General features: G+C 47.1%; 10 protein-coding genes across 21 annotated transcripts; 3 read left to right on the forward strand and 7 right to left on the reverse strand.

The window, feature by feature from the left end:
• Positions 1–1,718: 1,718 nt before the first annotated feature.
• NGB (neuroglobin) lies at positions 1,719–7,322 on the reverse strand. Its single transcript, XM_061367519.1, has 4 exons — positions 7,112–7,322; positions 5,650–5,761; positions 4,037–4,156; positions 1,719–2,947 (listed from the first exon to the last, which is right to left on the reverse strand). Exons 1-4 carry the CDS (start codon positions 7,216–7,218, stop codon positions 2,801–2,803), a joined length of 486 nt encoding a protein of 161 aa, XP_061223503.1. The 5' UTR covers positions 7,219–7,322; the 3' UTR covers positions 1,719–2,800.
• Positions 7,323–17,837: 10,515 nt separating this feature from the next.
• On the reverse strand, positions 17,838–47,718 carry POMT2 (protein O-mannosyltransferase 2). Of its 5 annotated transcripts, none has more exons than XM_061367460.1 (21): positions 47,602–47,622; positions 43,713–43,797; positions 42,795–42,899; positions 41,554–41,662; positions 40,525–40,633; positions 38,744–38,903; positions 36,287–36,393; positions 35,219–35,301; positions 34,124–34,233; positions 32,042–32,108; positions 31,107–31,179; positions 29,426–29,504; positions 28,450–28,601; positions 26,670–26,761; positions 25,514–25,590; positions 24,273–24,344; positions 24,004–24,063; positions 23,692–23,797; positions 21,920–22,060; positions 20,744–20,858; positions 17,838–20,179 (listed from the first exon to the last, which is right to left on the reverse strand). In XM_061367460.1, exons 2-21 carry the CDS (start codon positions 43,770–43,772, stop codon positions 20,074–20,076), a joined length of 1,983 nt encoding a protein of 660 aa, XP_061223444.1. In that variant the 5' UTR covers positions 43,773–43,797; positions 47,602–47,622; the 3' UTR covers positions 17,838–20,073. The 5 variants fall into 5 exon arrangements, with proteins under 5 accessions (XP_061223444.1, XP_061223442.1, XP_061223441.1 ...); XM_061367458.1 differs by lacking the exon at positions 47,602–47,622 and adding an exon at positions 44,398–44,687 and having other exon boundaries at positions 31,107–31,176; XM_061367457.1 differs by lacking the exon at positions 47,602–47,622 and adding an exon at positions 44,398–44,687.
• GSTZ1 (glutathione S-transferase zeta 1) lies at positions 44,609–53,584 on the forward strand. 3 transcript variants are annotated; one of them, XM_061367465.1, is made up of 9 exons: positions 44,609–44,801; positions 47,770–47,821; positions 48,555–48,622; positions 49,188–49,268; positions 49,743–49,868; positions 50,411–50,486; positions 51,200–51,252; positions 52,507–52,556; positions 53,187–53,584. In XM_061367465.1, the coding sequence occupies exons 1-9, from the start codon at positions 44,781–44,783 to the stop codon at positions 53,311–53,313; spliced, it is 654 nt and encodes a 217-aa protein (XP_061223449.1). In that variant the 5' UTR covers positions 44,609–44,780; the 3' UTR covers positions 53,314–53,584. The 3 variants fall into 3 exon arrangements, with proteins under 3 accessions (XP_061223449.1, XP_061223448.1, XP_061223447.1); XM_061367463.1 differs by lacking the exon at positions 44,609–44,801 and adding an exon at positions 47,100–47,240; XM_061367464.1 differs by lacking the exon at positions 49,743–49,868 and having other exon boundaries at positions 44,706–44,801.
• Positions 53,585–54,545: 961 nt separating this feature from the next.
• LOC133219778 (multiple epidermal growth factor-like domains protein 8) lies at positions 54,546–62,325 on the reverse strand. Its single transcript, XM_061367296.1, has 13 exons — positions 62,138–62,325; positions 61,676–61,852; positions 61,293–61,398; positions 60,689–60,811; positions 59,998–60,154; positions 59,118–59,141; positions 58,199–58,321; positions 57,481–57,668; positions 56,542–56,741; positions 56,133–56,224; positions 55,760–55,814; positions 54,992–55,089; positions 54,546–54,848 (listed from the first exon to the last, which is right to left on the reverse strand). The coding sequence occupies exons 1-13, from the start codon at positions 62,323–62,325 to the stop codon at positions 54,637–54,639; spliced, it is 1,743 nt and encodes a 580-aa protein (XP_061223280.1). The 3' UTR covers positions 54,546–54,636.
• Positions 62,326–68,623: 6,298 nt separating this feature from the next.
• Positions 68,624–77,162, reverse strand: TMED8 (transmembrane p24 trafficking protein family member 8). Of its 2 annotated transcripts, XM_061367467.1 has the most exons (6): positions 76,908–77,138; positions 75,597–75,675; positions 72,850–72,979; positions 71,813–71,954; positions 71,263–71,562; positions 68,624–70,157 (listed from the first exon to the last, which is right to left on the reverse strand). In XM_061367467.1, the coding sequence occupies exons 1-6, from the start codon at positions 76,996–76,998 to the stop codon at positions 69,940–69,942; spliced, it is 960 nt and encodes a 319-aa protein (XP_061223451.1). In that variant the 5' UTR covers positions 76,999–77,138; the 3' UTR covers positions 68,624–69,939. The 2 variants fall into 2 exon arrangements, with proteins under 2 accessions (XP_061223451.1, XP_061223452.1); XM_061367468.1 differs by lacking the exon at positions 75,597–75,675 and having other exon boundaries at positions 76,908–77,162.
• A 9-nt stretch (positions 77,163–77,171) lies between these two features.
• SAMD15 (sterile alpha motif domain containing 15) lies at positions 77,172–81,866 on the forward strand. 3 transcript variants are annotated; one of them, XM_061367470.1, is made up of 4 exons: positions 77,172–77,460; positions 77,612–77,710; positions 80,111–80,402; positions 81,055–81,866. In XM_061367470.1, the coding sequence occupies exons 1-3, from the start codon at positions 77,350–77,352 to the stop codon at positions 80,375–80,377; spliced, it is 477 nt and encodes a 158-aa protein (XP_061223454.1). In that variant the 5' UTR covers positions 77,172–77,349; the 3' UTR covers positions 80,378–80,402; positions 81,055–81,866. The 3 variants fall into 3 exon arrangements, with proteins under 3 accessions (XP_061223454.1, XP_061223455.1, XP_061223453.1); XM_061367471.1 differs by lacking the exon at positions 80,111–80,402 and having other exon boundaries at positions 77,173–77,460; positions 81,055–81,863; XM_061367469.1 differs by lacking the exon at positions 81,055–81,866 and having other exon boundaries at positions 77,173–77,460; positions 80,111–80,637.
• NOXRED1 (NADP dependent oxidoreductase domain containing 1) lies at positions 81,286–82,744 on the reverse strand (the record flags this gene model as incomplete). Its single annotated transcript, XM_061367297.1, is given in 2 exon segments — positions 81,286–81,889; positions 82,494–82,744. Coding segments are annotated over 2 exon segments (546 nt in total), but the record flags the coding sequence as incomplete, so codon positions are not given.
• A 4,583-nt stretch (positions 82,745–87,327) lies between these two features.
• Positions 87,328–100,290, reverse strand: VIPAS39 (VPS33B interacting protein, apical-basolateral polarity regulator, spe-39 homolog). The gene is made up of 20 exons (XM_061367466.1): positions 100,116–100,290; positions 99,915–100,007; positions 99,349–99,448; positions 97,908–98,051; positions 96,865–96,903; positions 96,454–96,518; positions 93,853–93,909; positions 92,866–92,958; positions 92,184–92,217; positions 91,673–91,775; positions 91,557–91,584; positions 91,299–91,372; positions 90,700–90,775; positions 90,292–90,426; positions 89,702–89,743; positions 89,220–89,309; positions 88,757–88,843; positions 88,179–88,268; positions 87,727–87,831; positions 87,328–87,454 (listed from the first exon to the last, which is right to left on the reverse strand). Exons 2-20 carry the CDS (start codon positions 100,005–100,007, stop codon positions 87,434–87,436), a joined length of 1,476 nt encoding a protein of 491 aa, XP_061223450.1. The 5' UTR covers positions 100,116–100,290; the 3' UTR covers positions 87,328–87,433.
• A 197-nt stretch (positions 100,291–100,487) lies between these two features.
• Positions 100,488–106,481, forward strand: AHSA1 (activator of HSP90 ATPase activity 1). The gene is made up of 9 exons (XM_061367518.1): positions 100,488–100,677; positions 100,995–101,185; positions 101,356–101,438; positions 101,829–101,946; positions 103,617–103,705; positions 104,059–104,193; positions 104,964–105,065; positions 105,585–105,636; positions 106,066–106,481. Exons 1-9 carry the CDS (start codon positions 100,598–100,600, stop codon positions 106,236–106,238), a joined length of 1,023 nt encoding a protein of 340 aa, XP_061223502.1. The 5' UTR covers positions 100,488–100,597; the 3' UTR covers positions 106,239–106,481.
• A 6,954-nt stretch (positions 106,482–113,435) lies between these two features.
• Positions 113,436–135,290, reverse strand: ISM2 (isthmin 2). Of its 3 annotated transcripts, none has more exons than XM_061367473.1 (6): positions 134,567–135,290; positions 119,764–120,024; positions 118,919–119,288; positions 117,968–118,108; positions 117,375–117,446; positions 113,436–116,915 (listed from the first exon to the last, which is right to left on the reverse strand). In XM_061367473.1, the coding sequence occupies exons 1-6, from the start codon at positions 134,702–134,704 to the stop codon at positions 116,398–116,400; spliced, it is 1,500 nt and encodes a 499-aa protein (XP_061223457.1). In that variant the 5' UTR covers positions 134,705–135,290; the 3' UTR covers positions 113,436–116,397. The 3 variants fall into 3 exon arrangements, with proteins under 3 accessions (XP_061223457.1, XP_061223456.1, XP_061223458.1); XM_061367472.1 differs by having other exon boundaries at positions 117,375–117,452; XM_061367474.1 differs by lacking the exon at positions 134,567–135,290 and adding an exon at positions 121,115–121,406 and having other exon boundaries at positions 117,375–117,452.
• Positions 135,291–137,474: the final 2,184 nt, after the last annotated feature.

Genomic DNA, 137,474 nt, shown 5'->3' on the forward strand with positions numbered 1-137,474 from the left:
GGCATCTCCCACTGCATCACCGGTAGCAGGCAGTGCCAGGGGCACTCCCACTGGGCAGAGCCATGGCAAACCTCACTGCTGGCACAGGGGGTTGAAGCTGGGGGTTCGGCACTGCCTATCTCTGCCATGCTGGGGTTCGGCTCTCAACACTCGCCCTGAGGGTGGCAGTTGTGCTCCAGGCCAGGAAGAGCTGGAACACTGATTTTAGCAATGAACCACAGGGAGGATTTCTGTTCTCTCAGATCTCTGCTGTTCTCCTTGCCCTTCCCAGCCAGCTGCCCATTTCCCTGCAGAAAGCCCCATCCTAAATGTTGCCCAGGGCAGAGCAGCAGTTTTCCCAGGAAGCTTACTGTCCTCTCCTGTGTTGGGGTTGGGGTTTCCAGGAGATGCTGTTTCAGACCTGAGCTGGCTTCTCTGCTCTAGGGACCATCCTTCTTCACTACCAAGTGCCCGACCCTCCTAGAGCTGGAAAGCCACCATGTCAAAGCTAGAACTTGCCCTCGGAAGGGGGAGACAGGACATCCTGTATCCCCACCATGGTCCCTCAGGCAGTCCCGCTGGCAGGGTGGGTGCTGCATGAAGCCAGTCAAGGCTTCCCTGCGAGGCTGTGCCCTGTTGCTGTGGTTACCTGCAGCAGTGGGTGACCAGCGGCAGGCGAGCCTATGCTGTCTCAAAGAATAACCAGCAGCTGAACAGCAGAAAAAGGATTTTTAAGCTGTTTGCTTAAAACTCTAATTCCATTAGAGGTCATGAAGTTTGAAGGGTAATGAGCAATCAGCAGCAGGATGCTTTTGCTAGCCCCTCCACTGCTCACCCATTCAATTAGAGTGCACAAAAGCCCCCAACAGACATTTGGTGCTGGGTGCCTTCTCATGTCAATCGAGCTGGGCTACACAAGCACTCCCAGTGACAAATATCTCCAAGGCTAGAGTCAACAAGAAAGCAGTAAACCCCTCTCGGTCATCCTTGGGTTTTTTGCTTGCTTGGGTCTTTTAAGTTAAAATAAACATAAGGCAGCAAAAAGGGCCAAGATTCACTGTTGTTCTTTATTAAACAGTACAGCTGGGTATCGGAGGCACACAGACTAGTTCAGTTCTCTTGGGAGTTACACGAGATGTGGTACGGAACAGAAGTCAAGGAGCTGGGAAAGCTAGAGGGAGCAGGGATGGTTTGGGGCAGTAACATCACAGCCCACCCATCACACAGCTGCCTACCTATCACACAGAGCCAGAAGGTTCTCCCCCGTCACACTGAAGGCTGTTGCCCCAGTACAGGATTACACAGAGGATATCCCTATTCCCAAACCCTCCTGCCCCATACTATTCTGTCACACCTAGTGCCTCCCCCCAGCCGCTGCTCTTCTGGAGGGTGTTGAACATAGGAGGAACACATCTCTAGAACAGAACCACCTCAGCCCTCAGTGCCATGCTCCTCCTGCCCTGAAGTAGCAGCAAAAATGGCACTGCCTGAACAGTAACCGAACACTTGATCCATGTCCTTGCCCTGGGGCAAGCAATGGCTGGAAACATGGTTCTGCCTGTCCCTCAGCTACTTCCCCACGAAGATGAACAATTCTTTAAAGTGCTCAAGTCCAGCTCTGCCCCCCCACACCCCAAGACCTCAGGTGCTGCTTTTCAGCTATTTTCTGTAATTTCTTCTGGCAGATGCTGTCTTTTCATTTCCATCCTGCTGCACACACCTAATTGGGTGCCTCCCTGTGCTCTGAATCAGTTGTGTCTGAAGTATGGCTGGTAGGGTTTACTAAAGGGCAAGGAGCTCCACAGATGGGCATTGTGTGCAGCTGGGAAGTGCTCCAGGTCCTGACAGTATCAATAGAGAAATTCCAGCTATGCTTCCTCTGGCTAAGAGTCAGGAATGATTTCTGGAAGCTGTTGCCGTGACATGATTACAACCTTCTTTTTATTTTAAGACATCTTTTCCTTGTATTTACTTTACTCTCCTTAACACAAAGCAGTGAACAGCCACTGCTGCTGCTGCATTTCAGCTGGCTCGGGGGTTAAACCAACCAGCCAAACCAACACAGAGCCTTTCAGCTGGCAGCCCAGGCCTGCTTAAAGCAGCCTCACCTTGGGATTAACATGTCTCTGCTGCCCAAAGCATCCCTAGGAAATACACTGAGTTGTGGCCAACCTGACACAAGGAAAAGCCACGGATCTCATCGAGGGGATAGGAAAAACAACAGATGATTAACTATCTGGTAGGGATGTGTTGCTGAAAGGAGAGGGAGAAAAAGTCCCCGCATGGTTTGGAGAGGATAGCCATATGGCATGGCCAGCTCCCACCTCTGCTGCCTCTGCCCCAGCAGGGAGCCAAATCCATCATTGCCATAGTTGAATGGGGTACAGCTGCACAGGAGGAGTGAACAGTCTTGAGCAAATAGGATCTTGGGCAAATAAGCCTGAGAGGCCTACGCTAGCTGTCATCTAACTAGGGTGGGCAGCAAGCAGAGGGAAGATAAGCTAGCTAAAAACCAGAGTAGGTACATGGGTGCTCCAGCCAGCCTGAAGGGACTTGGGACAGGGCAGCATACCTGTACTGTGGCGCTCCTAGGCTTCCCTGCAGAGACATACCCTGCCAGCCCTTAGCAAAGGCAGAGATGTGATTGTGTCAAAGCAAGGTGGAATCACTGGGAGAGCCCCAAACCATGCATGACTGGAGAAGATGACGCTGGGCTGGTGCACAGAGAAAGACAGAGGTGGAGAGAGGCAAAGAGCATGGTGCGAGTACTCCCCCTGCCCAGGACTGCTGCGTGGTCAGGGGTGGGGGTGCCTGTCAGGATCTAGTCACCTTCTGGGAGGGTGTCCCAGCCACGCCGCATGGCTTTCACCACAGCACCGTAGAGTTTGCTCCAGGCCTCCTGCACATCTGGGCTGAAGGCAGTGCCAAGGCATTTCTCCAGCATGTACAGCAAGGACTCACCAACAGTCTGCAAAACAAACAGGAAGTGTGAAGCTCAGCACCAGGGGACAATGAGCAGCCCCTTCTCTCACTTCACCGTCTTCTTGGACTTCTCCCACTGCAGGGCAGCTGCTCCTCCTACAACAGCGGGGCCAGGCCACACCACCCGCCTTCTACTACCCTGTGCTGGCCCTCACCCTGCACCCTGGGTGAGCAGGGGGTGCAGGCAGGGATCAAGGGCTGACCACGCTTGTAACACCAGGGGAGAAGCACACATCCACTGTCCCCAGATGCAGGTAGCCAGACCAATGCTCCGGCACAGCAGGGATCAGCAGAGCTGAGCAATGCACTGATGCCAGAGGAGTTGGTCAGACCCCAGGCTGGATGCTCAAGGTCTGCCTCACCACCTCTTAGGCTGCTCCACAGGGAGTTGTGAGCAACTCCATCCAAGAGCACTGGCACTGAGCACAGGACTGGTGGGAGTCACCACCTCAAGCAAAGGGGGCCCTGCTCCCCCTGAAGAGGGCCAAAGCTAGCAGTAACAGGAGAGAGCCATGGACTGGTTAGAAACCTTTCCTTCAACCTGCCCTTTTCTGCTGGGTTACCCAGCACTTCTGTCCATGCTTGATGGCAGGAGAGGAGTAAGCAAGGGTATAACATGGAGGATGATCCTGTCTTACTCCCATAGAGAAAACAGGGGCTGAGATGCAGGAACCCCACTCCAACACAGATACAGAGGGGGTTGGACGCTCCTTTTCCCAGGTGCAGTGAGGTTTGCCTAGAGCATGTGATGTAGAGATGCAGGACCCAGGGCAAAAGCTGATCCTGCAGTTCCCCAGATCATGGTCCTCTTCAAGCAGGGTGAATGCCTTGCTCCCGTTTGTCCATTATCCCTGGGCTTACTGGGGAGGGCAGAAAATGAGCGTAGCTAAAGGGCTTCCCTGATAGAGCCAACATCACTCTGCAGGTATCAGCAGCTTGGGGACTTCCCTGAGCCACCAGCTTTTTCTCCAGCCAGCTGAATACATGCAGTGGGTGCAGAGGGGTGGGGACAGCTGAGAGCTGCAGGCCGGGCTGCACACACACAGCCATAGTGGGATAAGAGAGGATGCCTCACCGAGAAAGACTCGACCTTCACACCGACTGCCTGGTGCTTCTTGCCGAGGTTGCAGAGGTACTCTTCCAGGCAGGACAAGTTCTCCAGGTGGCTCACAGCAGCGTCGATCACCAGCATCACCTGCAGGTGCACAAAAGCGAAACATCAACAGCATTAAGGCTTTAACAGCAAGTTTCTGCTGCCCTCCTAGAAGAACAGAGTCTGACCCCTCTACTTCCCCCTTCTCAGCATGACCACCTCCCAGGCCAGAAGATGCCCCCCGAGCTTTCCTTTGCTCTATTGCAATCCATGTGTAACACCAGTGAGACATGCTGGCGGCAGCACACACCACATCCTGCCAAAGGACACTGCCAGAGGTGTCATAGCAAGCAGCACTGCTGGCCTCCCTGTTCCAGAGGGGGTAAACAGCCCTACAGCAGAGCAGTTATAGGCTAAAACCTAATGCAGATGCAGTCATTACAGCTCTTAGGACCTCAAGACAGCTGCAGGGGAGCCCTAGAAGTTGCCAGGACTAGAATTTCCAACTGGATATTGCCAAGATAGTGCAGTTGTCAATAATGTAACTCTAATTCTAAGATCAGCCCAGGTATTTTGAGGAGATGGGATTGATAGTTCAGCCAAAAGACCTGGTCTGGTAAAGCATGTACCACAGTCATTTCCCAGAAGCATAAAGAGTCAAATGGAAACAGGAAGGAGAAGGGTTAATGAGGGATGAAGGGAACAGAATTAGAAAGAGATTAAAGCCAGGCATGGTTGGCTTGGCAAAGCCAAGAGGTGATAGAATTGTGCTCTATAATTTCAACTGTGAAATTATCTCCAACAAGAGCAAAGACCTATTTCAGCTCAAAACAGTAAAAACAGACTTAACTTTGCCAGTACACGGAGACTGGAAAATGACAAAAAGCTTGCAGCTATCAGAGGTGCATAGTCCTGAAACAGCCTCTTACAAGGAACAGATAGGCAAGTGAAGCACCAAACTGGTTTAGAGGTGGAGTTTTAAAGACAGCTTATAAACTCTTCTTGAGAGTGAAGGCTGTGGCTGCTCTCCAGGGCTCAGCAGAGGGTCTCTGCTGCACTGGGTGTAATTCTGCCCATGCATGAGCTCCTCCACGTGCCATCAGCATTGCTGCTCTCCCAGCAGCTATCCAAGAGATGCTGTAGGCCTTCTGGCTCTGCAGCCACACCGACAGCCTCTTCACACCAGTGGGTCCATGGGAGCTAGGCCCAATGCCCAGCTCTGCGCCACCTCCTGCCCAGCATGTGGTCAAGCAGAGGCTTCAGTCCTCGTCTGGACAGACGTGAGCTCACTGGGGCACTTCCGTGGTAGAAGAAGGGGGCTTCCAACTTTCACAAGAGGCAGTCCACTCTCAGATGAGGTCATGGAAATCAGCATGGTGCTTCTTACTCACCACAACCCACATCCTCATCCTGTCCCCACTGTGATAGGCCACTTTGGCCTGGCAATTATACCTTCTGCTAGCATGAGTAAGCCCCTGCAGTTACCACCTCAGGAGGAGACTTTCCATGTGTACCCCAGTCAGACACACCACAGTCCCAAACCATTGCCTAAGGGATTCCTCCTCCAAGGAGCCATGCCAGAGCCCCTCTCTCACCTTCCTGATGTGATCCAGGAACTCAGGGGCAGAGAGGCACTCCTGAGGGCTGGCAAACTGCTTGCAGTTGTACTGGAAAAGGGGCAACAGGTCAGGGTCCAAGTCAAACAACCTGCAACAGCAAGAGAAACCCCTATTGCCTCACTTCTTCAGCTTTAGAGTTGTGCTCACACCAGGAACAACCCCACCAGAAGCCCCCTCTGCCTCCCTTCCCACCTACTGCTCACTCCCCACCTGAAAAGGACATAGACGTTCTGAAGTCTTAGTTTGGAGCGATCCAGGTTACTTAGAGCCAAAAAAGTCTCGTTTTCCCTAGCCCACCGTCCCAGTTCTCAGATTATGTGTTTATGGCACTTGAGGAACAGTCCCAGCTCACTGGAGCTCCTCCCAGCCTGGCCCTTACCCCCAAAGTTTTGTTTGTTGTCCCAACAACTCCCATTCCTATTTCATGACCCCCTTGAGCCCCAAAGGTCCCAAATCTGGGAGGACCTGCAAGCTCCATCAGCCAGATTTCCTACTTGAGCAAGGGGGTGCATGTACAAACTCAGCTATCACCCCACTCTCCCACATCATCACCAGCTCCCAGTTTTTCCCCCTCATCTTCCCTGCCAGTGTATACCAGGCAGATATGGGTCTCGGAGCAGATGTAACAGGCTGATGCAGATGTAACAGGCTGATGCTTTCCATGGAGTCCAAAGGCAATTCAGGCAAGACAGTATCTCTTCTCCCCATCCTGCACATTAAACTACTGCGCCCCTACTCCCCCCCCCCCACTGAAACTCCCAAGAAGTAGTCTCTGCTCACAGCCCTGCTCTGTCAGGTTTGGCTCTCGCCTGCTATGTCCCCCTCCAGAAGCTGGTCCTCAGCTCTCTTTTTAAATGGCTTTTCATAGATTTATCCTTTTAATCTTCCCATAATCGAGACACTAATCTGCTTAGGGGAGGCAAGGAGTTGGGTTTCAGCCGCTCCCGGGCACACCATTCCCTCTGCCCCGAGACTAACTCCCTCCCAGCCGGCAGGCCAGTGCCTGGGGCAGTGTCTGGGCAGTGGGGGGTCCCTTCCACACGCTCCCCGGGGCTGGGGGCACAGGCAGCTGTCCAGGCAGCAGAAGTAACAGTGACAAGGCGGGCTGTCAGTGGGCAGAAACGCACAAAACCTGCCCCCTGCCCCTCTCCCTCCTTTTCCCCGGGACAAAGTTGTCTCCGCTTAGGGTGGGAACAGGACGGTGTCCCCCCGCCGCTGCCCCACAGCAGCCGCGGCTTCGCGGTGAGGGGTTGGATCCCCGCGCTGCTCCCCACGGACCAAGGAGGGGGCAGCAGGCGGGTAAGGCAGCCCGGCAGCCATCGCCGAGAAGCTTTCCTCTCCGAGAAGCGGAGCCCGTTCACCCCCCCTTGCCCCCGGATGGGTCCGGGGAACGGCCAGTGCCGGGGCGCCGGTGGCCGCATCCCCTCCCGGCGCTCACCTGGTGAAGAGAACGAGGCCGTGCTGCTCGGGGCTGCCGCTCACACGCTGCCAGCTCTCCCGGATCAGCGCTCGCTGCCTGCCAGACAGCGGCATCCCGCTCTCCATGGCAGGGGCGGGGGGACCTGCCCCTCGCTGCCCGAGGCGAGGCGCTGGCACCGGCACCGCTGGCACCGGCAACCGCCCGCCCCTCGCAGCCCCGGGGGGGCCCCGCCGTGCTCACCTGGGGGTCCCGCATCCGCGCTCCGCCCGCCGCCCCTGCCCTGCCCTGCCCTGCCCTGCCCCGGGCGGGCTGCCGACACCGCAGCTTCCCGGTGCCCCTCTCCTCCACCCGCGGCAACCTCATCGGCAAGGAAGAGCTCACTTTACATTTCCCACTCAGGGGAAGGAAGGAAGGAAGGGGAATGAAGGGAAGGAAAAAGGAAAATTACAATCCCCAACCAGCCCCGGGCTCGCAGCTGAGGAGCAGAAAGTTCAGCTCGTTCGTGGTTGATATTTTCTGATCAGCCTGCTTTTACACGAAGAGCAGTGCTAGCAAGGGGACCACTGGGACACGGCTGCTTTCATTCGTCGTTCAGAACAGCTCCAAGTGTAACTTTGTGGTGGAGGTCCTCGGTGATGCTTCAGCATTACAGCAGCCGTGCTCTTGGCCACTTCCACCTCAGCACGCACCACAGCCACCTGCTATCTCCACAGATGCAGTCTAGACGCTGGAAGATACATGTTTAAGGCAAATTAAACCAGCCGAAGCAAGCAAAGATGTTAACAATAAATCAGAAGACATGTCAAACATCTTCAGGACACCCAGCTTCTCTCTATTGTTCAGAGAAAAGGCAACACTGCTTTTGTTGGGCCCTGGAATTTGGGCAGCATGGGCAGCAAAAGTGAGAAGGGGCAAGCAAGGTCTTAAGCAGCGCAACAGAAGCCAGGAAAGCCAGAGCAGCCATGCACATTGAGGTTTTCAGAAGGATGTGAGCAACACAGAAGCACAGATATTACTGAAACCATCACAGTCTGCTCTGAAGTAACAATTGCACTGATCTTATTACAAGTTCTGGTTCTAGAAATCACACTTCTTTCTTGTAATCAGGAGAGAAGCCAGCAGCCTCTGCCCCAACCCAGCGTACAATGGAGGCTCTTCTCCCTGGAGGACTGAAAATAACCTCTGAGAGGGGGCAAGTTCAAACGCACAATGCTACATCCTCAGCCCCCAGCCCCAGCTTGTCTCCCAGAGGCCCTTCTGAAGAGCCGCGCTGACTGCAGCGACAGCCAGAAGCCACAGGAGACATCTCTGCAAGTGCCAGAATTAATTACCTGTTTTCTTGGGTTTGGAGACCTCCCGTTCCCAGTACAGACCAGACAAGACGCTGTATAGGAGAAGCTCTGTGTACACTGCAAGCTGGAAAACCGTGTCCCAAAGCTGGGCTCTTGAAAAGTCCAAATTCACAAAGGAATTGAACTGTCAGATGGGACTACGGAGTCCCACAAATACAGATCTCGGGCTACTGAGCCAGAAAACAAATTATGTTCCAGGGATACTGTGTTTTGAATGTCACTGTGAGAAAAGACTTAATTAATGGCAAAGGTCCTAGGTCCTGGAGAGGTGCAAATGGCTTATGTTAAATCATGGCTCCTGTTAAAATACAGCATTTTAGCTTTCATGACAACTAAGAAGAAAAGCCTGAAAAGCGTGATCTCTACACACCTGTCTTCTTAGAGAACAGAGGATAAATAGAAAGCATTTCATAATAAAGAACAGGCACAAGCTGCAGGGTCATTTCATGGCTGGAGGGTCAGAACAGGCAACCCGCCAGCCCGCAGTGCTTCCTGCTGTGGCCACCATCTTCTGGACCACAAGAAGCTCAAACTAAACGCAGCATTTTAGCTGTGTGTTTGCAAAGGAGACATTCACACTGGGAACTGATGATAAATCAGTGTGCTGGTAACTGCTGAAGCTGCAAGGAGCCTGAAGGAGCAGTGGGAAATTGAAGGTTAATCTGATCGGAGTGGCAAACACAGCAGAGAGAATGAACTGTCATCCTACATGCATCTGCACAAGCTGCTCTGACATTGTCATCAGCCACACAGATGCGAAGCTTCACCAGAGCTCATCTGGACAATTCAGCCTGGCCCTGCCCACAAAGAGGGGGGGCAGACAGGCGGGCAGCACTGTGCTGTCAGGGTGCTGGGAAGGAGAGTGGAGAGTCTCCCCTAGACCACAGGATACCAAGGAGCAGAGTTGAAGCACAGATGTGCAATCAGAGCAGCAACCAAGGCTGAGTGTTTGCCTAGCAACATTCTGAATGCATAGAGAGCTAGCTGATAGAGGAGCAAAAGAAGCGCTACAAAAGCAAGTTGTAAATAAGAGTGATCAGCTCCTAAAGCTTAGCTGGGATGCATGACACCTTTCCTTGGGTCCGTGCAGGTACCTTACCAGCTATCATATCCCAGGGAAACAAGAAGATACAGGTTCAGCTAATGGCAAGGGTATCTCAGACAGTAACAGTGAAGCCATGACGGCATGGAAAAATGGTGGCTCTTGTCCAAAGTCTTCCCCCTTGCACTTTCCCTCTGTGCTGCAGATGGTGGCTGCATGCTGAGCACTTGCAGACAAGGCACAAGTGTCAGAACAGAACAGACATAATGGCAGCAATGAGGGTGACGCATGTGATGTGTCACCTTCTTCTGTGGAACATATGGGTGCCCCAGGTGATGAAAGGGGCAGTGGACAGGCCATACCCTTGCCTACCTGATGGTACCCAAACCCCATGTTGGTATGACACTTAGCAGTCTAAAAGCCAAAGAGACTTAATTCCTTCCCCACCCCCTAGCAACAGCTCCTTCTGGGCAGGGTATGGGTACATTCAGAAGCAGTTTCCCCACCCCTCTGAACAGTGGAACCACTCCATTGCTGCCTTCTAGCACTGGTACATGCCCTCTCCCTTAACCAGTATTTTTTTCCCTGTGACAGCGTAGATCTTCCAGCACAGGAGGAGAGAGCTGTAAGGAGGGACTTGAGGTGGGAGACAGGGAGAACTCAGGGGTAAGAAACATCTGAGCCACCATTCCTTTCACATGACTTAAAAGACCAAGTGCTCAGGAGACACAATGCTCTTCCCTGCCTGCAAAGCAGCTTCTCCCTTGCAGCTACCTGGCTGTCAGATGAGTTTCTCCTGCTGCCACAGCACTGAGGTGCTGACAGCACAAGTGAAGTTCAGAGAGGATTTAAAGTACAAGGAAAAACAAACAAGCCAACCTCCCCTGTTGAAGTGTTCCGTGCGCCTTCAAGTGTGAGGAAGCCCCAGGATGCAGCAAGAGATTAAGCACGGCAAATGTCTCCATGGCATGAGGGTTTCCCGGGATGGTTCCCAGCTCCCTTGGCTCTATCTCTGTGGCCTGGCAGCTCAGCTCTTTTATGAGATGTTTTGGATTTCTACAAGACTGTTCCTGGAGCTCTCATGAGTGAAGAAACACAAGGGCAGCAGCAGAGGCTGCTCCAAAATCATCTGTAGGCCACATGGAGAAAGGGGAGGCAGATTTCTGGAGAAACTCACTGACCTGCAAAGAAGAAAATAAAGCTCTGCTGTGCTTTGGAAGAACACAGATTTATGATGTTTTTAATTTGAAGTGGGTGTCACTGTAATCTACAGCCCCTTCAAGTTATATTACCAACACTCATAACTCCCCTCGCCAAGTGTCAGCTTTACTTGTTCAATGCCTTAGTTTACCCACGGGAAAAGAAACTTGCCCAATCTCATAAAACAGTGTGACAGAACTGAGAATAAGCTCCAAAAGCCAGCCCCCAACCCTGTGCTCAGGGTTCAGAGTGCATGGGGAATGACTCTTCCTCCCCAAGGACACCCCACCAGCCTGGCCCAGACTGTGTTTTGCACATGCTGCTGTGGCACTGTCAGGATTTATCCCAGCTGCTGCACCAATAAACCCAAATCCCCTTTGGAATCCTAATTTCCAATTCTACATCTGTGAGTCTTCATGAATAATGCCACTCTGATCTAGCTGCTACAGGCTCCCTGATTACCTCGGGTACAGACTCCTGGGCTTGGCTAATCCCCTTTCTTTCCTCCTGCCACCATCTCAAAACCACAGACTATGATGGCTCTTTTCCCCAGACACCCATCCCCATCCTCAGGTGGGAGCAGAAGTTGTTCCCAGCTGTCTTCTCAAGCTACCACCTCAGGCCATGGTGTATGCAGCACAGCTCAGTAGCAAAGCAAATAGCAAAACACAGTTGCATAACAAGAAGCAAAAGAAATGCATGAGGGAATAATATGCTCATAAAATGATGAAGGCAACTACTGCAGAGCTCACTGGCAGCCACCATGCCTGTGGTGAGAGCAGGACAGCATTACTGAACTTGAGAATTTGGGCTAAGGGGAGGAGGATAGGCAGAGGTAGGAGAAACAGTGAAGACACAGCTTTTGACTTTAATTTGCTATTTGACATTTCCTAGGTTCCTCTTGAATCTCCCAGGGCCAGCTGGGGCAAGCTCATACAGGAGGTGCAAACACTCCAAGGCTGACAGGTCATAAAGTGGGGAGAGAAGCCAAACGGGACCACTCAGAGAGCTGCTAGCCTGAGTATTGTTAACTTAGGAGGCTGTTGGACCAGGTCTGGCATTTGCAGATGCTCAGACCTTAACCTCGGTTGTTATTCACCTTGTGATCTCTAGCACAGTGGTGATCCACCAGTTCCTATTCCCACCAGGCTGATCTTTCAAGAAGAAACCTCTGCCTTTTGTAAGTCACTCTACCAAAGGGAGTTTAAAATGTCTATCTACCATGTCAGGTTTGACACACAAGCTGAATTTGATTGTAAGACACCACTATAGCTGTGTGCATACTCCAAGCTGGTGGATACAAGCAGCTGTGGTCCCAAAGCTCTTCAGCCTCATTAGATGAACACAGTGCTCTAGCTAATAAGCCTGGCAACTTGGCAAGCAGTGTGTTACCAGAATTATCTGGGTTTTGTCCTACCTAGGCATGGTGCACATGGGCTTGGATCTTCCTCCAATTGTCCTAATACTTCTGGACTGGATCATTCTTCAGCTGCTGGAACACTTAGATGCTTTACTCTCTCTGAAGCCTCCTCTGTAGTTTCCAGTGTGGATTTATCTTGTTTCAGAAGTCCTGCTGGTGTTCATCTCTGAAGTGATCATTGATTGTCTTCTCTTTGATCTCACCTCTGTCTGGAATTTCCCTCCTTCTTGCTATTGAATACTGACACTATTGACCAGGGCATCACCTACAATATTTTGACCTACAGCGACTGTCTTTGAGAATAAGATCTTTGACATGATTCATTAAAACAAAGATTTTGCATTTAATTGCACCCATCCCTTCATAGCAGGACAATGCTAGCATCACAACCTTTCAGCTTTGCACACAGCCGTCTGCTCTTAAATCAGACCCCATGTGTTATTGTTTCTGTATGTGGGATCCTTTCCTGCTTGAGGTCTTGTCCTCCTCACCTATCTGACCCATTGCAGCTTTGGAGCTCTGTCACAAATAATTCTCCAGATCAGTGAGAAATTTTGGTCTTGCAAGCCCCAGAGTCAAAAATGCCAAAGCTTTGAAATTATGTACTTATGCCACATTATAAAGCACTTCCCAATCCATTAGTAACTACAAATGATATTAAACAGCAACTGTTAGCAAGGAAGACTTCAAATCAGCAAGCACAAGACACCCATGAGCCCTACAAGAGCTGCTTGAGGGTACCTCCAACATACTTACTGTTTGGAGTTTTTTTAATAATGCTTGAAACAAAGAAATTTCAGCAGACTTGGAGAGTATAAAATGTGGCAATACTCAAAAGGGCCAACTAGGATGACTTAGTAAGGAAGAAACTCACCAGCCTGAAAAAAAAACAGCACAGAGAAAACAATGAAGAACGCAGCAGGGAGTGTATTATAAAAGCATTTGAAGAAGGGTGTACAACTTTTCAGAGTTCAGCTTTTCAGGGATCCATCAGTTCATGCTTTTCCATCTCTGCCAAGTAGTGCTCTAATTCTTGATCTATCTCCTACTACCTGTGTCCTAACACTTTTTCATTAACTTTGATATCCCTCATTATGTCTCCATTTTGTAAAGCAGCCTTTTTGCTTTCCCCCTCTGCATGACTCTTTCACAGCAGCCTTTAGTAATTTGAGTTCTCACTTTCTGGATGCTTTTCTCTTGTATTTTTAGTTAATCACTAACTTGCTGGCCAGCTTCTCATGTTCACCTTCTTTGGCTTTTCCTGGTCCTGCTTTGCACTGGGACAGTTGGTACTTGTGCTCTTGTTGATCCTTATTTAAATATCACTCCTCAGACTTGCTTCCAATGGTACTTTGCCTGGAAGTTATGAAATTGTTTAAATTCACTTTCCTCAGCTGCACTGCCATTGTTTACTTGGTTGTTCTCAGTCCATAAATCTTGAATAAAAATGTGCCATCTCACGCATACTCACATTTTCATCTGAAACACTTCTCCCCACTTCTCAGCTAGGTCTCCACCTTGTAACCAAACAGTTATTGTTTCTGAAGCATTCCAAGGGATCAACACACTGCCAGGGTTGGACTCAGCTGACTCAATACTGATGTCTTCATATGGGCAAGTAACCTAAATTCCCTTCTGGTCAGTGGAGAAATCCAGGTAGTTCAGAAAACACATGGTAAAGAGAAAGGTCAGATGAATGAAGCCTGAAAGCTACCTTTTGTCAGCTGAGAGGATGTCAGCTGCAAGACAGCAGGATGACTAGATTTGGATGAAATCTGGAGATAAAACAATTACTGCAAGAATGGTAAATAGGGAACAGCAATTTACAGCAATCAACACTTAATAGACTATGCCTATTCAGATAAAACACAAACTTTCTATTTCCAGAGCATGTATCACATGGGCCACAGCTACAGTTAGAGATGGTGTATTAGAAAACAACTCCAAAGTGTATGGCAACCACAATCCTTGGATCTAAACCAGGAAGCAGCAGTTGGAGCAATGAAGATTTATTTCAGCATATGGAACTGGGGAGACTAATGTTGGAGGACATTATACAATTTGGGAAACCATATGGGTAAACTGAACAGAATGAGAAAAGAGGCACAGAAGACTGGGGGCTAGAGAAAGCAACTTGCATAGAAAGTTTCTATTTGGTTAGTAGAAAGAAAATTCAGTAGCAGCTTGAAGACTGAGCACAAAATCTATATTAAAATACCAGGTCACAAGAAAAGCTTCATTCTTGTTGAGGAACATGTAGCAGGATGATGGCTGGAATTCAGAAGCCTAGCAACCTGGCAGGTTCCAAACAAATGCAAATGGAATCAGTCACCAGTGTCCATCCACATGAGATCACTTACCTGCAGAAAGAAGCCATTCTTCTAGAGGGCACTGAAAAGCTGTACTTCAGATACTATCACCATTTTCTGAACAATACTTCATTTTATTTATGGCTGTCTCCTACGCTCTAGCACAGCTCCTGCATCAGCACTCCTTCCTTCCAGAAAGTCAGCCCTGAGCAGACAAGATTCAAAGACTAACTTGCACTTTCTGAAGCAATACAAGATGTTAATAGGCTTTTCAGTAACTATCTATTAGCCTGTTGTATCATCTAGTGCAGGCCATAGTCCAATTTCTAGCTGCCCTGGCTTTACTTTAGCAGCCTTTGGAATATGTTTAAACAGACTGGCTGGCTCTCCTCCACCGCTGATCTGGACATCAATGTGTAGCCCCAAATAAGAAGGGCTGTGTTTTTGTTTTCCCCATCTAGTTTCAGCCCAAGGATGGCAATCCCTTGTTACACTGTACTCAAAGATATTTGATACCCTGTTACTACAGCTGGCATACAGCAGGTTCTGATTTACAGTATTTGGCTTTATTAAATACTCTTACATTCAGTTCAGAGCAAGGGCCTCATCTATACAACACTGTGTGTCAGTCTGATGTTATGGACACTACACACTCAACATAAGAATGACTTACAGAAGAATGCTGGGTTCCTGAATAGAGTGCTTGATCTGTCAAATGAAGTGTTCATAGGTAACCTATCAGAAGCTTGATGAATACACCCATTAAACCCAGCACATTATACCTAATTACTATTTAACTCATCTTTAACATTGAAAAACAAACCTTCTTCAGCACAGTGCTTTATTCTCACCCAAATGTACCAGTCTCACTTCCTGCTGCGCTTATCAGTGTATCACTTCAACTGCAGTAAAACCTGACCTCCTAGAACTGAAGTCCAGCAATATTTGTCTGCTAAAAGCCGATGGAGATCACCGCTGTCCTTGATCAAACTCTCTAATGGGTCTGTTTAAAGTTCACGTTGTTACTTCAAACCTACAAGTGAGGGAGAGAGAAAAGGGGGAAAAAACCACCCCAAGATACAGACACAAACAGAATGTTTGAAAGAAGAGGTATTTATTACAAAATTAAATTCCAAATTGTACCTCATTTTCTGTATCTTCTGTACAAAATACACTTATAGCTCAAGGGAACATCTTCCCATCCACGCTGTTATGATGCAGTAACTGCACCTTAGTTAGAATACATTCAGTTCACAGCATTAGTAAGGTTCAGAATGTAGGACAGAATTACAAAAGACCCCTCTCACTGCTACTCCAAACTCTTGCTCAGACAGGGGCGAGTTCTCTAAGGATGCCTCCAAACACTGCCTCTTGTAAAACACAATGAACCCACTTGGCAAAGTTTTAGGACCAATTACAAATTCAGCAGGAGTGTTTTATGTGCTAGTATGTCCCCTACCTCAGATATTATTTGTGATAATCATAGCCCTTGACATTCAAGTAAAGCAACTCACAACCAACCATGAAACCAAGGTCTTCGTAACTTTAAAGAAGACAATTTTCAGTCCTGACTGCTTGTAGCTCATAGACCTCCGAAGACAGCACATGTGCTATGGACATGGTGTTCTTATCCTCAGCCTTCATTTTCCAGCAGGAAAGAGCCTGGTGATGTTATAATAGTCCACACTTTTTTGCCTTCATGACACACACTTGCCAATATGTGGGGTAACTCTCTGTAAAGGGCAAAAACCTGAACTTATGTATATTGCCCAGCTGGCAGAGGCACAGGGCACCACTAAGAAGATTTTCACATTGCCAGCAGTATCCTGAGAGGAAGAAACAGTGTTATCAGGTACTTGGGTGCAGAGTGCCAACCCAGAGGGTAAATCGTGCAGGCATGGCCTCTGGAAGGTAAGCCACTAAGCACAGCAATAGAGAAATTCAGGTAAATGCCTGTGTTGCCACACTGACAGCTGGTTTGCTCTCGAGTCCTTTGAAAACAATTCTCAGAGGTGTACAGGAGTGGTCTATCAAATTACACATTTGTTTGCCTTTCCGTAACAAGATTCTAGTTTTACTCTCAGTACATGTGACAGCTGTTCATCCACTCAGGACACTAGGAGGTGTCCTGTCCTACCCCTCCTGGAAATAGGCCAGTCCCTGCTGCTGGAATAGGTGTGTGTGCACTTGTGTCCTGAAGTGACTGTTAACAGGAGCCTTTTAAGATGGACAAATTGTCTAGGATGAAGCCAGATGAGCCCAAAGGCCTTCTATCTATCCTCCAAAGACCAAAAAGGTGAAAATAGAGTTTACACATAAAAAAGGATATGGACCAGGGAGTGTGGCAGCCTGCAGCTTTTTATGATTCGTATCCAGAGATACAATTTGATGAAACACTTTGACAGTGATAAAAGGAGCCCTGTTGAGCAAAGTTCAAAGAGAGCAGCTGCTCCATAGAACAGCATCTTCTGGCCTCGGAAAGCACCGGTAGCTATTTTCCACATGGGTTGGGAAAAAGGACTAATAAGCAGTTCTCAAAATTAATCTTAAGTCATTCCACAAGCACAAATGGAAAAACTGAACCGAAGCAGCCCAAATTCCGCTCAGAAAGCAGAGTGCCCTGCACTCATTGCCTCACATCTGCGCCACTCATATGGTTTAATTCAGAGTCAGTAACGGAAGCTCAATTACTGTACTTTGTTGACCTCACAAAATACTGGTCACCACGATGTTCCAGCTATGGCCTGACAGGGTTTGAGAATCAAAGACTGAGGGTCAAATTCTAACTAAAGTAATTTTTCAGTATTTTTCTCCTAACAGAAAACAGAGCAACATCAATTCACACTTTTTGAAAACGCAACCCTTGGAATCGGGAGGGCGCAGAGGACATGTCTGCCCTCTAGTCTTCAAATGTAGGCCTTTGAGTACTTTTAACTCCAGAACAAATTAATTAAAAACAAAACAAAAAAACCCAGCAACAACCACAATAAAAACACACACAAAAAAACCGAAAAACAAAAAAAGAAACCACAAAAAACCAAACCACCAGAAATAAAAGATTGAGCTAGAGGCTGCTCCCTCTTGTGGAATAGCTAGATTTTTCTTCACTGTATGCCTTCGTCTCCTTACCAGCACACAAGGCCTAAGAAACAAATGAGTCTCAACACCCACCAAGTGCTCTTAGAGGAGTTTTGAAATGGCAGTCCTAAAGAAAAATAAACCCAAAAGCTGGGCTTGTGTACAGGAAGGTGGGACGGGGGCATGATATTTGCCACCTTCAGCTGCCAATCCCCACACAAAACATTATTAGTAATAAAGGACACAGGGACCCTGGCCAAAGGAACACACTCGCTCATCTTCCTCAGGCAGCTCCTATAAAGCTGACCCCTTCATAATAACCCAAGTAACTAAGGTTACCGAGTCAATTTTTGCTTTCCCACAAATTTAATTTGATGAATAGTAGAAACTGTCATTCCAAAACACAAGTTTCTTAGGGATTTTTTGCTGTTAATGATAAGGGCAAGCATGTGATTGTATGTGCTAGAAAAAAACCTGCACCTTAAGTCATGGCTTTTATCAGCAATTCTGGCAAATCCTCCCCACGGCAATGGGACTACCTTAGGAAAAGCTTATATTCAGGATAGCAACGTATTAAGCCAATAATCTCACCAAGAGTAGAAGATGCCAAATCACATTGCTACAATGGCAGCACTGCACTGTCTGCCAGCCACACTGCCAACAGGTAACAATTCACAGCTGCTGTCAGATCAAGCAGGATGTGTAGAAGTTTGCAGCCTTCTCCCTCATCCTTCTTGCATATACATCACCTCTGTGAACCCCTGGCTCATGCAGTGGGAGCACTTCCTGCAATAGCAAGTGGAAAAGAATCTTCAAACCCAGTAGCTAATTAGTGCAATGACTTTCCACCATGTATTACCAGCAGATGATTAACATAAAACCTTTAGAATCAGAAGCATTGGTCTATACCGAGTTACTGTCTATAGGAGTAAACTTCTGGAGATAGATGTGACATACCAAGCCAGAACCTTACAATAACAAGCAGCTGCCTCACTGAAAAATGCTATGGATCTCTATTAAAAAGGAATGAAAGCAAGTACGACTAGCAGCTCAGTCTTCCACACAGAACAACTATGCTAATGCTGCCCTTCTGTGTTGCAAGAAATACATGAGAATTCAAGATTTGGTGAGAGACGTGAATGCACAATTCATGCTTAAAGACAGACACGCTCACCTGCTGCTCTCCCTGTACCTGTAATTTTGATGCAAGGCTGAGAAGCAGAGCAAGAAATGAAAGCTTTCAGTTCATTGAAACATACACAAAAGAGTTCTGCAAATATTACTTGAGACAGGAACACAGCTGGAGTCTTAAGTGTCATTCATGTTGGATAATACAAGGTAGCAACCTTGAACTAACAAGAAATTAAAACAGGAGGTGGAATAAAAGGAACATTTACAAAAATGGACCTAACACAGGAGAAAGGCACCTGATAAACAGAATTCTGCTTTCTTGGAAGGGGTGGATTCAATATCCCATTGCTTTTGACTCTTAACAGACAAAGAATTTTTGCCTGGCCTTGCATTTCCTTCAATAGAGTAATTTAATGTTCATCTATCTATGAGAGGTAACATGCTCAATATTGGAATACAGCGAGCAGATACTGTGGCACTGACAGACAGGTATGCAGATGCCACATTTATTAAGGTGAAACCTTTCCCCTAAAAACACAGGTACTGGCACTGGAATAGCTGGGATCAAAAGATGAATGACAGCTGTCTGTAAAATTTCAAGCTGCTATTTCAGACTCTACAAAACCCGCAGGAGTCTGATCTTCACAGCATGCTGGGGCAGAAAATAAATCACCTGCTATTCCCACTGTAATTCCCTTGGCAGTTTCAGACAGAATTTCAAGGAAGCTACAAAGTGCTGAGCTGGAACAGTCTGGCTCTGAGCACAGGCCTGTTAGGTGGTTATTACGAAATGATTAAAGGTGACCAAAAAAGCAAGGCCATATAGAGGGATAAACTATCTCCACCTCCTCTGTCTGCAGAGGGTTTGTGAGACAGGCAAGGCACAGCGGCTCAGGTGATTTCAAGCAGACCCCTTTCAGTCAAATTCTAAAAATTCAGGGTCAGAACAAAATCCACCAACAGCAGGGGAGGGAAGAATGCTGCTCCCCATGTACTTACAGGAAGCTTTCAAAAATCTCACCATAAAAAAAAAGTTCTTAATCATAAAAGTCCTAATGTCCCAGATGCTGTCTCACTGTAACAGTCAGATTACACAAAGACACACACACGCAATCATGCAACTACACGCAGCCTTCAGCCTGTACGGCTCTGATTGCTGGAATGCCACTGCTGTTTGACTGATAGATATTACTCAAAATATTTGAGATTTAAGCAACCAGTTGTCCAGGAATATAACCTACGGTTTCAGGACATGAGTCATTTCAGGAGGACCTTCTCACAGTCATCCTCTGCATCTTCCAATGCAGGCAGTGCAAACAAATGCCAAAGCAACAGAGTTCTCCAGAGAGAGAACTTTACTGTCACATGTCTTTAAAGCATCAGAATCAGCCTGGCATGCAGCAGATCTCATGCTTCTCATCCACTGTTCCCAGGTTCCCTTTGTGGCTCTAGAACTCCCAGGAGTCCATCCACCGGAGCCCTGCCATGGGGCTGCTAGGGTCAGAGGCCATCGGTCCTACAATCCCATAGGACAGAGGATGGAAGAGGTAGAAACTGTGGAAAGAAACCAAACGTCCATCAGGGACCACAGAGTTTTCTGTCTCAAGAACATTGCAGCAATTAGTTCAGACGTCCTAGAGGACCTTTGGTTTTGGGCTGCTCTAAGCTCTACTGGGGACCTCCTAACCTCTGCTGAACACAGTATACACATAGTACAGTTATCACAGGTGGTATTTTCTCTTAGAAAGCAACAGCTTTGGAGAAAATCCTGCTGAGAAAACATACAGCTATGAAGAATATGCCTGTGTTTGAGGGACCTGGCACCATCCAGTATTGGGACTAGAATAAAAAAAAATATTGAACTATGGGTTTGGAGGAGAATAGCATTCACATTGAGTGCTGGCATAAGAGAGATTCCCTGTGATGGAAAGATGTTGCATAATACACTACTGGGACACAGATACTGAATTCTATCAAATTTGAGGGTTTAGGATTGGCCTTGATAACGTCTGACAAGTTCAGCAGAGAAGAAACAGACAAAGGCTAAGGATAGGCAGTAAGGCTTCCACATTAAGACAGTGACCGTCACACATTCAGAAGTTCAGTTTCAGCACTCACCTGTAAATGACGAGCAGAACCAGTGCCAGGAACCCTGCTCCATATACTTTTCTAGCTGTAGTGCTGGGTGACCAGAACCCAGCAAAGAACTTCAGTAGTGTGTCCCAGGTGATTCCTAGGAGAAGGAAGGGAGAAGTCAGAAGCAATACAGAGGCCAAAGAACAAACCTGCTACATTCAGTCATAAGACTGGGCTGACAAAGCTCTGTTAACACTAGAAGACCTTGTCAATTTTTAAATTAATTCACCTTGGTAACCTTTAGAACTATAGGGTTTGTTTTGTATCAGGAGAAGGTTCCTTTATCCTACCTTTCCATCTGAATAAATGCAAGAGAGATCTGTGCCCCAGGTGCTAACTAAATTGATACAAAACAAGATGACTAAGGGAGTGGAACTTCTCCCTTATGAGGAGAGGCTGAGGGAGCTGGATCTCTTTAGCTTAGATAAGAGGAGACTGAGGGGTGACCTCATCAATGTTTACAAATATGTAAAGAGTGAGTGCCAGGATGATGGAGCTAGGTTTTTTTCAGTGATGTCCAGTGATAGGACAAGGAGCAATGGGTGTAAACTGGAGCATAGGAGGTTCCATGTGAACATCAGGAGAAACTTCTTTACTGTAAGAGTGACAGAGCACTGGAACAGGTTGCCCAGGGGGTTGTGGAGTCTCCTATGTTGGAGATATTCAAAGCCCGCCTGGACGAGTTCCAGTGTGATGTACTCTAGGTTACCCTGCTCTTGCAGGGGCTTGGACCAGATGATCTCTTGAGGTCCCTTCCAACCCTTGGGATTCTGTGATTCTGTGATACAGGAAAACCTACGAAGACTGAATTATAAACAGATATGATAGAAAAGTGAGGGCAGCAAACAAAGGGAAATAACTTGTATAAAAACATATACAAGAACAGGGAAACAGGAGAGAATAGGAATCACATCTCCAAATTTAAATGCTCTAAGCACTAGATATGACTGCCTCTTCAGGGTAGTAACAAAAAAACAAGACAATTTGGCACTGCGAGCTGCTTTGTGAAAAACATTTTGAATTAGTCAGTGTTTTCAAGAGCTCTGAACAAGCAAGCAGAAAACCTATATATAAAAAAGAATGCTCAGTATGAAAATTCCATTTAACAGGATTTCACTTGTTTTTCTGCCTTGTCTTCTCCCACACTCTAGTATTTACCTGTCAACATGCTGGAAAAAAGCATAGCAGGGAAGTAGTGGTGAAAATACAGAACTCGTCCCATCATAAAAAAAGGGAGGTAATGAAGGAGCCAGCCCAGCATGATCTGCCCTCCACCACGTAGCACAACTCTGGACAGTTCTGGAACACAAATAAACAGAATTCAGCAGAGAAAATCTCAGCGACAGTTCCTATTTGCAAACCTTACCACATTAAGTAAACTCTATGTTAAGACCAAACCTGCAGTTTTTCAGGACATACGTCAGACTAATCAGGTCATGCCAGTTTCTAGTGTTTTTTATTCTTTCTGCAATGAAATACAAGCCATCCAGATGATCACTTTGTCAGCCTTTCCTGGAAAGAAATGTTGCCTCACTTTCAGAGCCTGGGGAAGGGACTGATAGCTCTGGTGCCTGTGTGCAGCTTAGCCAATACCTTACTGTGTAATTGATAGTTTCATGGTTTAGAATTCCTGCAAAAAAGTGAAAGCAGCCACTGATCTGAACTGGAATGGTCAAAGTAAGACTTACTAGGGTTCGCAAAAAGCTCTATGATGTTGGCATTGGACGCAGTAAAGAATCATTATAATAATAAATTCATCTCTTGCGTTTGCCATCTGCTTTGCATAAATATCAGGAAATGTTTCTCATTTCAAAACACCACACATAGCAGGGTAGTACAGAGCACATCCAGAGCTTGAAAGCAGGGCATTGATTCAACTGGTCTGTCTCCCTTACAGCCAATACAGGCAGGTCCTTCCAGGATTTTTTTTAAGATCTGTCCTGTTCACTATTAACCTATTTGAGATACTAAGCCCTTTTCCTTGTGGATATGGCTTAGTAACCCAAGCTCTGGCTCCTCATCCTTGGCACACACGTTATCCACACACTTTTAAGGTGCCTGCAAAAGGTATTTATGAAAAGGAAGCCTATTATCAGTAACATATGTGGGGTAAATATCTCTACTACAAAAAAAAACACCCTGGAAGCCTGCAAAGCAGAACAGGCTAAAACCCATGGGACCAGTAGATCTCTGCATCAGGAAAGTTTCCCTGACCTTTTCCTACTGATACGCCCAGATCTTAGTCTTTCTAACAGATACACACATCTGGTCACTTCTGAGCTGCAGTAATCAATGTAACTGACAGCAGTTGTGGCCAGCATCTTGGCTCTTCAGTAGTCCATAAGCAACTCCCATGTTAGGATGATCACCTGCAAAGAGGAGCTGGTATGTGAGCTACTTACTAATCCAAGCCCTTGTCTCCTGCAAGCAAACAAGGTAAGAAAAGCCTATTGGGACTTTTATTTCTGGATCACTTTATGATGCCAGTTTATACCCATCCCTGCTCTGAAATCTCCAGCAAAGGAGTGGTAAGACTTTTGAGGAGCCACTGATCACATAACTCCCCTATGCAAATCACTTGAGGATTTCTGATAAAGTCTTACAGGTTTAGGAAATCTGTAAACTTGTCAGGAACAGTCTTCCGTGCAAAAAGTGAGATTCGTTCAGAGTGATTATTTCTTGTATAAAACCCTTTGTTCAAAGTCACATCATTCAGTGCTGCCCTTTCAAAGCACTATATAGTTTAGTGTTTTGTACATACGGCTGCCTGGAGTGTATTTCATTCAAACCCCAAGGTTTTAATACAGTATAAATAAATAGAAAAAAAAAAAAAAGATTTTTAATATCAAGATGAGCTTTTCCATATCAGGAAATAAGGATGTTATAATAAAGATTCTATAGTGTAGGAAGGGTAAGAAAACTGACCTCACCTTTGAGTTCAGATGTCAGCTGGACACCTCTCTTCAGGGCCACTGCAGTGGAAACTGTTATCAGAAGATACAGCCCAATAGTGATGAGGTTTAGCCACCAGATCACCTACACAGAGAAAAAAGAAAGATTTGAGACTTTAGGCTGGACATGTGCATGTGAGAGGAAATTAAAAGCTACACGGAAGCGTAGGAGTACAACAAGAGAGACAGCCCAAAAGGAGGAGGAGGAAGCGAATCACTGTCACTGGCAGAAGCAAGACTAAGATAAACGTTGATGAAGAAATCAGCTTGGAACCTCCCACTCCAACTTACCGGGTTTCCCAGCAAATAAACCCGATAATCAGTCTCATTTACACCAGAAAAACGCAGGCCCTGAGGAAACAGATCAGAAGGGAATAAAATGGGTTTTCATCAGTCCAGTTTGTATTTTGCACAGTGTCAAAGGTGAGACAAATTCAAATTCCCACCTATGCAGCTCAGATGCTGCAAAACAAAGCTGACATCTTCAACAAAATTAAGAGGTGCTGTGCTTCAAGCAGCACAGCAAAAGCACATGAAGAAAGGTGGATTGATCAATATACCTGGTAGTTGATGGGCCAGTGCCAAGGTTTGGATGTAACTTCATTGTCCTTTGGTTTGAGGGCAGTATTTCCCTACAGGTTAAGTCAAGATAAAATTCAAGTGAGCAGGTAGTTATGCTGCAAAGCCTGCCCAGAAATGCCTGGGTACACAAACATACATGAATACTCTTCCTGAGTAAAGGCTGTTTTCTGACTACAAAAACACATTACCTTCCAGAAATGGCCATAATGAGTACAATGAATGTTTTAATATTACTGTGCAAGTGAAAATGTTCTTTGGGTACCATTAGAGGAAGCATTCTCTCATTTATTTTCTTCAGCTTTTCTGTCACTGAGGACACATGTTGCGTAAGCAAGACCTTTGTTCAATAAGAGACTACTTCGATAGGTTTCCCTCCACTCTGAAAAAAAGGCCTCAGAAAGATTATCTCCATGGAAACTCATGCAGGTGCTTCCTTACCTGAGACAGCATTATCACTGGTTGCCATGGAAATGTTAAGCATTAATGATAATTTGCTTGACTACCTTCTTTCTCTTAGGAATCTGAAAAGAGCTTTGCAAACAGTAGCAAATAAAACCTTAAACTCCTTTCTCAAAATAGTAAATTCTCATTTTTCAGATAAAGGATAGAGAGCTGGAAGCAGAAGGGCTGTGGCCAAGGGAACAAAGAACATTCATAGAGAAAAAGTGCAACAGCAGTCCACCTCAAAAATATTAAATCCAGGTTTTGTTTGTTTTTTTTTTTAATACTCAGGGATAAGCAGGGAAGAGGAAAGCAGAAAAGACAGCACCTTGATGAACTTAAAAAAAAGTAAAAAATAATTCAATTTTCAGCCCAAACATTTATTGTTCTCCTGTCTGTTTAGCTCATTTTTCTAAGTGCCCACAGGAATACCCTCCTGCCTCGCAGATATTAATTTAACTTTAAAACCTTCCAGTAGTGTAAGGAAAATTTCCAACTCTCCTTTACAGAACTGAATTTCAGCAGTGGAGGGATTACATAAATAGGCAGCAGCTAGATCATACCAATAGCACAGCCAGGCATCAAGCCCAAGGCTACCAAACTTTTGGAAGATTTAGCTGAAAGACGATCCCTTTTTCTAAGCATAACTACATGTAGGTTGCTGGGGCATGTAAATTCTGCCCTAGCCTGCAGCTCAGATATCTCAGAAAATGCTATTTCTTTCTGATGAAAGGTAAAGAAGGAGAAAAATAATAATCTAGAATTAATGATACCCTACCTGGATCATAACCATATGGGATTCTAGCAGAATTTCTGCAAAAGAGGGCTTCAAAACATCCAGGCTGATATTGGGCACTTCAGAAAAAGAGATAAAAATAGATTAGAAGTCTGTATGGTTTACTTTTATTTGCTTCTTTCATAATAAACTGAACTCTCTCCTCCTGTGACAAATCTGCTTCTAACACCTTTTTTAATTCCCTGCGCAATTCATTCATATTCTAAACACAGAGGCTTGCAGTCAAAAGTATCCCCCAGTGAATTTCACAGCTGATGTACTCCTAAATTTCCTTTACTTTCAGAAGCAAGAGAAATAGATAAAAGTCCATGAAATGAACAGATTTGTATTTCTAGATGAAATTAGAGACATATTGTTCGTAAGCTGCTGTTTATCTGTACATGAGCCATGAGTATGGGAAAATGCATTCAAGAAGAGAAAATTCTACCAAGTCAACAGTCCAGGATTTCTCCTTTGGTTTGCATACAGTTGCTCTGAAAGGTTGAAGAACGTTAGTTTCTTTAATAACTCAACCCAAGTCATCTGCAATTCATGGGATGAAAATTGTACCAAATTATTCAGGCCAAATGAGGCTGTGACACATATTTAACTCCTGGATGAGGCTGCAAGGCCCATCTGTCATTACTGGCAAATTTGGTTCTCTGTCACACTTCTATTCATTTCTTGATGGTACTGCAAAGTCATTATTTAGCATGCCTCCAGTAAGAGAGGGAAGGACAGAACAAGGTGGATCTCAGCTTTTAAGAAAAAAAAATAAATCAATGTATGACATTTTCATACCGATCACAATAATTTCCAATCAATTATGTTAATAATATGTTAATGTTATGTTAATAACAGTCTACTGCAGTGCCCATAAAACGTCGCACTTTTGTTACCCATCAAGACCTCAAAATCCTTTAAGAAGTTTTTACACTTCAACTACATTTAAAGCATTCTCATCAGCTTACAGTACAGTCAAGTGGAAAAAAGCTATGCATCTCTGAACAAATGGCCCAAGTTCAGCAAGATCATGCATGATTCAGGAAAGAAAAGCAAATTCCAACAGTGAATGCCAGTTCTTTCCATCTGATAGCTCATCCCTTTCTTTAACAACAAGCCAAGATGCTCTCAAATGAAAAGGAAAAAAATGACTTACACTTAGGGTTAATATGATCTTCAAAGTTCCAGAGGGAATTGGGAGTCTCCTTCAAGTATGGTGTGCAGGTGACTTCCAATTGTTCCCAACCCCTGAGGAGCAGCAAAAGAGTTAGCCACCATCCCACAAGTGACCATGCCGTACTTCCAGCTCATGTCTGATTTTTTCCCCATTTACCTTTATACTTTCCCACAACACCTACCATACCACTCAACCCCAGCAGCTGCACTTTTACATGCTCTAAGCACTATGTAGAAACCAAACCAGATTTGCAAGGCAGCCACCATCAAAATGCTACCAAATATGTGAACCACATTTCTAACTTTGGGCATCTAAACTAAAACCAAAACCTAAGCCTATACATAACTAATGCGATTTTTGAAGATGATGCACATTGACAACTACAAACTATAATGAGCCAATCCTTACAGTCTCTCCAGAAGAAAGAGACCATCATGCCTACAGCAACTGTATTACAGAAATAAAAGAATGACTTTAGAGGATCCCACCAACTGTTCATTTAGTCTGTCACTCTATTTCTAGCGGGTCACATAGAAAACTCTGGGAGAAAGTGCATCAAATCCCACAGTAATGTAATAGCTTAATAAGGAATTTTCTACCAATCACCACTTAGCAGACTTAACTCCACTACTTAATTAATTCCATTCATTAATCACCATTTCATTCTCTGAACAACAGCTATTACTACCCTTTAAATTCCTAAAAACCATTAAAAAAAAAACCCAGTATACTCTGCCCATCCTTCTTTGCAGTTAACAAGTACTTTTTCCCCCTCAGCTTTTAATGTCATCAATATTTTGTGGCAATAACCTCCATTCACTGGGTAAGTTTGTGTTAGGGGAAAAAATCCCCACTTTTTTGAATGCTGTTGACAGAAGAAGCCAGTTATTAAAAAAAAAAAAAAAATCACATTATTTACCCATGAGCCTAGTGTTACTGGTAAAGCCTAAATGGCACTTGCATTCCTGACCAGGTAGTCACCAGACGTATCTGCCCATGCTCACTATGATTCAGCATCCACAGGATACCTTAGAAGCCCTTTTTACCATAACACAGTGCAGGGAAACCTAAACTAGCAGTCATGGAGGCTGCTCTGGAAACAGAAGCAATATGACAGCACAGCCTGCTGCTTTAGGACCTGTGTTACCATCCCACACAGTACGATTTTGCGGATACACCAGCTTGCTTGGCATTAGTCTGGATGTCTCTGCATATACTTTGTTTTAATGATGAAAATATATAACTCAAGGACATATTAAATCCTGACCCCTGCTCATATCAGCTTGTTACTGCTGCCCCCGCTTCAGATGTTGCATGCAAAAATGGCAGAAACTCTTCCAACCACAAAATAAATGAATACCAATAAAAAGAAATTTGTAAGATTCTGGTATGGAACAGCATGAATTGCCCCAGTTTCCAGCAATTTTTGTGAACCCCAAGGATAAAATGGGCCTTGAACACATCTGTCATCCCCTCCTGGATTTACCAGATTACAAGATCTACACCCATGCTATTCTTGGATCTCTTATAAGGGATATTATTTTTCAGAGCTCTACACCTTCCACTGTAACAAACTGCATAGCCCTAACTCAGATCTTCTCCTCTGGTTATATTTTTAGTACCTGCCAGTTACTTTATTGTTTTAAAGACAAAAAAAAAGAGGAAATATGGTTATTGCTTAGTTTAAAAGTACTGTTGAGCAAGGGAACATGGCAGCTCAAGGCCTTGTAGGGGTGGAGGGAGATTACAAGCCATTTACCATTTTGGCAGAATCTTTCCAGAAGAGCCCAATATACATCCTGTGGCCACATGGGTTAGCCGGACTTGACTCCGTAGTACTCTGATGAGCTTCTCAGCCTTTCTGCCTACCACTTCAATCCGCCAAAAATCATTGGAGTCTCCTGTTCCATTCTATCATGCAAAAATGCCATAGGAGAAAACAAAACAAAACAAAACAAAACAAACCCCACCAAAAAAAAAACACAAAAAAAAAAAAAAAACAACACCAAAAACACCAACTAAAAGATGAATGTGATTGAAACACTGCGAACAGGAACTGCTGAAACTCTTACAGTGGCAAAGCTAAACAAAGGAGCCCAGGCTACCCTCGCTCAGACTTCACAGAAGAGATTCCCCATCAGGAAGAGATGATTCTAGACATGAGCAACCACTCACAAACACATCTTTATCTTGCCAACTTTAAATATTTTTGCTTCCAATTCATCCTTGACTGTGGCTCAAAGTTACATTTTAAACAGGGCTAACTTGGCAGCTTCACAAAAGGGGCTCAGGCAACAACCTCTTGCAGTTAGAAATTCAGCCCTCAAAGCAGATTTCATTTTTGTGATTCAAAATTCTGTCATCATTCTGTCAAAAAAAGGCACTAGTCTATGTGACAAGGCCAAATACATAAAATAATACTTGTCAGAGCAACTTCAAGGTTGCTCAGCTTGGCATTTCAGGAGTTGAATACTGCCAAAGCTCAACTGGCAGTAAAAGCTTAAATTATTTTCTTGTCTGTGTTCACATTACATGGACCTTAAATATGAGAAGTTATTTCATACTAAATCATTTTTTCCTCCAGTGCGGTACACTATCATTAACGTACATGACATAATTACATTAATGTACATTATCACCTTAGCTAACAAACTAGAAGACAAAGAATAAAACCCCTTGGCCTGGTATGAACTCTCCCCAAAAGAAGGTTTTGTTTTATTTTGCCATTCACTTACTATTCCATAGGCAGTGACCTGAAAATGCTTCCTTGTCAGAGGAGCCTCGTGCTGGTGGCTGTGAAGATTTCTAGAAGTTCTGAAACAAAATTAAAAGCCAAACCTTGTTTTACATCTCAGTCAATTTGTGACAAGAACTCTGGTTTGAGCCATTCAGAGAGCTGTCAGCACTTTGACCACCAAATTCCAGCCGAGGGCAGGGCAGGATGCAGCCTTAACAGCAATGGGGGCCACAACGTGAAACTGCTGCTTCCCACCATGCAACTCTGGGCTTATGCTACACTGGGCAGTGCTTGAAAAGGAGGACAGCATGAACAAATCCAACCCTCAAGCAATAATTCACTACCTTTGAGTGGAAAAGCCATTGCTAGGTTTTTTGGGTTTTGTTTTTGGGGTGAGTTGATTCTTTTGTTTGGGTTTTTGATGTGTTTTTTTAATGAAGACTAAAAAATGGGACTTCCCACAAGAAGCAAAGCCAGACCCTGACCTCTCTTGATTATGGATTTAACTTTTGAGGGGAAAGATTTTATTACTTAGTCAGGCACAGATCTACTGAGGGGGGAATCAATGGCCCCCATTAGCACCAGCTGTACATGGTGCAGACAGCCTCCCATCCTAACCAGGACCGCTAAATGAGGCAGCCAGAAAGACCTGGCCATACCCTGGTCAGTCCTTAATAAAACCACTCGAACAGTGGACCCCCATCATCACGAGTGCAGCAGCATCCAGCCCGGCCTCATGGGCACAGACACCCCCTGCCCATGCTGGAGGAGGCTCACACACAAGGGGACGAGCGCTATCTGCCGGATCTTCTGCGCAGCACCACAATTCCACCTTCCAATCTGGAGGCATCAACAGGAAGTAACCAGTATTGCCTAATCAAGATTTTATCACCTTCATTATCATCTACTTGATAGTATACTCAAAAATTCAAGACCTTTTTTTTTTTTTTAACTCTTAAAATCACTTGGGAAACCTAAGCAATGATTTGTGAACACACGATACCAAATACAGAATTTCCAGGCTCACAAGCTTAGACCTCCCATTAAGAAATCAGAGCTGAAACAGCACAGAGCATTGTGGCTCAGTGACATTAGTCCAGATTAAGATTAAATACCAAGTCACCAGGGTTACAGTACTTCCTCTCAGGAACTCCCTACTTGAGCTTAAAGATCTTTTCCAACCTAGTTGATTCTATGATTCTATGATACAGAGAGGGAAGACACCAACCGACATTTTTGTTCCAAGTGTTTCACTGGATACTGCCTATACACGTAGGACAGGATACTTGCAGTATACTGACAAAAAACCCCACACTCTATTTTCCTAGAAAACTCAGAGAGTGGAGACAAGCAAAACAATAAGGGTTTTGAAACTGCTTCTTTGTAGAAGAGTTACCCTTAATATGGCATCTCACACAGATGAACAAATCCCTTTTCTGCTCAGGAAGGTATTTTTAATGAAGTTGTGTGGTTCTGATGAAAGTTTTCCACTTGACAGAGACCTTTCAAAACATAAACCACAAAACTCCACAAACTAAACACTGGAAATGTGGAAATACAGACACCTCTGCCACACAGTCTGCTTGTGCTGGCCTAACAATGTAGTCTCCAGCAGAAAAAGTCTCCCACCGATTCTGTTCAATCATGCAATATCCTTGAACCCCAGAAATCATCCTTACTCTTTATGTTCCAGACGAATAATATCTCCATGTCTCACAAACTCCACCGGGATTGAGGGGTCTGACAGATCTGCTGAAGGAAGGCAACCTTATCATATCAATGCACTGACAAACATATCAGGGTCTTAAAAAGCTGCTTAGGAATTCTCATGCCTCAGGCAGACAATACCAGGCAAACAAATCTGTGTCGACTCTGTAAGCCTGGTGTAAACCACTGCTCTAGTTTAAAGAATGCTGCTCCGAAGAACATGGCCCCAGGCAGCACATTCTGCCCTTAAAGAGGATGCCTGGTCAGGATAGCACAAAAAAAATAATAAATATATATATATATATATATACAAACACATATATATTCCATGAACTATAAAATTACTCTTGCAACACTGATTCCAATTATGTTTTATCTAAGTTATCTGCATTTTTTATTGTTTAGACAGTTCTTGTTTTTATATGCACATGCTGCAGGTAAAGAAAGGGAACTCTGCTAGACTTAACATGCCTCAGCTATACTATATGATATTCTAAAAGAACAGATATGTGCAAACCATAGCTCTTCACATTCACTAATATTATCTTGCCCCAAGCAATCATTCATGCAAATCAGTTAAACATAATGTATCAGAATGCACTAGGATCCGAATTCTCTTAAGACCCACAGCCACAATAGCAGATTCCACAAAATATTAACTAAGTTCAGAATAATTTCCTCTGTTACCTGCAGCCTTACCTAGGTGAAAAGTTGTTAACACAACCTTCAGCTAAGAAAATCTTATTTACTTCAGCTGCACAAAATACAATAGACAAAACCAGCATCCCTTGTTCTTTCTCCTCTGCCCTCATATCCATGAAGGATACTTTGCGCTGGAGGGAACTCTGAATATTTAAGTGAAAACTGAAGAAGCAGTTATAAAAGGCACTTTACTGGCATTTGTTACCTGTGTCTGAATCATGTTTCTTTATAATCCAGAGGTTATTCAAATCTTTATGTAAGTAGGCAGTGACCTGAAAGCACATGATGTATTATTTTACCAAACAAGGAAAAAGGTGGTGATGGCAAAACACACTCACCAGCAAACTGAAGTCCCAAATAAATGCACCAGTAACATAGAAAGCCTGGCATGACTTTTATGACAGCGCCCTCTAGAAAGGCCAGCCCTTAACCCAGATCATACCTTTTACTCAGCGTATAGCCCCTTATGCTTAATGGTGGCTCACATGCATCACAAGTATCGGCCTCCAACCGTTTAGTTTGACCTCCTCTCACACTATTTCAGAGGCTCCTTCTACAACACGATATCCAAACCTGAACTTTCTGAATAGTCACTGACCAAATACCAGAACCAGAAAACAGAAATAGCACTGGCTTTGCAGACAGCTGTCACTGGTAGAGATGTAAGACAACAGGCTGCCTGTGACAACCATAATACTTCTGCCAAAAGATACAGGCAAGGCAAGAAGAAATTTGGGACCAGCTGTTAAAGACACACATACTACCCAGCTTATCCCTACTGATGCACTCAGCCTCACAAAGAGTAACTGCTCTTACTGATACCATGGGCAGCAGAAACCATCTGGCCCCAGCATGCTGCTCCCATGGGCAGCCTTCCTGAGAAGCATGAGGAACTGTGCTCACCTTGCTTACCCTCCTTTTCCAGCAGCACAAGGCCTGTTCTGTGAGACCCTAGCCTAGGCCCAGACCTGTGTCCCCCAATGAGGTGGAAGCAGACGGCCCAGTGAGACACAGAACATACACAAGTGTCTTGAGGGTGGGGAAAAAAGGAGAACTAGAGGTGGAACCTCATACCTTGAGGTTTTATCATACGGAAAGGAGAGAAAGGAGGAGGCAGTTTTATTACAGTCTCCATTTTACTCCCTAAATCTCCTCTAAGTTATGAACTCACTTCCCTTCTCCACAGCCCCCAGACTCTCACAGCTCCCTTCTGTTGTCCTGCTTCCATGGCACAGGGGGGGAAATCTCCACCCTTTCTCACTTACCCTCCAGGAAACTCCCATCAGCATCCTCTTATAATACCCCCTTTCCCTTATTATTTAGTATAATAAAGCATGCTCTGCACTTGAACTCTGTCTATCTTTGAGCTAATTTTGGTATGTCATCTCCATTTATGGTAATAAACATCAATGTCACATGAGAGTATTAGAACTTTTGTTTGGGAAGGACAGCAGGAAAAGAATATTGAGACAAAGTTTTAATTTCTGGAAACTTCTTTCTCATCACAGTGACCGAAGGGAGTTAAACACTTGCTTTCCTCTAGCAACTTTCTTTCAGGGAGCTCAGAACAATTTTTAGACACTAACATGCAAACTGGAAAATGTATCTTGGGAAAGCTGCAGAAACTGCAAAGATTTGTGAAGCCTGATGGTGATAGACAAAAATAAGAAATTAATATAAATTTGTACTACTTAATTAGCAATAGTTATATGATTTCTGATTTTTACTTTGATTTATTGCTTAATCATTTAATCAGAAGCTCTAATTTAATGAGTAAAGCCTTACAGATTCTTTGTCAATGGATAAAGAAAGCAAGGCACAAAAGGAGAGTAATTCATGTAAGGTCACAGAGGCCAGTGGCAGGAGTGAAACAACATACAGCAGTCCTGTTGCTTTTAAAACACAGCACTGAAACCTATGATAAATTAATTCTGGTTTAAACATAAGTTTTATAGCCTTCTTTGAGGTAGCAACAGCACTTCCAGTATGGCGAATTGTTCTTAAGTCCTCTCAGCCTCCACCTGTGGAAGGTGATCTTGCTACGACAACAAAGCCTTGTTACTTTAAGTCACCTCTCCGGTGCAATGGGGTAGGCTCTCTTCAAGCATCCTTTTTACTTATACTTCCAAGCCTTGTGCACAGCTGTGACACTGAGAGGGTAACAGATACTGAGTAAATACATAGGTCCTGACACAACAACCCTGAACAATATGTGCAGTGGAAGGGAGCTACAACCATTGACTACAGTGACTGTAGTCAAGAGGCAATGCTACCACAGCACACTAACCTGCTGCTGGCGAGCCCCAATGCCCTCTGGGTAGAGGTGCCAGTGGGAGTGAAGGTATCCCCCTGCCATTCGGAGGTTCTTCATTGTGACCACAGATCCATATGCCAAGTCTACATGGGAAGGAAGAAAGAAAGAAAAAAGGCATAAGGCAGCTCTCCTATAAATATCTTCCCCAGCTAGTCTGCAGTGCTCCTATTAGGCATGCATTCTCCTGTTTTGTTTTGATGAAAGCCTGTTTCCTGTTTGACACTTACTCCACACAGCTCATTGCAAGCTTATCTTCCATTCTCAACCACAATTCAGTAAAACCATTACATAACATTTGGCTGAAACACTTAAAATTCTCCCACTTCGTTTTAATAAACAAGCTCTACTTCTTTTGCATGCGACACAAGAGGGAAGGGAGGCAAGCTCAGCTATCAGATAGCAGAGCTGATACCCTAGCTTAAAACACCTTCCCACATAGCCTCCCAGCACAAGCGAGAGAATAGTGTTGGAGAATGCTCTCCCACTAGCAGCTCTGGAGCAGCAAACAGTCAGAGAAAAGCTGAAGTAATCAGAAAGCTAAACCATATTAAAGTTTGCTCAATAGTCCCTAGCCAACCTGAGGGTCAGACAACAACCACAGAGCCATCCTTCCCCTAAATTCATATGCATGCTGAATACAACACTGCTGAACCAGGAGCACGCTGTTTCATTAAGCAGTTGAGAGTTTTTATCTTTTCATTAACACGTATTTTGGAAACAAATCCCACATCTGACCACCTACAAACCTAAGATGAACAGGACAAATCTTTGTGTTGTCTCAAGCAACATAAAAGCCAAAAACTAACAAGATGCATGCACACAAAATTCAAATCCTTTAAAATGGCATCTTTCCCTCTAGAAGGAATACGATGAAACAGGTAGTGACCATGCACTAAACACAGTGTTCTTTCCAGCCTTTTTCCTTAAACCTGCACAGAAGAGCAGCATGGATCTGACCAGGAAGGCATAATCTGCACTGTCCTGCACTGAGTCACAGGAGATGCTGGTTTTATTTAAAACCCCCCATACACTGACAACATTGAGTGGTTTCTTCTTTTGGATGCTCACGCTCTGGAACGGAGATATTATGAAGATTGTTCCCAATCAGCTGGGACTGAAATGCTGAACTGAAGAAACCATCCCCAGGACCACTGCAAAAGAGAGCAAAGAATGTAACAATTCAGTCTGAAAAGAGGCATACAAAGTTCTGCCATGTATTAACAAATTGTTTTTACAGAAGGAAAACAATAAAACCAGATATGGCATCAGGAGAAGAATGACTGCAGCTCACTTAGATGCACACGCCTCAAATACTGTGAATCACAACAGATACAGTCTTGCAGGAAATTGCCCAGAACTGCAAAGACTTGAGGTCACAAAAACGTACAGACTGACCCTGCACAAAGCACCGTCAATTATCTCTGGAGGTGTTCTTATGACAAATAAACGGACCCACTGTCAGCTTAGATGTAACAAAGCCTCTCTCTGTGGCTCCTTAAGTCATTTCTGCTAAAAGGTTAGTGGTAGACCAGCTGACTTAAACTGAAAAACAACTGGTTTATTTCTATAATCCTTTTTTATGGTTAAACACTTATTCACCTCATCTCTTAATGCTGGCATATGGAAAAACACTGGCCATTTTATTAGCTGTTGCGCTCTTCCCACATAAAAAGAATCCTCTGGTTGCAAGCATTCAGAGTCCTCCCTTCCTCTGTTTGGGCACACTCAGACTTACTTTTTTAATCACAACCAAAGCATTTTTCAGGAATGCAGTGACTTTTTTTTTTTACTATTACAAAACAGAAAAAAAGAAATTGAAAAAAAAAAAAAGAAAGAAAAGAATGGAGTTGAGACATTTTCAGGTCCAAGAAAAGAGAGGAGGAAAAGAAGGAGACAGAGAGTTTGGCTAGAATTCTTGCTTGGCATTTCAGAAAGTCTCAAGCTCAAATTCAGTTTCATTGCCAGCTTGGCCAGAGGCTTTCTGTAAGAACAATGCAGGAGTTTGGGTAGGGAATTCAACAGACACAGCTTGTGCCTGTGATTCTGACACTGAAAGCAGAGAACTCCATAATGAATAGCCTTCAATTTGAAGCAAAGACAAGTGATTCTTCTTCTGGAGAAAACATTGTGAAATACCTTTTATTTAACACTGTAAAATGAACAGCAAACATAGCCGTGTAGAGGGCAAGCGGGAGCAGGATGAGGCAGAGTACACGAGCCAGTAAATGCTTCCCAAACATGACCTGTAACAAACACAACCTGGATCAAACAGTGCAGCTGTAGAAACAACTCCACTCCTTATTTCACAGTACTCTAATAGTGGTCCTATAGCTGGAGTCTGCCACGCAAACAAGCTCAGCAGGTTACAGAATTACCTCAAAAAGGCCTAAAAGGCCTAGAAAAAGGTAAAAGCTTAGGCAGACTTAGCTGTACATCTTCAGAAGCTGAAAGTGTGGTGCCTTGAAATTTCAGGGTCTTGGAAAGAAGACAAAAAAAGGCAATAGCAGCGTTTAACTTTCCAAAGTGCTGACTATCCATAACTTTGGCAAAGGAAGCTGGGCAGCTCCCGTATCTCCCACTGACAATATTTTGAAAACAAGGACCTTAATTTGTTTATCACTGGCACACATCTTCACACTGTTGTTGCTCAGCCAGAAGCTACAGAAAAGTCAGCAGCAAAACCTGTGTTTCACCTGCCTCAGCATGAAAGCAGAGTATTTTATTTAAATCACTTGGAAAGGCGGTTTGTACACAAATGCCCAAGAAACATGTGGGAGAAGAAAACAGTTAAATAGAAAATTTTTTGCTACATGTCCATATGCAACTTCAAAGAAGATAAAGGCAAATGTATTTGCTATCCTCAGTATTTTTTTACATGTTACCTATCATACTATCATTAAGCTAATCATTTGCCACCCCTTAATACTAGATCCAAAGATTTCAGGAGTAATGGGAAAAAAGCTAAACACATTACAAAACTAAGAAGTCACTGAAGTCAACAAAATAAACAGCTTCTCAGCTCAAGTACTTCAGCAGAACTTAATAACCACTGAGCATCTGGCAACATAATGATTGATGGTACTTAACCGAATTTATGCAGAGAGGCACATGAATTAATCTCCAGTTCCCCGCTCAAAACGACCACAATATGTTTCAATCTTTGTGAAAAGTTTTTCTCTAACTACAGACTTCAATGCAAAAATCAAAAAAGAAAATGCAACTGAAAGCACAGAGCAAAACAGTGGACCAAGATAAGCTGAGAATTCTAGAAACCAAACTAGTCCCCAAAAGATTGCATGTAAATAATCGTGAGTAGTTTCCTAGCAAATGCAGAGATAAGTTATTCAGGCTTTCAGAGGTTTAATCATTTTTTTCCCCTCTCTTCCTCTCCTCAAGCATCAAGGTTGCCAAAGAGTTATTCAGAAAGCATCTACCTTATGGAGTAAATTTCTTTACATATTCTAACACTCAGGGGCTTGCTGCCTTTGTTGCCAGCAGCACAAATGAAATCACTGTGCAGCTGTCTGCTGGCAGAAAGCTTAGACATGATGGATTTGCTCAATTTCAAATGCAATTAACTGACTTTGCTCAAGAAGTGCTTCTCCAGAGCTGGAACACTGAATCTTTGCAGCCCATATTGATTCACATTAATCACAGAAAACAAATCACACAGTGGGAATAGAAGTCCCCCAGTACCCCCACTGTTTATTTGACAAACAGGACAAAAAAACATAAGTGAAAGAAACAGAATTTAAGCTTCAGAAAAGGCTGAGACAAGAGGAGAACTGAACATCTTTTAAAATATGTGCTTGGAGAATTTAATTTTCCTGCTGGTTGCAAGACAGCAAATGGAACATAAAGGTATTTCCCCGAACATCAGATTTCACAGTCCCAAAATACAAAATGCAATATTAGAACAGGGCACTCGAACACACTAGCAGATTTCTTACAGCTTATAAGAACTACATGTGTGTGAAATCAAGCAGGCTATATCTGCTTTCATCCTCAGGACTGGCTATGGAGAATGCAAGTTACAGAGCATTCCTATGACTGATGACAGACTATAGCACACTACTGCTATACAGCCTATGCCCCCATACCCTCATGAGCAAAGCCGGAGCTTGCACTGCTTATGCAAACTCAGTGCTGCATGACATGGCTGTCTGCCAGGTAGCACATACTCCTCAGAATGCCAGGTAACAGTGCTGGAAAACATCTTGCTTTGGGCCATTGTACGGCCATTCCCAATGAGCCTTTTTAGCCTAGACTGAAATAAAATTCATCCAACTGGAAAGGAAATAGTTTACCTTGGGGAAAAAAGAACACGTTTTTGCTGTGCTCTTATGACATTATACCCTGCTAAAGTATTTTCGGGTTGTGGGTTTTTTTGGTTTGGTTTTTTTTCAAATGTATGGCAATAGTTTTTCCATTATAAGCTTCATCTTTAATTAGCATCACCCACCTCAGATAGCCCTCTTTGTACAGACAGAGTACTGCTGTTTGGATAGTTACAGGGATGTCAAAGACTAGGGGAATCAAAAAGCAAACAAAACAAAGAAACCCTTAACATAAAGAAAAGGTTTTGACACTCACCAATGACAGGCTGAGGTTCCCCAGCAAGTCCCACAGGTCATGCATTGTGTTCAGGCCAACCAAGAGGACTACAAAAAGGCCCACAAACTTCACCCCCATCGCTCCAGCAAGGTTCATGCCAGTGAGACTCATCCAGAACCACCAGGAGGCAGAAAATGGCCTGCAGAACAGATAGAACAGTCAGTGAGTAACTGATGACTACACGTACCAGCATCTGCAATCAGGAAAATAAACAGCAAATCTGTTACCCTTCAAAATTACACTCCATCTTCTCAGGAGCGCATGAGGAAAAGACAGACAAGTTTCTCATTCATTTTAGAATGATGCAAGGACACTGGCATCATATACAGGCTTGTGAAGGCAGCCCTAAACCTTCCCTTTAAGGAAGAAAGCATAGACACCAGGTATAAGCTAAAATACTAGTGTGAAGACTGACATGTGGAAGGTCTGAAAACAGAAACAGGACTTCTGCTCCATAAAATGCAAACTTACTTCTCTCAGAAAGCTAAGGACATGGGGGACAACAGGAGAAAAAGAGTAGCTACTTTCCCTAAAGCAGAAAGGCCATAGTGGAAAACATCTACCCAAAGCAAAAAGCAAACAAATTAAAAATTAAACCAAAATTGAATCACAGAGAAAAGATGAAAAAATACTAAAGTAAAATTTAAAACCCTCTTCCTACTGACTCCTGATGCCTTGATGTTTGTACTGAAACTAGCCAAAATCCCCACGACCTGCTAAGCAACACAATAGCTACAGCTGGCTTTTAACTTGCATAAAATCAACTAGTTTGAAAACAGGATTAGCTCTCAAAACATGAGAAATTAGTTCAGGTTAAGGCACACAGAGCTGATCAAACATTGCCCTACAACTCAGAGCTTGCACTTCCTTGGGTATGTGTTGTAGATGAGGATGGCATTGGATAGCCCTACATGACACTGCAGGCTGCATTTTAGCCATGTGTTCCACAGTCACGCTAAGGTTGATGTGATCAGTTCTTGAGCATTTCATGAAACAAAAATTGCTCATACATAACACAGTATGTTAAGCTTTTACGTCTTTAAATTCTGAATACATTATGGGGAAATTACTCTGCAGCCCAGCCACAAAGAAGCCATTTGACATATCCTATAAATCACCAGTCCCCTCTGGACTGGTCTGTAGCAAGTATCCTCAGCAACTTGACTACTTTGTTCAGAAATGTTCTGGCTATAGTTTCCTCAAGTTTTTGGTACCAATTTTTCTAAACCAAATAAATTATACTATTTGTCTCAGCTAACAAGATTTTCTAAGTGCTTATAAGATTACAGTCACAGACAAGCTGTGTTTCTCTAGCCTGGAGACAAAACGACTGGTTCAAGACAACAAATTCATATTTTCTGTCATTAAGGACCAAAGCCTTGGACATGTTACATCCATCTTTCATTCCTCCTTCTCTGACCTACAAAACCCTACACTAGCTTTCTTTCCTGTCAAGCTTTAAAAAGCTTTAACATTCATTTTCAAGATTCACAGTTCTATAAATTTCCTTTCACGCTAAAACAATCTATGTGAGTATCTCTCTTAGTTTACCCCAGCCATGATACTTTCTCCCTAGTTTCACAAATCCTCATGCTAAAAATTCTTCTCCCCGACCATAAGCCATTTTCACCTCCAAATTTCCTGAAGCGATCACCTATCAGCCATTCACCCAGACTACCAAGTGGCAAACATGTCCTAATACTTCTTCTGTGACAAAGTTGAGTACCTATAATTTAACAAAGTTATTATCTTTATCTTACCTATCCGCACAGCTGTTACATTTCACCATACTCAGAACAGCTCCCATGAGGAAGAACATTAGAATGGGATCCAGCAGAATATACTGAGACAAAGTAATACAGCCTGTATCTGCAGAGATACACAACAATGTCAAAAAGGCTTGTAGTTCCAAAGTGAATCCAAGATTGCAGAAAGCCAGTTTCCTCAGTGTAGTGAGGACAAGGGGAATAAAGGAAATTTTAGAAACAGCAGCAGATCAGAATATTTCAACTTCTACTTGAGTAACAAATAAAAAAAAAAAAACAAACACACAAAAAAAAAAACCACACCAAAACCAAAACAAACCACAAAACACCAACAAAACAAACAGAAAATTCACAAAAACACACAGTACAACATTATCTATGAAACACCATTTGGGAAGTGCTGCTAACTTCCACATTCAGATGGAAAGTGTTACAGACAGCAGTGCTCTACCTACTAAGGCACCAGCATGGTGCCAGCAGATGCTAAAGGAACAGTCATTTTTCAGATGTTACCTATTAAAAAAAAAATAATGACTTGAGTATTTTAAGTCTCCATGCCTCAGTATCCGTGTGTCCTCACAAAGCCCAGTCTGGGTTTCTCCATCTGTAATGTTAATTTCTCCACCTGACTCAATTCAACAAGGAACTTTATTCATTTCTTACTGTGAACTCTTCCCCAGTAATGTTGTTAAGTACCTCTATAATTCATATGGGAGACATCAGTATTTCACTTCTGGTCAAAATCATTCCTGTCTTATAAAAATTCATAGCATTGAGGCAAAATGTAATCCACTGCTGGGGTTATTCAGGTAACAGAAGTACCTATGAACTAAACAAGGTTGTAAAACTCTCAAGGGGACCATCAGTTAAAAAGCTTCATATATATAAAGCAGAATCACTTTGATTTTGGGAACCTCTTTCATTAACCCTAATATCGCCTGGCTAGGTAACACATGATAATCCAGAAATTAGATTTTTTTTTACAATTAACCCGCTCAATTTTGCTGTAGCAGGAACACCTACCAAAAATAAGGATGAAAGCTGTAAGTAAGGCTGCTGGCAGTGACTTTGATAGTTCCAGCACTGTGAGGTAGACCAACGGAACGAGGCAGGAGCCAAGAAAAGCACAGAACTGCAGGAAAAGATCATGAAAGAAGTTATAATCCTCCCCAGGATGATTACTACTCCCGTTTCTCTTCCTTCATCCTCCACCCATACCAACAACAGGAGGTGCTGCAGTAACTGAACTGACTCACTTGAGAACATCAGACAAAAGTCAAATGAACAAAGATACTGCTCAGATAAGGACAGCTGCTTAGCCTGTTCTGCAGAGCTGTCAGTAACAACTCTCTTACTAGACTGCATCACATAGTTATAAAAAGATATGTCAAGTAGGTACACTACACATCCCCCATACTTAATCTAACAAGATATTAGAATATGAAATCTAAGAACAAAATATACCCTTAACTTACATCTTTAGCAGACCAGTATCACCTCCCCTACACAAATGAGACCAAGGGTAGTCAGAAGAGTCAAAACAAAAGAAAGCAGCATCACAGTAAAATTTGTTCTCTTTAATGTCTTGTTCCAGCACTTCACCCACCTTTGGTTCAGGGAAATCTAGAACCATAAATTGTTGGAGACCCAGTAACTACACCAAGAAAATATCCTTTTCCAGTTTTTATTCTTCTTTCGAGGTACTAGCAATTGGCCACTGTTTCTTCTCTTGGCTTGTGCTATCCACTGCCAGTTTTATGGCTCTTGGTCTTCCTAGATAGCATATAGTCAGGATTTCAGATAGAATACCACTCTGAATTTCCCCCCTGCTCCATAAGCTTACTAGCTCAGTGTCACTGGTGATGGCAACTGCAGATGGCAGTGGATGATCCTGGCTTTTTGACATCCTTGGCTTTCCTCAGAAGAGCAGCCAGGCACAACAGAGTGAGCAGAAGCCCAAGTTCAGCAATGTTCCCTTTGCAGAACAGGCAAGGTATCTTTCCCACTCAGGAGTGGTCCCACTAATTAGAAAACAGTTAGCCTCAATAATCACCTTACTATCTTACCCGTCTGGCCTCTCATAGCCAGACATTAAGAGTTATTCACAATACAACCACTAGCACTTTTCCAAAGAGCTTAAAGACAAGGCACAAGGCTAAAAAGACCTCTGATCTGATCCAGGAGAGCTCTTCTTATGACATAAGACTCTGTACTGAAAAGCACAGGAGGGCTGAACAGCTTGACACCAGCCTGTAGAGCCTTACCCCTCTCATTCCCACGTAGTTGTGCTGCTCATATCTGTCCCCTGGCTTTTGGAAAGGAAATGTACCATCATATCCACTAAGGTAGCCAGCGAGTCCAATCAGCATCTGAAGAGGAAAGGTCAAAAAAACTGGTCAGGGAAGTGTCACTGGAGGAAAGAATATCCAAGCCAGCAGCAGGCAAGATTTTTATAGAAGCCAAGTTCCATCCAGAGGATAAGAGAGGATAAGAAGATACTTAATTCAGATGCATAATTCAAACGAGTCTATGTACAGAATTCATACACATACATATTGTCCTTTGTCTAAAGGCAAGATCAGAAGGGGTCAGGACTTTGGCTGCTGACTGTAAGGAATAAAGCTCAAGAGAAATACCAGGTGGAGGATTTAGCAAAGACAATTCTGTCTCTGTAGATTCTCTCATAGCTCCCTATTGCTATAGTTTAAGGAGGCTCTGCTTGACAGGAAGATAACCTTACAAAGCAGGAGGACACACCTTCATCAACACTGCACACTGTTGCTAGAACAAGTTCTTTGACTACAGAATTGTAAGGCAAGGCTTTCAGGGTTCTTTCAGGTCCTTTTCAGGGTAAGAATCTCACTTGCACATAAGCTATGAGGAATTGTTTGGTTCCTTCGATCTGCAGGCTTCCATGACACAGCCCCTCCAAACCATGAAATTATTTTATTTCAAGCCTTTCAAATACTGGACACGCAATACTGTTTTGTTTTCCCATATTCAGAGTACTTTTATTAAAAAGATAATAGGCAAGTTGAGGTTCTGGCTACAGCATGCATATTACCATGACGACAACAACAGTTAGGAGGGCTACTGGTGTTCATTATATCCTTCAACAAGGGGCATACTTTTGTTAGCCCATTCCTGTAGCTTCTAAGACATGTAACAGAAGAGCAGTTTACCTTCCCTAAAGGGGGATGGACATCAAAGAAGAAGGTCCGATTAATGTAGTAACTTCCCATCTTCCCAAAATGAGTTTCATCCCAACTAAAACAAATGAAAAAAGCTGCTATAATGATAAAGACAGTAAAAAAACCCAAGAAGCATCTTACTTATGCTTTTCATCATTTAGGGTATGTGCCATATACTGGAAATCAGACTGCACTAAATTCACTGGGAAACCATGAGGAGTACTTCAGATATTTAAGGCAGGGTCCTTAAAGAGTTTGATACTGGCACTTCACAATCTCTAGCCTATCCTTCCGATTCCAAATTGTGCTAACGGGTATTAAAAAGTCAGCCTGCAACCCGCAGATCCCCAAAGATGCCTGTTCAGTACTGGGCCTTCCTGCTGTAACACGTCCTAAGAGCAGCGGGGGGAGTGGGGCCGGAGCCGGCAGCGGGCTGGCCAGAGAGCACAACGCTTTTCCACGGCCCTCACCGCCTGAATCCCGCCCCACCACCAGCCTACAATAAACACGATCGTCTTTCCAGTACGCCATAGCAGGGGCGGGGAAGCTGCAGCGCGCTGGATGATCTCCGTTCTAGGGAGAGGCGGCGGACACCCACCCACAAACACGGGCTGGGCCCGGCCCGGGCTAGGCCCGCAGATCCCGGGCACAGGCCCCGCCCTGCCCCGGCCCGTACCAGACGTGCGGCGGCTCCGCCAGGCGGTGGAAGCGGGAGGCGAAGCTAAGGAGGATGACGAGGGCCAGCGCCGCCGGGCGAGGCGCCGCGGGACTGGCGGCGGAGTGTGGCGGCAGCCGGCTGGGCTCCCGCGGCTCCCGCAGCTCCCGCTGCCGCGGAGGGCCCGGTTCGGCATGGCCTCTCCCCGCTGCCGGCATCCGTAGGGCTGTGCTACTCGCAGCACCGGGCCCGGAGCGGCGGAGCCCAGGGTACGGAGTCCGGGGCGGGCGAACGGGCCGCGGGGCACGCATGGAGATGTAGTCCTGCAGCGGCAGCGGCCGAAGGGAGGGCCCTGCCGGGGCGGGGCCGACCACTGCAGCACCCGCGGAGGGTCGCGGAGCAGGATGATGTTTGCCGCACCCAAGGTACGCGGCCTACCATGCTCTCTGCGGAGCGTGCCCGCTGGGCGGGAAGGGAGCGGGGATCTGTGGCTGAGCCAGAGATAGAGAAAACGAGGCTTGGCGCGGAGGCGTTCTGCTCTGGTCCGGCAGGGCTGGGCCTTGCGCCGTGCGGGCTCTGCTGGCCCGGGATCTGCTGGCCCGGACTGCCCGGGAAGGCTGGGGCGGCGGTGACCGCGAGGTCTGCACCGCTTTGTGCGGCGTCCGTTAAACAGGTTCGCGCAGCCCCAGCCTCACCCAGCTCGGTGCCTCAGTGGAAAGCAAGAAATTTGCCCGCACGCTAAATAAAACTAATGCTTTTCAAAGCAGTGGTGGTGGTTGCTTACGATTGTAAGTTAACTGATAGTAGTTGAGCTGGTAATGTCAACACCTGCTGCAGGGATACAGAAACCCACTCCTGCTTGTGCCTTCACGTTTTAACCCAGCATAATACAAGCAATGCCTTTCAGACACTGAGGTTTCCCCTGTGCAAGCCTCCAAGGAGCAGTTTTCTCTCTCGTGTCTCAAGAAACAGGTGAAAAAGATTTTTGTGTTTCCAAGTGCATCCCAAATACAGCCTGGAAAGAGGCTGGTATCCAGAAACCAGACTAAAGCAGACAGGCTTGGAAACCTGAGAGCTCCACACACAAAGTTAAGGGTGTCTCTTCTGTCTTCCTCATCAGTGAAATGCATTTCCCAGATTTTACTCTGGATTGGGACTTAGGCCCAGATTTTCCTCAGTGCAGCACTGATGTTGGAAATCAAAGCAGAACCAAACCAGAAATCTCAGTAGACATCAAGCAAATGTTGTCCTCCTGTCTTCCCAGTTCCAACCAGTCTAACCTGCAGCTTAAGGGGATTAACTCTGCTTAGAACCCTGTACTTCACGAGGTTGTAAGTGGAGACAGTTCTTCCCCATTACTTCCCTGGCCTGTGCTCAGCTCTTCCTCCAGGGAAGACAATAGAATGTCACTGTGTCTCAGTGAACCTGTCCACTGAGAACAAAATACTCACTGTAGTCTTTCCCTAGCTGATTGTTCTGCCTGTGGTCAGCTCTTCTGCAGGGAACAAAACAGCATAAACTTAAGCAATCACTCCAGGCCCTAGCCTCTGGAGACATTTCCCAGCTAAGGGATGAGTTGTTTTCTGTGTTCTTTTTTGGTGAGATCCCCCAGGGCCTTGAAATCATAGTGCAAAGCAATTAGCTTATCACAATTTAGCACAGGCTGCAAAAACAACAAAGAACACTAAGAGATCAGGATAAATGTCTCTGCCAGCTGAGAGGACAGAGTCCAAAACAGATGTGGTGAAGGACATGAGTTTCTGAGCGAAAAATTCAGCAAGGCCCCCAGGGAAAACAAGTAAAAATAGCATGTCATGAATGCTGTTTCTCTTTTGATGTTACAGTTTATGTTTCTTTCCCTGCAGACCAGCAGGCTGGACATTTGGAAATAAAAGGCACAGCTAAGATTTCTAATGCCCAGATTCCAGAAGAAGAGAATTAAAGAAAACCCATAAATAACCTTGTATATGAAAGTATTGTCAATATTGGCATCACTTCCCTCCTCACTTAAAAGCCATTTCTCCAGTAAACTTCAATTAATCAAATGCATACCTTGTTTAAAGTAGTTTGAACCAATCTACACTGTAAAAGAATCACCAAGTTTACAGGGGACTGGAGCATAGAGATCCTCAGGGTGTCTGGTTTTCTGTTGACAAGATAGCCTGTCAGTGAGGATATCCCTGCCTTTTTCTGCCTTGCTCTCGGTCTCTGGTATGATTTTTATGAATTTGGGGAGGGTGGAGATACAGAGAAAGAGACACACATGAATACCAATTTCCTGTGTGGAAAGAAGACAGCTTTGTATTATGCACAAAGTTGGCCTGGGAGCAGAGTAGCAGCCTCTCACAGACCTGCAACGTAGAAAACCGTCTGCACCTGCTAGTACTAATGGGAGGAGGGCTACAAGAGTAAAGGCAGGCCCTGTTCAGAGAGCTGGCAGTGGTTCCCTAGTGAAACAGAAATTCTGCATGTGGCTTCAGTTTCTGTGTTTTGTTTCCCAGGGCTATCTATATTTCTGCACTGGCAACTGCTGGGAACCTGACAGGATCTCTAGATACCTTACTTATTTCTGAACAGGGAGATAAGGATGGTTCCTAAATATGCTTCCAACCTCAGAGCTGGCTAATGGTTCTGATATCAGGGCTTGGCTACAGCAGGATATGGATGCGCTGACTGCTGTTGCTCGAGATTGAATCTAACTGGCTGGTTTTTGTGTTCTGGGTGTGGATTTGTGAGCACAGTCCTTTCTCATTGGCTTTATGAGATAAACCTTCCCCCATTCCCACTGGGTTAAAAGGGAAAGTGAAAAGGTTGGCTTTATTTCGTGGAGTAGATTGCACACACTGACCATGGCATCTGAAAAGGTGAGAGCTTGGACAAGATGGAAGCATCTGGGAAAGCTGCCTCAATGCTAAAGTAGAGATGAATTGTATGCCTTCTCGGCCTTAGTCTCAAACAGCAGAAGCTCTTCTTGTTTGGAAAAAGGCCTCGCCCTGCCCTGGATAGCTGGAAAAGCTGTCTTAACAGCACACAAACATGCAGTGCTTGTCACAGTGTGTGGGGAATTTGTTTTGGAGATCTAAGATGGGATAGAAGTCAGCAACATCCAGTAGGGACAAAGAGGAAAGCTTTGTAAGAAAGAATTCTAAGGACACCTGTGCACTGCTGGAAATACTAGGTGTAACTAAATATTCAGAGGGCCAGCGTGAAAGACAGTGATGTTACCTGTACACCCAAAACAGGAACAGTCACTTTCAGGAAGGAGCCTTCTCTCACCAAAGCGTTGTGCTTCTCTGTCTTACAGTTCTTGAAATGTCTTCTGTTCATGTGCTGTTCTTACAAAACTAGGATATTCTCAGCAGATAACCACTCTATCTCTCTTTCTCTTCTCAGCCAATACTTTATAGCTATTTCCGAAGTTCCTGCTCTTGGAGAGTGAGAATTGGTAAGATCTAATGTTGTTCTCTCTTCCGTTGTCTTGGTGTTTTTGCAGTATCCTCCCCTTCACTAATCTGATGAATCAATCACTTATTGAGAGAACAGCAAACATGAACCTGGAACAGTGAGGCAATTTCCCCAGTGGGAGGAAAGGGAATGTCACACTTCACCTGGAACGGGGGGGGGGGGGGGGGGGAAGGAGAATAGACAGGAAGGCTTTGCTCAGCCTGCAGCTAATTAAGAGGGAAATAATCGTTTTGTAAAACCAGTGTGATGCAGATGGCTGTTTCTTCCACATTTTCTAGAGGGGCCCTACACTTCATTTTTACAGAGATACTGCCTCAGACTCTGGTCTTGAAATTGCAAGGTCTTGATTGCTGAGCAGGGCTGGGAACAGTCCCTGTTTGTACTGAGACAATCTTAAGCAACATTCTGCAGTTGAACACAGAGCTCCCTGCCTTCTCTAAGCCAAAACAAGACAGGCTGTGATGCAAAGAGTGGCAAAGCTTACGTTGGAAAATGCACTTGTTTTACCAGTACTGATCTTCAGTGCTTTGGTCCTTTATTTGCCAGAGCACTAGCTTCTCAGTGGACTGAGGCCACCTTTCTTGAAGGATAGGGTCTTTTTTGGTTTAAACACCACTCTTTCTTCACATGGAGATGGTAGCATTTCCCTGAGCCCATTATCAATGAAACTGGTCTCTATGCCAGTCTGAAGCTGTACACTCTGCTCTCTCTAGCACTTGCTCTGAAAGGGATTTCATATGACCTGGTGCCAGTGAACCTCCTCAAGGATGGGGGGCAGCAGGTAAGGGTATATCTACCATTGCTTTATCCAGGGGTAGTGAATTTGGGGATCATGAGAAGAGTTGTGATTAGCACTAGAAAGTTCACAGGCGAAGTCACTGAATTCCTCACCGCTTCTCTGTAATTCATAGTTGTAGCCAGTTGAGCCTCTCAAAGGGCCTGCCAAAGGAAAGGGTGAGTTGCCAGAATAGATCTTCACGGAGAACTTACCTGGCAGGCCATAGTGGGGAGTTGTGTGCCTAGTAGCACCACCAGCATGATGTGCCAGTATGGGCTAAGAGGGAGTTGAAGAACTGCAACAGTAATAATGACACTGCTGCAGTACCTCCCATCCTGGGCTTGTATTGACAGTTTATCAAGAGGTAAGGAAGTCTGGCTCTGGATGCAGATCCCTGAGCCCCAGTGAGTTTGCTGGAGGCTATCAGTACAGCTAAGAGTACTGCAAATATTCATACTGAGGTAGAAAGAAAAACCAGGTTAAAAAAAAAAAAACAACTGGGTTGGTTTAGAGGAAGAAAACATGGAAGAATTTATTGTTGCAGTAATCTCAGAGTTTGTTTCCACAGTTTTCTGCTGAATTCAAGGCAGTGAATCCAATGCAGCAAGTACCAGCCTTGAAAATTGATGGCATCACCCTTTCTCAGTCGGTGAGTTACCAGCTACATCCCTGTTAACCATTCAGCCCAGCCCGCTGCCCAGTCTGGAGGGGATGGCTCTGACCCATCTTTTCCCCACACACTTTCATTTGTGCATTGGAAAAGAGGTGGGATTTATGATAAACAAACCCACTTGGGGGCAGAAGTAGCACATAGACTCTGCTGAGAAACTCCTATCATGATGTAAGCTCAATTCAGCTTTGGTTCGTAACTCTACTTTTCACTGAACAATTTATAGTCTGACTTAAATGGCTGTGCCAGGTCTGCCTGAAATTACAGCTGAGCTAAATGACAAAAAGGCCACAAGTGGACATCAAAAGGGATATACTGTTGCTTGGATCAGTAACAAACTTCATGAAAAAGCTGTTGTATTCCCTTGGACCAGCAACCCTTCCCCAGGTATTAAGAATGTGAGCTTTTCCTTAGCTTTCCAATAACCTCCCCTTACCTCTTTGTTAATTACAGCTAGCTATAATTCATTACCTAGAAGACACCCGTCCTACTCCCAGGCTCCTGCCCCAAGACCCAAAGAAGAGAGCTCAAGTCAGAATGATTGCTGATCACATTGTCTCCGGCATTCAGCCACTCCAGGTATTGCTTTGTCATATCCATGCAAATAGAAAAGCCAGGATGGGTATCCAGGAGTCTGCAATATCTCTGAAAAATTCAGTATCTTTAAATTGTTGCCAGGCAGTAGTGTGGCAGATCTTAAGATTGTGTGTTGGCAGATGAAATTTCTGCTTAGCCTCTGCCTGATCTGCCAATGGCAACAATACAGTTATTTCCTGCAAAGAAAATCTGCAGCACCCCAGGGGTCTTTCCAGAAACAGCTGAACCCATATGGTTCCACTGCTGGGTCTACGATGTTTTAGGAAGAAGACAACTGACAACCCAAAGGGCAGAGGCAAAGGGATAGATACCCTGGCAGCTGTTACAGAAGGACAGTCCCAAATCAGACGTACAGCAGGGTGCATGATTTGGTGAGGGTAAGGTCAGGGCTGACCCAGCAGGCTGAACTCAGGCTGAGGGTTCAGAGTTGGCAACTTATCTCCCTTCTCTTCCACTGGATGAGGCAGTGGGCAAGATCCTGCCTGCAGCAGTCAATCTAACCTTGAGATTGCTTATCTTTGCAGAACCTGAACGTCCTGAAACAAATAGGGGAGAAAAAAACTGAATGGGCTCAGAACTGCATCGCATCTGGCTTTCAAGGCAAGTCCCATGTCCAAAAATATCATATCAACTGGCTCTTCAAAATGCTGCACCGCTGGGGTCCTACTTTCCTCTACAAGCAGAGAAACAGATCTCCCTGGGCTGGTGCAGTGACGGCACTCTTCCTGCCCAGAGTCCCTTCCTAAGGATTGGTAGTTCTTCAAGCTCTCAGAGGAAAGGTGCTGTCCATGGGGTGCTTCCACTGCTGCATATGGAAGAGGGGAAGCCTGGGGTCATCCTATACACCACAGCAGCTGATTGTCCCTGAAGCACAAGGGCTGACAGCACTTCTCCTTTCCACCCAGCTGCTCCCAAACTAGTACCTTTTGCTTAAAAGTTCTGTCAATCTACATTTATATGCTTTTGTAATCAGACAAAAGGTATCTGAAGGCAAACTCCCACAGAATCTAGTATGTAGCACAGGGGTTTTTTTACCTCCCCAGGAGAAATAGGAGGAGGTAAACCTTTACCCACATGTGCTGCAGTGGCAGATCCATCTTCTCTTCTGGACAGACGCAAACTGATCCTGAAAACTCCCATAACTATGTTGTAAGATTTCTGTTCCTTTTAGGCTGTGTCCCAAATGGCCCATTTTTCATACTCATCTTAGGATTAAAATGCCTTTGTTCATAACGCCCAGTGTGAAGGGTCTTTGGTGTCCCTTTCAAATAAGTTTCCAATGTCTCACACCAGTGTACCACCTTTCTTGACAGCACTTGAGCAGATTCTACAGGACACTGCTGGGCACTACTGTGTGGGGGATGAAGTAAGTATCTGAGCAAACATTATAAACCACTGGAGAACTGAAAACCCCAGTATGTATTCCATACAATAAGAAAGGAAATTAGTTGTGGAGACACAGCACAACCCTGTTCTGTGATTGGAGTTGCATGTGGTTCATTCACCGTAAGAAAGAGCTGCATGGATCCTACTTAGGCCATTACTGACTTGCAAATAGTTACGGAGATGTTTACTTGTCCCTGCCTGTAACCTGCTGACAGCCAGATTCTGCAGCTGTATCTAGGATCTGACTGCTACTACAGGACGGGGAAACAGATTATATATATATTTCATCTTTAAGAGATCTGGAGTTCAAAGTGTCCTGTCATAAGGTCAAAGCTTGGCTCAAGAAACACAGGTTCATTTCTTAGCTCTGCTCTGTGGAACCTTTAACCAAGTTGCCTTGTATTTTTCTGCACTCTCTGACCAATTTTAACATGGTCAGCTTTCAGAGCACTCAAATACAAGCTGTTCTGACCCTTACCAAGTTAAAGGCCACTCAGACCTCCTTCCTGTTTGGTAGGCAGTTGGATCCTTTCTATAAGACCTAAGGGAAAAAAAAAAAAGGAAGGGTCCCACAATATCCTATGGTGCAGAGGACTGTCTAGTAGGAACATTATTATGAAACTGGAGCCTTTGATGGGCAAAGACTAATTACATGATCTTATGCTGGTGAAAGGCCCCCAGGGCTTTGTGACATGGGGAGTGGGGTGAGGGCAGCTGCCTCTGTGCAGATACGCAGTTAGCTGTACTGTCCTTGGTTCTTTTCAGATTGCGAGTTCCTGGGCCTATGTCTGAAGGCGCTATTGTGTATCATGTCTTGACATTGGCAGGAGCTGCCCCATACTCCTGCAATACAAACAAGAAAAATGTACTCATCTTTTCCCAGCCATGCAGACTTTCCCCTCCTCCCATCACCTTCCTCTGCAGCTTGCCAGCAGACTTGTTTGCTCAGAGGCGGTTGCCATAGAGCATTGTGTCCTTGAGGTTGTCATGATCAGCTGGTAAATGTGAAGCTCTCTAAATGCTAATGGCTTTTTCTACTAGTGACTGCTATGAAGTTCCTTTCCTTGTACCACTGCCATGTTATTAATGCTAGATTAAAGAATAAGATTGTCATGACAACTCCTCTGTACTGGCTAATACCATAATTTCTATCCTGCTCTCAACGCCTCCCACCACAATGAAGAATGATGGAACAGGCTCATACCCTGACCCCTTTTCTCTGCTACATTTACAGGTTTCCATGGCTGATCTGTGCTTGGTGCCTCAAGTTTCCAATGCTGAAAGGTAAGTAAGGCTAAACTTGAGGAACTCTTCAAGGGTACCTACCCCTTGTCCTGGGCTGTCAGAGTTTACCTTCTGCTGCACCTTGTGCCTGTCACGAAAGCATCCCTCCTGCCTGCCCTATCCAGTTATGGATTCTTCTCTACATTAGTTTTACTATGCCATAAATACTGTCTGTTTTGGAAGTTCTTGGAAATAAGGAGCTGTGCTGTCTTCTCGGAGGCCTCTGGGGGAAACCTGATAGGTATCCTCAGGAAAGTTAAGGTTGCCTGCATTGCCATGTCCTCTCTCCCTGTTTGCCCTACATTTACACTGCACAGTGGGGAAAGATCAGTCTATTTGTTGAAGGCCTTAAACCTATGCAAGTAGTGGTTGCATGATTTCCAGGAAAAGCATAGTGCCTTCTTAACCCTCTGCTGCACGCTATGTAAAGCCCAGTGACAACAGAAGAACTAGCCTTTCCTCTATCATCTGGTTTTAAACCTACAGGGATGAACCTTTTCTCTTAATGCAAAGGTACATTTGCATTGTAAGATTCTCCCATACTGGAAAGACACAGCACACTGCTCTTCTTCTCACTGCTGCACTGGCTATCCAACTCATAGTTCATCACAAATTCTTTTCATTTTGCAGATTCAAAGTGAACATGGGTCCTTATCCCACAATAACCAGAATAAACAAAGCTCTCCTGGAGTTAGAGGCATTCAAAGTAAGCCACCCATCCCGGCAGCCAGATACTCCTGCAGAGCTACGAGCTTGAAGTCCTGTCCTACTCATTAAATCAAGTAAGCTGGAGCATCAAAAAAGAAAACAGCTACAGCTTGAGTAGGACTTCAGTGCCATCAGGAAGCCCTAGTTCTATTGCCTCACTTTCCTTTGGTTGGGAAGAACAGAAGACCTAGAAGCAGCCTGGATGACTTACAGGAGCTATGCCTGTGCTGGAAAGCTTGCAGCTACTTCTGGCTATGTTTTTTCTATCTGATGCATTTCCATGCAGCAGATTAAACCAGAGGGATTCATAATTATCACAAGTTCCCTTTGTATGGCTTTGAGTTGGGGAATGTGGCCACAGACAGCTGTGAGGTATTGTGCCAATTCTGGACTCCCCATGGGACTTCTTTAATGTTTACAGAAAGAACATCAGGGAACCAGTGTAACAGTGTGCTGCTAATCTAGCAGGCCTGCTTGTCATTGCAGCTGCCGCAGAGCTATGGCATAATCCATCAGCAGTGGATATAATGGATATAAACGGAGCTAGTCTCTGACAGGAGACAGCTCACCCTTGTTGGGTCTCACGGGTCTTGCAAGAGCAAACAGTCAGCAACTCTGCCACCCCTTGCAATGACAAGTGAATTACTACCAAGGACAGTTGATTTGTGCCTCTTATGTCTAGCAGCAGTCTTGTGGAATTTATAATAAAAGGTCTCTCTAGAGCAAAGCTAGGTGACTGTACCATAGCTGGCAAGACACAACCAGCTCTCTCCCATACACTGAAAATGATAGCATTCTCTTCCTTTTACCATCCTCAGACACTGCACTAGGTGTTTTCCTAACACTGTTGCAGGCAATTGCCCAAGGGAATTCCACCCCAGATTTCCTCCAAACCAGAATCATGCTTTTACTTTCACTGTAAGGACTTCTCCAAGCAGCAGGTATAAATCCCACTGCACTCATCCCAAATAAAACCTGAGTTATCTTCAGAGCTGAAAGCATCCTGGGAATTCCAGCCCCAAGACCTGTAGGGCAAGAAGGGAAACCCAGAAGCATGTGACGTGTTCTTCTGCAGGCTCAGCACAGATCCCACTGAATGTTTTGACACCCAAGCCCACATACCAAAGCCAGGGACATCACAGGGAATTTCTTCTCCGCTGGTCCAGTGCTGGCTTAGCTACCCTAAGAGGGAAATACCCACAGCCTTCAGAAAGACTTTGCAAACCCATGATCTCATGTCATGAGAGCATTCACCTACATACAGATACTTGGACTGCCACATTGCTTGGACTCATTTATTGCAATCCATGTCTGTATTTAGGCTGGTGAAGAGCCTTTGCTGTTCCAGGCTTATTCAGGGTATTTTGCATTATCATAGGTCCAGCTGGATCTTGACTGTGCTGTTGTAAAAGGTCCCAGCACAGTTGGAGCCCCCAAAGACCAACACTGTGTGCAGACTGTGCTCCTTTTTATTCTCCTTGTCCACATCATTCAGGCAGGCAGGAGTCAGGTCAAGCAATGTATGGCCAGCCCGGGGCACAGAGCAGAGGTCATGGTGGATCACCGTGCTCCATGAAAGAGTATCTGAAGGAGAAAGGGCTATCAATATTGACAAGCCCATTCCTAGTGCAATGGATGAAACAAATGGACCAGACTAAGTGTTCAGAAGTACCACTGCAGCCCATAGTCATCTTCAGCTGAGGAAATGGGGAGGGAGAGTCACTCACCTAGGTGGAAGACAAAGGCATCCTGCAGGGCTCCCCTGACACTGCAGCCTCCACTGATGAGAACCTTCTGGTTGGACACAGCCAGAGCTGCATGAAAACTGTGACCAAAGCAAAGCCAAAAGCTGACTACAGCATAACCTGCTGGGGTTGTCTCAGTCAGCAATGGCGGGGAGGGAGGGGCTTTACCTGAAGAATGAAAGTTAACTTCTGCTTCTTTTCTGCCCTGATTTGCTGAATAACCCCGAAAGAGTTGTTTATTTGCCTCTGCAGGTCAAGCCGTAATCAAGCTTGAAAAGCTCCTCATTATCCCAAAAGGAGCTATCAAAACTCCTATGTTTTTGCTCTGTGGAGAGCAACAGCAGGCTAGCTGGGCTTTGGTGTGATTTAGATTCTTCTTCTAGGGGGCAAGGGCTTTAGGAACAGCATAGTCCTAGTACAAGAGTTTCTTCCTCTCTGTGTGTCTGTTGTACTTCAAGTACTGTGGAGACCAAACAGCAGGCAAATACACTTACTAGCACATGGCAGAAAACTTGTCCTAGTCTGAAAGGAGAGGAGACTAGGGAAACTAAGCGGTCTGTACCCCCCACACCCTACAGGCACCAACTAGGATAGCACAGGAATTTCTGGTCCCACAGCAGAGGGGCTGTCCACTGTATTTTGACTAGTGGGACAAAGATACACAACTAGATCTAACCACAAGCACTGTTGAAACCTGGCTTCAAAGAGGACAGAGGAAGAAGATAGAAACTATCTGCAATAGGATCTTACCAACGTGCGGAAGGCTGTCCTGCGAGGAGAGGGACTGGTGTGTACTCCATGAAACCTGACAGCCAGGGGAAAGGCAGGTGAAATGTCAAAAAAATCCCAGCCTCATAACTAGACAAAAACTTCCATACTCCTCCACATCAGCAACCTGCCTTATTACCCAGCTTCTTCCAAAAACACAGCTTCTTGTTTTTCCATTCCCTCCCCTCACATCACAAGAAGGTGCTCTGGCTGGTTGGTTGGGTTTTTTTTACCCCGTAGTTTTCCATCTCCATTGTCTACTCAGTTTTTATAATGTCAATGCCACCTCCCCATCTAGCATGCCTCATTTCAAGTCCCTGCCTTAGAACAGCCCTTCCCAAGGCAGCCATCTTACCCAGATCTAGGATGTGCATGTCACTGAGGTAGAGAGAAGCCCTCCGGCCCCCAAAAATCAGCAGCTTGTTCTTCAGTAGAGTAGCTGAATGCCTGGGCAGGGAAGCAGCAAGTGAACAAAGCATCTTTAGCAGTTCCCAAAACTGATGTTTCAGCCTTTGCTTCTGCTATTGGGCTGCCTGCCATAGCTTCAGTCTACACCTGCCTCTACTGCCAGTCCCTACAGCCCAAGGACAGAATCCCATCAGAACTCCTGACAGGAGGTACTGGGAGTCACATTGCTGAAAATATAGCCCTGTCTTAACAAGAAAACAGTGGAGAGCAATGACATAATATTTAGGAAATTACACTGGTGTGGGAGGGAAGGTTTCCTGCTCTGTTTTGGAGGGCTGGAATAAAAGCACTCTCACCCAAGCCTAGGCAGAGGCTTCTTCCCTTCCAAGATGGGCTGATACCAAATTTCATGTTCTGGGTTGAAGATATAGAGCACATTGCTGCAGGGTCCAGCTGCCATTGATGCCTTTTGGGGGGAAGCCCCGCCAAAAACAAAGAGCTCCTTGCAGTAGATAGTTGCACTGTGGTAGGTGAGCTCTGGCATCTTCCCTTTAGCCTGGAGAAAGTTCAACACACATTTGTTACGAGAAGTGTATTATTTGCTGCATGACCCATAGGAAAGGGGTCATGCAGCGAGTTGGACAAGTCTCAATTTTCACTTTATTGAACTCTTTGACCAGATCTTTGCCACAGAGGTAGGCAGCACATCATTTGAGTATTCTGCACCACCAGAACGCTCTGATGAGAGAAGGAACACAAATTCCTAGCCCAGCTTCCTCAGAAGACAACAGAGAACTGAATGATCTCATCCAAGCTTATTCTGTAAAAACCATCTTTACAGCCAGGAAAGAGACAGATAGTCCCTTGCTAATGGGGCTCCCTGCAAGGACATGACAGCAACTAGAGAGCTCTGAGCAGTCCCTGATTTGAGATCAGCTTTTCACTTCAGTGTCCAGCACAGCTCTCAACAGCACCATACAAAATGAGAGGCCATTTCCCTCTGACACTCGTACAATACCTCCCTCCCACAACCTCAGTCAGACACAGCACTCTGCAGCAGCCATTTTTTCACCTTGCTTCATTCATTGTAGGCACAGCCCTTGGTTTCTGCCAAGCTTGTGGCCTTTCAACATAGCCTTTTTATATCTATCAATCCCAGCTAAGCAGCTCAGACAACCTGAAGGAGCAAGGGACCAAGACTACTGGAATAAGGATATGCGAATATCAATTGCCACATTCAGGCAGGGCCTGCCACCCCTCCTGTGCTTCTGTCTTGGAAGAACTGCAGTACTTACAGCAACAAGGAGCCATTTCCAAGTGACTGTGTCCAGAATGTAGATGCTGCTGTTGGTTTTGTCCTCCCTTATGCCCCCAAAGATGTAGATACGCTTGGTGTCTGGGTCATAGGTAGCTGTGTGTCCATGCAAGCACAATGGCATGGCATTCTGTAGCTGGAAACCCACTGGAAGCCAGAAATCACTGTCTGTGGAAGCAATGCCAGATAAATGGTGTAGAAGTTCAGAGATGATCTTGATTTCTCCAGATTTAAAGAACATGTCTTAAAATCTGTACTCAAGATCCTGCTCCCTTCATCTCCTCATCCCCTTTGATTCAGGGTTAGAGGAGACTTGTACGGAAATGTTTCTGTGTAAGTAATGCAGGAGAACACTAACTAGGTGGGGAATAGTAAGGTGGAAGAGAGGATCAGTGAGATGCAGAAAGGTGAAAGGCACTGGAATGGTGTTTCATGATTCTCCACCAGTAACCACACACAGACTGTGTACCCTTTAAAATTCACCTAGCTCTTTCCAGAACTTACACCTTAGCTCCTGGAAGGCTCTCACACACAACTCCACAGCCTCTCATGGCAGCCTATACTGTCAACTCAGCCTGGTGATCCATGTTAGGAGATGTGACACCTTTGCACAAACCCCTGAGTACCCCCTCCCACCTGCATGAGTTGTCCTCAGGTCCCACTGCTCCCATTGCTTTTGATAGCCCTGAAGTTCCCACCAATTTCCATCTTCCAGAACGCATCCTTGCAGGGCTGCTGATCAACACCTTCTCCACCAATAAGAACAGCTGTCCCCAGGTCACTGAGGCACATGGCATGGCACCACCTTGGGCTGGGACTGCCTGGAGAGGAGAGCGCACAGGGCTGAAATCAGTCAGGTGAGACACCCCCAGCTCCCTTTCCTGCTGGGAAAAACAAGGCAGCTGGAGGCTTAGAGGGAAGAAATGGGAAGGCAAGGGCCCCAAGTCACTTCCTTCTGGTGTGGCAAGAGACAAAGCTCCCCGAGGAAGATTTGCTATTTGCTCTGGGAAAGAATTGCCTTACAAGGAGAGATGTCACTGGCAGAGGGAGTCAACAGAGAGCCTGCCTGTATATATGAGGACACGTATAGGCTGCCACTTAAGCCAGGCTTGCATGCCCACCCATCGGCTACCTAACCCCATAAGGAATATCCCAGTTGTGCTATCCCCCGTGTTGCTCCTTGGGAGGAAGGGCTACCTATGCACAGCTTGTTAGTGCCTAATATACAGAACTGGAAGCCTGGAGCTGTTTTCCAGGGATATTCCTCCTACTCCTCTGTTCCTCCTTATCTCCTCTCCCCGGGCCCTGTGGTTGGCTGAGCAACATAAAAAAACACTTTTTAATCAAGGTCTATTCCACATCTTACTCTGTACCTCAAAGTGTGTGACTGAGATTCAGAGGACCTACAGAAGCATCCTGAAGAGCCTGACAGTACTCGAATCGCCTGTACTGAGGGTAACTGCATGGAGAGGAGGAGCATACACATATACAACCTATTTGTTATTCTTGATTACTGGGGAGACAAAGGATGAAGCACAAGAGGCTTGTGACATTAAAGGGAATAGCATCACCGAGTGGCTGAAAAGACAAACCAGGGTCTAGAAATCAGATCCTCACCTTGCAACTCCTTCACTGAGAGATCTGCAGAGGAAACACAGAGATTGCCCCATAAAGCAAGCAGCCAGCAGACATACCACGCAAAGTGCTCAGCTCATCAGAAGAAATGCAGAAGACAGGTAAGAACATGGCACATGTCCTTTGACTAGTCTTGCTGTCATGACTGCATTTTACCCCTCTGATGGAAGCTCATTTTTCCACTTCTCACTGCCTACAGTGAAAACAACTATGATGGAGCTGTATTTGCCCCTCTGAGAAGCAAGACAAGTCACAAAGAAGTCACTTCACATAGGGCCCACTGTGTTATTGTCAAATGTTTACACACCAGCTTGGTCAAACCCTGGAGCTGACTTGGAATTCACACTACAGAACCTAACATTTTTGTTCCCAACCAGCTTCCTTCTCACTGCTGAGAAGGAACTTAGTACAATTATACTAATGACATGTATATATTCCTTTCCATATGCTTCATACTTTAATAATAACCAATGCTGATAGTAGGGGAACAAAGAGACCAATGGAAAGGCTACAGGATATTACAGTACGTAACTTTCTTGTGCCTCAGTTTACTCTTTTATAAATGAAGGGTAACAATACTTGCCTTCAATTTACAAAGCACTTTTACTCATGTGAAGAGAGAGGCATATTATGTTAGCACTAATATTATCCCATGTTCTATTTCTGGCCCTTTCCGAATAGGCAAAATTCATCAAGCAGTTTATCCAAGACTAAGGAGCATTCTCAGTATTTCACAAGCCAAGACAGACAAGCCCATCTTGCCTTGGGCAAAGACAAATGGACTAGGAAGCTGTTGACCAGCAGCATTAACAGATTATTCAGACAAGACCTATAAAATAAACCTGGAAGCTGCCAAGGTTACCTTCTTCATCAAGATCTCTCTCAGATGCTGTGGGTTCAAATAAAACTTTCCTGGGCTTCTTGAGGTGGGCAGGACTCTTCCTCCAGGCCCCACTGGCTTCCACCTTCCTTCCAGGCCTGGATGCTCTAGCAGTCACCTCTGAGCTCTGACTGTTAACCTGTGATAAAGAGTCCCAGTCAAATCAGCCCTGAAGAAGAAGACCTGAGGCTAACATGACTTGTCTGCTCCTGGGCCAGAGATTAGTTTCATGTGGTGGCTGTCTTCAGGCTTGTCTTCCCACTGAGTGTTAAGGGCCAATATACCAACCATTTCAGCCACCAAACGTGTGCTGAACAATGCAGCTACATGCTGCTACATGCCCAGTGGTCTCCTTTCAGACTCCTGGTTGGGATGGGCATGGCTAGCACAGGGCAACTGGAAATGCTGAAAGGCCATCAGTGCTAGGAGTAACTAGGCTGATCAACCATCCCACCAAGGACTGTTAAATTCCACTCTTCCAAAGGCATTCCTATGGAGAGTATAGCTTTCTTTAGCACAAAATCTTTGGTTTCAAAACTTGCTTAGCCAGGTCTCCACAGAGAGAGTGGCAACAAATGTTTCTGCTAGACATCAACTGAGCAGCTACGAATGAGGGAGGAGATAGCAAGGGGAGGGTGAAAAACCAACAGAAAGGCTCCAGGATACACATAACTGCAGTAGGATCCTCCAGGTCCTGGCCAAAGGACTTCTCATCTGCTGGAAGCACTGGTGACTGTGTGGTCTCTGGGACAAGGAAGGGGTGGACAGGTGTACTGCTGAAAACACCTCGGAGCAACTGCAGCAGAAACAAAGACATTGAGAATGGAAGGACACACCAAATGCACTGGCCTCCATGCACAGCAGGTGAGCAAAAATATGTCTTGCAAGGAACAGCTGTGCTGCAAGGGAATAGCCCAGCTTTCATCTGCAGAATAAACAAATAAAAAGCCAGGCACTGGAAGATGCTGAATCCAGTGGCTTCAGCACAAGGTAAAACAACCACAGACCCACCAGGAACAGGAAGTGAATTGCTCTCTGCTACGTATCTCCTGCAACACAAGGTGTTTTGGCAAAGCTGTGTTTAGAGAATAGGTCTGAAGCACCACAGAGGGTTTAAGTTCAGCACAGACATGCATTAACAGGTCCACATTTGGTGGCTCTGCCTCAGAGTAGCAAAATGAAAGGAAAGGAGAGGATATGGGAGGAACTTCTGTAGCTCTGAAGTGACAATATTTGGGGCACAGGGCAGACACAGAGGAGGGTATCAGTTATTTTACCTGTCCATTGACAGTCAGGACAAGCGTCACAGAGTTGCCTTTGTCCATCTCTTCTAACGAGGCCATAAACATATCCGTTCTCCAGTCACCTTCCCACACCAGCGACCTGCACAAGAACCATGGGTTTTCAGCCCACAAGTGACACAGACTAGAGGAAAACTCATGCTCTCACACTAGCTGGTAAAACCCCAAAGACAAAAAGAGATCTAGCACTGAAAGCAACCAAAAGGAAGCCGAAAGGATCACTTGAAAGAAACACCATGGTGGAGGACTGGCAGGCCTGAGCAGCTCTGGGACACCACCACCAGAACCAGGCAGCAGCACAGAGCAAAATGCCTGTCCAGAACACCCCTCCCGACACCCCGGCAGCACCAGCTCCCGACCTGCGGGTAGGCTGCAGCGTGCCGACCCGCTGCGGGGCGATGCCTGGGGACACCAGCACATCCACCGCGATGCTCGTGTCCGGGGAGTAACAGCTCCAGTCTCCCAGCCCGAACACCACCAGCTGCTCCGGCAGCGGCAGGGGCAGCCAAGCCTGGAAACCCATCTTGCTGGACTGGCTGCGAGGGGAGAAAAACAACAGAAAACACAGATAATCATCAAGGAGTAAAAAACAAGGTCAAAAAATGTAGTAAAAGGCTTGAAAATATGTTTATGCCGGGGGAGAGTGCAAGTAGGGTCTTAAAGAGGAAACCGCGCAGGGATGCAATGAAGCAGGTAACTGGCAGCCTGGGAAGAAGTGCAGCCATGAGCTGGGGCGGCGAAATCACGGTCAGCTCCACAGCCAAGGTGAGGCGCGCAAGACCCACCACTCCCAGCCGCTATACGGGGGGCCCGGTCCGCACCCCCTGAGCCGCACCGGCGGCTCCTGAAGCTCCCACAGCACGTAGAAGGAGAGGCCGCCCTCCGGGGCGCTACGCCGTGGCCCCGGCCGGTCCCGGCGGCAGGCAGGGAGCATAGCAGCGAGCGGACGCGCCGGCAGCCGGATGCAGCCATTAAGGCTCCGCGGCGCAGCGCAGCTGTGGGCGGCCATCGGCCATCTGTGCGCCCCGACCGGCGTTAGGAGCGCCCGAGTGCTGGGGCGTGGTGCCCGGAGGGGCAGGCCTGGCTGCAGGGAGGAGGTCGGGCGACTCAGGCCAGCTGCTCTGGCCATCCTAAAACAGGGATGCCCTCATCTCCGTAACGAATTACGCTCGTTTCTAGAGCTCAAGGCACACATCCCTTTCCGGGGAGGGACAGCTTGTTTGCCAGTTCCTAAGTGAGCGGAGATGAGTGGAAGCCCTCAGGGATCGGTACTGGGACCAGTGGTGTTCAACTTCTTTGTCAGTGACCTGGACAGTGGGATTAAGTGCACCCTCAGCAAGATTGCCAGCAACATCAAGCTGTGTAGTGTGATCAGCACACTGCAGGGAAGCGATGTCATGCAGGAGAACCTGGATAGGCTTGAGTGGTCAGCCAGTATAGACCTCATGAAGTTCAACAAGGCCAAGTGCAAGGTTCTGCACCTGGGTCACGTAATCCCAGGCACAAACAGAGGCTGGGTGGAGAATGGCTTGAGAGCAGCCTTGAGAAGAACCTGGGGGTACTAGTGGAGGAAAAGCTGGACATGAGCCAGAAAGCCAACCGTACCCTGGGCTGCACCAAAAGGAGCATGACCAGCAGGTCGAGGGAGGTGATCCTGCCCCTCTGCTCTGGTGAAACCCCACCTGCAGTACTGCATCCAGATCTGGGTGCCTCAACACAAGAGGGATGTAGCCTGTTGGATGGACCAAGTCCAGAGGAGTGTCACAAGGACTATCAGAGGGCTGGAGCATCTCTCCTATGAAGACAGGCTGAGGGGGTTGGGCTTGTTCAGCCTGGAGAAGGTTCAAGGAGACCTTATAGCAGCCTTACAGTACCTAGAGCCCTACCAGAAACCTGAGAGGGACTTTCTACAAGGGCATGTAGGGATGGGAGAAGGGGGAATGTCTGAAACTGAAAGAGGGGAGATTAAGATTAAATATTAGGAAAAATCATTGCTGTGAGCATAGTGAGGCACTGGCAGAGGTTGCTCAGAGAAGCTGTGGCTGCCCCATCCCTAGCAGTGTTCAAGGCCAGGTTGGACAAGGCTTTGAACAACCTGGTCTAGTGGAAGGTGTCCCTGCCTTTGGCAAGTGAGTTGGGACTAGGTGATCTTTACCATCCCTTCCAATCCAAGCCATTCTATGGTTCCATGGAAGGATGGCTCCAGCTACAGGTTATCATTCCTCATTTTGACCAGCAAATGCTTCCTTCAGTCTTCATAGTAAGATAAAATTGATGGGCAAGCAGCTATGAAGAGCAAACACTTTTCTGTAAATAGTCTAATCAGTACTTGGTAACTGAAGATATGTTATTAATCCTTCAGATTAAAAGATGACATAATGGAAGAACTAGCTACAGGGGATCTCTGCAATTGGTGATGACAAGTATGAATATGAAGCACTGGAGGGTAAAGCATTCAAAATATCTGTGTCTATTATATGAGCTTGGCTACTTGCATATTCCTGTCCATTTCTTCAGACATTCAGTATACTCTCAAGCACTGGAGAATTTGAAGAATTGTCTGGAACCATCATCACCAGCTGACAACAGAACATTTTCCTATCTGTCAACAGCCATAACATCGGGTACACTGCAAAGTACATTTTGAGCATGTGCTGCCTCTTTACTGATAAAACTAGGTTTAATTTTATTCTTGGTTTGCTGGAAAGGCTGTAGTTCAGTTTCTCGTATCAAGACACACACTTTTTTAAAGAGAAGACAAAGTTCTTGGTTGCATAGTGAAAAGTTTATTTAAAGGGAATAAATTTCAATATACTTTTACAAATCAGCCACAACACGTCAAACATAAACAGTACAAACCAAGCTTAGAAGGACTACAAGCATGCTACAAATGTAGCCTTCATCTGTGCCCTTCAGCAAGAGGTTCAGTGCCAAATTTTGTTGAAATATTGTTGAAATAGCCTCTCCTCCATTTAAAACTCCTATCTTGGGAGGACATGAAGAGCAAACGGTTGGTGCTGAGATCTCAATTTTGAAGTCACAGGACATCAAAAAACATTCACATCACATAGGTAAGCATTAACAACCATCACAGTTCACAAGGATATAGGTCTGAAAAAGGTATGACAGCTTTACAAGATGTTCCCCATTGAAAGATCTACGTGAGCAACTTGGAGCAGTGAGTTGAAAGCATGCTGATTCCCTCTGAAGAGAGCAGTCACCAGAGCATCCTGAAGGTTGCCAGGAAACCATCTCCAAACACAGCTCCCAAATTGCAAGGTCATTATTTGGCAAAGCCTCCTTAGCCCTCAGCTTTATGGTTGGCATCCAGCTTCTTGCCCAAGGGACTTAACTCATCAGTCCAGATGGGCTTAAACCAGATAGTCTCACTAACGGCTCGCAAAATTCTTCCTCTCTCCCTGCCTGATAAAGGGTACATTTCTTGTATGATGCTTCTGAGAAGGCAACATGTAAAATCCAGAATGGAACATAGAAAAGGCAAGGGGAGTCAGGCCCACTGTCCACCCAGCCTGATACTGTGTCTTTAGCTCCAACAGCACCAGTGTTTCAGAATAAGTTGCCAGAGACTGTTTGGAGGCAAACGTGGAATAACCCCACAGAAAATTCTCCTGGCAAGATGTACTTGAACACTGCAGATTTATGTACCTTCTAAAGCATTATTAAGTTATATCAAATTAATTTATTTAGACAAATGACTTAGCATTTTGACTCCTGCTAAATTCCTGGCTTCTTTCGGTCTAATTCATTAGCCAATCATGGTCAGTTCTGTTTTTCATTCTACCCATTGAGATAGTCATATACGTGACATTATCACATCCAATATCTTCCCAGATATGAGGAAAGGAGAAACAGTCTTTCCCTTCACACTTGCAGACAAAAAAAAAAACAACTCACCTTTTTTTGCTCTGGTCTCTTATCCAGCCTCAATACACATAAGCACATACCACTCAGTGCTGAATTCAGACACTCTTTTTAGAGAAAATAATGAATGGCCACAAGGAATGCTTTTCTGTGGCTATCTAGTGTTCCTCTGGTCCTCAGGTTTACCATCTGTATATCAAAAGGAGTCCTCTGGTGTTCCTTGGTATATGACAACAGCATATGATTTTAAAAGGCAAAGATCTTATGGCACCAGGAAACTCAAACGCCTTTTTATGACTCAACTTACAGCAACAAGGCAGTCTAATGAAGAGCTTAAATCTCCAGGAGCAGCCTATAGGGCTCTCCTTGCCTGATTTTAGGAAGTGTCTCCCTTCTACACAAATGGGCAAAAAAAACAAGGAGAAATCCCTTGGACTAATGACATCTATGGCTCTTATTTCAGACATGCTCCTTGCTCCTAAGGCACCTTGTGATAAATCCTCTGTAGAGTGGCTTTAGTAGGGATAATAAAACAAGAAGGAAGAGTATAAGCAGTGGGGATAAAAGTGAACTCATTTAGGGATTCTCTACCCTAATTCCCCACACGAATCAGTAAGTCTTTTAGCAACTAGGCATTTAACAAGGTTCATCTCTAACCCACCTCACCAGGTCCAGCACCACAATAACTGACCCACTGCAGGCCACAGCTGAATGCACACGTGGTTACAAGGAGATGAGTGCATAGGGTAGAGCAAAAAAGAAAGGTGTGTTGCTGTCCTTACACTCAGTTGCATAGAAACTTCACTTTCTTCTTAGCTCCTGAAATCAGACAACTAAGCTCTCTCTCTTATGCATTTTCACTTTACCTGTTCATGTTAGTGGCTCATTACCAATAATCGACCTGACACCAATATCCTTTCACAAGAGTCTATATTACAGGCCTCCAAAGAGTTTGTGAGTAAATTAAATCAGTACAAGTGGTCCCTGATTTAAGCGATTTTTCACTGTCCTCAGTAAAACACATCCATTTTAAACTCCTGCTCCTACATTACACTTAAAGGAAAAACAAACAAACAAACAAAAACAAACAAACAAACAAACAAACAAAACCAAAAAAAACCAAACCCCCCAAAAAACCCAAAGATCACATAAAACCAACAACAATGGAGATCTTATGAACTCTGGCATAAAAAAATGCTCAACAGATTGTACCCATTGTTAAATGAACAATTATACAATCTATTTTTTATGCAAGTCCTGCACTACATGACTGGCATATCCCTGGCTGAACACGTAGACCTTATTTCCAGATCTAAATTATACTCAAAACAAAATGGAAAACAATTCTGTGCTTTCACAAAAGCAAACCCAAAATGCAAAGAAGCTTCTTCCTTAACTTTTTTGATTTCTCGACAATACACAGGGAGAAGAAACACATTTTTAAAACCTGACATCTTCTTTCCATGGAAACAAGGAAGGAATTTTCCCTTCTCAAGGATTAATTTTCCTCTCTGAATTGCAACTCCCTTTTTAATTGATTTTTCTTTCTAGACCCAAAGTCTAGTTCCAAAAGCCTGTGAATAGAAGGGTTTCCATCACTGCCTCAGCCAGATAGCAGGGTTGGATACAAATCCAGGAGATCCACCAAGCAAAAAATGAAGGCATGAAAAATAAGGTTGCTTGTCTGAACCAACAATGGATTTGATTTTGAATGGGAATGGCTGCTATTAATCACTAGCCACACAGACAAGCTATTGGATTTATCAGAAATTAATGAAGACTATAGACCCTTCCAAAGAGAAGTTGTCACTTGTGTAATGGATACTATCTGAATACCTGAGAAACAACATACTCATGTAATGCAGAAATTAAAAAAGCATAAGCAAAAAGAAGAATTATTCTGTACAACTGTGAAGTTCCTGTTTCCTGCAGATGAAATACTCTGTGCCTAAAACTATCTTATGTTCATAAGAGATAGCAGATACTTCTAGGAAACTTAAGTTTCTGGTGTGAGTAACACACCAAATGCTTTTGGTGCCACCACAGCAGGCCTATCTATGGGCACACTGCATTTGCAGTCCAGGCACATGCTGGTTGGGATGACAAACCATATTCAGTGCTTAAGTGGTCTTAAGTCATTGAAACAAGGAGATGGGCACAGTTCTTAACAAGTGACCTGAGCCTCCTTATAGGTTGGTCCACGCTTCAGAAAGCTAGAACTGAGCAATAGGACTGCCATCTGCAGTGCAATTCATCTAAACTAAAACCACTAATGGCTTGAAAACTAGCACATACTATTTCTGTGCCAGTGAGGGATCAAAATTGGTTGTGAGGCAGGCCATACTTCTTGCAGCATGACAAAATGTACTTCAAACCTTAATGTGAGCAACACACAGAGAGGAGGGGGAAGTAGCTGCAAATTAGAAACAGGAAGGCCTTGCTGTAAGGGAAACAGTTTTTTAGTGGAGATAACCCACTAGCCTGCAATAAGCTGTGCAACTGAGTATCGATAATTGACTTCATTGTAAATAAATCCTAAATATAAAGTGGAGTAGGTGCCAGACAGTGCATCATACACTAACCCGCAGTGCACGCAGGGTTCTGTGGAACTCCCAGCAAAGGACCAAAGGCAGTTGTTGAGTGGAGCAGTGCTGACAGTGTGGTCAGACAGAAGGGTCTTTCCTATCTTACTCTGCTTAGTGTCTAGGAACTTGATAGACAAATACTATTAAAAAAAAAAAGAAAAAAGACAGCACTTTACCCACATTGCTCAGGCCTGATCCAAGTGCTGTACAGAGGCCACAGGATGGTCCTTCATGTCCCCCAGGAAAGGCTAAAGGCAGGAATAGTCCTCCCCAAGCTGCTAAATGAAAGAGCATCTTACTCTGACAGATAAGAAGCTCTGTATACTGATACTGTTCTGCCTCTCTGCAAGGTTGCCCTGTGGCTGCCCCACTTGAATAAGGCAGCTTCGCAGTTCCCCTTCACTGAGTGCACTTGGTTTTTCAGAGCCCAAAGCAGCAACAGCTCTGCTCTTTACACTGACCAACTCTGCTCCCTGCCTGCTCATCCCAAAAACCACTGTGCTGCAACCAGCGTTCTTTGCATTTCCACTCCTCCTGCTCCCAGCGTGGGCTGCTCTACTGTAGACTGACTAATCTCTCTCTTACCATTTTGACCTACTAAATTGCTCCATGGCAGGGAATAAGTAAACAGAGATAGTTAAAAGAAGAGCTTGAATATTGAGCAAATTGCACAGCATTACAATATATCCTTAATAAGAAATATGCATCCCTCCTAAGAGAGTGAAGTCTTTGGCTTTAACTACCCAAAATCAGTTTGTCCATCATTCCTCTCAATAGAAGGAACAAGTAAGGGTGCTTTACCTGGAGGATTTAAAACTCACAATTCTACTGGAATATTTTGTATCTCTGCAGAGGTATCAAAAGATGTAAATATAGCAGTATTCTTAGAAAAGAGAATGATTTCAATTTAAAAGTATTAAAATAAACAAGTTACAGATAAACATGATTTAAAATTCATCTCTGAAGGATTAACTTAATCCTTGTTCAACTCTGCCAGTATTTGAGCAGAAGGTGATCACCAGTGCCACCACTAGCCACAAAAACATGCCAAGGAACTCCACCCTTTACCACATAATCAGGGTTAGCAATGGCCTTGCTGATTCTGGTACACAGAAAGGATTGTTTAAATCCCATATCTTTCAAGTTTCTGAGCAGAGATATTATTCTTTAACAATACCTTTGCAACAGCAATAGCAGCAGACAAGCTACAATTCTCTGGGGAGCCTTTTTTCCTTGCTACGTACAGTATTATCCAGCTGGCAGCAATGCCAGTGAACCAACATGCTGCTACTGTGAAATACTCCCTATTTTTTGGCTGCACTCCAACCTTCTCATATTTACCCAGCACAGCAGTAATTTCTTCTCCTTCGCATCTGGATTACAGAAAAACTTTTGGCGGTCACTGAAGTTTTAATCATCCGCATACCGCTGCTATCAACAGGTGTAACATCCAATTCTTAATCTGTAGGGAAACCTTCTTATGGACTTGTAGGAGTGCACCCTCTCTCCCATCCCTGTTTGAACACGTGCTGTGACTGCTGTCCGGGGCTGCCTGTTGTAGCATGGCCAAGCCACTGCAGCAGGGGCTTCCGCTAGCCAGCTGCGCCCCCACCCGCACGAGTGGAGGAAGCACTAGGTGCTGGTGACCGTAGTGGTGGTAGGTGATGACATCTAGGTGGCTAGGTGACAAGCCAGCTGTGCTTTTGGCTCACTGCAACTGACAGCCACCCTCTAGTGATGCAGATACAGCAGGAAAGTTGGAAAAGTTAGTCACAAAATAGTAATGGATCAAAAATATTTTCACTTCGTTTTGTACCAGTGCAACAGATCAAAACCATGACCACCTGAACTTGGCCTCTGGGCATTTACCAGCTGTGACATGAAGGCCCAGCCCAATGCCTGCACAGAGCAGATCTCCCAAAGTTTTACAGAAAGAGCAGCTGCCTGTGGACAACCAGGCACACACAGCTACCTTTCACCACTGGGACAGAAGGGAAGGAGGGTGTGGGGAGAAACCAGTTAGTGTCCGAAGAAGAGCCGGCAGAACTGTGCCTTGGTTCCGTCACACAGCAGTGCCCATGAGGCAGTACCAGGGTTGGGTGGCAGCCTGCTACATTCACCATTACCTGCCTGCCGTCCCTGCCCTTCCCTTTAGTTCAGCTAGTGTAATAGACATGAAAGAACAGAGTCTTATTGCGGAGGAGAGAGTATGAGTTGTCAAATTTCAGCAGGTAGATGCCCTCGCCTGGGTACTCGTGGCTGCCTGCCTGCACCTCCCGATGGCTGTTCCTCCGATATACTGGCATGATCTCTCCGTAGCGGTTCCGCAGATAGCTTTTGGAGCCTCTTTCCACATCACCAACAGGGGCGAGTCCTAAATGGGAGAGAGGAGATAAGTAGAATGGGAGAGGAGACAAGTAAGCAAGCCAGAGCCAGTTAAGCTACTAGGTTGTCCAGAAAAGATCAAGACAAGAATACAGCAGAGGCATGCAAGTATATGGCTGGCTAACTGTGACAGTATTACCCAGTGTCTGCTCTGACCTTTCTGCAAGTCATACCCACAAAGTCCAGCTTTCCTTACCATGACAAAGGACATGCCAAGAACCAGTTCTCTTTGGAATATAGATGGGACAGCATCCACTTGCCTGCCAGCCTGGTCTCCTCTCCCTGGACTTATCTTTTAGACACCTTACTTTATATGCACAGTACTGGAGCAGCGATACAGACTTGAAGCAAAAGAAAGGCAGGAAAGCTCTTAGCTATAACCTCACTGTGTTTATATCTTCAGTCACTTTTCCAAGAGGATTCCTCATACAGAAACTTAGCCCTTATTGGAAAATCTGCAAAATTAATTTCAGACACCAACTCCCCAGCTGCTCTGGTCACACATACACTGAAGCCACAGAACAGGCAACATCACTGTGTGTTTCACAAGTACAAAGACACAGACAGCAATCCTCTAAAATGCAGTCAGCGGCAGCTACTGATGTAGTGGGGGAAGAAAAACAAACAACCCACAACAAAAAACTTAACCAAACAAAAAACCAGAACAACAAAACAACCACCACCAAAACCCCAAAACACCCCTAGAACAAAACAACTAACCAAAAAGCCCAGAAACAAAACCTTTTTGACTACTCACCACCAGAAATTTCTCAGCCTGAGAGGTTAAGAAAACCGGCCAAGTTAAAATTTGAGACCCTGATCTTTTTATTAGCTACAAGTTGAACAAGTGAATTCTGATCTTATTTTTCAATTTGTTCAATTTTAAGAATGCTCTTGGGAAAGAACAGCCACTGACATACACTGAAGCAGGAAGGGCTAAGTGCTTTCTCATCACAGCCTAACCAAGAACACAAAAGGCTGCAGAGATAACAAATGGGCTGAGTAAACAAAGTAGATGGAAATTACAACATCTGACAGTCTCAGCAGCATATCAACAAGAACCACAAATTAACCCTTATAAGCTCTGCACTAACCTTCGTTTTCCTCCTCCTCCTCTTCATCCTCCTCATCACTGGATTCGCTGACCTGAACAGTAATGGCAGTGCTAGTAACTGTGGTCCAGTCAAAGTAGACTCCAAAACCAATGTCGTAGTCATCTGTAGCAAACTCCCAGCAAATGCATTTCCCATGAGGATGGGTTGGCACACGGACTGTCACCACCTCGCCTCGCTTCACCACCATCCGGCCATTCTTCTCCCTTCCCACCTTGGCTTTGAATTCCTTCGTCTTCTCAGTGGTCCACATGGTGGGTGGAGCCAGAGGGGGAGGCTGAGCTGAGACAAGGGAAAAGATCGTGGGCTCACCTGATTTTTCACTACTGACAAACTGTTACCTGAAAACACTGAAGCTATTTCCAATAAGGCTTTTGCACTCTAGACCCTACCCCCATAAACCCTGGACATGAAGCTTTCTTACTCACTATCCAAGAGCCCAAATTTCCAGCAGGAATTAGCAGTGTCTCAAGGATAGCCTCTGCTCTTCTCTAGGCAGGACAGGCACTTTAAAAGTCTTTTCATGACTCACCTTTCCTCTGTTCACCAAGGAGACCTGCAGTCTCCAGCTCAGCTGAAAGGATATCCACAGCACCAGTGTGATCTGACTGAATCATGACTATATCTCCTGCTCCTTGAGGTACATGGTAGTTGGTCATTCGAACAACAGCTTCCTGCACAAAGCACATAAGAAACACAGTCACAAAGACCATCATGGTAAGAAAGTCCCTAGCTGGATTTAAAACAACATATTAGTAATTTAGGCATCTTTCTGAAGCCAAGTCAGACCCTGCAGAAACTTCTATTAGTTAAAAAGAACTATCTAGCTCCAAGACACCTCTCTGCCTTTTTTCCCCCCACAGCATCAAAGCCATGAACTTTGAAGTCACATGGTGTGTCAGTCTCACAAATCACACACCCCTAGGCCTCCCTGTGAGTCCCTGGGCAGGCACATCGTTGCACCTGCCTCAGAGTTAACTGTCACCTCTCAACAAAGCAGGAGCTTTGCAGATTACGACACTTAGAAAAATTTCCTAAGACACAGTTTTTCCGGGGAAAGCCTTTCAGCTCCATGTGCATCCATACTACAGCTACAGTCAAGCTGTCCTTTGTTGCATACTAGTTAAAAGTGAATCTGGTTGACTAGGGCCAGCCCTCTTTCCTCATATATGCAAACTCACAGCTCCTGAGCTGGGTGCTACTTGTGTGGGTTTTCCCAGCTGTATCTGTAACACAAACAAACTGGCTGCTGACTACATGAAACAAAAGACAGCAGTCACTTTCAGCTCCTTCTTCCAGGAATCTGCAAGAAGGAAATTCCCAGAAGCCCCAAATGAGAGGCAAAAAGTGAGAATCACCTTGAAGCCTTAGCAAGCCAAAACTGCAAGGAAGTGAGGACTAGCCAAAGACAGAAGAAGGATTTTGCAAATCAGACTGAATCTGTGTTATACTACTACTTTTGTCTTAACCTTTAAAGCCTCAATCCCATAGCCATAAGATAGCAGTAGGGTGGAAGAACTATTGCTGCACCTCTGTCCTTGCTTTCAGACATAAGAAACACACACCTACCTTTTTGAGGGACTGGATTTCATCAGGCAGCTTCTCTTTCAGTTCAGACACTTCCCTGTCCTCCAAAGTGCCAGCTCCTTCCTTGGAATCCTCTGTCGTGCCCGCATTCACAGGCAACCCAGCCTGTGACCTTTCAGATGAAGAGTACTACAATTCAGCACTTGCACCCAGGACACAGCCAGCAGAGGAATCTCTCTGCCGTAGAACTCAAATTTAAATAGACTGAAGGGAACAAGCTTCTGTGGTGAGCACCTGCCATCTGCACACAGAACCCTTTTTACCCAAGTTCTGCCCTCATCTCTAGGTGGCTATCTTCCATGTGAGCCAGAGGGAACAACTTCAGTGAGATACTTTGTATTTACCATCCTTTAGGCAGCAGTAACGCCCTGTACTCACCACACAACATGCCAGCTCACCAACACTGTAGCAAGTACAGAAAACAGTAGCAACTTTCTGCTCAAGAAGAGACAACTTTGTTTATGCTAGCTACTACATGATACCTGCATACCCTATCAGAGGTCAACTGGAGCAGTGAAGATTCAGAACGGTTTTGACAGCCATCCTGAAAACGCCTTCCGTTTTAGTGGCCCATTATGTCTTTCCTATTACCAATCTCCAGGGAGACAGGGAACACCCAGGTGTCTCTCTGTCCTATTCGAATATGCTGCGCAGAGAAGCAAGCCATGAGACACAGAGCAGCAGCACAGTAATAGCAAAGAGGTCCAAGTACTGCACTGTGACACAAAGAAATGGGCATGTTAAAACAAAAAGAAAGGTATGTAGCAGGAAGAGAATGAGCAAGAAAGCAAACATTTTTGAAATATATTCTCTGCTGAGGGTTTTCTTCTAAATTACATTAAAGAATGCTGCATATTGTCTATAGCTGGAAAGAGTTATCATCCCAGCTGAACTCAGATGGAAGCCAGAAGAGTCTCTTCTAACATACTCTCAGCATGAAACTTCCATGAGAAGCAACCTCGTCTTTAGGAAGAATAGGAACAGTTGTCCTTTCGAAAAGCAAAGCCTTCTCACAGCACTATAAAGCCAATGTCAACTGCATTGGACTAAAGTATCAGAAACATGAGAACACTACTAAGAGAAAATATGTGCATTTCCTCAAATGTCTCTTTTCAGAAATGAGAAATTCTCATTAGCAAGGGATTAGGCTCTCGGTATAGCATGGAATAATTTAAAAACAAACAAACAAACAAAAAAACCCCACCAAAAACAACAACAACAAAAAAAAACCCATACACAGCTCAACCCAGACATGTTCTTTCCTGCATCCTTAAAGAAGGCTAGTACAGGTCAAATGTGGCTTTTGTTTCCAAATCTTTAATCATATGAGGATAGAGATTTTATCCAGAAATAAAGCCATTTCTTACTTAAATTCTCTGAACAGTATGATAAACTTTCCTGGGAATGGAATGATAGACCAGAAGGTCTGCAAGAGCAATTCAAATGAGCTGAATACCACGATACACAAAATGGCAGCAGATGAACAATATAAGAAGGGACACTTGTAAGGGACAATTTTTTAAAGGAAGAACTCTCACAGTGATCTCTAACAATTTCTCTCCGAGTCCAGGCAAAATGTTGATTGCTCAGAAGGCTCTCTCTCCATCAACACAGGAGCTAACACATTGGGAATTTTTTCTTCCAGACACCACTAAAGCCCAAGGCATTCACTGAAACTTTAGCAAGAGCTACACAAGTTTTATAAGCAGTTTACAAAGACAGGGTTCAGCTGATTCCTTTTCAAAAAACTCACATTTCTGGACAACCCCCATTCTTTTCAATGGGGATTAAGTTAGACAAATTTATCAGGTACATCTACAAGTATCCAGTACCTACTGTGGCCATGTCACTCACAGTCTGTATTGAAGAAAACAGAGACTCACAGTCTCTTTGAAGAAAACTCAAGGACATAATAAAGAGATGGAAAAACACATTTGGAGTCAAGAAGGCTCATGCAGACGCCATTAACATCAAACCAACATGCATCAAACTGCTATTTTAGCAAGAAGGGGGGTTTGATGGTGGTGGTGGGGGGTTTGTTCTGGATTCCCCCCCTGCCCTCTTTTTCAGTGTGGTTGTGGTTTATCTGTGTGATTCAATTAAATCATTTATGAAATTGTATCCTGTGCAACAAATGTATGATGGCAAACGAAACTGCACTGCATATAGTATTAGTGTTTGTAACCAGTGCAATTGCTCAGTCACAAACACCACAAGCCAAACACATAGCAACAAGACAAACATCTGATAACAGGGTTGATCAGCTGCATTAATGAAGGTGTGACACAGAAAACAGAATGAAGAAAAAAAAAAACCCAAAACATTGACAAGAAAACAGTAAAAAGTGTTTTCTTGCTGAGCTCCCACCAGAATTATAAACAGTGCGAATGCCTAATTATTAAGGAATCCTTCAAAGTAGAGAAAATTTCCTGCTGAAAGTTTATTAGCTCTTAAAATGGACTGCAAGGCTCCTTCTAAGCTGAATGATTCCATGATTTGAACAGCTGAGCCATTTATTAAACATAATTTTGTAAGTTTTAAAACAACCTTAAGCCTGTCAGAATAGTCTCTCCTATACTGATTCTGGTATATGCTGTCCCAAAGCAGACAATTCAGTCTCCAGTCCCCTCTCTTCACCTACACAGAATCAATGGCCACATGGAGCAGGTCACAGGGGTGAAGCAGACTGCCACACATGTGGGCCACAATACACAAGAAGATCTTCCTACCTGCTCTGCAAAGTACTGGACTCCAAAGAATCAATCAGCTGATCTGCAGGCTCTGTCTTTTGGGCTAAGTCTTCATTTTCTAACAACAAACAATATATGGAGAGAAGGTGAAACAAATTTTGGTCTCAAGAATACACAGATAAGATGAAAAAAATCACAGCCAGCAGTCAAATGTTGACAAGGTCACACGGCTGTGGAATGAAGAGCTATGCCAACCAGTTTTTCCATGTTGAGCTATATCTATCACCTTGTCTAACAAAGATTTTTAATTGCCTCAACCCCAAGAAAGGAAGAACAAAAAAACATGCATGTTTTTCATGCAGAACCACTCTCAGAAGCTCAGGAACCTCCAGTCCTCGCTTTATAAGGACAGAACAAGGCCAAATTTCATCATGTAAAACCGTGCTGATAAAGCTCTGGAAAAAAATCATGCCGTGGTTCCCACAGGGCACTGACGGGATGGAAATTCCTAGGTCACTGCTAAAAGGACTGTCTATAAAGATGACTCTAGGTCTCCCCTGAGTCTCCTGATCTCTGGGAAAGCTCTGTCCCCATGCAACTGCGGTACATGCTTCAGTGCCCCTCTGTATGGTCGCTTTAAGGCAGCGAACTGGGCACGGACAAGTTCCAGCTTTTGCAGCTGCTGGCCGTTTGGAAGAGTCAGTCTGGAGCTGGGTGGCACCTCCAGCCCACAGCACCAAGCCCCCAGCAGAGATCATCCGGCTTCCGGCTAAATGGGGCTTCTTTCACAAGGGAAAGCATCGTGTCCCTAATAAACCTCCATCAGCGCTCGCTCGTTCCACTGCCGGGAAGAAACACCGGGAACCGCTGCTGTAGTTTCGGGAGCTGGAGCAGCAGGCGAGCCCAGCACCCCGTTTACAGCGGGGCCGGAGTCCCCGCAAACGCGGGTACCAGAGACAGAAGGCACCACAGCAGCCAACCCATCCGGTACAGCAAATGCTAGCCAAGGACTAACTCCCGATGCTGCTCTTCGCCAGAGGTACCTTGTTTTCACGGGAGCAAACTACCACTGTGGAAATACGGCTTCTCTGGCAGAAAGGAGGACACCCATCACGGAAGCTCACGGGGTTCTCAACGGCTAAAATACGTGTCCCCGGGCCCGCAGCCCCGCAGGCACTGCCCGGCGCCCCCTCGGGCGGCTCAGCCCAGCCCACCCCGCCGCCGGGGAGGGGGATGCTCCTCCTCAGGGACCGCGGCCGGGCTGCAAGCTCTCGACCCAGCCAGGGCAGCGCGCAAGCGGGAAGCCGCCCGCCGCCAGCCCGGCTGCTGCCCCCACTACCGAGCCCGTACCTGAGAGGCCCTGCGAAGCGGATCCATCCGGCGCCCCAGCAGCCAGGGGCTCGAAGCGGTAGCCGGCGGCGGCAGCCAGCACGTCCGACATGGGCAGGGCTGAGCAGCCTGCCGGCGCGCGCGGGGCCGAAGGCGACAGCCAGCCGCGGCGGAAAGTGCCGAGTGAAGCCGAAGTGCTGCCACCGACAGCGGAAACACCCGAGCAAGAGAAGCCAACCGAAGCCGAGTGGGCGCACGTGAGCCTGACAGTAGGTGGTGCCTCTGCCTCCCCCCTCAACAACGCAACCAATCAAAATCTAGTTCCGCAGAGCCAGCGTGACAGAGGCTGACCGCGTGGAGGGGGGTCGGGAGGGAACAAGGGGTTACCTCCAGGAAGTCGCGGTTGCCATGGGAACAGGGCCCCGGAAGGACGCTTTACCTTGGCGGCCTAGGGATAGCGCTGATGGAACAGAGACTGGGGACGGCGGGGCCGGAGTCCGCATGCCCCTTCCTGGCGTGGAGCACCGAGGAAGTGGCCCAGTGGGTGGTGCAGCTCGGCTTCCCCCAGTACGAGGTGCGGGGTCCGGCCCGGGAGGGAAGCTCCCGCCTGAACTGGTGGCCCTGAACTCTGTGTGTACGTGAGCGTGTGTGAGCGCTGACGGAGGGCCGGGAGTGGCCGAGGGCGACCCGGGCCCATCCGCCTTCCCCTCCGCTTTCTTGCTCAGGAGTGCTTCAGGGCCAACGGCATCACCGGCCGCCGACTCATCCTCGTGAACTGCTCCAACCTTCCGGCCATAGGTGTCAAGGACTTCAGCCACATGCAGGTGTGGGCGGCGCGGGTCCCGGAGCCCCCTCCTCAGCCCCTCAGATCCCAGCTCTGACCCTTTATGCTTGCAAGCCAGCTAGGCCACAGCCTGGCCACCGAGGCAAATGGCTTATTCAGAGAGGGAGCCTGAAACTGGACAACCAAATTCGTTCACCCAAGCACTTATATCCCTTGAGTCTTTTAAGATATAAATCCTTAGCTGGCTGGAGATTGCGGGCTTCCTCTCTGGGACACCTAAAGTGCATCAGAAGTGCTTGGCCTTTTGTTAAGCCTATGTTGCTCTTCTTGCCTCATGAAGTTGCATAGCCAGATGCATATGCCTTGCTTGGATATCCCCCAGAATTAACTGTTTTTTCAGTATTTTCCCACTTACTTGTAGAACTTTAAAAAATCTAGTCAGATTTAACCTGCAGCAATTCAGCCACTAATCACAAGCAGCAGAAGGGCAACATGTTATTACTTCCTTGTTTTACACTTCACTGACCACAAACAGCATCTGTCTCTTTCTTGTTTTATAAACATGTAATTGTCATTTTCCTCTCAAACCTACATCTTTCATTTAACAAACACTCATAGTTAAGCTAACTGGTACACTGAAGTTTGGGGCTACAGCTTCCTGAAAGTTCAGAAAATAAGAAAGTTGACTTAAATTTCACTACCCTCCTTCCCATCCCTACTGGAAACCACAGATGGACTCAGGTCTCCATTTACAGACCCAAAGCCTTTTTTTCACATCATAATTTAAAGTTGCTTTCCCAACACAAGAGGACACAAGGTAAAAGTTCAAATAACCAGGAAGGAAGAAAAATCTTTATGCTTCAATGACTATAGTATGAACACTATGAGTTTTATTCTAGAGCACCAAAAAGCTATTTCCCCATGGTTCTGTCTGGCTGCACAATCAACTGTTTGAAACGAAATATGCCACCAAAAACCTTTCCTATTGACATGACTTTGTTGGTTAGAGCAGAAGGCATCAGATTTTAATCCTTATTTTTTCAGACAGGAGCCCTTTGAGAGCATTTCTAGTACAAGCAGAGACAGCCTTTTTTAGTCATTTGTACTTACCAAAGATAGCAATAATTTTATAGGCTTTGAAAGCCTCAGCCTGAATTTGGGATAGAGGGATTATGCATGGTGGTAATTTAACTGCTGAGAAACACTAAACTATGGGTTAGGGATATCAGCTGTAACCCATTCTTCCTCGTGTAGAAACTGTAATTCCACAGGGCTAGAATACTGCAGCAAGCTTGGGAATGAGACTCTCTGTGATGTTTTCCAAAGCTTTCAAGTGAATTGCGAACATCTTACAGACTACAATGGAACTTGGATGTTCCTGAAGATCATGCCCTTTCCTGATGGTTCTTAATGTTTTAGAGAACTTTGATAGAATCCAAGCATGCAGAGCTCTGAGTAGGTTGTGGCCCTGTGGGTCTTTCCAGAAGTGTGTACTAGAGCAGGTGCAAAGTTAAGGCCATAACCCTGAGCACATAAGCCAACAAGAAATATCATTGGAAGTCTATAATCAGTTGAAACCAAGATAGTTACTATAGAAATTAATGTGATAGCATCAGCTTAGTGAGATAGAAAATTTTTGCAATTAGGGGAAATGGCAGTTTGGTAGAGAGCTGCACAGTGAATTATGTGGAGGCTGTGCAGCATGGGCAAGTGAACTTACTGCTGGTTTTCATTCCACTCTACTGATATTTTAAATATCGAGACCACTGAAGATGCTGATCTGGTATTCTATTGGTGTCACACAAAGTAGGGTACTGCTCTTCAGAGTCACACCAAAGCTGGGGAAAAGTTTTGACCAAAAGCTGTGAAAGATTAGTAAAAACTTGTAAATTGTATTTCAAGGCTTCGGTTGAAGGTTACGTTCACAGAAGTGACTTCAAAAATGATGGCAGGGTTCTGTTCACTGACAGTTCTGGGTGCAGCTGTCTCAGGCAGCTCAGTCACCTGTCATTTTCTTACTGAGCAGTATGGCTTATTGGCTTATTGGCTTAATTAGTTTTTACAGCTCTTCTGCGTAAACTCTGTTGTTGACAGTATAACTTAGCAAACAGCAGTGGTTTTGTGTTACACAGAATAGACTCCAGCTCATTCACCCATAACTTGTTTGTTATGCAAGTGCAAAGAGGAAAGCAGAGCTGTATGTGCCATGAAGAGGCCAGCTGCAATGCCATTCCCCACAGTAAATCTGGAGAAATCTGCTTTGCTTTACAATATCACAGGGCTTATGGGTTCAGATCCCTCTTGAGTTGCAACCTTAAGTGTGAAATTGTTCCAAAAATCAGAAATTCCATTCTTGTTCTTGCTGCTCTGATACAGAATGAATGGTATTAGCTGTTCTCCTGTGAAATGAGGATTTCTGGTATTTTGTCTTGTATTTCAGGAGATTTCACAACATGTACGAGAGCTGCTAGGGACTGAGGAGCCTGCCTTCAGCAGATCCATTGCCCTCCCATACAGAGACAACATGGGTCTTTTTCTGGAGCGAAAGTCCTCATCAGGAAAGAAAGCAGATGCCCTCACTTTCTCACAGTTTATCAAAGAAGCAGGACTAGAGCCCTATACTACAGTTCCTCCTTTGCAACAAGCCCAGACTGGGGTAGAAACAGATGCCCTCCCTGCATCACAGGGCACCCAGAGGCAGGATTAGAGACTCACACTGCACTTGCACCCTTGTAAGAAGCCCAGCAGAATACACCAGAATTATCTGGAATTTTGTCCAAGGAAGTATAGTTCTACCTTCTCGTGACTGTAGAAAAGGCAATTGCAGCTCTTAGCATTTTGATGACAGCAAGCACATCCCTACATTAGCTCTTTTCTGCAATCTTTTGTTTGCTTCCAGGACTAAGTGAAGCAGAATCTGTAAACCAGTCTGTACCACTGTCTGTCTTTCAGTTCTGCTTCAGAGTTGATTAAAAAGACAAAAAATATCATAGACATATTTTAGTTACCAGTGATGGATAGCAACTTCCTGGCAGCTCCCAGGCTTTAGTGTCTGCCAACAGGGCTCACTTTAAAGCCCAGATGTAAGACAGCACACACAATAACTGGTATACAGGTGTGGTGACAGCTGCTGTCAGTAACTGTAATTAAGTGAGGGGCTTACTTACAACATAAGTAACTAATCCCTGGCCTCACTGCAGAAATTATTTCCTGTGAGGCAAAACCAGTCAGTGGTTTATCATAGTAAACTGTACTGAAACACATGATAGATGATGGCAAGTATAAGAGAATACTGTAAGCTGAACTAGCGGATTTAGGGAATAAAAAGTGCTTTGTCCTGGGTGCATCTGTACAGAATATCCAGTTACCTTTTTTTTCTTGAAGGAAATATCATTCAGTCTGTGATGGTGGAGCACATTATCACCAGCAAGGAAGTATGAATAAGTGCTGATGAAAGCCTGTCTCAGCAGAAAGACTACATCATTGTTATTGTCTCGCATCAATGGCTGCCTCAAGATCCCCCATGGAAAAATAAATTGAAAAGAAAAAAAAAAAAAGAGACCAGCCCCACTCCTGTTTAGTTCTTTGCACCCTGATTCTGTAGCCACTACAGAATAACTGTAATTTGGTTTTGCATTTCAGCTTTCTAGTGAAACTGCAACAGAAACCCAGTGAAATGGAAGCAGTTTGTACGCCAAGATGGCTAGGTAATAAGCAAATTCAGACCAAAATAAGGCAAGACTCGGACAGTTAGAGAGAAACAAGTCTGCTGAGCAGCCTAAAGGGTGAAACTTGTAGAAGCAAATGTGTACATTGGGTATTTGGCTGGAGACACTAAGAGTGAAGAGTGCTGGCTCTTGCATCCCTCAGTCCTGGGAGGAGGCTGGGATGAGATCTCAGCAATGCTTTCTGATCTAGGCTTTGTTAGAGTTTATGAGGGTTTAGAATAATAGTTGTTTCCTCTGGGCTTTCTGAGAAAATGTCGGAAGCAGCTATGGAGAATGAAGTCCTCTCATCCAATGTCACACCACCCTCTGCTGCAGCTGAAGGAAGAGATGTCTTGGTGCTGATAGGCCCACCTTGCTTTGTAGGCCAGTCTCTAAAGGCTGCCCGGTATAGTAGAGCAAGATGGCTCTGGACAAGCTTACTCGTTTCCAGCAACTGGCTAAAGGGAGACTCTCTCAGTCGTGCAGCTATCAGGTCAAACCAGGGAAAGGCTCTGGGAAGTGGATGTGCTTATGGGCAATAGCAGTCTGAAGCAGCTTGCTAATTAATGGTAAATAATGGTTTTATTTAGTGTCTGACTACAAGTCTCTTTCTGGGGTCTTTGAGAAACAATCAGACTTGAATACTTGAATCTAAAGTGTTCCAGGCATTACTGTATCATGCAGAGCAAAACTGACCCTAATGGCTCTAGAACAACCCTGCACAAGCAGGAATCCTTTCCCTCAAACAGTGTTAACATCCTCAGTAGTCCAGTCCATGAGGTACCGTTAGTTCTTACTTGTAAGCGCTGCCCTCTCTACATATTCCCATAGGAATTTTTTTTCTGCATTCAATGCCTCAGCCCCAATCACTGGCTTCAGACAACAAAGCAGCCAAACAAGAACCAAGGACAAAATGACTCGGGCTCATGGATCAGGTCCTTTACTGCTTATACATCACCTAAGGCAATCTTCCCCAGCACATAATACGGTCCTAAGGGCAACAAACAGCTCAGCGTCTTTCAACTCAACAACCCATGCTTCAGCTGTGGGAGGAAGCACGCTTCAGAGCAAAGAGGAAGCCTGGACTAGTACCTCAGCATTCAACCCTTTACTTACTCCTCTTGAGTCACTGAAGAGGGAAAATCTTTGCTGATGAAACTCTTGCACACAAACTGTGGGCAGGAAGTTTTGTGCTCTGTGCAGACGGGGTAGCGTTAAGGGAAATGGGGGTCACTGAGTAATTTCAGTGCCTGCTGGTGAGGCAGGCTCTGCCACATGCTGCTCTTCAGGGCTGCAGAGAAAACAGTCACCAGCCATTCAGCATTGACTCCTACTTTCCCTGCAGGACAAACAAAATCAAATGTCAGTTACCACTGTGCACGCAGGTGTGAAGGGATATTCTCATCTCCCACTCATGTGAAGAATTGCACTGGCAATCAATCAATCAGAACTGGTTTATTTGAAACCTCTGGTTTAGGATCATTTAAGGTGAGGGATGCTGAAATTAATAGTAACAAGCAGGATAGCTTATGTTTCCTTTAGCTCATTCTCACTGAGTTAACAGGAGCCATTTACAGGCTGCATATAAAGTCTTCAGCAACTCAGCCATCATGGCATGATGAGCACTGTAACTGCTTTAAGAGCATTCAGCTACACAAGAATTAGATGTGCATGTGAAAGTGTACAATGAAATAGTGATGGTCAGAGGTAGCCCAGCAATAGGAACAACATATTCATGGAAATAGAAGTTGGGCCTGAAGGAAGAGGCTTTGGACCATGTTCTTGCTCAGAAAGCATATCTCAGCTCCTGCTCCCCTCTTTAGGCTCAGAGTTAATATTGTGTCACAATGAGAAATGGCAGCTCTTCAGCAACTTGTGGCAGGTACATGAAAAGCAGTGCTCCTGAAAGAGTGACCCCTGAGATCCTGATCAGAAAAACTGGTGAAGATGATACATACTACTTCATTTTGCCCATTCACTTCTTGTACACGATACCCCCTTCCATGCACGCTATTCCCACTCCAGCTTTAGCTGTATGGTGGCAGGATTCCTCTAGGAGGGTTTTCTTACATACTGCCCTCCTAACAAACAACATTATCGCCAGCCCAGACCCAGCTTTGAACCCTACAGGCAGGGGAGCCACTGACTGCAACTCCTCAGAAGAACTGCTATTAAGTTTAGGCAAAAAGGGCTTTTACCTGGGGCACTACAGGGGCACATTGCCTGCACAGCAGTGCAGTCTGTTCCTTTCACCCCCCACTCATGGATGGATATGCTCCTGGCCGGGCACTGATGCTGCAGCCTTACAATGGCACTGTAGCAAAGGAGGTGCTCCAGCTCTCCAGAGGGCTGCAAAGACAGCCAAAATAAGTGCACCAGGGAAGAGAGGGGATGCTCCTGGAGACTGCTTTTGATCATGTTTTTACATTTATAGCCACAAAAATCTACAACTTCTAGACAAACAGAAAGCTGAACCCCTGAAGCGTTCCCATGACTCCAGCAGCAGGGACTTGGGGAAGTGACCAACCAGTGCAGGCCAACAAGGTCTGCAATGACATTTCACAATAAAATCATGAGAGGCAGAAAGAACTGCACCCCATGAGGTCCCAAATGATGGCAGCACATCCAGGCTTTGAAACGTTATGGTCTGTTTTACCTGATGGCAGTGACAAGGCTGTACACAGGGGCTCTGGATGACAGTCTGAATGACAGAGCAGATGGACAGCACATGTGCCAGGAGGGAACAGAGGAACACAACATCTGCCCAGCCTATCAGCTGAGTACTGGTTGTTTAAAAGCATGCAAGGCCCTGTTTCTGCAGGTCTGCTGTAATAAGCAAGGAGAAAGGGACCCAAGAGCCCACAGAACCAGCACGGGTCACTGACCAGCACCTCCAGGCACCACACCATGGTTACCTGTGCTCTGCACATGCAGGTGAAACGCAAACCACCACCCCCAGGTTGGGACCACTGGCTGCCCGCCCAAAGCAGCTCAGAGGGATTTTGGCTGCTCCCCATCACTGTTCCTCCATGGCAAAGGCAAAATGACATGGAGCAGGCAGCCTCTCTGCCAGTAATGAACATGCAGAGAGCTCATCTGCCTGGCCTCAGTTCACACAGGCTGATATAAAGCCTCTGGCTGAAACAGCCAAGCCTCAGGATCTGGCTAGCAGTCAAGATCTATAAAAAGCCATTTAATAATCCCTCCTTCCTCTCTGCCCTGAGATGATTAGAAAGAGGATTTTATTATTTCATGCATCTCCCTGGAGAACTGTTCTCCCCACTTGTCTTGTTTTATATAAGAGTTTACGGGGCAGTTGACAGTTTGCATGCAAACAGTTGCTGTAATGATGCAGGCTGATCTCCTATCCTGGCTGGGTACTCAGAGCCCGGCAAGCAGCTTGTCTGCTACCACTGACCCTACACCCATGAAACAACTAGAGAGCCATCTCTGTTTCAGTATTGCCATTCATTTCGGGAGATGCTTTCTCTGTTGGATTAATATTTAGCAACCTGGAGCCTCAGTCACCACCCAGGCTCTTGTCAAATGACAAGGAGAATTTTGAAGAGCCACAAAAATGGGTGGGACTAAACTAAAATGGGCGTTAAACTAGCCAGCATCCAAAGAACAGGGTTGATGTCTCCAACACACTGGGATAGGACTGGTAAAAAAAAAGCAAACAGCTAAATATTTGGCACACAGTACGTTTCCAAGCAAATAATGATCTTTTGTACAACAGCATCCTCTGCTTCCCAACTGAAAAAAAAAGAAAAAAGAAAAAAAGGGGGGGAGTTTCCATACCTTCTATATTTTTAGCAGAAAAACATTTAGTGAGTTCTACCTGAATTGCTATGAAAAAAAGTACAGTTAAAAGTCCCTGTAAATGCAGCCCCATTTGCAGTCCCCGGCTGGGGAGCACTTAGCAATGTTCTCAGGGCACACTGCATCCTGCAAACTGCAGAACGCGATTAGGGTATCGGTAGGTACAGCCAGATCACAGCTCCCCTGCTGCTGAACTGATACATCTTCCTACACATCTGTATCATTGTTCAAATCACAAGAGGGGCATCCAGGACCCATGTTTAGAGAATACAGATGTCAAGACTTACTTTATGGCTTCATCAGATTCCTCCAAGGGTATGTTCAGTTTCTCCCATTGCTCCCTGACAAATCCCATTCTAATCACCATTCCAACTCTTACAACCAAGCAGTGTCTGGGCCTGGGGCATGTGGGAGAGCTGGCAGCAAACCTTACCCTAGCCAACAGCATCCTGGGTTGCCTTAGGATGAATGGTGCCAGCAGGTTAAAAACAGTGATTCTTCTCCTCTAAATCCAAAGTGGTGTGTCCAGCTCTGGGGTTCTCAGTACAAGAGACACGGACATACTGGAGAGAAAAAGGGCTGATGACTAAAGACGACCAATGGGCTGGAGCATCTCTTGTATGAGGAGAAGCTGAGAGCTCGGATTGTTCACCCTGGAGAAGGGTCAGGGGAACTTTTCAATGTATGTAATACCTGATGAGGGGGAAGGACCCAGATTCTTTTAATGGGTGCCAAATGATGACAAGAGGCAGTGAGCACAAAGTGAAATGTGACAGTCCATCTGAAGACAAGAAAACATCTTTTTACTGTGAGGGTGGTAAAATTCAGGAAGAGGTTGCCCAGAGAAGCCAAGCTGTCTCCAGCTGTGGAGATACTGAAAACCCAAACAGACACAGTCCAGGTCTGTCTGTTCCAGGTGACTCTGTTTGAGCAGGATTGGACTAGACAATTAAGAGGTTTCTTCCAATTTAAATAAGTCAACGAGGACAAAAAGCAGAAAACAAAACAAATACCAAAAGAAAAAAAAAGGGAGGCTGGAACCCAAACCTGCCCTCAGACTGGGACATTACTATACAAAACCTTCACCTCTGTGGCAGCAAAGTCTCCTACATTAAAATTAATTCATCTGTACTGACAGCACCGAAGGAGTGAAGTAAGATATTGCTGCAAGCAAAGCTGCTCCACGGTGACACGCACTGTGCTTTTCAGGACACAAGAAAATACCCCGCATACTCACTTAGTGGGAGGTGTGATAAATTGCTCAGGATTAGCACATAGAGTGATGAATTGCTCAGTATGGGAACAAAATATACAGCCCAAGGAGAAAGAGACAGCTTTATTTAAGGAACTGAAGTGAGGTCTGGAAGGATGAAGCCAGCAGTTGCCTGAGGAGTTGTGTTTCTGTGAAAGTGCAATTCAATCCTTCCTGGCGTAACACTGAGAAAAGAGCTGCTGGGACCAGCAGGTTTGTGCTAACTGAGAGAGTCCCTGCTTGCTCTCCTTGCAACCTAGCAGGCCTCTGACCAGCTCCACACTAGGGGCCTGTTCTTCCCTGATAAAGGGATCTTCCAAGAGCTGCAGAGTGCCAGCACAAGGATACTGGGGGGGACTGCTGTCCTGGCTCTCCGCAGGAGTTCATACAACACCTCTTTTCCTAGGGTGATCCAGAACAAACCACAGAAAAAAAAAATAAAAATATTAAAAGAAAAAAAAAAAAGAGGGGAAAAAAAAAAAAAGCAAGCTCTAAGGTACAGCTGGTCCTTTCCTTCAACACACTCTGATGCAGGGAGAACACAGCCCAGTAGGCTTTACTCCAGCCACAGCCATGACTGAGGATGCCCAAGCCAGCTTGAGTGTTACAGGGACTGACCAGAATCATCTGGTAGAGAGACCCCTGAGTGTGACTGACCTGTTCCTCTTGTGAGAGAAAATGAGCTCAGTCACCACTCAGACCAAACATAACCTCCAGCCACCTCCTCTGTAAACAAAAACACTGCCTGGCTTACATAGCCAAGTCAAAGAGAATCAGATTCCAAAAAGAATCAACCCTGGTGGATTAGTACCATGGCTACGTTGGAGCAGCTGCCTTCAACCAGCTACTGTCCCACAAGCCACTGTAACCGACGAACGATCATGCAATGAGAGTAAGAGTTGCTCTGTTGGCACTGGGCTGGGTTTTGCAGTTTCCTCTTTCACAGGCAAGGCAGCAGCCAAACAGGCTGCTTCACAGGTGCTCAGTTCTTCCATCGGATTTGCTAAAAGAGAGAATGAGACATGACTAACATCAGTGTTGAACACAGATGCCTCAGGACCAAGTTAGCGAGTCCCAGTCCCTGACAAGAACAACTATGGCCAGAAGGTGCTAATTCTATCAGTTTCACCCTTCATTCCCATACTGAATGCAATCCCAAAGGTAAGATTAGCTTCCCAGCAGGAATAAAAAGTATGTAGGACAGCCACACCCTTACATCTAATCTACAGCCATTTCTGATGAAAGTCTCTGGCAGAAAAAGTAGATGTTTCTTACCATGTTGTTGAGAATGCTGTTTATCTTCTCTTCTTCTGCAGAGCCTCGCTCCACCTTGCATTTATATGCTGTCAGCTGGATACGATCCTTTAGATCCTTATAAGTCTAGATAAACAGCAAAACCAGCACCCAGCTGAGTGAAGAGGACACTTACAGATTTAGATGGTGCTCTGGAGATGAGCAAGGCACCTCTTCATTCCTTCCTCAAGTTCCCACCACAGCTCTTCATGCCCTCCTCAGGTTCCCACCACAAAACCACAGCAAGTGAGCCACTAGGAGCTATTCTCCTGGCTCACTTGCTTTCCACCAGGAAGCATATCACTGCTCCCAAGCAACATGGATAAAACAAACCCCACAAGGCACATAACAGCAACGGCACATAGCAGAGCACAGGAAAGCTAGGGAGAAAAGGATTCTTGTGCCATCTCTCCACACACAGAGCAAGGATCTACCTCAATGGCAACATCATGGCACTTGTATTTGGTGGCCAGGCTCAGCCGTGTCTCCACATCCTCCACCAGGCGCACATACTCCTGTAGCACCTGTGAGGGAAGGAAGAGTCTCTCAGCTCTCTTTTGCAGGTACCTACTGCCTCCTTCTCTCGCTCCAGTCACAAAATCTTTCAAGGTCACTGATCACACAGACATGACCCCTTCTTTCCTAAGGCAACAAGCTATCAGGACAAGACCGTCCAGAGCCCCAGAGGCAGTAAAGCTTTGCTCACAAAGCTCAGAGTCCTAGGCTACCTTGTTCCTATGGATCAGGTTAACCATTGCCAGTCAGATTAAGCAAAAAAAAAAGAAGTTCATGTAGCAAACAAAGGTGTCAATGCACCATGGGGAAAAAGATGCCAGACAAGTGTAGGCCCACTGTCTATCTCACAGTCAGACCTAGGACCTAGCCCTCACTACCATCCCATAGCTCGGCAAGCTGTTCCCCTCCAAGCTAGGAAGAGGCTTACTCAGGGAATCATTCACACACCAAATCCCAACAAAGAGCAGGAGGACATGAGCAGCAGTTCCTTGCTCACCTGCACAGGAGCATTGTTCCTTTGCAAGATCTCCACCACCCGGTGGAAGCCAATCGGTGCCTTCTTCTTGGTGTAGCCCAGCCAGTTCTGAAATGAGAGCCAACCCTCTGTTAATCCTAAAAGGCAATCCCTCCAGCCACCAGAAAATGCTTTTCCCCAGTGCCACAGTGTATGACACCAACCACCATGTGCACCACAGGCAGAGCCCTTCATCCAGTGGCTGGGAGCAGGTTGGCTGAAAACCCTTTGGTAACAGAGCAGGAAAGCAGAAAACCCCCTTCCCCGACCTTGTTGCTGCAGCCAAACCAGTCCCAGGCAGGGAGAGAAGGAATGTATTGCAGCAGAGGTGCTGGGCCCTGCTGAATTAAAACCAATCTGTCTAGTCACCCCAGAACAAGCCAGCTATCAGTAGCAGATACCAGTACCTGGAATAGAGTCCTCAGCAAGGCTTTCTGCAGCTCACCTTGGTAGTGAAGAGGGCATCCACATCATCCCAGGCTCGCAGCTTGGCACGGGCAGCCAGGGCAGTCAGCACATACTGCTTATCAGGAATCTGCAAGGCAGAAAGCTGCAGTCAGAGCACAGGCACAGCTCAGAAGGCCTGTGTGGGTTGGGTAGGAATGGCATCTGCCCTGCCCTGTCAGGACCCTCACCAACAGTCAGGCAAGGAGAGGTACTGCCTGAGGCCAGTGCCAGCACTGCAGAGAGCAGGAGGTGGGGACTTGCAAGTGCTGCTGCAGCCAGGGTACACTCAGTGAAGGCTTCCACATGGCTTCCACTTTCCTTTCTGAGCCTCCAGAATGGCTCTGCTCAAGAAAGATGCCATGCCCCCATCCCTACCTCAGCACTGAGTTGCTCAAACTCTTTCTACCCAGCCCCTTTGCTAAATACAGTTCGGTTGCCCACATTTTAAAGCTAGCGTTGCCAGGACAGCAGGAGACTCACCTTAAATGTTTTCTTTAGGTTAGTGGGGCTGCTGAATGTTCCCTAGAGAGAGCAGACAAGTCAGTGCAAACTCAGCAGGGCAGGAGAAGGGAGAGGATACCTCTTTTAAGGCGGTTGCCTCACACAGGGTGAATTAATCTCCCCAAGTTTTTACTGCTTTTTCCTCATGTCACTGCCACAAGAAGAACAGGTGGCAGAAGCGAGCAACTATCCCACCCCATCAGCACTCTGGTTTGGTTTCCCCTACATCCTCAACTGGTGCACATCCAGCACTTCCAAAATCAGTATATCCCTCTCTCGGACTCATGGGATTAATGGCCAATTCTGACTTCTTGAGGAAATAAAAGGCAGTGATTTCCAGGAGGCAACTCCCTGACATACTGTCCCAGGTTCAATGTCCCATCCTGGAGCACAAAAGAAAACTCCAAACTGGTCCCAGACGGACAAAGAGCGCTGAGTTTCTTCAGGTTTCTCTGAGGGATGAAACATGACTTGTCTCCCCTTCTTTCTTTAATATGCCCCAGCTTAACCACCCCACATACTGAGGGATACAGAGACAAGACATAACCGTTATCCCACATCACTCTCACCTCAGCCTCTGTGTAGTGGTAGACACAGGAATAGAAGAGGGTGGTCACTAATGGCATGTTGAGAATTGAAGCCTTGCGAGGATATTTCTTGAATATCTCTGACTGTCCAGACGTCTCCAAGTGCCGGTCGTTGGCCTGTGGAATCAGGAAGAGAGTGAGCATGAGCCAGGGCAACTGCCTGACCCAGCTGCAGGGAGAGACCTGGAGACAGTGTTGTGATAGCAGTGCCTCAACGTGCCATCAAGTCTCATATCTGGTATTTCACATGCATGCCTGGCACAGCAGCTTAGACAGCAGTTAAACCATACTAGCCAGGGCAGGCTCGATAGATCCAAAGTTGTATATGTCAGGAACAGACAGAGGTCTTGCAGCTAGAACCAGTCATCTCCCGCAGGAAAGATGTCATACCTCAATGATTATCTGTCGCTCCAACAGGGTATAATGGTCTTGGATATGAGAGGTATCCTCAGCTGAAAATGGCAGCCTGGTCAGACATGGAGGGAGGAGATACTGTCAGCAACTCTAAACACAGTACACTTAGAAGGATGCTCTTCTCTACCAAACATCTTCCCCACAGACCGAGATGTGGTGAACACCCCCCCTTCTCCCTACTCTGAGTGGCCTGCTGCCCTCTCCAACTGGCTCTCTACTAGGAAGGGTTCAGAGAAGGCAAAATTAAATGACACCTCTCACAGAACACACAAAGCTGATGCTACTGTGCTCAGGCACCAATGCTTTCATCCTTCATGACCTGAAGGGTTAATGTTCAGAAGGTTCCCGAAGCATCTTCGCCTCCAAGTAAGCAGCAAATGCTGCTAGACTAGTGATCACAAATTCTTCCTCTCTGGTCTACAATGTGTCCGTAACACCCCACTCCCACTGGGGCAAAACCGACATCAGCTCTCAAACTACGCAAGCCATTGCACTGTGACAGAGGTCTAATTTTCTTTACCACCACCTTCTGTGAAGCACTGACATCCCTCCCACCCTCCTGCATTTTTTCTTACCCAATGCAGCCTTTCAGAAACTCCCTCCTTTTTTCTACATCCTGTATGTTCAAATGTTCCCGGTACTGGGACAGCTGGAGGGAGAGGGAAAAGCAGCACAGTCTGTTCTCATGGATTTGAGAAATACAGAACTCCAGAGGGCAAAACAGGAATGCAAAGCTCTTGGTGACTACCAGACACCTTGCAAATGGCCTCCCCCTGCCCACTACACTCCCTCTTTCCTGAGGAAAGGGAGCTTCTGCTCCTGGGAATACTCACAGCAACTTCCTCAGTCCTGTCTAGGAACCTGCAGAACAGAATGAGCAAACATCAACTTGAAGGCAGGATCCTAGCAGCGTGCTCAGCTCTGCCATGAGGATGGGCAAGAGTCTCACCTGAGCAGATCCAGAAGCAACTTCTGCTCACCCGTCTCTTTGAGGAAATGGATCAGATGGCACAAGGCCACCTGCCGCACCTCCAGCTCCCGAAACAAGATCTCTGCAGGAGAGAAATGTACACATGGGTGAAGTAAGTTAGCACTGCCAAGCCAGAGAGGGCCAAGCATGGTGCATGGAGCTGCAAGCCACTGGCAGGATCAAACAACCTTATCCTATCTCAAAACAGTCTTGGAGGCTACAGCACAGGAGAAGAGCCCATTCACTGGACTGCCAGCTGAATTCACTCCATCACTGTTACCACTTACTGCTGCTCAAAACTCCTCTCTGAGGCCCTTATGGGCATTCATCATCCCGCCTCCCATGTTACACTCACTGCAAAAATATTTCATGCTCAGTAAAGTAGCAATATCTCAGCTGCTCTCTTTGTGACTTTAGTTCAGTGAAAGAACTAGCCCCTCTGCCCTTAACTGAAACACGCAACAAAAACCCTGGCTCCAGCCACACTTACCTCTCCTTAGTGTTCGTTTCAGGAATATCAGGACCTGTGAGCACAGAGAGGCAGCTCTCAGCTGACCAGATCAGTCTTCACCAGAATTAAAACAGACAGACAGGAAACTAGTCAAGGCCTGGGGAAGCTTTTGCAAAGGGCCTCTGAAGACACAGCTCTTACAGCCTGAATTCTACTATCCACCAGACACAGAAGAGGCAGTGAGCCGGGTCCACAGCTGCATGGCTAATCTCCTAAGTGATGAGACCAAGATTTACAAAGAAAAACCTTTCCATGAGAGATTCAAGGGCTTAAAATACCTGAACGAGGGAAGATCTGACACAGTCCCATTTGTTGTCTGATGCTTTGGAAACCAGATAAACTGGAGGAACCCCTCAAATCCTCTATGCTGCAATGAACAAATTAAACCTTGGCATTCAAGAAATTGCTGCAAAGATCTGTAAGGCTGAAGGATCAGGTTCCCTGTTATTAACCTGGCATGAATTCCGCAGTGGCAGAAAGCCAGAGGGCATACAGAATCCCCAGTCTTAAGCTTTTACACTTTTCAGTAACTTTTTCATTTTAAGTAAAGGACAACACCCCATCTTGCAAGATTACGCACACAGATGACTGCACGCACAAAAGCACCCTCTATGGGGTCACCCAGGAAGTCCCAGCCTTATATGGCCCCAGCAGGACTCACAGCTGTAATGACGTTTCCGTCATGTCCTGCCACAGCTTCATCCAAGAGCACCAGCTTGTCCTGCAGCGAACGAAATCTTTCAAGAGAGCAGACCTGGAGACAGATGAGGTATTAGCAGGCTTATATGGGATACCAGACAAGCCCCAGGCTGAACCAACCCCCAAGGTACTACTTATTCTGCTCCCATAAACATTTCAGCAACATGAATAACTGCCCTCTTAACCAGCAGAGAGCTTCTCATTTAGCTGAAATCACATGCTCTGTGATCCCTGGGAATCTATTCAAAAATGTTGCAGAATAGCTCTCATTATTGCCCAGGCTAGGAATCAGACATTGTGTGTTCAGCACAAACACTCCTGTAGCAAGGCTAAACTTCCCTGTACAGTACAAACCACCAGGCCTGACAGAAGGAGGGAACTCTCCAGGGCCCCTTCCACAGGGGAGACAAGAAAAGCAGAGTTGTAAGACTTCCTCCCTTCTTACCCCATAAAGGCCTGTCAGCCTTTAGCTCACCTGAGGCACTGAGAAGACACATGCAGGGTAAAACCACAAGCTGCCTGAATGCTCACTGCAAACTGAGACAGCTGAGCCTCATTCCAGCTTCAGTGTAACCAAGATTGCTTCAGTCTTCCCCCCTCCATTTGCCACCAACTAAGAAGCCCCACACCCTGGGACTTTTTTCCATAAACCCAGCCCCAAGGAACAGAAAGGGTAGAGAAGGACACAGCAGCGCAGATACCTCCTGTCAGAGCCTAGCTAAGGGGATGACTCAGGTAAATAATGCAAAGCCTTGCTGCTCCTGAGCTAATGTGATCCCAGCACTGACACCTGGCAAAGCAGCAGGCAGCCAGACTACCCTGCTAGATGCTGCAAGTAACATGGGTCCCCTCCCTGGTCCTGGAACAACCAGGAGCATCAGAAACAGTAAGCCAGTTTAGGACCACCCATCCTGTCTCTTACAAGCAGGTGGGAGAAGAAAGTCCTTACCTTGCCCCTCTGCATGCGCCTGACTGTATCTTTGGGGCTCCAATCATTGCTGTAATCCTGTCACAAGAAAAATAAAGAACTCTTGAGATTTGAGAGGCCAGATCATGTAAGCAGGCCCCAAGCTGCTTTATACAAGCATGGAATGATGGCCCATGTGTAGCATCTGAGACTTATTCATCTGCTCCAGGGGGGGCCATAGTAGGATGTGTCTCTGCAGTGTTCAGGTGCAGATGCTGGGCTCTCAGACCCTGCATGCTGGTGGGAGGGAAGCTAGACACTCAGACACTAACCCAGTTTTTCTGTTGCCTCAGTAAGGTCTGTCATCATATCCTTTATAACAAGTGCGTTTCAACAGGTTGTCTTCCTTGCAAATTAAAGTTCCAATGTTGCTTTCAGAAAGACAAGCAGAGCACGTGCAAAACTGACAAAACCAAAACTGAAGGGGAAGGAGTTTCTTGTTACAATTCAGACAGAATTCTGCTGGTGAGCATTCCACAGCAGTGTGGAGAATGTAGGGTAACAGTCTCAAACAAGAGCCTGGAGAGTTGCACAGGACTAGTGTAACATGACAAAAACACTGAAGCCTTTAGCAAAACTATCTTAACAGATAATATGCTGTCACTGCTGCAGTGACCAAAGTTCTTCGCCTGCAGCTTGCAGACACTACAATCTGGAAACACTACATAAACAGGCAGTGGCCTCAGCCATTCCTGAACTGAGACTCCAAGAATGCACCCAAGTCTTTGAGAGGCACTCGAGCCAGTGGTTGTGATTCAGCCTTCCACCTCAAAAGAGCCAGAGAAAGGCAATAACCAGAACCGCCTCTGAAGACATTGTATTTTAAATTCATTGAAGATTTATTGAAAGAAACAAAATGGATTCATCCAGCCCTGTTAGGGGACATGAGTCTCTCAATTCAAAGTGTAGCTGAGTGTCACATGTCCTGAGCATCAAGGTTCCCTCCAACACCTGTGCCCAGTGGCAGCTCCTCAGCCTGTCACTGAGGCTACTCAGCCTTTATTCACCTTACTTACAATACCCCTCCCTGCTTTAAGGGGCTCTACAACCCTTTTCCTTCCTGCATCCCTACCTCTGCATGCACAGGACAGAACGCAAGAGGGCACACTTATTTCTCCTGATTAGCTTTCAGGAAGTGCTGCCTGTTAGATTATGAGTTTAATGGCTAATCAACATAAGCACAACAACCTAGTAAGGATCAGATGGCCAAGGACAGGTGGAGAATGCCCAAGAACCCAATAGACGCAATCTGAGCACGCCAACTTGGCCACTCCTTGCCACCATCAAATGAGACAGATTAAGTCATTCCCCATTGCATAAAACCCGTCAAAACCTTCTTCAAACCAAAGAAATTCTCCTCAAACCCCATGCAACTCTGGAGGCACAAGACTTAGTATGACACACAAGGGAAAGAGAATCCTGGGATGTTTTAAGAGGGCTGTGTAAATGTGTGAGGCGTGTTACAGAAGTTTACGGGAAAGACAAAAAGCAGGGAAAGGGAGGAATCACAATGAATAACGCAAGAACAAACATGGAAACTAGAGCGAAAAGGTGCTACAGGGTGCCAGCTAAGTTAAACACACGGCTAGTTAGTGTGCCTGTCTCACTGAGCCCTGCAATGGATCACTGCAGTGTGTCTTATACTCTCATTAAATTCTATACTTAACCACCTCCTGTGGGGGTTGGCTTTCTATTCCAAGTGTATTCATATGAATGCTAATGAACTTCAAGCTCAACCAGCCAGCGAGGAGAATAAGCAGTCTTGAGTACCAGGAACTGGAATGGGACCATGAATCCTAAGGGCTCAAGGGTCTAGGTGGCAGCAACTGGAGGATACTGGGGCCTAGGATTCAGCTACAAAACAACTGGTTGTCTATGACCACCTACTGGAGAGACAGTGTGTTCCACTAGTGGAATTCAATCCTGCTCAGACAGAAAAGAGGCTCAAGATTGGGCTTGAGTGTTGTGTGTTTATGAGTCTGTTGGTAAGGGCATTGGTTTCTGTCTCTGCTAATTCATGTGGGCAGCTGTGACAGTATTGCTAATGTCTGTATCTGTAGGGAATATGTGCTCAGTCCTCTCACTGGCTGGACCTGGGGACATATAACTACAACCTCACACCTAGTAGGAGAAATCCACCCAGTCCCAAAGTCCACTAGATTCTACAACACCTAATACTGCCTGTTTGGGAGAAGAACATTCCTGCTAACTGGAGCTCCACCTCTGTGCAACTCTCTTTTAGAAGCCTTCAGATATAAAAAATAAAAAAAGCACACATGATGCCAGCTCACCTGACCCAGCATGAAAGCAGCTTACAGGCAAAGCACTATTTAGAAATACTTTTCACAAAGACTGCTGGGCCATTCATTAGAAGGAGTAACTAAGAACCCGAGCAAAGCTCCCTACTGAGCAAAAGCAGAGAACACCTAAATTACTGTGAGGATACATTTTGCAGCTCCTGTTCTATACCCTGCACTGTCCTCTGCTGTCTCAAATAGCGATTAATCATCTCCCATGAAGCCAATAGAGGATGAAGTTCTCCTGGCAGTACTCTGAACTCAGCACATTACAGAGGCTGCTCACCTTGTACTCAGCTTTTGGTCTGCGCAGCTCTGGGGCATAGTTTTTAACTCCCGCATCAGAGAGGGCTGAAAGGGAAAGGCAAAGCCGAGTAATACATCAAAATCCTGATTCAGGCACACCTCCAAAAACACATTCCTTTTTTTTTTTTTCTTTGTGGTAGAAGACCCAAACTCAAGCACCAACTGGCAATTCGAAGTTGCTCTGAACACACCAGTTGACAGTTGGGCATACGCAGATTACTGCAAACCATCACGCCAACTCTTTCACTTCTTTACTGAATGGCTTTCAGGCAACCCATGATTCAGTTCCCTTTCTGCAACGTAAGGAAGAATACACTTCCATTTTATGGAAATGCTTTGGTTTACATAAACCTGCACGTCTCCCAAAATGAGGCAGCAATTCAAAACTTACCATCTGAAAGGGACTGGAAACTTGGAAGTTTGTTTCGTCCTGAAATCAAAACAAACACTCATGAGAGACTGTCTATTTACCAGCAACATCTCTTGCAGAGGAAACACAAGCCTACACTGCAAGCCAGTGTGCTACAGCTATGCCGCTGTAGAACAAGCTACTCTCTGTAGCGATTCACACTACACCACCATAGCTGGGGCTCACCTGCTTGTAGCCCAAGGCTTTGAAATTGGCTGTGGCGTAACAAACCATATCACAGCCCAGCCCTATCTGACCTCTTGTTGCTAACGCCAGGAGAGAGAGAGCCTGAACTCGCCCATCTACCTGCAGAGCAGAGGCTCAAGCACACAGCACTGCTTAGGCCATGGCAACACAGCCAGCTTCATTCACCAGGGCTGTGATTTGGATGCCTTTCATTATCACTGTATTATCAAAGTTAAGGGTAAAAAAGCACCCCACAGAGATAAAGTAAAAGACGTTTTGTTGCCCAGCTGTGAGACAACAGAGCTGAACTCTTGCAAGCTGTGTAAGTCTCCAGACAGCCTGCTGCGTAGCAATCCCCATAAGCAGCTATGCTACCACTGCTCCTACCACTGATGTTATACTTTGCTGGCCAAACTGTAACCACCAGCAACAACCTACTGAAAGCCAAATAAAGGATAATCAACCTGTCTTCTCTACAGTACTGAAGATCAAATAAGGCTCACGTGGGTTAAGCCAGTCCCTTTTTAGCCTGCTCTTTTCCATGCAAATGGATTACTGTATACTGCTGTGTTTTACCTTGCTGTTCTGTGGCAACCTGGCTTTTAAGGAGCCACTATCTCCAAAACACCCTCCCATACCATGAGAGCATATGATCTTCTGCACAAGACAATCTCCAATTTCTGACCAGTAGGACATACACTTTCACACTGAGGAGAGATCAGAGCTTCTCTGTTTTGCAATACACTTGAGAAAAGACAATTTACACTAGATAATACAATGGCCCCTTGATATTGCTGAGGAAAAACCCATTTGTCCACATTGTATATGAGCAATCTCACCTTTGAATAAACTGCTTAGAGAGTAGGAGGAAACCTGTTTGGGAAAAGCAGCATAGGAGGATGAGCCTTTCTGCAGGCTGGAGTCTCGGCCCTCCAGTGAGCTGGTGCTGCTGGAGGCTGTCTCTTTGATTGACCAGGAGATACCTATGTGCAGACAGACGTAATTCATAACGGAGAAAGAGAAAACCAGGCTGCAAAACATGATCTTATGGCACAGCAGGAATGTTATCAAGCGTGTCCTTCTCAGTTAGCTTTGCACTAGCACATACTGATAACTGTGACTCTCAGCACCAAGCAGATGCAGTGCACAGAATCCTAATCTCATGTAACAGTGCTTGTTAAACATCGTGCATTCTCCTCCAGAAATGGTTGATTTCAGCAGTGTTGTACAGCTAGTTATGGCGTATATAAACAGACTACCCAACATTTTTATGTTGTTGCATATAAAGTATACGCAACAAAGGTATAATCCTTGTTCTAAAGGTACAGAGCAAAACAGAATCCCAGACTTACCTCGTTACAGAAGCATAAGAGCATACCTTCCTGAACACTGAAAAACTAAGACAGTTTTCCTCCCCACAGAGACAAAACAGCTATCAATGTGCATATGCATATGCTGCCAGTAACAATGCACATGTCTCCCTCCAGCTTGTTTGAGACATAGTTTCCCTATTTTTCACTCATTTTAGGACAGAGTGATGATAGAGCAAAAAAGCTGACAGGTAGAGTCCTGGGGCAGGAAATGAAATGGCCTGAACCAGAGGGAGGAGCTACAGCACAGGACAAGAACAGACCCTTTGAAGGTCCCCTGGGTGATCCAAATGTAAATTTCCAGTCTGGAAATTTACTTGGCTAGCAAGTACCACATACTCTGTGGGTCAGGAACTCCAAAGCACAGGAGAACGTATAGTCTGTCGGTTGTGAGCTTGCTCCCACCACCACTAGAAACACATTTGCTTAATGCTTACAATTTCCTTTCAAACTTCAAGCATAACAGTCAGTCTACAAACATATGCTAAACCTTGGAGTGTCTCCCAAAAGCGCTGTGGAGACAAAGCACAGAGAACTTTAAATGGTGCCATTTCAGGCAGCAGCATGAACAAAATGATCACCTGGAATCCTGCAGGCCAGCTGAGAATAAGTATCATGCCATAACCTCCAAATATCTGCCCTAAGCTGGGCTACGTATTAGGAAAAGCACAGTGAATTCCCTCCACTTGTCTGCATTCCTTGATGTAATCTGGGCTTCTGCTCAGTCTCTAGTGAATCCACACAGGTAAATCAAGTGGCTCACAATGTGACCTGAAGAGACTACAATTAGATTTGACGTGCAGGATTAGGTAACAAGCAGTATTCCCGAGCTCAACTAAATAATGTGGCTTAAGTGTGAATTTTCAACTCCCTCTGTCTCAGGATAATTTGCAGCACTTCTTGCACTTACTTCCCACAGGTTCTCCACTCCAGCTGACCCTCTCAAGGTCGTCATCATCATCATCGACGATATCCCGAAGGCTATTCACTGCCTGTTTGGATTCCTTTAGCTAGGGACAAGGGAAAAGGCTTGTATAAAGATCACCAGTGTTGCAGGTGTGCTTTGTTTCCTATTTCCTTCAAAAAACATTCTTCAGAGCTTTGAACACAGCTTCTTCAGCTGCCTTTTTTGGAAGAGGCATGCTGTGCCTGTAGGTGTTCAACAGACGCAGCAACCCTTCCTCACCACCGGGAGCCCAAAGGCCACTGACACAGGCACTGACAGCTCAGCCCGCAGAAGGTCCAGTTTGGTGTGCAGGTGAGGAACCACTGTTCTAATGAGATTTCGGACTAGCCACCATGGGGGGCGAGCCGGGAACCGGCGGTGACCTCCACACAGGCCAAGAGGCAACATTCCATCCCTCCCTACCCCGAAACACAGACCCTCACCGGAGAGCAGGGCCGAGCCCACAGGAGGCCTCACCCGAGGACGAGGATCTCACACCGAGCCGCGGCAGAGGCGGGCTCGGACCCTACCTGTGAGAGCTCGTCATCCTCGTCATCGAAGGTGAAGGCCCGGAACTTGGAGCTGTGCCAATACTCCTCCTCGTCCGCTCGAACCCTGCTCATCTGCAACGGCACCGCGCGGCCGCCTCAGCGGGGGTCACGGTCACGTCCCGCTTGTCCTGTCCCCTCCCGCCCAGCCCAACCCAACCCAACCCCCCCGGCACCACTCACCTCCCCGCGCCTCCTCTCCCGCGCTAGGCACCGGCTCGGCTCAGCACAGCACGGCACGGCAGGGGAGGAAGGTGCGGCTGCCGCGCAGGGCACTCCAGGACCAGTAGTCCCTCCGCCGCGACACGGTGCGGTGCGTACCCGCCCGCGCACTACCAGTACCGGCGTGCCCCGCGCCGCCGCACTACTAGCCCCCACCGGGCGGTGCTGGGCGGGCTGCTGAAAGCTGGACTGCCCGCAGCCGGGATCGGGGCGGTTGCTTGGCGCGGTGTGCCCGGCTCCGGGGGGTACCGACCAGTGGGGGCGCGGACGGGCCAGGAGCCAGCCGGAAGCGGGGCAGCGGAACCAAGCAGCAGGGCGGTGCGTGCGCGCGCGGGCGGGGGAAGGGCGCCGGAAGGGACCGTGCCGGTGGCGGAAGCCGGGAGGTGGCGCGGCGGTTCTAGCAGTTTCCACGGGCGGTCGGTGCGGAGGAGGCTGCGGTCTCGATGGCCAAGTGGGGCGAGGGGGACCCGCGATGGATCGTCGAGCAGCGGGCGGACGCCACCAACGTCAACAACTGGCACTGGTGAGCGCGGCGGCGAGACCGGCCCGGCAGGACCCTGTGCCCCCGGGGGGAGGAGGCCGATGCCCCGGGGAACGGCTCTCTTTTCCCTTTCTCCCTTCCCTGCTTGGCGTTGGTGCTAAGGTGTGGTTGTCCGGCCGATGTCCCTTGAAAGCCGCCGTTTCCGGGGAGGGGGGGGGTGCCCATCAGTGGTAAGAGCTGTGTGTGTGTGCTGGAGCGGGGCATGGAGGAAGGACGGGCTCGGGGAAGGTTAGGTATCCGCAGCTTGTGTTGGCGGTGTGGCCCGTCCCAGCTTCTCACAGCGCCCGGTTTTCCCGCAGGACGGAGCGGGATGCCTCCAACTGGTCCACAGAGCGGCTGAAAACTCTGCTCCTTCCTGTCAGAGTGGAGAGTGAGGAAGGGGCTTGTGAGGTGACAGAAGTGAGCAAACTGGATGGAGAGGCCTCCATTAATAACCGTAAAGGGAAGCTGATCTTCTTCTATGAGTGGGCTATTAAGCTGGCGTGGACTGGTGAGTGATGTGCTCCCCCACTGTTTCAAGGCTAGATTCAAGTATAAGATAAGGATACTTACTCATTTGGGAAATAGTAATGAAGGGAAGTACTGTATTGTGATACGAGTTTGCTTTTACAACAACCAAACTAAGAAATGTTGATCTGAACAACGTAATTGTAATTGCAGGCACCTCAAAGACTGGGGTGAAATACAAAGGTTATGTGGAGATTCCTAATCTCTCAGATGAAAATGACATCGATGAAGTTGAGGTAAGTACAGCATGCTGGTTACATGGCTGTTCCAACAGGAAGCCTCACAGCATTAGTATTTTCTTTTGTGGTGCGTTTTCTGGACCATTTGTGTAGAACTTTTTTAGTATTAGAGGCTGCTTAAGTTAACAGAATCATAGAATGGTTTGGATTGGAAGGGTCCTTAAAGGTCATCTTACTCCATCCCCCTGTAATATATAAGGGCTCTACAGCACATGAAGGTATTTAGGTATTTGTGTACATTACTGTAGGCAGAAATGAAGTGAAAGGTTAATAAAACTGCACTGCTGCTTATGAAAGTGTAGCCAAAGTCTAACTGATGCTGAATTGAGTAATGAAAAGACCACGAAAATATGGCTTTGTAAACCAGCACTTGTCTTTCTTACTTAGATCCTTGTCAGCCTTGCTAAAGATGAGCCTGACACTACCTTAAAGACCCTGATGAAGCAAGAGGGTGCAAAAAAAATTAGAGATGCAATGAAAACTTACATCAGCACTCTCAAAACAGGTATGTAACTGAGAGGGAGAAGTGTTACAGGAACCCATATGGGCTAATGCTAAAGAAGGGGTGGGGGTAATGAGAGAAGTGAATATTAGTTCCTCGCCCCATCTCAACAGGATGGTGTCAGAGCAACAACAGTAGCTGTTCTGTCTCTTATGAAAATGGTAAGCGTTTCGCAAGAAGCGCTTCTGCTTCTAAACACTGTAGCACAGCCCAGAGAGATTTATGAATAATAAAAAATAAACACCATTTTTGGACTAATGTTTTAAAACTGAGAATATCCTTCACTTGCTGGAGCTCAGATACAGAGAAGATAAATCTAGTAATGTGTTTGCTGCCTCGGTGACACAGAGCATCAGTCACTGCATGTGGCACAACCTGGCCTTTAGTTTGCTTAGTCCCTTGGTCATATCATAAGTTTGTTGGTTTTGCGCTTCTGCCAACCATAGTAAAGGCATTTATTGTTACTTGGATTTGAGAGTAACTGACAACTGGAAATTGCTCTGCAGGTTTTGTTGGTGTCACTGAATGAGCTATTTCAGCATCTGGATTAAAATTATCTTTTTAGAAGATAAATCTGGTCCCAGCAGTTGGACTTAAATCATTGGGCTTTGATGGAGTTTGGCTTTGCCCTCTAGTGCAGGCTTTGATTGCTACAACAGCTTTTATATCCATTTACCTATATTACACTACGCATGCTAGATACTCATTTTGGTGAGTACTAGCCACCACTGGTTGCAGTTTTTCCAAGATCAAATTTCTGTACCCTTGGGTTTTTTCAGCCACTTTTGTGTTCAGGGTGGGAGATGCAAGCACCCAGTGGAAGACAAGAATGTTATTTGGGAAGAACTGTATGATCTTGTGGGAATAAAGAAGAATAGGTGGGAACCAAGTATTGCAGGATACAAGAATATATACATGTGATAGGATTCTGCTATATGATTAATTATATAATTCTGCTATATATAATGGAATGTTGCCAGTTTGAACAGATGAAGAGGAAGGAGAAAGAGCAAACTGTTTTATAATTGGTAAAGGCAGAAGTGACAGAGCTGGAGAGAAAGCAAGCATACAGAAAGAGGCTGAAGCTTCTGGTGGAGTTATGGAAGTGCTAATGCTGCTGGACAGGGCACTGGTGAGGTCTCCCTTGGGTTCTGTGTGTGTAGTCCTAGTATCTGTTTTCAAAAAAGATAAAGATGGAGTTAGAAGTAACTTTATTACAATGAAAGGAGAAATGGAGAGCCAGTTGGAAAAGAAATGGAAAAGCTTGTTTTGGTTTGTCTAGACCAGCAAGGTAAAAGTATCTGAGATGTGTTTGCTATTTATATTTGAGACTGAAAGAGACGAAAAGCTATGTAACTATAAGGCTAGCGTTAATGCGATAGTAATGTAGAACAGAGAGTGATTGGTATGTCTAGGCTGGGAATAGGAGGTAAGTTCCTAATTGTCAGTGTAGGCAGGTTCAGGTATGGCCTTCAGTAGAGTAGTGAGGGCAAGAAGAATTAATTGCTTGTAAAAAGAGATCTGTTTACTTTTTTAAAGCAAACTGTTTCAAGCTGTGAGTGCTGTCAAGGGCAGGGGAGAAACCAGGAAGCCCTTTTTGATTCTGTATTTCAAGGAACAGTTGAAAGGTTTGATCTTTTACTAGTTTCATGAGTGCGTTCTTGTCTTTCCAGAATTCACCCAGGGCATGATTTTGCCCACAGTGAATGGTGAACACATGGAAACAACCCCTCAGGTGGCTCCTAAAGCAGAAGACCGCAAGGTAAATGAAACTGTGCAAACATGCTTTTGCATTTGTGAAGAAGGGTACAGAGTATTACATTCCAGTGCTTACAGGAGCAGCCTGTGCTGTTTATAGGATATATATATGTGTATATATTCAGGAATTGGCAGTCTGTGGTGTAGGCCTGACTGTTTCATTTGCAGCACATGATATTTCTTAATTCAAGCAGAGTGATAAATCTGCTTTTTACACTCAAATATGGTTGTACCTAATGACATCTTTACTAAAGGCCTTTGTTTTTTTTCTTTTGGGTATGTGAACCACTTGTTAATTTTACTCCTTTTCTGGACTGAAAAAAGGAATGTATATGTTTGTTTTGCTTGTTTTGTTAGACGGCTGCTAGCAGCAGTACTGCCACATCGCAGTCCAAATCCATAGGAGTCAAGATCCCTACGTGTAAGATCAGCTTGAAAGACACCTTCTTAACATCTCCTGAAGAGCTCTACCGGGTATTCATTACTCAGGAGGTAATGTCAGGCTTGTTCTCAGAACTGTTCGTTGCACACAGGAGACTGTAAGAAGCTTTTTAAGGCATTCTGTAGGACACTCGCAATCCATGAGAATGGAATAAGAAAGTTGGTCTGCAGAATGCTTGCTTAAAATTCACATGTGCATCTTTTCACACAGTTGGTAAGAGAGAATTATTGCCAGCCAGAAGCCAGTTCTGGCCTGCTGTCAGCACCTGTCTGTAGATGTATCTATTATTGCTTGTGGTCAGATCTGTTGGTATTTGCAGTTGTGGGCTTTTTTGTTTTGTTTCACTTTTTCCTCTTCAGGTTCGGTGGTATCAAAGTACATTTTGTGAATAGCTCCTCTCTTGCAGACTACTATATAGTGTAAGAAGAAAGAGCAGCATTTCTTACCATTATTTAAACATTTAAACATGGTCTTAGTCTTTTGTTCTTCCTATGTTTTTCTAGTAAGAGTAAAAAATATGACCTTTCCTGAGAAGAAGGTTTCACTGAGAAATCAACAGAGTAAATCAAAAGTGTGGCTTGCAGAACACTGCGCAGAATGTGGAAGTTAGGGATTCTTTTCCCTTGGCAGGCAGAATGCTGCTGTAGTGGATCTAACCTTGCTTTTTTGGGCAGGGCTTTTGTGTTTTCTTGATGAAGACCTTACGCTGTTGACTTACCTCATCTTCAAGAACTTTTGTAGCTGGGTGGGAGGCATTAGGCAACAAGTTTGCAAGCAGATAATGTCAAGTAATACAGATTTCCTCCTGAATTCTTTTCAGATGGTCCAAGCTTTCACTCATGCACAAGCCACCTTGGAGGCTGATAAAGGAGGCAAGTTTCAGCTGCTGGATGGCAGTGTCACAGGAGAGTTTGTTGACCTAGTAAGTACTAAATAGTGCAGTTGAATCTTGCTCATGGGCAGCCTGGAGGTGCCAGTTCTGAACCAGTGCTTCAGTTAGCTGACTGTGAAGTTCTGCCTGGTGCCCAGCAGTTACCTATATTCACTGTGGCTATTGAAGTATTCCTGACAGTATGGATTAGAGTATGAATTAGTGTATGGGACTTCAGTCTGGTGAGAAAATCTGGCTTCTAGTCATGTATGTGCTCTGTCTTTTATTTTACTTATGTATTAGGGATTAGAGGGATGTTAAAGATGGCAGTTGACCCTTTTCCTCTTTGCCCTTCCTGCCTTCTGGGCAGGGACACTGTCTTAGTGTTTAGGGCTGTACTATGGCCTGCCGTCCTAGGAGTGGAAAGGACACTTAAATCTCTTTCCCTCTGTGTGTGTGTTTCTCAAGGGGTTTCTAAGGCTTCAGATAACACAGTTCTAGTTGCTTTCTATTAGACTGCAGGATTTGAAAACAAAAAACAACTACTCAGTCTCTCTCTCACTTTTCAAGGTGCCTGAGAAGCAACTTGTTATGAAATGGAGATTTAAATCTTGGCCAGCTGGTAAGTAGTCCAGAAATGGACTGTGGTATTGCAGCCACTGCGTGTGTTTTAAGTATTCCAGCCCCATGTGCCATACCACATTCTGGCTCATGATCATGGAGCGCACGGTGTTCTGGAAGCTGGAGAGACCTTACCCAAGCTTCATATCGCACATGGTTAGAAATTATCAGCCACCCCTGAGAGCAGTGGCCAGGGATTAGGAATGATGCAGTAGCAGCTTGCTCAGCTATGGCTGCAACTGCTTTGAACTCCATGAAGAGGGAACCCTCTCCCTGTTTGTGAGAAGGGCTTGCAGCTGTTGTAAATAGATCCTCTAGGGAAGTATCCTGAGTAGTCTTTTAGGTGGTGGTGTGTGAGAGGAGGAGCAGAGCAGCTCCTTGCGGCAGCATATACTGCACACTGCTGACAGGTTTGCTTTGGTTCCTCTAGGGCACTTTGCAACAATTACCTTGAACTTCACCGACAAAGGTGGTGAGACGGAGGTGTGCTTGGAAGGCAAGGGAATTCCTGCCAGTGAGGAGGAAAGAACAAAGCAAGGCTGGCAGCGCTACTACTTCGAGGGTATTAAACAGACATTTGGCTATGGTGCCCGCTTGTTTTAATACTGGTTGCTGGGAAGGCTTTGCCGGAAGACTCTGCCACGTGGACTGATCAATTTCTCACCTGTCCCTTTCTAATCTTGGCCCTGCGGCCGAGTAAAGTGGGATGACAGGTGATGCAGAAGGCCATTGAGCAGCACCACTTTCAGTCCCTCACTGCTTTGTGCATGTCTCGTGCTGCAGGGGATTCTCTTACATGTACATACTTCTATTGCTAAATAAACCTAACTTAAAAAAACCCACTGTGGAACTTGTGTCCTCAGATCAGCTTGAGTTCAAAGAGTTGGTCAATAGGCAGAGGGAGGGATCTGTGTGGAAAAACATGGCTCAGTGGGGAGTGCTGATCCCAGTGAAATTTACTCCTCGCTTCTGGGGAGCAGAGAGCAGGAGCTTGATGCAGTTTTTAGTTTGAGCAGCTGCTCATTTTCTCTCTGCTTTTGATCTGCAGCTAGTAAATGTTTCAAACCCTTCTCGTTTCTTAAGGGATCTAAGATCCTGTTCAAGCTATTCCCCTCCTGTGCACATTCCCTTCTTCAACACAATCCTTTCGTGCACTATCCTGCTCTACAGGAATGCCAACCATTGAGTCACCTGCTGTCCAAGACAACTGACAAACCACTGCCAGGGAATCTCACCTACAGAGCAGTTTTAGCAGGTCATGGTGCCCAGGGTCAGCTACCTCCCAAGAGCTTCAGGCCAAAGCAAGCTGTAGGCTCTTAATGGGGGTGGGATTTATTCCTGTAAATTAAACAAGGTGGAGTACTTTTGGCTGATCCCACTTCAGCTGTTGCTTCGACTGGTGAGGAAGAACACATTTGTACTTTTCTGCTAATACAGTTAGTTCCCAGATGTCTCTTCTAAAGCAATAAATTCGTGTTAAGGATGGGGGAGAAAATTGACTTCTGGTCAGAAGTGTCAATCTGCTTAACCTCAGGGGTGACTGAAGTGCTCAGTTTTCCCTTGGAGGCAGGAACTTCTCTTGCATGCTTCTGTTTTCTGCGGAGTACCTCTAGTAAGCTAGAAAAGTAATGTTGCTTGGGTGAGTTTTACTGTCTTGGGGTTGTCTTTAAATCTTGTGTTTTCAATGTGTGTGTTGTAGCCATCTGCTTGAGTAGGGAGATAGAGAAAAAATCTTTAGTGCCTGTTTAAAAAAGAAAACACATTGAGTTGCCTTTTAAATTATGGAGAGCATTTCTAGCCTTTTCTGCTCACAATTCTAAAGTGATTATTGATGGTAAAGTTTGTCTGGACATTGAGAGTGGGGTATGAAATAAGTTTGTATCATGTGCTTATCCTGGTGCTGACCTGTGACCACAAAGGAAGTTGTACAAAGACTGGGCGCCAGTAGATAAGGTTGGGCTTCCCTATGTCATGCACGATTGACTTCCTTAAGGCATCATCTGGCTAGAAAGGGGGCCACAGGTATTTTGCCAAGATTCTTACGCACAGATGAGTTATGGTATGATTTCTGTAGGCTGCGGGAGTGTAACACAATGCAAGTACACTGATAACACTGCAGCATGCATGTTTGGTTTTCTGTTTGGGAAATCCTGGACAGGAACATGGGAAACCTTAAACAGCAGGGCCAGCAAGTGTGTTCACAGCCCAGTGATGTGAAAACTGAAAAAATGAGCTCATTCTAAGTTAACTTGGGAATACTTGGCAGCTGAATCATGGTGTCCTGGCTATAGTTTGGCAGCCATGCAGGCAGCTGGCTGTGCTGTGGCAGCAGCGCCCACCTGAACCTGGGCTCTGCTGGTACAGCTGAGCAAGGGCAGAAGAAGGCAAGGCCCTGCTAATCACCTGCTGCTGCTGGAAGGTTAGGAAGTGGGACAGGAACGCAGCTGAAGTGGAATTTTAATTGCCTTCCTTTCATCACAAACAGGGTTTACTCCGGGCATCCTGCTGCTCCTCTAATAGGACACTTCGGGCTCAGCCAGCAGCCTGCCTTCACGGGGTTCACAGACTTGGTGCTTTCAGGGCTCCTCAGGAAAACTGACTGCCCTGAGTTACGCTGGTGCTGCCCCAGCTGGCACCCTTCCCCTTGGGCTTGAGATCACCATCCCCACAGCAACAGATTAGCATGTGTAGCCATCCATGCCTTGGATGCTGTTCACTGCAGATTCTCGTGGATGAATCCATTGGTGAAGGAAACCTTGTGCTAAAGGCCAGGCTGTGAGTAAGCACTTGCCCTGAGGCACAGAGTGTGTCAGGCTATGCAATTCTATGGGACACAGAAGTGGTGATGCCTTACACCAGCCATTTACTTGGTGAAGGTGATCTGGTCCTTAAGTAGCTACATGCTAGAAAAGGTCCCTGTGCTATGTCTGCCTGCCCTCAGCAGAGAGACCTACTCCTTCATCTACAACTGCTATCTGGTATAGTTCTTTGCTTTATTTGGATGTGTCAGGAGAGACTACAGTCCTTCAGCTATTTTGGGGAGGGAGGGCTATATCATGTGAAGGTGAAAAGCAAGGTCCAATTCAATTCATGAAACACTACTGAAAAATGCAGCCAGTAGCCTGTAAATACCCAGCAAATCAGGTAGAAAGTAACAATCAGCACACTTATATCACAATACATCAAGCACAACTCATATCAACTCAACCTAATGCCTTCCTTTGACAGAATATTTGAGCTTTATTAAGACTGTAGTCAATGCTTTATATGATATTTTTAGTAGTAAATAAGGGAAGGCCTAATAGCATTGCAACAAATCTAGTATGTGTCAGTGTAGAACATAATATAATTGATAATGTAAAAGTCAAAACTAATTTATATCAGTCGATCACCACTGGTGCTGTAAAGCCCTTAGAATACAAGTTTAGGATTGAAAATGATCTTGACCAAGTGGAAAAATTATCCAGGAGAAAAAAAATGAAGTATATGTGTCCATCTGTAAATGACATTTAAGCTGGCCGGGTTATGATGAATTTTCAAATGAACGGGAATTTAAAACATCATGAAAACGTACCAATCTGGGTAATTATAGACCAGTCAGCCTTACTTCCATCTCTGGAAAGGTGATGGAACAACTTATTCTTGACACCATCTCTAGACATATCAAGGATGAGGGGGTCATTAAGAGCAGCCAACATGGTCTTACCAGGGGGAAGTCATGTTTGACCAACCTTATAGACTCCTATGAGGAAGTAACTAGGTGGATGGATGATGGTAGAGCAGTAGATGTGTTTTTTCTTGATTTCAGTAAGGCATTTGATACTGTCTCCCACAGCATCCTCATAGATAAGCTAAGGAAGTGTGGGCTTGATGATCAGGTAGTGAGGTGGATCAAGAACTGGTTGAAGGGAAGAAGGCAGAGTTGTAGTCAACGGGGCAGAAACTAGCTGGAGGTCTGTGACTAGTGGGGTACCTCAGGGGTCGGTGCTGGGACCAGTGCTGTCTAATATTTTCATCAATGACCTGGATGAGGGAACCGAGTGTACCCTCAGCAAATTTGCTGATGACACTAAACTGGGAGGAGTGGCTGACACACCAGAAGGCTGTGCTGCCATTCAGCGAGACCTGGATAGGCTGGAGAGTTGGGCGGGGAGAAATTTGATGAAATTCAACAAGGGTAAGTGTAGAGTCTTGCATCCAAGGAAGAACAACCCCATGTACCAGTACAGGTTGGGAGTTGACCTGCTGGAAAGTAGTGAAGGGGAAAGGGACCTTGGGGTCCTGGTGGATAGGAGGATGACCATGAGCCAGCAATGTGCCTTTGCGGCCAAGAAGGCCAATGGCATCCTAGGGTGTATTAGAAAGGGTGTGGTTACTAGGTCAAGAGAGGTTCTCCTCCCTCTCTATTCTGCCTTGGTGAGGCCGCATCTGGAATATTGTGTCCAGTTCTGGGCCCCTCAGTTCAAGAAGGACAGGGAATTGCTTGAAAGAGTCCAGCGCAGAGCCACAAAGATGATTAAGGGAGTGGAACATCTCCCTTATGAGGAGAGGCTGAGGGAGCTGGGTCTACTTAGCTTGGAGAAGCAGAGACTGAGGGGTGACCTCATCAATGTTTACAAATATGTAAAGGGTGAGTGTCAGGATGATGGAGCTAGGTTTTTTTCAGTGATGTCCAGTGATAGGACAAGGGGCAATGGGTGTAAACTGGAGCATAGGAGGTTCCATGTGAACATCAGGAGAAACTTCTTTACTGTGAGAGTGACAGAGCACTGGAACAGGTTGCCCAGGGGGGTTGTGGAGTCTCCTATGTTGGAGATATTCAAGCCCCGCCTGGACAAGTTCCTGTACTCTAGGTTATCCTGCTCTTGCAGGGGGGTTGGACCAGATGATCTTCTGAGGTTCCTTCCAACCCTTGGGATTCTGTGATTCTGTGAAAAGCTGCCTGGCCAGGCTGGGCTGTCCTGTGAATAAATCTTTCTATATAGCATTTAAAAAAGCCTTATGTGAGACTCAGTGCCTTCAGTTTGGGGCTCCGTGCTTCAAGAAAAGTATAAATTACATGGAGCAAACCCAGTGGTGGGCAACAAGACAAACCAGACGTCTACAAGTATAGCTTCAAAAGAAAGCCTGAAAGAATTGCATTTGTTTAGTCTAGAGAAGAGAAGATCATGGAAAAGGAGGAACGTAGGGAACACAATGATAAAATTCTGAAATATGTGAGAGGTAGGAGCAAATAAGGCAATAATATACTCGCTGTGACCACTGCAGATAAGATGCAGTGGGCTTAAAATAAAGCAGGAAGGTTTTAGATTGGCTAGCAATATATCTATCTCTCTGCAAGAACAGTAAAGCTGAGGATTACTGTGGCATCTCCATCATTGGAGAGCTTGAAGCCCAGGAGAGAGCAGGAGTGCCAGTGAGCAATGATTTGCCCACATCCCTGTGGTGAGGCTATGTATTTCCTCCAGAGCCAGTTTAAATCCATTTTATGTGGTACATCCCTGTGTCCAAAAACTGTGATGCAATGAGAGAAGAATAGTTGATATGCTTGCAAGGACCTGGAACAAAGCAGGGACTAGACCCCACCAGCTGGGCTCCTCTCAGGCATTTCCAAGGGGCAGCTGGAGCCTGCGTGGCAGGGAAGGAGGGCAAGATGTTCCTTTCCCAACTGCAAAGGTGGGTCCATCCTCTGTGGAGATGGAGGGAGTAAATCTCTATCCTGTCCCATGGCCACATCGGGCAGGGCTACCCCGGTGTACTTTCGGCATTCCTCTACATGGCATCGTAAGGACAGGCTCTAATGGGTGCTGGGGACCTGCTGGGGTGATTCCCTGCGCCTGGGGCAAATGCAAAGCCCGGGAGACCAGGTCTTGCCACAGGTTCCTGTTCAGCCGGTGCTCACACTATGATCAGCAGGGCTGCTGCCGCAATCTGCAGCTACTGTGACTTATTCTTTTACTCTCCTACAGAGAAGTTGGCATCAGCACAGACAGTGCACAGGGCTAATGTGGCACACAGCGGGGTGTGCCCCATCACAGACTGGGAACCGGGGTGCCTGAAAGGGGTTTTTTCCTTTCCAGAGCTCCAGTTTCCTTTCCAGAACTCAAGGTCCACAGACCCTTGCAGCCACACTTGGCTCTTTCCTAGGCTATGGCCAAGCTTGCTGTTCAGGTTAGCTCCACAGACTTTGGCTGAACTCTCCTGGCATTATCATCCTCTGTATTCTCCTCTCAAATCAGCTTCTGGGCCCAGCTGGACTTCTTGTGTGCTTTCCAACAGGCAGATTCCTGGAGCAAAAGCTCTGAAAAATCCCCCAAACCAACAGCTATTGGAGTCTGTTGCTGCAATCATGTTCTGACGAAACCATGTGCTGATCCCTGAGAGGTGGGCTCCTCTCACTTGGCCTGTCCTGCCGGCAGCTGACCATGCACCCGTGCCTTCACAGTCCAAAGGTCCTTGCACAGCTTGCGCCTGGCTCATCTGGGGCTAAGAGGGGAGGTCAGCAGGGACATGCGGAACGCTGGGCCTAGCAAAATCCAGGCATGGCTCCTCCTGTTTACAAACCAACTCAGCAGCAAGTTGGACACTGGCGAACTTACACAGCAGAGCCAGCTCCAGTCCAGGCTGGCAGACTAAGGCAACTCAACTGGTCAGGAAATCTTGTGTTTAAAGCAATGGGCAGAGGTACAGCTTGGGACTCTGCTGCAGACTCACTCCATGATTTCAGGTGACATCTCCAGGTCTTGAGCATCTGCAGAATGAAGGCATCAGTTCTTCCTGCTTCTGTCCCCTGGATGTGAGATTTCTATAGCCCAGGAGTTTCAGAGCAGAGTTCAGCATTTAGCACAGCAAGGACCTTGTTGCAAAGGGCAGAGGCACGTTAGGAATGTTACATACACAGTAGTAACTGCTGACTGCCCTCCAGGGAAAGAGTGGTTTTCTCTGTGCTCTTTTCCTGCAGAGCATAGCTCAGTCTGTACCCCTGGCTTTGACCCTATGAACAATGTTTTTGATACCGCAGAAGACCAGTGGGAAGTTCAGAGCATCTTCACAGAGAGGAGCCATCTGCTCCCTGGGGCAGGGGCCAGCAGTGGCGCCAGGCATCTGTGGAGCAGAGCCCTGTGCTGGAGTAGCGGAAAACCCTTGACAGATGTGCAGCCAGCACAAAGCAAAGGGAGCAAGAGAGAAGGAGGGGAAACAGCTGCAAACAGCAAGAGCTTGGAAGTGGTCACCATTTATGCAGCAAATTATCAGCAACAACAAAAAGTTGTGACCCCTGGAGAGCTTTGCAAATCCCCTGTCTATCATCAGCTGTTGGCTATGGAGGTGGTTTGCCAGACCAGTTTTCCAGCTGGGATGATGCTGGGTTTTTCATCCGCTCTCATACTCAACACCTACTTAAGGCAGTGTGCTGGTATTAGGTCAGCTGGCAGTTAGCTGTGGTCAGGCTGAGTACAGAATAAAACCTGAGGTCAGGGCTAAGGCACAGGCAATGCATTTGCTTCCACACACTGACCCTGATGGTCTTCTTGTAGTAGGCTTCATTCACCGTGAGCAGAACTTCACATATCCCATGGCTGTGGTGGCGGGCTCCAGATAGTCTCTGTTAGCTGTTGATTCATGCAGCCAGACATCATCAAATGCAAAGGCTAAGGGAAGGAGGCAAAGCCAAGTGGGTCTTTGTAGTACATATGGTGCTGGGGATCCAAGACACATAGCATTCAACACGGTATCCTCCCTCTCAACCAAAACAAATAGCAACATATGCTTCAGTCCCAACTGAATGACATCAGTAACACATACATATATAAAGTGCTTTATTGCAGCATCAGAATAAAGAAATCTTCTCTATGAATTTTTGTAGGAATAAAAGGCATTTTATATATATTACATATTAAAAATACCCAAAACAAAACAAAACCCAACAAAATAAACTTAAGGAGTGGAAGCTTAGAGATTTATCACTTAAATAGCAGTGGGCTGGACGGAATCTTTGATGGGATATAAAAATAAATGCTTGCTTAATGTCTGCTTTTCTCATGGTGGCCCACAAAGCCTCCTGGTGTATAAGGTGCTTGTGTGAGGAGCAACACTGCTGCTTGTTTCTCATGCTCCAGGTCATGCCTGTATCATCCAAACCATAGAGGCAGCGAGGCAGGACAGCCTCTCGGCTTTCAACCAGCTTTTTGGGTGGCTCAATGCAACAGGTTTTTCTACTTGCCCTTGGATGGGAACTGCATTTATTAAAGAAATGATATTTTCTTTCTGAGGGGTTAAGCTGGCTGCTGTACCCAATATAAAGAGGAGGTGGGTGCAAATCCTGGGTAACAGTCCTTATTATAAGAGCAATTCCTCAGAAAGCAGCCAGTCTAATAAACAAATTGGGAGAGCTATTGGAGGTCTCCTTCAAAAAACAGCTGTTTGCAGTGGTCCTGCTTCTATGTGTGGGTCTAATACTGCACACTAGGCAAGTTTAACGGAACGTTGTTTTAAAGAAGTCTGCACTGATGGTAAATAAGCTCCTCTGAGACTCTGCTGATGTTGATGATTATGTATGATAAGGGAGAAGAAATATGAAGATGCTCTGCTGAATGACAGAAGATAACAAGCTTATCCTTCCATGGCCTTGGCCACTCAGTTTGTCTGCATTCCATACAAACACCTCTGTGTCTGTTGCTGAGCCTCCCCGCACATGTGCCAGGCTCCCAGAACCAAGCCATCAGATCACTGCCACCCTCTCTTGACCAGATCTTTACCAGACACTAGTAAGCCAATGACCATGTGGGCTAGGGAACATGTAATGGTCATGAAAATTTACCATGGTCTGGGTCACCATCCATGCTTATTTGGTTGTGCTTTCCTTCTCGCCCTTTATATAATACGGGTTATCTCAGACTGCATGCCTATTGGGAAATGGATGCTGTCTGCCTGTTTTGATAACACCCGTAACTGGAGTCTGGGGATACAAGTGTGGAATAATAGTTAGATAAGAATAATTCAGTGATAACTTCATTGATACTTTCACAAGCAATGAAGTCTTAGGTACTGATGACCAAGGACACAATATTCTACTCATAACCAAGGCAAAAGGATCAACATACATTCAACATATAAAAGATACTCCCACAAAGACTCCCAGGTTGCTATGAGACCTCCTGAAAGGACAGACCTAGCACAGGACATTCAACCAAGAACCTCTGCACCCAGACAGGTGCTTTTTGTCCAACAGTGTCCTGCAGAAAACCATGGAGTAGCCAACAGCTTTGGGTGAAAACTCTAATCTAGAAATGACTCAATTCTTCTTCACATGTGCTTGACTTTCTCTTTCGTTTTCTTCAATGCATGAAATTTGCTAAATAGAGGATATGATGTTTCTGCCAGGTTCAGTGACTGAATGTCCAGGGATAAAGATGCTCAGCCTAGCCTCTCTGTGGGGAACTTGGGAGCCCCCAGAATACGCTGGGAGAAACTGCCATGAACCTGTGAAAAGCTGAATAAAACCCAGGCAAGACCAAAGCATCAATGGAGAGCAGAGCACCATGATCTGCAAACACCAGGTATTGACATTATTAGCACGAGTGGAGGCACACTGGCTCCCCTGGCCAGACAGCAAGCCTGAGGAACACAGGCTGCACACACGACTTGCTTTCTCTGGGCTGTCTCTTGCTGGGGACCTGGGCAGACACAGCACGTAGCGGGGCCTGAGGCCAGCAGCAGACCAGAGAAGGGCAATGCTGGCTGCGCCCAGCAGTGCCTCATTTGTTGCTATCCCCATTGAGAACTTGTCTTAGTGCTTTTTTGCTGCTCCCCAGTAGCAGCAAGAGTGGCAGCTGAGCTGCCTCCTGCCCCCAGCAGGGCTGTGGGTTGGAAACATGGGACATTCTGCTGGGCAGCGTCACACGTACTCTCGAGCACTGAAACCCACTGTCGGGTGCCAGGGCAGGCTGGTGGTGGGACTTGCATGGGTGCTGCTACCCTGCTCCCCTAAGCAGTAAGGCAAAGGGGCTGAAATGCACACAGGTGGCGTTCCCCCATGCTGACCTCCTCTGAGGTCCATGTGTGCCTGGCTTTGGCATGCAGTGCTCCCTTTTGCAACCCAAACCACAGTGGCAAAGCGACCTTGCCAGGGAGCCCAGGTGGCCAGTCTCCTCCTGCCCCACATACCCTCTGGACTCATGAAACCCTGCTCCTTCCCAACCATGCATGCAAAACCCGAGGAGATGGGCACCTGCACTCTATGCGTGGCTGGGACAGCCCTGTCGCTCCCTAGAGGACCCGCCCCCAGTTTCAGAAGTAGACCAGCATGTGCCAGGGCAGGCGCACAGGGAAGAGCAGGCGGCTCTCCCTCCAGCAGCCCAGCTCCTCAGATGCAGCATGAAGCCAGCAGGAACTGGGGCCATTTCACCCTGAAGATGCTCAGCTTTCAGTTTGCATTGAAAGACTGTGGAGAACAAAAGCAGACAGGAACAGCTCCCAATTCCCTTTACACCTCCCATTCCCTGCAGCTCCCTCTGCACCAGACCAGGCATCCCAGGGTGCAGGACCACCCCATGTGGCGTGGCAACGATCACACCATTATAACCTCTGGCACCCTTGCAAATCCAAGGAGGGCCAAGGCACCCCTCTGGAGGAATGGGAAGATGCTGCATCCTCCCTGTGCTGCCCAGTGACAGTGAGGAGCCCCTGGGCAGGGCCAGGGCTTCACCAGGCTGCGCTGGGGTGGGAGCCGGCAGCAGCCATGGCTGCTCTGACATGGCTGCGGCTAGTACTCCTTGGCCTCCTGCAGCTGAGAGAGGTACTCCTCCTCAGCGGGGTTGTCAGCACACCGCTGCCCATTGTTGGGGGGCCGGACGGCGTGGTAGCGGCTCCAGTCACCCTTGCAGAGGATCCAGGGCAGCATGTCCACCTTGTAGTGCAGCTCCGGGGAGAACTCGGTGCTGATGAGGTTGGGGACACCAGCCCCCTTGCCGCGGGTGATGAGGCGAGTGTGCTCATCGTAGCAGCAGTGCTGGGCAGCCAGGGTGGTGCTGTCGAGGGAGAGCATGGAGCGCAGGCAGAAGCGTGCTGTGGGCTTATAGATGTCCAGGCGCTCCTTGGGGCCGCTGGCGTCCCGCCATCGGAAGCTCTTGCCCTGCTGCTCATCCCGCAGGTTGACAGCGCTGTAGACAGCCTCCAGCGGGTAGGAGCAGGGGCAGCTGGGCAGGTCCGTCAGCACCTTGCTCAGGTACTTGGTGAGGAAGTCGCTCTTGCAGTTCAGCCACTTCTCACAGCTGTCCACCTCTGGGGGGACGACACCAAAGAGTGAGGGCACGCACAGCCCGCATCACACTTTACCCAGCTGCCATTTGCCCATGGCCTTGCCAGCACCTCCAGGCAGGAGCAGCCAGGCTCCCGGGACAAGCTGGAGCCAGGCTTCATCAATGGGGCACTAACAGGGTGGAAGAGGTTTCACGCTGGGTCAGACCCACCTGTCACAGGGCTGGACTGGCAGTACCCCCCATGGGAGGGCATGTGGCAGGCTGGCCTCAGCCACTGCCTGTAAAGCAGGACCGTGTTGTACCAGGGCTGTGGGAGGAACTGGGTTTGCCTGCATGACTGTGAAGCCTGCTGTGGCAGAGGTTTGGGTGACTTAGGTCTGGACACCAAATGCGCCAGCCCTTGGCAGAGCCCTCCCCACCAGCCAGCCCCCATGAGGTCTGACACTGAAGCCCCCAGAGCAAGGCAGAGGCAGAAGCTGACCTGAGTTGAGGAGCTCTGTGGTGTTGTCGCTTTTGAAAGGCGTCTCCTTTGTGGGGAAGACCATTTCTCCATCTGCTCCTTGAGAAAGGAAAAACAAACCAAAGTTCCAGGGCGAACACCAGGAGGAGTGTTGGGGTTTTTTTCCTCCATAAGGGCACCAAACACCATCCATCTTCCACTCCCGCTCCCACCAATGCTTTGGCTCTCTGCCTGGAAGGGTGGACCAGCAGCAAGACTTGCAGGACAGACCCACCCAAGGTTATGCAAAACCCAGTGGAACTAGCCAGCTCCATCAGGAGAGCATTTTAAGCTGAGCATTTTTAAAATGCTCAGGAGAGCTTTTTAAGCTTTCAGTGTGAGAGAGGTGCAAGGAGTTGCACACCAAGCTGGAACCCAGCTCTACCACCCTTGGGCATCATGTAAAAGCCTCATTAGAGCTTCATTATGGAAACAAACCCCTGTGGTCATCAGCCCAGATCACATTAAACATAACTATCTCTTGCAGCATGAGCAATGCCCAGCCCTCAGCGGCAGGAGACCAGCCCACACTGGGATCGGTCAGTGCCCAAGCCCTGGTATTGCCAAGGGCTCACCAGGGCAGTGCGGCAGGTCGCAGGTCCTTGACTCCGTTGCTGTGCAGGCATAGCCACAGGACCGGGTCCTCTTCTGGTTGCCACTGCCACAGGTGATGCTGCAAGGGGACCACAGGCTCCACTCCTCCTCGTCTTCATAGTCTGTGCACAACAGGGGAGAGGCAGAGATGGTGGACCCCAGCACAGCCTCAGCAGGAAGGGAGCCAGCAGCCACCTGGGACCTCCCTCAGCTCTGCCCTCTCCCTGGGATGTCCTTTACAGAGATGCAGGCCTAGCGCTGCCCAGGGCACATGGAGGTGCCTGGCCATGTGGTGCCAAGGGCCAACCCTGTCCCTACTGTCAGCCACAGGGAAGCAGCTCCCAAGCAAAGGTTCTTGCTCGTACAGCTTTGCTCCTAGTCATACTGACCCAGACAGGCAGCACTGCCCATCCCTATCCCCACCAAACCTGCCTGATGCTGAAGCATCAATGTATTAGCAAAGGTTGGCTGGTTTTGTCCTTGTGGCAAGGAAGTTGCAGGAGGGAGCTGCTGTGGTGCCCTGGCCTGTCTGCCCAGCAGCACCTGCCATCTAGCCCTCTGCAGCTCCTCTCCTGAGGATGCCCAGGTCTGTGGTAAAGGCTTCTGGCACTGGTATTACACCAGGGACAGAGATAATGGCAGCAGCACTTGCCATTCAACATTTACACGGTATTTCTCATCTGAACATGCCTTTGCTAGAATCCAGGCTCCAGTCTGATTACACACAAGGGCAATTCCCACTGGGATGCTGGCGTGTCTCACTGCCGGCAGCCTCAGCTGGGAGCTGGCCTTACTCCTTGGCATGCTTGCTTATTCTTTAGTAGGAGCTGAGCACCAGTGTGCTGTGATCTGCAGTGCAGTCCTGCTTCCTCTGCAGTGAGGCAGGGCAGTGCCCAGCTGCAGGGCAGCTGCATGCACCCAAGAGGACTCACCGTAATTATATTTGTCCTTAAAGATCCAGTTCTTCTGCCTGGGCCACTGCTGGTCCCAGTCACCTCCCACTCCACTGAGCATTGATTCCTCCTCATACTCTGCTGTGTAATCTTCCTCCTCCTCCTCTTCCTCCTCCCTGTCCCCTACATCCAGGTTGTCATCCTCTTCCTCCTCCTCTTCCTCCTCCTCATCTTCTTCTTCCTCCTCCTCTTCCTCTTCAGTGGGGTCAGTGTATTCCCAGAAAAGAGGCCAGAAAAGGTCCTTGTGAGACAACCACTCAGGGGACGTCAGGGACCAATCATTACTTGTCTCCTTCAACAAGTCCATCTCCATCTCGGCCTGAGGATCATCCACCACTTCGATGGTCACCTGGAGGCCAGATACGAGGCAGGGCAGTGAGCCAGGGCACAGCACTGCGATGGACCTACCAGCCCATGTACTGGTTCTCAGCCCGAGAGGCCAGAGATGCTTTGGGGTGCAGGACCACATAATGAGCACAAGAGGAAGGGACTGAAGCAGAGGCAGAGCAGGAGGGGTAGGGATGGCCCACAGAGACCAACACCACCATCAGAAATTGGTAAGTCACCCTTGTAGGAGCATTTATAGGAGCATTTGCCTCCAGAGAGGGGCTGTAGGAACAGGGAAGATGCCATGACCAAATTTCTGTGGCAAGCACCCTGTCTGTGCCAGCTATTTGCATCTGGTAGTTACCAAGACAGATGGCAGTGGCCACACGAACCCCACCCAGGAGATGTTTCCTCCTCTTAGGGAACCAAATGAGGCTGGGGAGGACAGGCAGTGCTGGCCCGTATCCCCTCACCGCCCATGCAGACCTGCTCCCTACCTGGATGTTGGGATTCTGGGCACTCAGGTCCACGTTGGCCAGCCCTGGCAAGCTCTGCAGGTCCAGCATGAAAGGCAGGTTCTCATCCTGGCCAGTGCTGCTGGGCTGTGGCACCACCGGGCTCCTGGCAGGCTGCTGAGCCACCCCTCGACGCCTGTGCCGCCGCAGGCCAGCCTGACCGCCTCGCCTCAGGCCCCGCGCCTTGCCCGATGGCGGCAGCTCCTCGTCCCCTGCTGAACGGGGGCTGGATGAGGCAGAAACCTGGAGAGGGAAGAGGTGGTGAGAACATCTCCTGAGGGTGGCCTGTGCAGGGAGCCAGCTGCTGCCCAGCAAGGAGAGCCTGGTCTCTTGCACTGAACGGCTCCTTCACCCCATCTTAGTGCAGCATCAGGGCAGCAATGAACATGTTATTTAATACCCAGTGGCCTGTACTGTGCCAGGGCTTGGCCCCATTGCACCTGAACAACCTACCGATCTACCCAGGCTTCTCATCCCTGTGACCACCCTCTCTACCCAGCTCTGCTGTCCCATTGCCCATCTTGCCTGCCTTTCCACTCCCCACTCTCCCTTTTTTTGCCAGTTCTTGGTCCCTGGAGATGGGCAACAGCAAAGGCTGCCTCTGGTCACAGAGTTACCAGAGCTCATGATTAATAATTTTATATGTTTATATAAAAAGTTTATAACAAAGGCTTTATGACAAGGGAGGAAACCACACATAAATAAATTCCTCTGTGGTGACAGTATTAGGGCAGACAACTTCACGCAACACGGGTTTAATTGAGATTTCAGATACTGCCCAAAGAGGGGAAAGACAGATATAGATGGTAGACACAACCCGGCCAAACAGGACGAAACAACGTACTTGCCAGTGGTGCCTACAGCTCTGACACCGCAGTGCACACGGTGCTTCGCAGCCAGTGCTACCCCGGGAGGAGCAGGCATGGAGCCTGGCGGGGGCCGCCGCTCCAGCCGGCGGGCGGCGCAGGGAAGCGGACAGCACACCCTGCCAAGCGGCGGTACCGCGCCGGGTTCCCACGTTCCTCGCCTCCACGCTCGGCGCGCTGGCATGAGAAAGCGCGAGTCAAAGGGCCAGCAGGCTCCAGTGCGCCCGAGAAACCGGAGATGGGAACAACTGGCAACCCCCCGGCTGCACGGGCTCTCCCCGGGCAGGGAGCGAAGGTGCCCGAACCCCCCGCAAGTCGCCTATTTCTGGCTGCCCGGCTGAAACCCCCTTTTGTTCCCGAGCTCTCGCCCTTCGCGCCTGCCCAGCCGAGAGCCGCGGGATTAACGAAGAGAGCGGCAGAGAGCGGCGTGCCCCCTCCCCACGGGGGACGCGGAGAGGCATTTCTACCTGCAATTAGAGCCAGATGGCTTGGGGAAGGACTCCCCTCCCTTTCATCCTGATCACTGGAGCACTTCAAAGGCAGCTGGAGCCTGGCCAGGCTCTCATGAGCACACACAGCCTGTCCCCAGCCCTGTGCCCGCACATCAAAGCCCGCAGTCCCCCCGTTCCCGGGGGAGGGAAGAGAGCAGCAGGGACGCTGCTGGTCCCTTGGCTGCTGCCCAGAGCAGGCTGGGCGCGGGGAAGGGTCAGTGACAGACTTCACCAGATGGGCCCAGAGCAGAGAGCGCTGTGGGGAGGAGGGAGCCTGCCCAGCGAGAGCCTTTGGGCTCGCCCCTCTCCCTAGCAGGGGAGCTAAACCCTCTCCCGTAGCACTGCAGGCTGTAAACGTGGGCACAGACAGGCCCTCTGCATGCACCTTCCCATCCCACCTTTCTCTGCTCCCATCTAAACCACGGCAGTTTTGTGAAGGACCCATGGCATGATGCTCTTCTCCAGCCTGTCTCCTGGTGTTTCAGCCCCTTGCCGGGTCTCCTCTTGTGCCCAGGGACTCCCTGGGAAGGAAAAGGAGGAGCCCAGGCAGAGCAGAAGAAGCAAGAGGGGCAAGCAGGCAAACCTCGCTGTGTCCCAGTTCTGGCTGTACAACACCACCCGCCAGTGCTGGGTTTGCTGCCAGCTGCGTGTGCCCAGCACAAGCCAAGCACAAGTGGCTGCCAACAGCCCTGCGAGGCTGGCACCCCTGCCCGATTTGTAATGAGCTTATCGGGGCTGAGTAAGCTCATTTCACAGACAACCCCAATTTAATACACATGGAAAGCAAGGTCTCCTCTAGCAGCAGGATCCGAGCTCACTCAAGGACATCAGAGCAAGCCAGCCAGGAACAGACTCCGAGTCTCCAAACTTGCGCTCAGTGCCTAATTCAGATTTTACGCCCAAACAAGCTCAAGCAATTCAGAGTACTGTTCCCACAGGGAAAATGTAAAACTGGCCCAGGGGAAACGGCTGCGGGACTGCCACTGGGTGAACAGAGCTCCCAGAACAGACTCCTGGGGGTGTTGGACCTGGACGGCCCAAAGTCCTTCAGTGACTGTCACTGAACCATAGCACCCAACCCTTCCCTCCTGTTAACGTGTGCAGTGCTCAGAGACATTGCTGGGATAAAATCTGTCCCTGCATCAGAAGATGTCCCTTGAAAGCACAGTCCTGCTCAGTGTCTGATCCAAGTGATTATCAAGTCATGGATCTTAGAGATGTCCAAGGAGGCTCAGTGTTCCCTCTGGGTCAGAGCATCCGTGGTACTGTGATCCTCACAGACAGATGTGCCTTCCCTGTGTAACCAAGGGGCTCCTGCCAGCCACACAGGCAGCTGCCCTCAAGGGTCATGCTCCTGTCACCCTCTCCTCCACCCTGCTTGGGGAATAGCTGGATAAAGCCATTTAGCCTGGAGCTAAGCTACTGCAACACATCAGCTAAGAGAAGGTTGAAAACTCTACTCCCCTACTCTTCATGGAGTGCAGGAGAAAGGCTGAAAACCATTGCAGAGATGGTCAAAGCAGCTCCCTTCTCCTTCTGACACTGGTGAAGGACACTTGCCACCACACCACAGAATCTGACTGCATAGAGACGAGAAGTCATAATATCTCACAGCTGAGCTCCAGCCTTCTCCTGCAACAAGCCAGCACTAAGCCAAGGACAAAGCTGAAGGGGGAATTGCCACAGCTCCTCCTGCATACACTTGGGATATCCTGCCTGGCTGGGAATAAGGGTTTCCAGGGCAGAAATCCAAGAGAAACTCTGGGGCAGCACTCAGGAAAGAGCATGTACTTTGTGTTTGTGAAAAGCATGTTTAGACTGAAGACCATATGCAGGATCACAACTGCCTTCCTACCAGCACAGGAGCTCTTCTGACGTAATCCAGGCTCTCCCCACTGTAGTGGAGACCGTGCAGGGGGTCAGTGTAGGACCTTGGGGCACAAACTCAGCAAAGATATTAGAAAGGGAAAGGAGCTTGTCAGTAATTCACCCCAGTGTTGTGCCTACCTTGTAGACAAGATGGGTGACAAGGTGTGTGGAAAGGACACATACAATTTCTCTAGAGACTCAAGGCTGATTTCTAGTCCGTATGCCTCCATTAAAATTGCTTGTAAATATAAAGATGGCAAAGAGAGCAGCTGCAAAACCATTTCAAGGGACGGAAAGACTTTTCCAGTGACAGACTTGTGCAATTCAATTCCTTATGTTAAAAAGAAAAAACAGTGACTTGATTTCTAGTTCTTTAAGGCAGTAATCCATCTGGCACCAGAGACCCTCTAATCCAGAACAGAAACACATAATAGGAACCAACACATCTGAGTCAAAGCCAGACAAATTCAACTGAGGAATAAGGACTGTGCTTTTAACACCGTAGGTGATCAACCACAGGAACAAACTAACAAGGAAAGTGGCAATATCTCTAGTGGAGACAGTCAAACCCATGTCATTGGGCTCAACACATATGCACTGCATCTGCACTAGGGAAGAAATCAAATGATCTAATGATTTCTTCTGGCCTTAAAATCTGCAATTCTGCTACGAACTTCTCTAACGCTGTGAACTAAACGTGGGCTAAGAAAACAAATGACCCACGTTCATGTGCTGCAGCTCTTATGTAAAAATGATTGGAGACGTGACATCTCAGATCCTACAGCAGTTCAAAACCTGAAAACATCGACATAGTAGTCCCTGTGCTGTACTGCCCTTCGGCAACCAGAGACACCGCTATGCTGCCACCACAATCACAAGTACTTGTCCCTCCAGCATGTTCCTCTGTAGGCACAAGTTGCCACTGAATCCACTGGCAGTGCTCTCTGTAACTACATACATGGCAGAGCAGAGCTGCTCTTCATCATGGGGTTAAACCCAAGCCAAGTACACTTGAGTTAACTCCCCAGGAGCGAAGCATTGCTGGAGCCTGTGCATCAGCACAAAGGAGTCCCTGCATAAGGCAAGCTCTGAGGATGCAACTTCCACCCACACCTATCCTGAGCCAATTAGTGAGTACATAAACTTGTTCAGCTTGAACAAAAGAAACCTGTGCGCAGGGGAGTCAGATCAGAGGCAACAGTCAGGGCTCTGCTTTGGGCTTGCAGTGAGAAAAATGATGTATTTGCTAAGGGTTAGTATCACACTGGTCTACAATTGAAAGGAATGGGTTTTTTGTTGCTTAATCATTGCTACTTGTGTTAGGTTTCCTCTGAATGCTTCTACCACACTGTACTGAAATGAGAAGCCACCAGAACAACTATTGATCTTTTCCTGAATAGAGCTGAGTCTACACAAGTGTATTCCTACTCCTTCCCCCAAGCTCTCTCCAACATTATTTTAACATCTGTCCCACAGTTTGTTGCAAACTTGCCCACTTATGAAATTAGCCAAGAACAGAAGAGAAACCAGAACACTTTTTCTTTTATCTACCATACAACTTTCCCTTCCATATTCACCTAAATAACCTGTGAAGGTTTGGACAAAGCTTTCCAACAAAATCTCTCTTAGACTGAAATGGGGCAGGAGCAGCTCCAGAGCAGGGTTTTATTATAAAGCCATGGAAGCAGAAGGACGCTGGTCAGTTGCTTCAGGAGGAAGGCCAGCCTGTGGCGGGGGAGCTCTGGAGCATAGTTTGCAGAAAGGCTCAGGACAGTTCTTGCTGGTGGGATGGGAGAAAGTAGAGGTTTTCCCAGTGCTGCCAGGTAACACTGTTGTCTCTTTAAAACAAAGGACGGTTAAAGTGTAATCAACAGGAACAAATGCTGCGTGGCACTCTGCCTCCCTCCTATGGTGCTGGGCATGTTCTCTCCTTGAGGACCCCACCACAAAGACTACGCAAAAGGCTTTTTAAGCCCAGCCAGCTGAGGCCACTGTAGCCTCTGGAGGGCTGTAGTTCGATCCTCCCAGCTCATAACCCATCGACCAGCACATAACCCATCTACCGGCACGGTGTTTAAGCCAGATGGGAAACTCACTGGGTGCGCATCAGGCAAGAGACCTCTGCTATCCATCAACTCATCATGTGCTTAATGGATCACCCAGAACTGTGCCAAGGCACAGCATGCTCCTACAGGTGTCAAGAGCTGGGTGGGTGCCCACGAGACAGTGGGAAAGGTGCAGAGGCCACCCAGTCCCTGTTCCTGTCTTCAAGACCTCCTGAGCCACAATCCCAACAATCAGACACAACACCTTTATACTTATAGGCAGGTGGTTTAGCAGGAGTCATCACACAGGGCTTTGACAAGTGAGCTATGGAAGATCTGCCAGAGGTAATTTAAGGAAGCGGATACTTCCAGCTGCCTCCCTCTTCTTCTCCCCTCAGTTACATTCCTGCCTGAAAGGAGCTATGCCACAAGAGCAGGACCATCATCTCCCAGCTGCTCTGCTCACTGGTCTACCTGTGCTGGCTCTGACGGATTTCTTCACAGCTACTATAGGACCGTGTTTTGGATTTGTGCTGAAGACAGTGCTGATAACACAGGGATGTTTTAGTTATTGCTGAGCAGTGCTTACACAGTATTTCTGCCTCTCACACCACCCCACCAGTGAGCAGGCTGGGGGTGCACAAGGAGCTGGGAGGGGACACAGTAGGTACAGCCGACCCCAACTGAACAGAGGGATATCCCATACCATATGGCATCATGCTCAGCTTATAAAGCTGTGGGAAGGAGGAGGAAGCGAGGGATGTTCAGAGTGGTGGTATTTGTCTTCGCAAGTAACCATTAGGCATGATGGAGTCCTACCTTCCTGGAGATGGCTGAATTCCTGGCTGTCCATGGGAAGCAGTGAATGAATTCCTTGTGCTTTGCTTGCATGCATGGCTTTTGCTTTACCTATTAAACTGTCTTGACCTCAGCACATGACTTTTTTTGCTTTTTACCTTCCAATTGTATCTCCCATCCCACCTCCGGGAGGGAGTGAGTGAGTAGCTGTGTGGGGCTTGAACCTGCTGCTGGCTGGGGTTAAACCGTGACACTGCCTCAGGATCAGCTCACACCTCAGTGCTGGTTTTGCTTTGCTCTTTCTTCTTCAAATAAAGACTGAAGCATCTCCCTTTAGGTTTTAGGGAGCTCTGCAAATGCTGGTGGAACAGACAAGGCACTCGGTTATCATGCTTGTGTGGGCAGATGCTGTTTACGGCAGACCAGAAGGAGCTGGCAGCAAACTGTGGCTGTGCAGGTAACTATTACACCCTCATGGTTATAATTTTCATGTGGTTATCAAAACACTTTAGACCATGTGGAATCACTCTCTTATAACCAGCTTCATCCCAACTGTCTTGAGTAGAGAGCTGCAGGAAGTAGCATCAAAGGCTTCCTCATCTCTCATTTGTTTTCATGTCTCACAACTGTGTTAACCGTGGTCTCAAAACCTTTCTCAAAGTGGGTGACTCAGTTCCCCCCAAGACAGAGCCGGCCCTGGAGCAGAAGACACCACAGCCAGGAGAAGCAGCAGCAGCACACAGCACCATGAGGAGCAACAGCATGGCCTAGCTGACTCTGTGCAAGACCAAGAGCAGAGCAGTTGGCCAGGCTGCTGAGAGTGCTCCTCACCGTACATCGTGGTTGGCACAGCCTGGCGCCTCGCACCGCAGCCAGCCCTCCTGCAGGTGTGATGATGAGTACCCCGATGCTGTGGCACCCTCAGACAGCTCCGCAGGTCACTCCCATTGCAAGGAGCACAAGTAGGAGCCTCTCACCATGCCTGGCTGTTGCACCCCTCAGTGTCACACACAGGTGCTCCTCTACCATAAATACCTTCTCCCTCTTTGACACTGAGACAAATGCTGTAAACCCCCATTTTGCAGACAAAGAAAACAGCCTGCCCCAGCTCTCTCAGGCAGCCTGTGGCAAGGCCAGGAATAGGTTCATATCTGCCATGTCGTATTTGGAGAAAGCTCTCGGGAAAGCCTTCCACAGCTCAGTTTCTCCTCCTCACCTGCCCCAGGAGGGGCTGCCCTGCCTCCCGCATGGATGAGCTGCACAGACCTTGCAGTGGAGAAACTGGGGCTGCTGATTCACACCTCTGACATGTCCCTGTGCAGCAGCCAGGGCTGTGCTCACACCAGAGACCCTGCCCAAGCGCATAGGCCCAAGAGCCAACCCTTGATGGGTGGTGCCTGCTGTGAGGAGCCCAGCAGGAGGCAAGGCACCCCTACCTGAGGAGGAAGGTACCCGAGACCTCTGCTCCAACCAGGCCAGCTGGGTGCTGCTCAGATAGAGCACAGCACAAGTATGGGAGCAGGGCCCCACAGGGACTGCACAGAGCGGTCTCCCAGGGAAGTGAACAGACACACATCCATATCCCCCAGGGAAGTGAACAGACACACATCCATATCCCCCAGGGAAGTGAACAGACACACATCCATATCCCCCAGGGAAGTGAACAGACACACATCCATATCGCCCAGGGAAGTGAACAGACACACATCCATATCCCCCAGGGAAGTGAACAGACACACATCCATATCGCCCAGGGAAGTGAACAGACACACATCCATATCGCCCAGGGAAGTGAACAGACACACATCCATATCCCCCAGGGAAGTAACAGACACACATCCATATCCCCCAGGGAAGTGAACAGACACATCCATATCCCCAGGGAAGTGAACAGACACACATCCATATCCCCAGGGAAGTGAACAGACACACATCCATATCCCCCGGAAGTGAACAACATCCATATCCCCCAGGGAAGTGAACAGACACACATCCATATCCCCCAGGGAAGTGAACAGACACACATCCATATCCCCCAGGGAAGTGAACAGATACACATCCATATCCCCCAGGGAAGTGAACAGATACACATCCATATCCCCCAGGGAAGTGAACAGACACACATCCATATCCCCCAGGGAAGTGAACAGACACACACCCACACCCTCTGGTGCTCTCTGGCAAAAGCTCCTGCTAAGGCACATGTTTTCTGTTAACACAGTTGAGCTGTAATACGCATAAGCTCTTAATGCATCAGGCTGAGTTGCTATTAACTTGTTTCAGCTCCGAATCCCATGTGCTTCAGTAACCATTAACTTGTTCCAGCTAATGATCCACATTTGTTAGCCTGCTCACCGTAATGCCCTGACTGCTCCAGCTGCTGCTTCCTTCCCTACCGTAGCCCAGGCAAAAGTGCAAAAGGAAGGAACCCAAGATACAGCAAAGCAAGTGCAAAAACTGAAGAGGCCAGACCAATGCCAGCCTCCCCTGACCCCTAGCCTGCTAGAAGACAAAGGGGACACAGGGCAGGTCCTGGCCACCCCACAGATGCTATTCCCTTGACTGGTGAGTGCCTTGGGGCTCAGCTGCCAGGGAAGAGCCAGGGCTGGATTGCTCGTACGCAGGCTCAGGCTGCCAGAGCTTGGGTGGAGGACAGCTCACCTGAAGGGCACCAAACCAATGCAATGAACCAGCCTCCTGCTGTACCCTACACGACAGAGGCTTCCTTGGCTGGGGACACATTCACAGCCCTGCCTCACACTCAAATCCTGTGTGCTAGGTAAGGCCCTGGAAGACTGGGCTATCCAGCAGCTCCTCATCCAAGATCAAGCCATGCCTTGCCACCTCTTCCCTGCATGCATGGATGCTTCCTGGCCATCTGCAGACAGATCCCAACCTTGAGCCTGTCCAGCAGCACTGGAGACCAGCAGAGTGCAGCAATTTATTGCATTTTGTTCCCTTTGAAGCTGTATCTTTCCCCTGGAGACTAAATCAAGCTTCAGTCCAGATGTCAGTGCCCTTCACACCAAGAGCCACCCGGGACTCAGAGGCAGGTCTCATGTCTCGTAAGTACCGAGATGAAGTGTATTTCACGTCAGCTTCTCAAAGAAGTTGCTACACAGAGGGAATGTGCAGAAACTGAGCTGCTTGGGAGCAATACCATGTGGGTGGACTTTTACAAGTGACCACATAAAAGCACCCAACAGCCCAATGAATGTTCCCTGCAAAAATGGGGTACCAGAGAAAAAAAATAGTCCTCACGCTTTGGCAAGCTCCTGTCTCAAATGGAAACGTTTTCACACCGAAACATGGCTGCAGTCTCTTCCCTGCTTCTTGGCTCTGAGCTCTGGCATTTTACACAAAAACCTGAGCCTCTTGCTGGCAGCTTTGGCTTTGGAGGAGCTGGATGGCACGGGCCACCTTGCTGTTGTGACTGTATCTCCGAGTGTCCGGCTTCCCTGTGGGAAGTGTCCAGGCATCCCATTTTGGGGATTATTCTGAGTTTTGTACTGGTACTATATAGAACAGAAGATCCCTGGTTTGCACTCCTTACCGCTAAGACACTGACAAGAGGAAAGCGGGAATTAATTCCCAGCCCACTCCCTGCATCACCTCTCTGGGCTTGGAGGGACAGCGACTGAAGGCAGGGTAAGTCCTCACCTACCTGTCTTTAAGAAGAAGGTCTGCAAGAGCTGGACACTTTCGGGAGCCCAGAGAGAGGGCTGAGCAATGCCCTGTAGGGCGATTTATGCCTAATTTCTACCCCTTACATGTGCCTTTTACAGGAACCCCTTTGATTGTAACAATGGGAGCGAAGCAGACCTATTTGTGCAGTGAAAAGGGAAGAAGCCCCCTTGTCGGGCAGCTTCCCTACACCCGGCTCCCTTTTGTTTCTGCTCCTGCCTGAGCCCCAGGGCAGGAGGGTTTTCAACTGTGTTGACTAAGATAATTTGGCACTTCTCAAAAGGAAATTTGCTACAAAGGGCGAAGTACCTCCCTGCGCACAAAGAGCCCCTTTCAGAGCGGAAGGATGCTTCAGTGCACGTTTTGTACCCTCAGATCCGACCTCCGCCAAGGACAAAGCCAGGGACAAGAACGCTTAATTGCTGAAGAAATGAAAAGGTAAAAAGCACATCCGCAGGCAAAATGACTCTGCTACTGACACAGCCGCGGGTCCTGGCCGGGCAGGTCCGGGTGCCCCACGCAGGGCTGGCACGCACGGGTGCCAACACACGCTGGAGACACACAGCACGGCGGGATGGCCCTGGGGGAAGCACACGGGAGGCTCCGAACACCCGCGTTCTCCCCCGTGGTAGCCCCAGTGGTCTCCCCAGGCAGCGTGTGTAGGCTACATTAGGGTTCCCAAATAACAGGGCTCCCCCAGCTTATAATCTCCTGGCAAATTCCACTCAAGCCCTGTTGATATTTCCATTTAATGCTTTTTACCTAGTACAGCCACACCACGTCACCTTGGAGCTCCTTTACTTTGCACTTGCTGGTATCTCCAATCAGGCATCTTGTCACTGCTATACATTTAATTTCTAAGCACTCCTTTGCTCTCAGGCTCCCTATACACAGGACAGGTGGATTTAAGTCAAGACTGCTACCAATGGCTTTTAATCAGCAAGGAAAACATCTTGGAGACCTTCAGTTTTGAGCATGGTTTCCCATTGCTACTCTGGCTGCCTGAGGTAATCAGTAAATAATACACACTGCTGTTGCTCGTTTCCTTCTTTCTCAGGGTGCAGGAGCCTCTCATACCAGGTGCTGTACAAACCCACTGATTTGCAGCCAACTACAGCCCTTTGATAGTCTTTTGTTGCTTTCTATTACCACTTATCACAGACACCAGATTTGCTTTGCTTGAAGACTCAGACAAGGGGAACTCCAACAGCAAGCTCCAGCCTGGAGTCTCACCCGGCCCCTGTCCCAGCCCTGCAGTAGCAACCCAGGGTGCCTCAGGTCGCTTGCTGCCCTTGCTCTTGGAGCAGTTCCCTCCTGCCACCGAGCCCACAGTCGCTGGGCTGGGCAGCTTGGACCCTCTATAGCATGCTGCCGCCTTCCTCTGCTGTGCCCCATCACCACTGGGATGCTCACTACCAACACCCCCATCACTGTTACCGCCAGTACTATTATTTCTATGCATAGGTATTGAAGTGCTTGTATCGGTTGACACAGATCTAATAACTTCTACTGTTTACATTTCTAGTGTGTTAGAATGTAGGCTATTTTCTATTTACTAAAGGAGTACTGGAGCAGACTGGTATCAGTTGGAAAGAACCCAGATATTTATTAACGATGCTCAAAGCCAATATTTTGAAGTCCAGCAAGTTTATCAAAACATATTTTGCATTTAAACCCCTGACTTTGCAAATAAACAGACCGTTAAGCAATTTGATGAGCTGTCTCTCATCTCCACAAGGGACGCAAGCTTTACCAAGTATTCAGTTACCCAAATCTGAAGAGCCACTGGCATGGGTCAGTGCTTGGAGCTGCACATTACTGCCCACATCAGAGTGCAATGCATCTGACCCACAAAAGTGCTTCTAAAACCCCTGCTGTGCACCTGCCTCCTGCTTCGGAGGCCACCTGCCTCCATAACCTCCAAATGAGCAGGTATCTGCTGTTGTTAGAAGTCACAGTTTGGAAAGAAAGGGTTTCAACTTCCAGTCAATTGGGCTGCAGAAACAGAAAACATTCTTGCTACATCTGTTGCTTATGTTGGGTTCGGTGGACCTCAGGCAAAGCTTTTCTACACAGTATTAAGGCTGAGAAAATGTAAACGCAAATGCTGGCTCCTTTGGTAATTAATGACTGGAAGCAGTGGATCCTGACTGAGGCACAGGACTTTGGGACATACTGATAAGGCTATAGCCCAAAGATAAAGCACATGTTCTCTCCATCCTTCCTGCAATTAGAAGACTTCCAAACACCAAAATCTACTGAAAACCTGAATGGATTTAATTTTTCTAGATTATTTTAGTCTAGAAATGCAACTCTGAGGCTCGCACAAATTATAAAAGTTCCCATTCACTTCTAAATCAAGGGAAAATGTTTACTTGGTATAAAGATGCTAAAATAAAATAAGGCCAAGTTTTGTAACTGTTTAATGGTTTTGATTGTCTATCTGCTCTGTCATTTCTATTTTTCTCCTCCTGGCCCCCTTCATTCTACCCACATCTGTAGGGCATTACCCGTAGTGTAACCAATACTCCAGCTGTGGCTGCCCTGCTGCCACAGAGACAGGATGTATCAGCACTGCAACAGGAACCATCTGCGCCTATGACCCAAAATCACTCTGGATTTTTTTCTAACCACCATACTGCTGCACTTCTGCTCCCTGCTCTAGTTCAAACACCAGGCATGTCTGCTCCAGATTCTCCCCACAGGCACCAGAAACAGAGGATTTCCTCCCAACACAGTCAGAAGGCACATGCCAAAACCTATCGCTTTCTCCCTGCCGTGCAGAGTGTGAAGCTGGTACCCGGAGGGATGCAAGGTGTGCTCAGGAGCACCAACAAAAGAATCGAAAGAATGTAACTCCCACAGGTTGAGATAAGAGCAGTCCAGTAACTAAGGTATAACACAGATCGCTGCTGCTACCACCATAATGATAAGGGAATGACAAGGGTACCACTCATCGATACCCAGCCCAACCGAGCAGTGAACTACCCCTTCCAGGTAACTCTCAGCTACATCCTGGGCATGACATGCTGTGGTATGGAATACCTCTTTGGCTAGTTTGGGTCAGGTGTCCTGTCTCTGCTTCCTCCCCGCTTCCCTTCCTCCCTGGCAGAGCATGAGGCTCACAAAGTCCTTGGTCAGTCTAAACATTATTGAGCAGTAACTAAAACCATCGGTGTTATCAGCACTGTTCCTGGGCTGAAAGTCAAAACACAGCGCTGCACCAGCTACTAAGAAGGAGAAAAATGACTGCTACTGCTGAACCCAGGACAGTATCCACCCTTTATTCCATTCCATTCACGTCATGCTCACATCCCACATTTTTCAATATGCCATTCCCCTGAGGAATCTATTCTTCATCTTCCTCCTCACCTCCACCCTCAAACCTCTGCCTATAAACTTCTTGTATGTTTGTATTTCTGCAAGAAGCAAAAGTCCTGGGGACAGAGGCTGCGCTGTGAGTGCTGTATGTGATCTTTGGCTGGCCACACAACGCTCCCCATTCACAGCCACTCACAAACCGGGACTGACAGCAGCTTGCCCTGCTTTCCGATGTATTTCAGACGTCAGATAAAAAGGAGCCTGAGATTGTGCTGCAGGGTCCTGTGGTGGGGACCTGCACAGCTTTCTAATATGCACTTTGTCCTTGTCCTATGCCCCCTGCCACAGGGCTCCAATATTTTCCCGGATTTCCACCTTAAATCCGTACTCCCTGTGCAGCTGGAGGCTGAGCACACTGACTGGCATTTGCCTGGTGAGTGAACCGGCAACTATGTCTGTGCTTTAAGTCTTACAAGCAAAGTACAGCACCAGCATGATTCCCCTGAGACGAGCACCACGGTTTGGCAATAACTAGCAGTAAGGTACACTGTCATCGCTCAGCACCTCCTCTGCCTGTGTAAGGAGCACTGCAGATCAAACCTGCTGCTCCCCGCACTGCTGTGTATCACCAGCAAGGGCTGAGCTTCTCTTACCCCATCCTGCTCTACCTCCTCCTATACCCACTTTCCCCACTTAGCCCTTTCACCCACTTCTAGCAGTAGCATTCTCCAAAACCGCATTTTTTAAATACAGCTCTGCTACCTGAGCCACTTTTTCTCCAGAGAACAGTGTCAAGATGTAAATAACTTGCTTTAACTGTTCAGCTGTCTGTCTTTCTTATCCAAACCCTTCTTCCTGCCCTCCTGGCAGTTTGCTTCTTCCCGATCCCCTTCCTGTCTTCCCCATCAGCTCCAACCAGTTGGTTCCCAGTCCCTCACTTCCCGCTGAAGTTTCCCCTTCCACGATGCCATTGCCGGCCGGATCCGGCTCTCAGATGGGGGAGAGGTGCAGCCCCAGGACCTCCTCCCCAGCCTGGAGGGGTCCCGAGGCCGCCTGCCGGGGATGCCGGACGGGGCGCGGGCTGCGGGGATGAGAGCAGAGCACGACCACTCTGGAATGTGCCGCTGGGTCGCCCCAGCGGGAAGAGGAGACGGCGGCTGAAATCCGTCACGTCTTCTTTTTGTAGTAGCGGAGTTTTGGAGTTCCTGGCAAAGCACCAACGCCACTGATGCTGCCGCAGGTCGGGTTGCGGTTGGACCCCTCTCTGCGGGGATGTTGCCCCCTGGAGGCAACGGATCCTCCAGAGCGTTGGGTCTCTGTGCTCGCCCCCACCTCATAGTACCTAAACCAGCCCCTTTCCTGCAGCCTCAGCGCAGACCTGGGGCTACCCGACAATCCCGGGGGCCGGGAAAGGGCTCTGCTCCTCAGCGGGTGAAGTGCCAGCCCAACAGAGGGGAGGCACGGAGCCCTGCTTGCCCCCGCGGCTCCTCCTGCTGCTGCTTTTCCACCCGGGGCGCCGGGCGGCCTGCCGGCGGGACACGTGTTAGGTGCTCCCTTCCCTTCGGAGATGCACAACCGGCCCCGAAAGAGCCCCGATGACCGCCCTGGGGGCCGCTTCCCCTCTCAGCCGTCCGGGCACGGGTAGGGCTGCGGAGGGCTCGGCCCTTACCTCCCCCCCCGGCTCTCCATCCTTCCCTAAAGGCTGCCTTACCTCCGCCAGCTTGGAGCTTCTCTCCTTCGGGCTGTTGCTGCGCTGCTTCCTCACGGGCAGCCCTCTCACCGCAGCCAGGAAAGTTGTCAGGAAGACGAAGCCGAGGATGAGCAGGACTTTCCGTCTAATCAGCGGCATCTCTCCCTCCCTCTCGCCCCTCCTCGCCCGCCCAGGGCAGGCGGCCCGGCAGCACGCCCTCCCGCAAGGCTGCAAGCCCCGTCCTTCCTTGCTCGGGAAAGCAAGAGAAGAAGGGGAAACTCAGAAACACATTAATGTATATGAACTACAGCCGCCGGGAAGCGCAGTCCCGGCGGGTGCGGACGGGGCAGGGTCCCCCGGGCAGGGCCGCTCCGCTCCTCTCCCTGCGATCTCACTTGCAGATTGCCGAGCACGTTTCAGTGTCGCTGCTTCCCCGGGCTCGCCCGCCGGTGCCACTGATGCTGAAGGATAACTGAAAAGCTTCACAAGTGTGTGCGGAGAGGGAGGGGGGAGAAGAGGGCTTCGCCTCCCCACCCCCCTTCCTAATCCCTTCGGCAATCTGATTTCTTTTCCTCCTCTTCTCCTCCCCCCGCCAAGTCACTCCCCGGGGCTGCCGCTGCTCTTCAGGCACCGCCGGCCGCGCGGGCCGCGGCCGCTCGCCGGGGACAGGCTCCTTCTCGCAAGAAGCGCGGTCAAGCCCCTCCCGGGCGAGCGGCGCGGCAGCCGGCCCTGACGCTCCCCTGCCCCGCTCCCTCCGGGCGCTGCCCCCTCCGGGCGCCGCCGGCCGCTCCTCCCCTCCCGGCAGCCGCATGGCCCCTACCCATCGCTCCTGCCCGGCGGTACCCCGCGGGGCGCTGCTCCTCCGGCGGGGCTGGCCCGGCCCGGCCCGGCCCGCGGCTCTTTGTTCCGCTGCCGGGCGGCGGCTCGCCTCGGCGGCGCCGGCCTTGCACAAGCCCCGCGGCACCGGGCGCTGCCCTCCGGGGGAGCCCCCGCCGCAGCGCCGGGGCAGCTCCCTCCCTCCAGGCGAGGCGAGGCGGGGCGAGGCGAGGCAGCCTCGGGCTCCGGGCCGGCCGCGGGAGGCTGGGGGGGGGACGGAAGCGCCCTGGACGGAGGGGCGGGAGCCGGGCGCGGGGCTCAGCCGCAGCGGACGCTCAAAGGCTCCAGCCGCTCCCCCGGGAGGAAAGCTTTGGGGCACGGAGCCGGATCCCGCTCGCCAAGGCCAGACCCTGCACTCCGCTCTAACGAGTGGGGCCGCGGGCTCAGCGCAGGGACTGGGGGCACAAGCGGGGCTCTGTGCTCCCCGGTGAACGCTCCGGCTGTTCCCGCGCTGCGAGAGGAAGTTTCCATCACTCGAAACTAGCCCTGGTTCTTTGATCTGCTCTCTCCTGCGCCGCCAGCATCTTTCCTAGCCCCCAGAGCCCGCTAGCAATACAGTGCTGCTGGGTACCTGGGGTCTGGAAAGCGTCTTTTCCAGGCTCTCCACAGGCATCCATCAGCCTGTGAGCGAAATGATCATGAAGGTATTATTAGGGAAAGACACTGAAAAGAGATTTTGCAGCCCACTGAGGAGAAGTGCCAGTGCTGGCACGGCCCCCAGAAAGGGACACCTAGCACAGAAACCCTAAATCCAGCATTCTGCAGCAGCCTGAGCACAACCCTGCAAAGCACCTGGGCCGATTTGTGCACTCACAGTCGAAAACAGGACCCACACCTCCTTTTTGATTACCGACATCTGGTTTACACAAACTTAGGGCTGAGATGAATGGAAGGAAATGTTTAGAACCAGGCACAGACTGCAGGACAGATGTGAGGTCAAGAATACCATGTGAGATACAGCAAGAAGCCTTTAAAACATCTCTTTAGCAGCCCCACACTAGCAGCACCCAAGGGTGGTGGCAGCCTGACTCCTTAGTGGAGCCAGCATTATATGGCCAGCATGGACTGCAGGTGGGCAAGACCTCAGGACCAGCAGACCCTCTGCAGAGTTGTCTCTCCGCAGCAGAATCAGCTTCTCCAGACCGTGCATCATACAGGGCTGTCACTGTGTGACAGACCCGAGACTGGTAAGAAACAGCTGAGCATCCATCACACGTGCAAGGCTTCCTGGTGCGGGAGTGGGGACACTGATTAGTCTGAGCTCTCAAACAGGTGACAGTTTTACCCAGCAATTCCAGCATCAAACTCTGAAATTCGTGTGTTGGGTGGCTTTTTCTGAGGGGCTGTGTTACACAGGGGTGGGGAAGGAAGAGGAAAGGGCAAGGGCTTGGTCTCCCCTTCAGGGGAAAAGCCTTATTAGCATTTAAAAAAATAATAATAAAAAATCACAATGCAGCTTTACTTTTTTTTTTTTTAAGTCTTTATTATGCAGAACATAGAATAGATTTGAATGGACTTTTTTTCCCAAGCAGTTTTTTTTTCTCCATTTTTGATTTTTTTTAACATGCATTGTTACCTTTTTAAAGCCAATGTACCATCCATTTATCTTTTCCCTGCCCACAGAGCATCCAACTTCATGTTAATCCCAAGTGTAAAAAAAATTAGACATCTGGCATAAAATATTTTTTGGGGAGCCCATTTAAAAATTTTATCTAAAATGTCTTATCTACAAAAAAAATCTGATATATATGTACATTATAGCAATACAGAGGCATAAGAATACAGTGCAATTTAAGACAAAGTGCTGTGACTTGGTAATTCTGCCCAGGGGCTTGTGGAAATGTGGGCCACCATTGGCTTTGGGGCTGCTAGCCTAAAGCCTCAGGCTCCAACGTTCCTGCCATCTCTCAAACTGGTCTGAAAGTTCCAGTATCGGAAGACTGGAGATGCAGTTAGCGTAATACACCGTTAGGGGGTAGCAGAAATAATGCCTGAACAGGATGAGATTTGGCAAAAGAGGAAAGCTTTACAGCAGTCAGACAGATGGTGTGGT

The sequence above is a fragment of the Neopsephotus bourkii genome, unplaced genomic scaffold (genome assembly GCF_033783945.1).
Source record: "Neopsephotus bourkii isolate Nb327-2 ecotype Australia unplaced genomic scaffold, CSIRO-AGI_Nbou_v1 NB_1376, whole genome shotgun sequence".
Taxonomy (NCBI): domain Eukaryota; kingdom Metazoa; phylum Chordata; class Aves; order Psittaciformes; family Psittacidae; genus Neopsephotus; species Neopsephotus bourkii.

What these genes read in the sequence shown, in the direction of transcription:
- NGB (XM_061367519.1), bottom strand. Translation starts at nt 7,218, where the DNA reads ATGGAGAGCGGGATGCCGCTGTCTGGCAGGCAGCGAGCGCTGATCCGG. An exon ending in TCCTGGATCACATCAGGAAG is followed by an intron (nt 4,157 to 5,649) that starts GTGAGAGAGGGG and finishes GTGCACCTGCAG; the next exon opens with GTGATGCTGGTGATCGACGC. An exon ending in TGAAGGTCGAGTCTTTCTCG is followed by an intron (nt 2,948 to 4,036) that starts GTGAGGCATCCT and finishes TTTGTTTTGCAG; the next exon opens with ACTGTTGGTGAGTCCTTGCT.
- POMT2 (XM_061367457.1), bottom strand. Translation starts at nt 44,687, where the DNA reads ATGCGTGCCCCGCGGCCCGTTCGCCCGCCCCGGACTCCGTACCCTGGG. An exon ending in TAATATCTCCGTTCCAGAGC is followed by an intron (nt 34,234 to 35,218) that starts GTGAGCATCCAA and finishes CTTCCCATGTAG; the next exon opens with ACTTGGCATATGGATCTGTG. An exon ending in AGGTCACTGCCTATGGAATA is followed by an intron (nt 28,602 to 29,425) that starts GTAAGTGAATGG and finishes TTTGCATGATAG; the next exon opens with AATGGAACAGGAGACTCCAA.
- GSTZ1 (XM_061367465.1), top strand. Translation starts at nt 44,781, where the DNA reads ATGATGTTTGCCGCACCCAAG. An exon ending in GCATCACCCTTTCTCAGTCG is followed by an intron (nt 49,269 to 49,742) that starts GTGAGTTACCAG and finishes TGTTAATTACAG; the next exon opens with CTAGCTATAATTCATTACCT. An exon ending in CATCGCATCTGGCTTTCAAG is followed by an intron (nt 50,487 to 51,199) that starts GCAAGTCCCATG and finishes CTTTCTTGACAG; the next exon opens with CACTTGAGCAGATTCTACAG.
- LOC133219778 (XM_061367296.1), bottom strand. Translation starts at nt 62,325, where the DNA reads ATGGCCGCCCACAGCTGCGCTGCGCCGCGGAGCCTTAATGGCTGCATC. An exon ending in ACGCTGCAGCCTACCCGCAG is followed by an intron (nt 61,399 to 61,675) that starts GTCGGGAGCTGG and finishes GTTCTTGTGCAG; the next exon opens with GTCGCTGGTGTGGGAAGGTG. An exon ending in CATGCACATCCTAGATCTGG is followed by an intron (nt 55,815 to 56,132) that starts GTAAGATGGCTG and finishes CCTGGCTGTCAG; the next exon opens with GTTTCATGGAGTACACACCA.
- TMED8 (XM_061367467.1), bottom strand. Translation starts at nt 76,998, where the DNA reads ATGTCGGACGTGCTGGCTGCCGCCGCCGGCTACCGCTTCGAGCCCCTG. An exon ending in AAATCCAGTCCCTCAAAAAG is followed by an intron (nt 71,955 to 72,849) that starts GTAGGTGTGTGT and finishes TGCTTTGTGCAG; the next exon opens with GAAGCTGTTGTTCGAATGAC. An exon ending in GGAGGAGGAGGAAAACGAAG is followed by an intron (nt 70,158 to 71,262) that starts GTTAGTGCAGAG and finishes TCTCCCATTTAG; the next exon opens with GACTCGCCCCTGTTGGTGAT.
- SAMD15 (XM_061367470.1), top strand. Translation starts at nt 77,350, where the DNA reads ATGGAACAGAGACTGGGGACGGCGGGGCCGGAGTCCGCATGCCCCTTC. An exon ending in TCGGCTTCCCCCAGTACGAG is followed by an intron (nt 77,461 to 77,611) that starts GTGCGGGGTCCG and finishes TTTCTTGCTCAG; the next exon opens with GAGTGCTTCAGGGCCAACGG. An exon ending in AGGACTTCAGCCACATGCAG is followed by an intron (nt 77,711 to 80,110) that starts GTGTGGGCGGCG and finishes CTTGTATTTCAG; the next exon opens with GAGATTTCACAACATGTACG.
- VIPAS39 (XM_061367466.1), bottom strand. Translation starts at nt 100,007, where the DNA reads ATGAGCAGGGTTCGAGCGGACGAGGAGGAGTATTGGCACAGCTCCAAG. An exon ending in GAAACGAACACTAAGGAGAG is followed by an intron (nt 91,776 to 92,183) that starts GTAAGTGTGGCT and finishes TCTCTCCTGCAG; the next exon opens with AGATCTTGTTTCGGGAGCTG. An exon ending in ATGCCCTCTTCACTACCAAG is followed by an intron (nt 88,844 to 89,219) that starts GTGAGCTGCAGA and finishes CTCTCATTTCAG; the next exon opens with AACTGGCTGGGCTACACCAA.
- AHSA1 (XM_061367518.1), top strand. Translation starts at nt 100,598, where the DNA reads ATGGCCAAGTGGGGCGAGGGGGACCCGCGATGGATCGTCGAGCAGCGG. An exon ending in GGGTATTCATTACTCAGGAG is followed by an intron (nt 104,194 to 104,963) that starts GTAATGTCAGGC and finishes AATTCTTTTCAG; the next exon opens with ATGGTCCAAGCTTTCACTCA. An exon ending in CAGGAGAGTTTGTTGACCTA is followed by an intron (nt 105,066 to 105,584) that starts GTAAGTACTAAA and finishes TCACTTTTCAAG; the next exon opens with GTGCCTGAGAAGCAACTTGT.
- ISM2 (XM_061367472.1), bottom strand. Translation starts at nt 134,704, where the DNA reads ATGCCGCTGATTAGACGGAAAGTCCTGCTCATCCTCGGCTTCGTCTTC. An exon ending in GAAGCTCCAAGCTGGCGGAG is followed by an intron (nt 120,025 to 134,566) that starts GTAAGGCAGCCT and finishes TTCCCTCTCCAG; the next exon opens with GTTTCTGCCTCATCCAGCCC. An exon ending in CACAGAGCTCCTCAACTCAG is followed by an intron (nt 116,916 to 117,374) that starts GTCAGCTTCTGC and finishes TCGTCCCCCCAG; the next exon opens with AGGTGGACAGCTGTGAGAAG.